This window comes from Opisthorchis viverrini (assembly GCF_000715545.1).
Source record: "Opisthorchis viverrini unplaced genomic scaffold opera_v5_1, whole genome shotgun sequence".
NCBI classification, from domain to species: domain Eukaryota; kingdom Metazoa; phylum Platyhelminthes; class Trematoda; order Opisthorchiida; family Opisthorchiidae; genus Opisthorchis; species Opisthorchis viverrini.
The window spans coordinates 19,344-143,982 of NW_008751657.1; the positions used below are offsets into that span (position 1 = coordinate 19,344).

The 124,639-nt window shown below is 44.0% G+C and overlaps 3 protein-coding genes across 3 annotated transcripts; 1 reads left to right on the forward strand and 2 right to left on the reverse strand.

The window, feature by feature from the left end:
• Positions 1-27,357: 27,357 nt before the first annotated feature.
• Positions 27,358-49,123, forward strand: T265_00001 (hypothetical protein; the record flags this gene model as incomplete). Its single annotated transcript, XM_009163658.1, has 4 exons — positions 27,358-27,432; positions 43,252-43,293; positions 46,782-46,999; positions 48,976-49,123. The coding sequence occupies 4 exons, from the start codon at positions 27,358-27,360 to the stop codon at positions 49,121-49,123; spliced, it is 483 nt and encodes a 160-aa protein (XP_009161922.1).
• T265_12414 (hypothetical protein) lies at positions 36,299-41,312 on the reverse strand (the record flags this gene model as incomplete). The annotated part of the gene is made up of 2 exons (XM_009163830.1): positions 36,299-36,654; positions 39,895-41,312. Coding segments are annotated over 2 exons (1,716 nt in total), but the record flags the coding sequence as incomplete, so codon positions are not given.
• Positions 49,124-49,222: 99 nt separating the features above from the next.
• T265_12415 (hypothetical protein) lies at positions 49,223-112,292 on the reverse strand (the record flags this gene model as incomplete). The annotated part of the gene is made up of 15 exons (XM_009163831.1): positions 49,223-49,920; positions 53,100-53,386; positions 54,189-54,648; positions 55,714-56,070; positions 57,938-57,984; positions 62,642-62,782; positions 65,278-65,664; positions 67,522-67,717; positions 74,110-74,219; positions 84,188-84,436; positions 92,156-92,273; positions 93,679-93,801; positions 99,798-100,060; positions 107,489-107,679; positions 112,240-112,292. Coding segments are annotated over 15 exons (3,144 nt in total), but the record flags the coding sequence as incomplete, so codon positions are not given.
• Between the last annotated feature and the right edge of the window lie 12,347 nt (positions 112,293-124,639).

Sequence of the window (124,639 nt, forward strand, 5' to 3'; positions counted from 1 at the left end):
TATTTCACTTGCTCATCATACAGTTTGAAATAGTGGTTATTGATGAGTTTGGGGATTATATGAGACTGTTGTACGGGTCTATGAGAAATAGACAGTTTCCATTTTTCTGTTGGCGCTTATCTCAATATCATATTTAAAAACGGAAATAATAAGCCGTGAAATGATATATTTCGCGATCTGCGTGACAAGTTTAACTGAGTTCCGCGATTTTGACTTTAGCATACGCTGCAAAACCAGTTGCAGTTTTTATTTTCCCTGAACCCTTCATAAATTCCTCGTGTAAGCAACGTGGATGCTGGGATCAAAGTGCGAAGTGGCTTCATATCATCGGTTAAAGCAGCCGGACCAGAGACAAACGCATGCGTTCTCCGAGAAACAAATTAGCAAGGTACTGTTTATTTCCTTTTGAGATAACAGATGTCGCCCGAAATGACCGAATAATGTGTGCGTATTTTTCACCACTTCTTATATTCCTCTCCCTTGAAGTGCTTCAACAAAGTGCTCAACTTGACCAATAGATCTTAGGTATCAGTGTGGGCTACGTAAATTTTGGGTGCCTTGAGTAGCGAAAAACCTAGCAAGCCCATTTTGTGTAAACCAAGCTGTGTTCTTCGTTCCTGAAAATAATCGATGAAAAATAGGTGTAAGTTCTGCGAGTACGGTTCACCATAAACACTTCCCAGCACCATAAGCAAGCATCAGAAACAGTCGAAAAGATTCAACCCCGCATTGGACCAGCAAAATCCAAACTTAGTCGTAGCCACCGTTTGTCAGGTTGAGCTGAGGAAATCAACCAAGACTTCACCGGCAACTTCACCACGATTGCACACTGACCGGAGTAACAGACAAACTCTTCTCTGTTTGTATCCTTGACTGACTAGTAGAGATAAATTACCGACAGATTTATTTCTGACGATTCAGGGATGCATTTAATGGGGACGTTCCCGCATTATTGCCGATAAAGTACTGCTGTTACCATCTCTTATTGGTAGAACAGTTGTAGGCATCTAATGCTCGTCTCCGCTGTTCAATCCTCCTGGAGATACCTTGTGACTTCATAAAACACAAGATCGTTCGTAGCTTCTTTGGTGTACACTTCGGAAGAGATGATCAATTGTCTAACAGACTGCGGGAAAAATTCACGGATTCCACTAGTGGTCAAAGATGAGGTGAGTATTCCCGGGGTATTGTATGTACATCGTATGTCATTGATGAGGCTTGTGTCACTAGCTGAAAAGTTCCCTTTAAATCGCGATACAGAAGTATTACAGAAACTTGATAAATCGATTTCTTCTGGGATCTTAGCCAAAAGCTCACCAGTTACCAAGCGTTGATATCAGTGGTTTTCCAAAGCATATTTTGAAACTTGAAGAACAGTCAGTCTCATCTAAGAAGCATTACCACGTCCAGCATGTGCAATCCCATGTTCTGTTTGTGGAAGGGTAAGGGACGTTTTGGACGGAAAACTGGTTTGATATCAAAGTTGGGGTTTTTATAAGCCTCAGTATTAATCCACTCATTCAGCCCCTTATTAGACTTGTCATGTTTGATGAATAGTAGATATGCAGATTACGAACGAACACAGATTTAAAACATTCTGAGTATGCATTTTGTTTGCAACACGGGAAACAAGGGAAAGCACACAAACATGTTTGAAGCGCACACCCCACAAATTCAGGTTTCCAGTCCACTCATCGCCCTACAAATTTAGGCGCCACAAATTGTCAATATAACTCACCCTGAAAAATGAAACTTACGTTTCATTTCCCCGATAATTCTAAACGACGTCCTGTGGTATTCTGATCGGAGTGGGTAGTGTAACGATTCGCGGTTGTTATTGGTTACTATTCAGATCTGTTGAGCTTTAAGAATTAGTTCAGAGGCGGCATCAGTTAGTAAAATAGCGTCACGGACCTTGCTCTTCTCTGTTTTTTGAACTCCGGGAAATAATGCTGATGGCGCGTGCAAGGACAACGTTAAGACGGTCGTGTTTACACCTGGCTCAGCTTGGAACCCCCAATGGGACACTCTATGGCTCTTTTTGTGCCCCAAATATGACAAACACGAATACTGAACTGACGGTTATATGCAGAGATTTGGTATTGTGAAAGTTGTCCTTGTGTGTTATGAACTGGGTGTACCAGGGCCCTTATAATTAGAATTTAGACTAGCATTGAACTACACTGAAACACCTGTGCAAACTAAACCGTGTCGTTTGTTATTCCTCCCTTGGAGCTTGAAAAGTGATAATTGGTAAGACCATTCGTTCTTAGCTTGACATCTTCGGGAATATATGGAAACCACAAACAAATCCAATGTTGATGAGGTAGAGTAGTAGATGGTCCTTGGTTTGCTCGCGGGGCTAGGCGATTTGACTGCAAACTTTCCATCACCAATCAAGAATGCTTCAGCAGTGCATCGTTATGGAGCTCCTGCTACAATGACGTAGGTGACATGGCAGAATGAGCCAACAGCAAAGGCGACGTAGTCATCTAAGTCGCATGCAACAAGTGTTAATTTAAACATTTTTGTTTAAAGACTGGCCACCGAGTTATACACGAAAGTGTTGATTGGCACGAATTTTGAACATGGGCATACTTCCTGGTCAGCCTAACCCGTAGATGGGTCTATTGTTGTTTGAGTGACATTAACAAAAACAAAGTCTGACTGGTTGGAGTTTGTCAAAACCACAATGTGAAGCGGCAGTTATTTTAGAGGGTCTCTCAAACGATATCAGCTTCAAACTAGCTCAACCCATTTGGCAGGCGAGTGACAATTTCACGGTCAAAACTGTTTAGAATCTACAATTTGAGAGGAGATCCAACTCTACCGAGTGCAGATGGCTTTAGCAGAGGTAAAAATCGTTTGAGAGAAAGCAATCATTCCATCTCGAAAAACGAATTTCATTTCGAGTACTTTCCCATTTGGACGTCCATGGCTTACATTCTTTTCACTGTTAGTACTTATTATTGGAACAGCAAACTCATTCAGAAACACACCAAGCCGTCCGCACAGACAAAGTGCTCATTAAATTCGAAACGAAATTTATACGTACCAGTTATAAGGGCACCGTTTTTTTCTCAGATTCACATCAAGCCTGGGATGTAGGAGTGCATCATCGACTAAAGGAAAGGGGAATCCGCTGGTTGCTGGCCGGAACGAAGATCGGCCGGTACACGTCCCATCGAAGTCAACCCGATACGTGGTTGTTCGGCTCCTGCAGTGTTGGAGAGAGGGAAAGGGATGTCACGCTGTGGATACAGACAAACTGTAGGCATAGCTACAGGCAGTTGTTTGTTCATACACGTCAATAACAGCAAAAGTTAAGGCTAGCTGGTGAAGGGTAGGAACAAACAAAATGATAGTAGTTGACTTGTCAAAAGATTTGGTTAAGTTCCAGCCCACATCGACACCATCCTGTTCCCCCAGACGATTACCAGATTCAACCCATCAAAGAAACCAGCGAGTTATTTGGAATTTCAACTCAGGGAGGAACCAGACGGTCGGATGATTCTGTACCATGTCAAAGACCAGGACAGGCTGACAGGAACATAACTTGATGAAGACGCCTGTTATGAAGTCCTGGGTGGTAAGCATAAAAAATCGAAGGAACTTTTCACAAATATTACCACACTCACATTCGTGAATACCTGCGTTGAATCATCCAACATGGACACCGAATTGTCCCAGTGATAAAAATGGTATGTGTAGCAGGAAGCTGACGGGCGGAATTGAAAAATACCGTTAGTTCAAACAATATTTTATGTTATCCTAGATCCTGCAGTGCCTCTGTGGGATGTGAGAAAAAACCGCTCAGCTGTAACACCCTAACTGCCATGCTACCCGAAGGAAGCAAGAGGGCTTGGATACTGCAGGTTGCCCGAGCCTAGACAGAGAAAGTCGAGAGCTAGAGGTCGGGTTCGGACCTTCTGGTCAGTAATTAGCGCTCTAACCAATTGAACGATCTCGTCCCCTGTGGGATGTTTGCCATCATAAAGACACAGTGAAGAAACAGGCCTAGGGAGATGCAAGACTAGGAGTCATCCACAGTTACATTATCAACTGTTTGAGTGATTTTCGTAGAAACGCACACGAACGCACGTTCCTTTCCGCAGCACATGACTGCTTGTCTCCTACACAGTAGAATGCTCGGATGACAATGAGAGAAAACCTACTTGCCACGCTGCAAAGGTTACTTTCGATGCACCTTATGGAGGGCCCTGACGCAAAACAGAACTTGAACTTCGCGAAGTAAATTTGTTTGGAACGGAAGAGTCAGCTGAATCCAGCCGAAGCTCTCTTCTTCATGTTCTTCAGTTGAATATACTGCACAGAGGCCAACTCATGTTTTATTCGGTACGGCATTCTGAATACCCGAGGGCGGCATCGTTCACCAGACATTCAGCTGAATCCAGTTGCATCTCCAGTTCACACCAGCTGAGTGTGCAAATGAGTGTATTTCGCGAAATGCGTCCACTTTGGATTCAAGTAGAACATAAGGTTGATGGAAATTCTGAGACTAGGCCTGCCCAAGAATGAAATCAGTCGTGAGCTGTCGAAGGGTTATCAGCAACCTTATGAGTAGTGTCTTCCGCTCACAGATTGTTTCTGTTTGCCTCTAGCGTCTCGATGAGCATCGCAAGATCAAGTTAGAAGGCCAGTCCGTTCACCTATACATATTATTAAAGCCAGCTGGATAACCACACATATGCAGAAATCATACCACTTATAAGGGCACCGTTTTTTTCTCAGATTCACATCAAGCCTGGGATGTAGGAGTGCATCATCGACTAAAGGGGTTGGGAATCCGCTGGTTGCTGGCCGGAACGAAGATCGGCCGGTACACGTCCCATCGAAGTCAACCCGATACGTGGTTGTTCGGCTCCTGCAGTGTTGGAGAGAGGGAGAGGGATATCACGCTGTGGATACAGACAAACTGTAGGCATAGCTACAGGCAGTTGTTTGTTCATACACGTCAATAACAGCAAAAGTTAAGGCTAGCTGGTGAAGGGTAGGAACAAACAAAATGATAGTAGTTGACTTGTCAAAAGATTTGGTTAAGTTCCAGCCCACATCGACACCATCCTGTTCCCCCAGACGATTACCAGATTCAACCCATCAAAGAAACCAGCGAGTTATTTGGAATTTCAACTCAGGGAGGAACCAGACGGTCGGATGATTCTGTACCATGTCAAAGACCAGGACAGGCTGACAGGAACATAACTTGATGAGGACGCGTGTTATGAGGTCCTGGGTGGTAAGCATAAAAAATCGAAGGAACTTTTCACAAATATTACCATACTCACATTCGTGAATACCTGCGTTGAATCATCCAACATGGACACCGAATTGTCCCAGTGATAAAAATGGTATGTGTAGCAAGAAGCTGACGGGCGGAATTGAAAAATACCGTTAGTTCAAACAATATTTTATGTTATCCTAGATCCTGCAGTGCCTCTGTGGGATGTGAGAAAAAACCGCTCAGCTGTAACACCCTAACTGCCATGCTACCCGAAGGAAGCAAGAGGGCTTGGATACTGCAGGTTGCCCGAGCCTAGACAGAGAAAGTCGAGAGCTAGAGGTCGGGTTCGGACCTTCTGGTCAGTAATTAGCGCTCTAACCAATTGAACGATCTCGTCCCCTGTGGGATGTTTGCCATCATAAAGACACAGTGAAGAAACAGGCCTAGGGAGATGCAAGACTAGGAGTCATCCACAGTTACATTATCAACTGTTTGAGTGATTTTCGTAGAAACGCACACGAACGCACGTCCCTTTCCACAGCACATGACTGCTTGTCTCCTACACAGTAGAATGCTCGGATGACAATGAGAGAAAACCTACTTGCCACGCTGCAAAGGTTACTTTCGATGCACCTTATGGAGGGCCCTGACGCAAAACAGAACTTGAACTTCGCGAAGTAAATTTGTTTGGAACGGAAGAGTCAGCTGAATCCAGCCGAAGCTCTCTTCTTCATGTTCTTCAGTTGAATATACTGCACAGAGGCCAACTCATGTTTTATTCGGTACGGCATTCTGAATACCCGAGGGCGGCATCGTTCACCAGACATTCAGCTGAATCCAGTTGCATCTCCAGTTCACACCAGCTGAGTGTGCAAATTAGTGTATTTCGCGAAATGCGTCCACTTTGGATTCAAGTAGAACATAAGGTTGATGGAAATTCTGAGACTAGGCCTGCCCAAGAATGAAATCAGTCGTGAGCTGTCGAAGGGTTATCAGCAACCTTATGAGTAGTGTCTTCCGCTCACAGATTGTTTCTGTTTGCCTCTAGCGTCTCGATGAGCATCGCAAGATCAAGTTAGAAGGCCAGTCCGTTCACCTATACATATTATTAAAGCCAGCTGGATAACCACACATATGCAGAAATCAATCAGCAGAATAGTACAGAGGATTTTGTAAATTCAAAAATTGGAAAATTGCATTGAAAATTTCCATCTCTATTCAGACCACAAAGTTACCGAAAAGAAAAGCTACCCCAGCATCTACATTCTGCACAGTTTACTGTATCTAAAAGTTTATCTTTTTGCTCGGAATGGAACAATTCAACTTTTTGGCTCACGATGAACTGTATGAGGACTTTTCACCCATTTTGTATTGGCTCTTCGTCCAGTATTCTGGCATTCTGTTTTGCTGTCACATTGCTAATCAGCAACTTTTGACCACAAAGCTATGTGTCCAAGCACCAAACAAAAGTTTACGGGTTCGGAACTCTAAATTTCGTGAAATGTGAATTGATGATTATTCCCAACCTCGATGAAACAATAGTGCAATGCTTCTCGGCTTTTCAGCATAGATTGGCTCCACTGAATGGGTGAAATTCCTATCGAAGATTATATTTTGCACCAGAACGATCGTCATTTTGCGGAGTTCCACATCCCCTACATCTGGTTTAGTCCTGTCAATGAGGTATAGATGACGTGAACTCTTGAAAGTTTCGCATGCTGTCGAATGACACAAAACTTTAGCAGTTTTTATTATTCAAATCATCGCACGGTGGTTGTCCGCTAATAAACATAGTGCCAGATTTTGTGTTGCTTTGGTATTGCAGACCACAAACTATCAGGCACTGATTTATCCAGTTTACCGAGATATGTTCCATCAGTTGACAAAGCAGGATCAAAACCGGCTGGTGGTTGGCCGATAAAGACAATTGAAGTATCTGTTTTGCTGTATACATGGTCACTATGGGATAACTACGCACCACAACCTGATGAGAATAACGCCAGTGGCACTCAAAACATCAGCAACCAAATTCAACCGACAGAGGGATACTTTGAGACCGATGAATCGAAAATATACGCGACGGCTCAAAAACGAAATGTTCACGAGTTTCCAGAAATTGTGCTATCAACAAACCAGTTTCACATTCCCTTATTTGCTTAAGCACGTGTGCACCTTACACTATGATTGATGAATTCAACGGATGCATCAACATCCTCACCGAGGTGCAGTAGCCTAGTTGGGGCAAAGTCTGAGTGGAAGAATGAAGTATAAATGAAAGCCTCACTGTTTGCAAATCTTGCTCATTTGCTCAAAATGTTTTGGCTACAAACTATAGCGGTCCTCTGTTTGCTCAGCTCACCTTCAGAGCAAAGCTCGCTCAAAGTCCAAGTATGTTTTCACTGTGGAACCACATTTTATTCAGTTGACAAATTTTTGGTTGAAAACGTTTGATCCCCATCTAACTAGTGCACGTTTATCTAGCGAACTAGAAAAGTGAAACTTCTCATGCGCTCCGTTTCTGTTCTCTATTTTGCTAGACTGAGACCTCAAATGGTACGTGAGAAGTTGCTTTTGCCTTCCATGATGCCAATTTCAAACCTTGCCAGTGTGGTGAATGACTATAGTTCCCCTTTCTAGCCCACACCATTTGCCAGCAAACGATGGAATATTTCAAAGAAGTAACCACTAACTGGGTCACTCGGGCAGAAATTCTCAGCAGTCTAGAAAGTCTATGTGAATATACGAATGCGAAAGATCAGGTAAGTCACTTAAAAGATGTTTTTTCTGAACAAAACAACTGTCGCGTTCATAAGCAAAGGCTCAGTGTAAACAGTAGGCTAGATCCTTTGAGTTGGACAAGTGCTAAGTGCCTCTGGAATACGACATTATCCTTGTATTTTGGTTGGTTGTCCTTCCTGGAATATTGACGAGGTTAGATTTTATTTTCTGTTGTCTTGAAATGTCTCCCTGCATAACTACTACTTTTGTTGTTCTGTTCAACTGAGAAGGAACTTTCCATCCTTAAAATTATTTAGCTTAACAATCGTGTAGAATAAACCTACACGTGTTTAACAAGCGGTAGAAAAAAACCTACCGTGTATCGTGATCGTCCTATATTCCACCTATAGAACTTCCACTCCTGATATTTTGGTCGGTGCACATTAAAACTTGAGAGTGAGGATTTGAAATGAATTTCATGATCGAAATACAGGCATACAATTCCGACGTAAAGCGCTAGTAAATCAAGTGTAATATTCCGTTCTTTATTGTATAACTGCTAGATGTCAGGTTTTTAGCATACCCGATTTTTTAGATAACATAACTCACCTCCACGGCGTTTTTGGTCATCGAGGAGAATATTGGTAGCTCAGGTAGCGCAGATCGCCGTTGGTTGGTTCACTGAGCTGAAGTGAACTGAACTGAACTGTCCAGTTAGACTGCAAACGTTTCCCCATCACTCTTGGTGACATCATCAAGCATAGCACGCCACTTCGGGCGTACAACGCTCAAAGCTCACCGCTGAGAAAACTTTGGCTTCTGACAAGCCTCTACACGCGAACAACTATACTTCCTCCATGAGTGCCTGCATAGGAACGCGGTGTCCTCCGGTAGCAATCACAAGCCGACAATTTTCATGATCAATTTAACAACCAAGACGTCAAAGAAATACATTATAACTACTTGACCAGTATGTAGAGTCACTAATGAATGATTTTGACTCGTATTTTAAACAAAAGCAATCACTGCAATCGGCGGATTAAAGTATACCCAAGTGGAAGCATCCACGACTCGAAGAAACAGAAACAAGAACAGCAGGAAAAATGCGATCTTTAGAAAGGATTCTGCATGATTTTTTCAGCAGGTCCTAAATAGTTGCAGATAGTAAAATTTAAAGTATATCACGAAACTTTAGAATGTGTCACAGGAACAAATCGGCTTCTATCTGACTAAGCCAACAGATTAATTTTATTCCGGGTCTGACTACTGGTGAGTAGCTTTTAAATCCATATTGTCCTCAGACAAATGAACAGCTACCTGGCAGGTGACAAGGTTAATCAACCGATTTGCTATCCATTATTAAGTTCGGCGCATGTTTCTGTCACTTCAGTGTGTAAAAAACTGCGAAGTTTTCCTTCAAACTATCGGAGATGCTGCTAGCGAATTGGAAGAAAGTGATACATGCGATGTGAGTCAATCACCTCGTTTTTGCCCACTTTAAAACCAAAATTACCTCATCTTTGATAAGCATATGAATTCAACTTGAGTGGGTAATTATGGATTTCTCCTGCAATTCCCTTCATTTGTTCAGATTCTACTATCATTTGGACAAGGAAGTAGACCTTACAACGGTGAGAAGATTTTTGTCTGTGTCACTTAGTGTCACAAAGATTTGTGGAAATTGACACGCAGATTAAGTGGTTTTAGAAAGCTTTGGTAAACAATCGCTGGAAAGTGTTTCGCTTTAGATATGTTCAGTCAGGTCAACTGAATAAGTTGCCGGGTTGACTGGGCTTTAATGCACAGGTAGAATCAATCAGTGAGGTTCCTTTCGACTAGGCTATTCAATTGTTGCTGGGTGTTAGTCAAAAGTTCTTGCTGGTTTCTTTGGATGACAAATGAGTTAGGGATAAATTATTCTCACTTTGAGTCGGGTTTCGGGGCCTTGTTTTTTTGGCTGAAAAGCGATTCAGCTAAATATTTCTCTTGGATATCGTTCGCAAATTTTCTCTTCATGGGTGGATAAGAAAGCGCTGGGATAACTGGGTTTGTGTTGAGAAGACTTAAGCCAGACAGAGTTGACACATGATGTATGGTTGCCAGGGTATCGTCTAATTGAAGGAGATCTCACTGAAGGTTCTCCGTCTGCCTCATCGAACTGCCTAATTAAACCTTTCTCGTATCAACATCCCCAACATTTACGGTATAAACTGTATCCATCTTTGTTGCTGTGTCTGGAAGTACTGGCACGAGCCCATCTCGGATAACTAGATATTTTGCGTAGCCATCGACGTGTGTTTGCAGATATTTGACCTATGTAAGGCTACTGCAATCGGTCACCGTTGATCGACTTCAGCAGCATTTCAAACATTTGCATACGGCATCGAGTGATACGGTGGCCTACTAGCCGCATAATGCTCTTGGTTGCGAAACCCTTGCGAGTGAACTAAAACTTTTGCGCCAAAATTTTGCACTTTGTTGCGTGTAATCACACCAAAAATCATCCTAATCTACCTTTATGTTTTCGCAGTTCACCGAATTTCGTTGTCCACTGAAGCACTCATATCCTTGACGAAAAAAGTCTGTTGGAATACTTTCCTAGCGTTGTTCAGAACCCGGGATGCCTAGATGGGGCTCAAAAGTTTGGACTCGTACTCTGAACTCAGTTAACTGTCTCTTTTAGTCCATCAGGGACACGTCGTAGCTTTCGAAAATTCAAGTCCATTGTGCGAATGCTGAGCGCCAGTGATACGTTTTTGTAGCAGCTGATTGTTGGCAATCGTTTGAACAGTCATACTCCTGTCCTGGCGCAATCGTTCTGGTAAGTCCACACCAAAGGGAGAAGCACTGGTTTGGAGTTTCGGTTGAAGCGTCGGTCGAACAAATCACATCCTTCAAAAGTGAATAACGTTCACCGTTCAGACCTGATTATATGCGTCCACCCAGCGTGCGCTGGTGCAGTGGTTGTAACATGCTCGCCTCGTATGTCATATGTTAGCACGTCCAAGAATATGCACCGCTGATGATATCTAATAGAGAGCGAAAGTCGAGTCCAGTGCTTCCACTTTTGGCTGTGGACGCATCCGGTTAATTGCCCCAGGACGGGAGGTGAACTATTCGAGTGCGAGTGATGTGAACGTGAATATGTTATAGGCTTCGTGACCAACTGACACGCGGGTTGTGTTCTCTTTGTCGCAAGATGCTTGTATGAGTTCATTGCATCCTGTCACCAGAATAATCACACTAGAAGGGGAGAAACACTGTTCAGAAGAGAGTGATCTGAACACCAGTGATACTGTTTTCACTACATTTTGCCATGCACCGTACTGGTTTGGTATCTATATGCCATACGTGCTTAAATGGTAAAGTGCACTTGGTAGGTATAACGATGAGAAAAGACAGGGGAATCTGCTTCGGAACGACTAATAGAGGCCTACTGCGGTGGGTTTCAAGGCCTCCGATTTGAAAGTACAGGCTCTCTGGTGTGACAAGTTCAACAAAGGCCTTCGGTGAATTCAGCAAATCGAGGGGGGACGTGCCGTCTACTTTCCATTTTCATTCCACGGGTAAATTCCCACATGCACTTTTAGTTCAATGAGACCGTTGGTACGTTGACCGCCACGCGCTGCTGAATATCAGCTGTCTAGATCTCACAAGCAATAGATATTTTTAAGAGCAACGAAACTACTATGTGGGTTATTCTTATTTGACCCACTGAGATTTAACCCACGAAAGCCAATAAAACCATTATATACGAACAGCATTCCTATGCATTCTCTTTTTGCACAGCCAATGCTTGTTCCATCTGTCAACTGGTTGTGGGTGAACTCAAAATACTGATAGAGACAGGAATCCCAATACAAATGCTAACACACTTGTTGTATCCACTGTGTGAAAAGACGGGAGGATTTGCGTCCATTGTAAGTTGCTCGGTGGTGGGATTTTGCATTTTCTCAGTACGATTGAGTACCATTATTTCTCTTTTGATAGATTTGATATGATTACTTCTTAGAAAGGACAAGCTTCTTGAACTACTACTTGTCAACAAATACAGAAAGCTCTTCTAGCTATACAACACTGAATGGGTGATTTACCGCATAAGGAGGCATTTTCAAATTCCACGTGAGTCCATCTTTAAAATCCTCATAAGGAATAGAGATGTCTACTGGAATGGGTGAGGGATATCATACACAGTCATCACTGGGCACTGCTGATGCCCCATGAATAATGACAGACGTTTGGAAGCAAACTGCCGAACTCCGCAAACAGATTAACAACTACCTAATGTACAACCAATTATAGCAATCGAGTTACAAGTATTACTACTTATTCTAAGATCCTAAGACATTCAACCTCACCGCCACTTCTGGCCGGTCCCCAACCAACAGTTCTTTCCTAAATTTCTAGATTGGTCAAGGATCAAAAATATGAAATATCTTGAGTGTAGACTTTCGTGGACTTTCAACCCCAGCTGCACGGATTAACACATTTACACCTCTATATATAGGAATCTTCCCGAGGTTAGCTACCTTCAAAATGCATCCAATTCCTGGCAATCGTTAGTTTAGTTCGGTATCTTGTTAAGGCCCAAATACTCTACCACATTTGTGTAACCTGCGTGACTAAGATCCACTCACAGAACGGACTAACGAACTTTCTTGACTTTTCCGCTAACAAGTTAGATAGCTGGGGAGCTTTGGTCGGTTCCACATTATTGTCAAACTTAAAGGAGCTGAAGATGTCACCAGTGATCTGAGCCAAGCAATTGGTCAAACAAACTGAAAAAGATATCTTATCAGGCTTCAACAGCTCACCAGTTTACTTCCTCCCCCAGCATAGCATAGAAACCATGCTGAACAGTATGATTTGGCTTGCAAATATCCACCTGATATACATACACAGGACTGCAGCGTATGTGACGCATCTGGAACTCGGGCTCCTTTAATCAATGGAAACTAAAGTTCCGGTAATTTAATGACATTCCATTTTGGCGTTCTGACATCTCGTAGACAATATGATATGTGGAAATTACTGTCAAGTCCATCGAGGGAGCTCACTGACGGGGGACCATGCTTAGAGCTTATGGATGTTTCACATACCCCTACAAAACTATGCTTCCTATCATTCACCTGAATAGAGTGTGTTAAAAGGCCTAACAATTCAGCAAACTTCAAACAGGCCTTTATTTGCAATTAACTGGGAAAATTCTGGGACCGACTGAGAAGTCATCATTTCATGAGGACTCGGGAAAAAAATCGGTAGGTTTTCTCTTTGCCAAGCCCTTCTGAAACGATGTCTTGGTTCTCTGTGTCTTAGCTTTGTAAATCGCGAGATGTGGGTAAGTTTCGGCAAAATGAGGCTTAGAGGAACGTTTATCTAAATCTTTCTGTCATTTAGAAGAATCTGCTTGGAGATATTCCTTCCCATACTTTCAAATTTCTTAGTTGCGTCATCACATGATGAAAGAGTTAAAAAAAAGGTGATTTGCGAGGCATTGAATTTTGTGTTTTCTTCTTGCAGTGCAAAACTATCATTAAGGTGTCATTGGAATATATCAAGATCCTCTTTGGAGAACTGGGACCCAGGGGAGTTTGTCAAGTGAGTGCTGGATTCGAGCAGCTTCGTATATCATGATTGTAATTACACCATGAAAGCTTTAAGCGTATTGAAAAGGCGATAATCCTCTATGCATATTCTCCATTGATTTTAGGCGATCAGGCTTTGTACACGTGAGTTGACATTTTTGAGATGACACTTCAGCTTATGGACGAAATGCTAACAGACGTATGCTGTTTGGTATAAATTCTCCGCAACCTCTTGTCCCCAAGATAACGAATTCGCCAGGATAAACCTTTAGTATTCTATGAGGATCCGATTCGTGTCTAGACTTCGCACAGCAGTTGCGGTTGCACTGGTCTATTCAGTGCTCCAATCCGTGGTATGCTTTCCGCAATGAGGTCAAAACTGCTACACGATAAAACTTTCTGTTTTTCCGAGGCGTAATACAAGGTGGCGCTTGTAAGATAAACATGTGCTAGAACAGTATTTTAACATTGCTAGGGAACAGCTGATGTTAGAGAAATTGCTAATGGAGTTCGGCTTGTATCCGCTACCGACTTCCCAGTCAACAGTGATCGAACCACTGGACGACTACAGATAGGCCTGATAGCACGGAAGGTTTGCACGAACCGGGTTTGTTGCTGCGGTTGGGCCACTGAATCTGACGTTAACACACTCGCAAAGATTCATCGGTTGGTCTAAGCATGATGACATTAGAATGAGCATTAGAACCACAGTAGACATTATTTGGATATGAGCTCGGAAAACAATTCACCACCCCTAGAGATTCTTTACCCCAATACGTTGTAGACTTTTTTCCTACAAAAGTTCTAAAATTCAATGGAATTCATGTGATATAAGAACAGCGCTCTCTAAACTGCTACAGGGATCGAAATCAAAGCACACCACTCAATCATTATCAGATCTCCTGATCTCGCACATGTATTGCTCAGTCTCATGATACTCGTGTAGCTTGTGAGAATGCATGGATGGTAGCAATACACCGAGGTTTCGTACACGAAAGCATGCGTGGGCCAAAACAGGTTTGTTGGCTGTAAAACTGTGTATCTTCTTTTTCTCTTAACATCCACTTATTCTTTAAAGTAGCAGGAAGAGCTGAATGTATAAAGTGCCCTAGTTTCCTGTAAGTTCCAACGTCTTGATCAAGAATTTATCTATCATCGTTTGATGTCTGTTCAAGTCTTTGAGGCCGAACGAAGCGGATGTAAGAGGATGTAGAAATGAGCAATAATGAAGTGGCAGGATGTATCATCGATTGTGGTAACCCAAGTACAACAGAGTGCCTCAAAGGAAAACCGGAGAGCTGAATATTGATAGAACGAAGTAAACCGAAGGCAGGTGAAATTCAATTCCCATGCTGCTGTGAGAACTGACCAAGATTCATAAGGCGGGAGAAATCATCAGTGTACCGTTGTTTGTGCTGCCTTTCTTCTGTAGCCGGGTTCTAAACCGTTTTTCCGGTTTCACCAAATGACTGCACAGTAATTGGCCTGAGTCTTATAGGTGCTGACTCACGCTGGTTGTCAACTCAACGCACGCACATGATGCGACGGCGTAGGTGCTACAAAGAACAATCGGCCTCAGTAACTGAGTTGGTAGCGTCTGGGTTCGGCAGAATGCTGTGGATCAGGTCTATCCACAGTAATCCTTTTTTCTTAAGTAGGTATGCCTGCACTTAGTACCTTGAGATCTACCAAATCCTCCATATCAGAACCCGGCGTATTCCGGAGAAACATGTGGACCCGTGATGGCTGCATGCACATTGAAACCAACTGCATGGATGACCAAAGGAGTGCTGTTAATAAATGGAACTAATTATACTATTCACAACTGAAGCAGGCTCCCAAGCACCATAGAGATTAATTTTAGTGATATCAGCTTAAATTCCCTCTCATTTGTAAAGGTTCACAGGCTTTTTCCAGCGCCCTGGAACCTCGGCCTTTTACGACCACGCCTTATTCGTACTATGAGCATTGTCACAATGAAAGTTCATGGATCTAAACCAATTTGCGGTCAATGTGCGGGGAACTGACTGCATCAACCCCTCATAGAATTGTTGGATGAGTTTTTCCATTGACAATCTATCAGGGAGCCACCAGATTAGGCTTGTCCCGGAAGTCTTATTGTTCACATGAATCCACAAGGATAGCCCAAACCGAACTTTTTCCGTCATTTAAGACCACGTCGCTCTAGTCTAAGTTCCAGGGGATGAATCACACGATATCTCGGACACTGGACCGGCGGTGACCTGAAAACTAATGGTCGCGCCACACTTCTGACCGCGAAAGGCCACGGCGTGTTACGGGCACCGAAGCGAGTTTCACACGCTGAACCGCAGATATCGTTCAGAAATTCATTTTGACCTTCATATGTTTGGTGTTCATTTCCTTTGCCTAAAACGGAAAATCCACTGCTTGCATGTATACGGGGCACCAGGACGATTCCAGACATACCCAACTTCATTTGTATCGAAAGGTGTTTATGTTTTTACCTGTGCAAGTTTGCGTAGATGAAAGTACGTCTAAACCTGATTTTTATCTTCAGAACTGTCTAGCTCGAGTTACGCACTTAGCTAGAATTGCTTCTATCCTAATGTAGACGGTTCACGGGAGAGAGTTACGGGAAGAGTTACATTTGCAACACGCCAAACCTCTATTTTGCATCCGCGAGCCTGTGGAACGGCACACAGCGTCGTAATTCCATAATTCTGAATTCAAAAAGGCACTGGACAAACATCGTAGTACAATTTAGACACCTGGAGATATGAGCTAACACCTGGCGATCTGTACTGTCGACTTCTGAGAACAATTCATCTTACTGGATAAACCGAGTACAGTGGGTTCACAGGATAGAACTGACGCATGCCAAGTCACCTTCTGCTCTCAGAAACCTGAACCTGAATTTGAAGCTTATCAAAGCTAAGGAAACGCATATCAACATGTCATATTTTTTTGCCTAATTAACGTCTGATTAGCCGACCCTTGTTGCATATACTTGCTGGACATCGTTCATGAACATTGCGCAGGTGTGCAGTGGGTTGCATATCTAAGCGAAGCATACTTGTCAGCAATATTCGGTCGTATTTAGTGTGCAAAACACCTCCGCATGTACTTCTCAATTTTTACGCTTCCATACAACTTAGTGCAGTCAAACGTCTGGGCCGTATCATTCAGAACAGTTTTTCGCTGAATATGTAGTCAAAATCGAATTGTTATAAATTATGCTGCTCGGCGAGTGTAAGACGATAAAAGCCATTTCAAATACTCACTTGATCACGGCTTGTCTGCTGCATTCAGCACGTGCAGTTTTCAAATAGCATGCTTCAGGGTCACGAATGTAGTGTTCTCGACAGTGATCAGCACTCACGAGATGAAGAATTCAATAGTTCACCGCAGTCGGAGGAAGGGTGGTGCCTGAATCCCCGTTGGCTTTGGTGGGGAGGAAACATATCTGCGACCAGTGGGATGCCGAAACAAACACCGAATGCATTGTAACGAAACTGTTGATCATCACAAAGTTATTTCCAAGACAACCCTTCCGACTAAAGCTCCAAAGAAATCAGGATTTTCCACACTCTGTATGACAGGCTGTCCATAATGTACTGAGTGTCATGTTCGAATATAACACTGCGCTTGGAGGTTGGGCATAACCGGCAAGCAATTTGATGGTTTCTGAGTTTGATATACACGAACCTGAACAGGCAGTCTAACTGAGCAAAATACGCATGAGACATGGAACCAAGTGAACGAAAACTTGTATCCTATGAAATCACGACCGGAAGGACCTGGTGTTTGGTGATTTTAAAGGGGCCCAGGTTTCGAATGAACTGAAACTGAATAAAAACGCGGAGATATTACAGTAACCGAGGTCTCGATAATTCAACTTTCATAGGTTGAGGCACCTTTTGTAGTGAATAAACGACAGAAGCGCTTACGGAAACATCATGTTGGAAGATCGTGTCAGCGTATACTTATTAGTTTTTCCATTCGTCTGTGAAGAGCGAATTAAAAAAGTTATTTAAGTACAGCAATGCCTTGATTCCTTCTGCTTCATTAACAAAAACGTTATTTCTATCCCAGCCGTCTGAATGTCGAACCGTGATGAACACGAACGGGCGAGATAGCTCAGTGGTTAGGGCGCAAATTTATTGACCTATGGATTCGAGGTTCGTACCCGATCTCTGTCTCTCGACTTCCCCTGCGTTGGCTTGGCGAACCTGGCAGTATCTCAGCCCTCGTGCTTCCTTCGGGTGACATGGCAGTTAGACACCGAAAGGGTGCTACAGCTGAACGAACGTGACGTAACGATGAACACGGATGAGAAAAGTAGGCCATTCAAAATCCTGGAGTACATAACAGTAACACCCAGTAAATCGAGAACTGCAACGGTTCTTCCGAGAACTTGGATGAATCAAACAGCAGGACCTTGGAAGTGCTGTAGAATCTGAAGACAATGCTTATTTACAATCTTAAGAGCAGGTGGTTCATGGTGAAGAGTAAAATATGCCACTTAATCTGGAACGTGTCAACTTTATGCTCACCTTAAAACAGTCTTAGTAGCAGCTCACACTTTTTGGCAGGCAACATGACAGTTAATGATTTCCGTACATACCGACTGTAAATTCAGGGAACACCTGTCCAGGGCTGGTATTTAACATCTGAACAAATTAAGACCAAGAAACTCGGGTGTTTTCTGATTTGTGTTGGCCGGCCGCGCGGTTATTTGAATCATCGTCCAAGGAAGTTCAATAGCATTTCGTATATACCACTTAAATAGTACACTACGCTTAAATTGTCCTCGTTTCCGATTTTTGTATAAACAAAAACTAGCAAGCGCTTCTACTTTTCCTTCGAACTTTCATCTGGTTGGACTAAAAATGGGCAAATCGATAGGCGTCTGTGGGTATGTAGATATTTCATCGTTAGTTTGTTCGCTAAGATAGACAATTTAATTACGCACCTTCAGTTGAGTTATTAGTCTCTGCTATCCACCGGGAAGCCATGGCTATGAGTCACTCTCATTGCATACACCTTTTTGATTCATCATGTTGAGGACGCCACCGTTGCACTCTTTCTTTTAGCTCTGCGAGGCGAAACGTCATTAAATGGGGTGAGTTCATCAGGTGCTCTGGGGTAGCTACCTGCCATGGTGTCCTACTGGAATCTGACTAACCTAGCTGAAGGAAATAAAGAACTTTCTGTTTAAGAAAACTGAAGTTTTGCTTCAAATCACTGGAGAATATTAATCGAACTGCTCAATTATGATTTTGCTAATTCTCTACCCATGTTCCATAAAAAAGTACTCAGATGAATGTGCAGTTTTTCACACAGTTAGGGGGACTGCCCATGCAATCAGCTTGGAACAAACCGGGAGGAAATCCGAAACACTAAGATAAACGTCTATTGCAATCAATAAAAAATAGAGCGAGTCTGATAGCAGTCCCACTTACTACACATTGTCAGTACTCCATGAATTAGCTGGGTTGTGGCTGTTTTCTTCAGCTGCAGCCTGCTGTTTTGAAGAACTTCAAAACTCAGCAATTTTTTCAGGCATATCTGAGTGTGCAATTACTACCCCCTCAAGTGTCAGCCATTTTTCAATCAGTTCGTCATCAAGATATCATTTCACTTCGTTTGTGCTTCCAATCTTCGAGGGTTGCTTTCGCATCAAGGTCAGCTTAGGAAATACCATCCATGACTGTTTGGTTTCACAACAAAACCTCCAAGTGATGGAAATTTTTCTGCAGTATTTGCTTCTGTGAAATCTGAAGACCCAATGACATTGACCTTTTTTAATGCCAACTGTTGATTTCCAGGCGACGGTCCTTTCCCCTCAAAACAGGATTTCATTAGCCGACCAAATTTGACTAAAACTGAACATACAGCTGTCTTGTCCGTATTGGGATTCATTAAGATTGAGCCTCACATATTTTTGTTTTTCAGCTGGATGGAATGGAAACTACGAAGTTATTACACACACACCCACAAGATGAACTCGTTGGGCCATACTGCTTCATAGCATAGACTTGGCAAACGCTCCACAGTGTGTGTGTATAGATCACCCTATCAGGTGTCCTTGAGCTGGTGATTCTATCAGTTCTTGGCAAAAGTATGCTAGTAGACCGCAGAAGAACAGCCAAAAGGACCTCCCAATCGCCTACTAGGACATTTTGTTTGTTCGTCATTCACTTTTCAAAAAGTATTTGCTCAAGAAAATGAGAAACTTCAAAGTTGTACTTTTATTGAGTATCCCCATCCAGATGGCGAAATTCATTCGATCTAATATTCAAGTAGCTCCATCCGAACTGGTGTGTGACTCGTAACACGAGATCCTTCGTCCACATCCGAGAGCGGTTAGAGTGAAACGTGTAAAAATCCATGTTACACGATAACTTAAGTGCTATTTTTTTTATGATGGTAGAGAAACTGTGCGATACCTACAACCAGATCGACAGCCAACAGACACAGTAAAGTACATATGCCCATGAATTGGCTGACCCCGATTCAATTGATTTAAAATGTCAAAAAACATCCTCGAAAATGCAAAATACCAGTTTAAGTAGGCACACTCACTTCTTGACGCATGACTGCGGTAAAGTTGCAAAACAGACTTTAGGCGTTTGTGTCTATAAGACCTTATTTCGTTTTTTAAACAAAATTTTTGCCTTGCTTGGAGAGGCAGAAATTCACATTACAGTAAATTTATAATTAATGTCTTTTCATCGTGGCCAGTTGTGTTTGTGTCTTTGCATCATTATTTATTTTCTCCAGATCTGACGACAAGCCTGATATTCTATTATCAGCAACGATCGCTGAATGTTCAGTCAACAGCTAGTCCAAAAGTTTGCGTTGAATGCGCACTTCCATATTTTCGTCCTTCCTCGTGTATCTATATCAGGCTTATTTCTGATTCTTTATTCAGTGCAAATAGGATAACAGTGTAATACATGGCTGCATATAAGAGGCCTATCGGAAGGCTATCTGAGCCCCACAGGTGGACTTTAATCTATGGAGGGCTCACTGTCACTCAGTGTAGTAAACCGTCAGGATGTGGGAGTCTCTCTTTTTCAAGGATGACTGTAGAACGCTTTGTCCAGCAGCTCTTCTCCCCTCGTTGTTAATATGGTTCCTATTTCATGCCCGTTGGGGTTGGTCATCCCAATTAACATCATGTGGTCCTCTGAGATTTAGCCCACCCACGCCAAGGTCACAACTCAGCATTTTAAAATCCCAGGCCAAGTATGCTTCATCGTTGTATGCCCTTCCAGTGTCCTTTCTTACCATATCCCTTGATTATTTTTTGGACTACTTCAGTATGACTGGGACGTTATGGTACGGTCCATGAAGCCTGTGGCCAAATGCATCAGGCTGGGAAAGGAAGCATTCGTCAGCTTTTCGGCCAGGGGTCCAAGCGACTTTTGTTGGAACTTTTCTTCGAGAACCTCGTCGGATACTTAATTCACTCTCTAGCCTTCTCTACCTAAGACTGCTGCAATCGGTCCAAACCAAGAGTCATCTTCGTCTTCCTCAACCCTGTCCTCCCCTGCATGACATGATACCTCTTTACTAGTATCTTTTTAACAGACAGTTTGAATTCACAGCTTCTAGCTAGGTGAAACAGCTGTGACGCTAAATTTTCGCAAAACTCTTTCCTTTTCCGAGTTTCCTTTTGCTCTTACAACTTGGTTGTTATTTTTATGCTTAAAATTCCTCACCCAATGCACGAATCTCTGATCAACTTGACTAAGACAGAGCCGGTTATTCGACCACCAAACGCTGCCAGTATATACACGAATTAGACCAAAGTTGCATTGCTACTAAACCACCTAAATATTTGTCTCATTGAATAAATATAAATGGAGTGAACCTAATGAATGCGGTAGATAGATGAAAATTGCAAGCTTCACTGCAGCAGTGAAATTACATAATAATCCACAGACGTATGGAGTGAAATTAAAATAGTTTAAGGGACAAGACGATCGAAAAATTGTGATAATTTGAAGCGAACGGACCAGTGTTGTGTTCGACTGGAACATTCTTCCCAGTGTGCGCGTGCTGTGTGCGACATTGTCCAATGAACGACCAGCTTTGGGTTCCGTGCCTGTGAACCTTCACTTGCATCACCTACCGTTCATCTCATTTGATTGTCCATATCCACTGAACGCTTACAAATGGTACGACTGTTTTATCCAGCGTCTTATCACACTATATATCATCCGCCGCCGTTCGCAGCAAGAAGCCGTTTTCTGCAGCTCCACGACTTCTGGCGTTTCGCACAGCCAAAGACCAGTCCGCATGTCTGTTGGCAGCCCTGAAAACAACATATGTGTAAGACTGGACTCGCATTTTGGTCCTAACAAAAAGACAACACATAAGACGTTTTAGATGAACTACAACAACTACGACTATCGCTTGAAAGCATTCCAAGCATACCGGTTTGCCCCTAGCCGCGACCGAAACATTCATATAGCGTGTTATTTGCCACCATTTTCCATGGGAATGGCAACAACCAGATCACTGTATATAATTTCATTCGATTTTCTTAAAACATATCGAATGGGTTTGAGAATGGTGAGCTTCTCTGTAAACCTAGGTTATTCAAGACCATGCTCTAAGTCTTCAAGGACTATAAGTGAAATTCAGTCATTGGTGTTTGTTTTCAAGGTAACGGAAAGTAAGTCAAAAGCTTTATCCCCGATTCAATCCCCGCTTTCTTGATAACCAGCAGTGAGAGGTGTTAGCAATAACTAGAATAATATCAGATATTCACTTGGTGCATCATTGTTTCGTTGCTTCATCCTTCATTATGTTTTCAGCAAGAGATGCTTGAATATGATTGAAAATTATCAAATCCTTCGGCAGCATTCTGCGGTTACACATAGCACAACTTACATTGCTGCAGCTGAAAACAGGAAGATACGGCATGTGACGCTTCTTGTTTCGAAGCTTCTACTCTTTATAGCCCTGAGGTTTTTATCCTGTGAAAAAATTCATGTTAGTCTAAGATATTCATGCAGCCCGCGGCTAAGAGACATATGAACCAGCGGTCGCCCTGTGTGGAACTAAAAAAGTGAATCAGTTGATCAATCCTGGAATTTGGCTGTATTAGTGGAGGTACATGTATAGTACATGTAAAGTAGGCAGTATAACAAGGGGCGATCGACCGAGGGATCCTCAGAACAGCGAAGGAAATTATCATGTGACACTTGACAACTGAAGAAGTTAACTGTTTCGGTGTGAGTAGGCCTTGCTCAAGTGAGAGAGCACCTAAAGGGTCATGTGCATCCCAGTGAAATATTTCCAAAGGTCCTATGGTGCAGTTTTCTGCAACCACGGTCTGTTATGCTTTCCTCGACTGTGAGCCTCAGACTCGTCTATGGTATACAACTGATCACAAAGACATCGTGTGTGAAATGCACTGTTGTTTACACCCAGAATGTTCTCATCTGACTGCTTTCCTTGGTAGTAAAACTTCATGAGTTTCGCCCACGCTTGTCGTTTAACCTCTGCATGCGCACTTTCACGCACAAACTTTCTCCATTATAGTTCTACCCCTCACGATTCCTATAAATTATGATCAGAATATTTCACGATTTCTCCCACACTTGTCCTGTTCTTCATTTGGATTAATTCATAAACCATGGTGAGAAATCTTTAGGATAGTGTGGAAGTGACAGTGAACTTTACACAGCCTAGCAACTGAGTTTACGGTATCCGTCCTAAGTTATTACTGGTAACACTTCTGGTTATTCCAGTGAAGCTTTTCAGGGGCACATATGTCTGTTCTTTAGTCGGCCTGTTTGCCGTTTGCACACGTTTCCAACTATTTGAGAAGACATCATTTGTGTGCTGTTGGACTATACAGAAGCCTCCTCTTCTTGCTGACTTGCGTGCTTTCGTTGGTGTGGAGTGTTGGATCATATTAGAGGCACTGTCACGCCTATTGATTTCTGTAAGCCGAGTTAGTTCAGTCGCAGTTAATAAGTTACTCCTGTCTAGGCGTGAAGGGTCAGAGGTCACATCTTGTGTTTAAAGCCGAAAATGCGCAACAGTGAGTCACGTGGTCATCTGGCACATGGTTAGGAGGGGCACTAAAAAGTCATCAGGAGAAACTTAACTGTGGCTGAAATGTTTCTGTATCAATGACTGAAATTTCCTACTTTTCTTCACGGACATGATTTCTTGTCCCGCATCGGTACTGGATCTTTCCATGGCGTAAGTGAAGCATAGCTACTTTTTAGGTTCGCCTCAGGACTTCCTACCAGCATGTAGAGTGAACCTGAACTTGTGAACACCTATCTGACATGTACTAACCGAGATGTCAATGCAAGTGACAATTGCTTGAACGATTTATTGGCATTCACTATTCCGGGCTTCAAAGTATTAATTATTATTAATTATTAATTCCCCTCTGTTGTTCTGCCATAGGTGGTGCGTCAGATCCACATGACGAAGTCCTAATTCCAGAGACGCTTCTGCACGAGAACTACAAGTACCTCGAACGAATTTATAAAGAATACTTGCGTTATGTGTGCCAGGATTATAACGAGGAAGACGTGAGTCAGTGCAAAATATAGTTTGATCCGAGTACCTCTTAAGTTTCTTTTGAAGAATCTAAAGCTTCAATGATCTCGAATATGAACGAGAAAGGGGCATCGGCTATTGATGCTTACAGTCTCAGAAAGCCACCAGTTGCATAATATGACCTTGAAATCTTGAGGAAATACCAACGCTTTTCGAGAAATGCACTAATTTGCAAATCATTTTGGTTTTCACGAGAGACCCAACTAAATCTCTCGTTTATGATATTCTACAACTAAATGTGCTGTACACAGGCCGCCCCATGATTCAGTGTGGGAATTAGGTTCGGTACTTTGTTCCGTACGTACGTTCAGTTGGCACGATATTCAAGATATCGCAGTATATTTTCATAAAGGAAACTACTCACAATGTTGCTGAAAACTCTTCAGAAAATAACAACGCTGTTTTGGTGTATAAACCACTGCATAATTAATTGTTGGGCAAATGTTTGAGGTAGTCATGAACATTTTTTGCAAACGTGAAACACTTGAGACGGTCACTTCTAGAAGTTTTAACCTTGACATGAAACTTAGATGAAAATGGCACAAAATGGTGGCAAGTAAATTTGAATAAAAATTAGCTGAACCAAATTGCACCGGTAAAACTTGTCACTATTATCTCAAATCTACATCAAACGCGGTAAAACATACTAAGGTATGGGGAACGCCTGATTTTTTTTGCAAACATCCCAGCAAATGCGGTCAAACCCATGGGTCAATAAAGTTGGTTTTCACTTGAAAAATGAGGTCAGGCGAATCAACTCCCTGGCAGTTCCCTTGGCCACTTAATTCCGGGACACTTGTAGTCTTTCCCGGGACACATTAGGAAGATATATTCTGCCAGCGTAAGGGTTGCTCGAAACCGTTTCTTTTTAGTTCGAAGTAAGTACTACAAATGGATTGGATTGTCATGCATTTGATCAAAAACGCACTTAGAATATTATGATTTTACTCATGGACTTCTTCTAATGGGCTGACGTCAGTTCATGCCGAAAAGCTTAGAAGCACTCGATTACTAAAAAACTACTGATAATATGCCAAGGAGCGAACCAGTCAGTTGAGAGTTCTGGAGGAAACAATCAACACTCCTTCGCATGAAGTCAGTCTATGCAGCTCACGTGAGAGTGACACTGTACCCTATTAAATTACTAGTAGAACACTGCTGATCAGCCTCCCAAGGCTGAATCTAGAAGTATTTAACTGTTATCTCAGTGGTTGTTGCTTCAAATTTGCCGTGACTTTGGTGAAATTCACTCTGTGGATGATCTCCTCCTAATAGGAAACACCACACGACCGAACGCTGCATAAGTTTCATTTTTTGTAGATGAATTATTTTTTGGTTTTTCGAGGCTTTAATTCAATTGTTGACTACTCAAATAGTCAGCTTGTGTGCTGCGTTCTATTCTAGCCAATGAAAGGAAAGCTGAAATGTTTCAGTAGGCTTGATACACACGAACTTCATTTGCTCTTGCTGATGTTTACTCACTTATCCTAACTTCTCAAGTAGAAACCTCCGAATTGTTCAAAAGTGGCTCCCTTAATTAGTATACCGGAATCTGAAGCTGCAACCACATATATCGTATTTTGTTGTTTGATTTCCGTCAAGTCACAAAGTGTGGCTCAAAACCAGAAAGACAACTGTAGGCCTACCGACATCCATGAGAAGCAAACTAGTAAGGGCAAACGGATTTGCTTCCGGTTTTCCAACAACTGATAGGACAGCAAACTTTTCTTCCAAGACAAAAAAATCCGGCACAAAACTCGAATTCTTTTGTTGTGACTCGCTTGTTGTAGGATAAAAAGACAGCTGGTTCTCGACGAACCTTTAATGCTGTAGAGTTAGATGTGATTGGCTGGTGAGCAAAAATCACCCAGCTAAAAAACCGATGAAATGATCGATACGAAGCGTGAATCAATAAAGTAATGCATTTCCAAATTCACTAGAGGCATTCGCATATCTAATCGTATAGATAAACTCAGAATGAATATTCATACGATACCCACCTCTTTTGAATGGAAGTTTTTGAGGATTCGGGCTTATTCATCTGAGCCAAGGATGGCGAATTTTGCAAGTTACTGTCTAAGGAGAGCTCTGTGTTAATTACGAAACTGCACAAAGGTTGTACTTAAGAACCAAAAGTTTGAATGCTGAAAGACCAACTGAAATATATGTGCACCCGATTTCCATGGTGAACTTTCTACGGTTGGTACATTGACTGTGCAATTGTTGGGTACTTTCGTCCTGCCGCGAGCTGTTTCCTGAGATATGAAAAGTCGCGCATTTTGTCAATATCTGTTTTTTTTATCCTCTAACCCTTTCTTGGCATGTTAAGATTTCGCAACACTTGGCTCCGTCTTGACGAAATGAGCAAAGGGGTTTCAATGTCTTGTATTTTCCCATCTTATGTTTTTAGCAGACTAAAATGTCTGACTTCATTTAGAGCTGTCAAGAAAACAAATCTTTTTACCGCCTTCACCTTTGAGTAACGGTTGACTTTGGATAAAATTAGTGCAGTAAAACCGCGTAATAAGGAATTATCGCTGGGATTTTCCCTTGAAGCAAGGCAACCCACTTAACCCACTTAACGGAGACCATATTCTGCGGACAACCAGATATGATAGCCAGCCAAATCAATGGTAGTCTTTCCGTTGAGTTCCAGATACACAACTTTGAGTCACGCGTAGATTTGACGACCCCGGCGCAGAGTAGCACTAAGTTCCGCGCACTGGATAGCGGCCAACGGCGTGTTGGCTTGGTGGACTGGGCTGCAGTCATCCCTTTCGAGACCAGTGTCGCCATTCTGATTGGCGGTGCGCCCACAAGGGTGTGACTACGGGACAAGTAAGGACAGGACCAGAAGACAGACAACGCGCATGGAGAAGTAGGTGCAGTGACACGCGACGCGAACTGACATATCGGTGTCCAAGGCGTGCGACTTTTGCGGCGTGGTGAATGGTGGGTGGACACGGTGGTGGCGACAGGAAAACAGATGCATAAGCGGATCAAGAAAAGGAGTGGGCAGACATCGGGCTATCCAATGAGACTCAGCATGTCGAGTGCAAAACTCGCGGATCTCAGCGGAGTTGAACTGCGAACCATTGTCTGAGACGATGGACTCCGGTAAGCCATACTGGCTGAAAATGCTGGATAGCACACGCAGCGTACTAGATGTCGTTAGAGGGGATACCGGAATGATTTCTGGCCACTTGGAAAAAACGTCAATCAAAACCAAATAGGATGTGTCGCGTATCGGTGCTGCGTAATCAATGTGGACCCGAGGCTAAGGCTTATCAGGTCGGGGACAGCGAACCGGTGAGTGATGTGGTGGGTTCTTGGCAGGTTGTTGGCATCGGAGCAGCGTTTTACAAAATGAGTGATGTGCTGGCCCATGTGCGAACAGTATGCGTAACTGCGAGCTACTGACTAAATACGGTTTATTCTTGGATGCCCACAATGGAATTGACGGAGGACTCAATGGAGTAAAGATTGAGGAATCACGACGCGATTTCCAAACACAGCAATTGTTGTCTCAGGTACTCCGATTAACGGTTGCTGACACTTCTCAAGACAGGACACAAACCTTGTGAATAGGCCAAAGGTGACTGCCGGAAATTACAGCTTTTCTGACACCGGTGCAGCGGACTAACTTGATGGTTTCTGTGTTTCGACCTCTTCATTCATGTTCGATTGTTCTAACCAGCTTGTTTTCTGGCGAGCACCACCTTTCAACCTATCCAGATAACAAGCCCATTGAATGAATGACTCACAGCTGGTTTACACTACCGACAACTGTTTTTATTCCAAACAGAAGGCAGGTATTTTTCATAACTTGCCATCCTCCGCCTACGTCAAATTTAGAATGCTGGTGACCTTTCTTATCAATGTGATCGCAGTTTCTTGCCTCAAGCAATTTTCGTGCATCAATCAACCCAGTGAAAAAGCCTTCAAAACCCAGTCGGACAGTGCTTAGCTTGTGTCTCTCGTATTAAATGGGAGTGACTTTGTTCACAAAGGCCAGGTTAATGCATATCTCATGTACAAAATCACACCCTAGTTCCTACGAGGAAACACATGTATGCACACATACAACGGTATGAAATAAGACTGATGGCTTTGAGGTACGATTAGCATTCGCTCGTCTCCAGAACAATGAGCCACCGCGTTTGGAACACGAAATCGTGCACCATTAAGTACATGACTGGAAGATATTGTGTAAACGTACTTAGCGGAGCACTAGCCCTTTGAAAGTGGTTGATTAGCCATGTGAGGCTGTTTAATGTCCCTTGTACGGTTAGGCGGAATATCCTCATTCTTATCAGGAATTTCAACGACAAGCTCATAAATTATTCGAAAGTGACCTTGGATGAAGATTTTTTTCCTTTTTAACCCCAGTATGTTCTAACGACAGGCTGTGAAGATGGAGCAGTATGTGGACACTAAAGTCGCCCTGACGGATCTACTTTGTTCAAGATCGGTGTCGTCATATGTACCGGATACATTTGCCTTTGGTTATGTGCACGTTCATTTTGGGGGGAAGAACCAGCGCGTTGATTTTTGCCTTTGATGTCCACTTTAGCCTGATAGCTGAAAGCAGAGACGCCTGCGTACCACATTGTATGAAATAAAAGTTGCAATGCTCACGGAAACAGAGTTCCAACAACAACAGGTAGGCACTCTGTTGAAGGGCGCGGGGAATACTCTGAAAGCTTTCCTTCAATGCCCATTGAGGCTATCATGACTTCATAAGGAATATATAACATTGACTTGTCACCGTGTATGGTGCAAATGTAACTTAACCTGGATATCATTTGCTCACAATGCGTTAATAAAAGCTAGCATCTCTGCTTTTTACTTGGAGATGGGTTAACTAGTTTCGTTTAAATGGGAAGACACTATCTGAAAGATATATAGGAGATGCGAACCAAGTCTTCTAGCATGTGACTTGATTACCTGAGCATCGAATTTTGAGTTGTTGGTCTACAAGTAAATACAATACATTAAATGGAAACCTTGTCGTAACTGAGGCACTATTTTACATAAGGATGTTTAAATATATCCATTTCTACCTTTTGAGGTGCGTTTTTCAGGCACGCGCATAATCATCATCGACAGCATGACATCAGTGTTCAACACTAATGCTTCACGGCTTCACGATGCTCCCGGCACGCGCGATAGACAGAAATCCGAGGATTGTTGATTTTGAACTCAGCAGTGCCTAGATCAATGTCCACTGAAGTCACAGTGACTGTATCAGTGGAAGCACATTCACAATTTTACTGAAAAACAATTTCGTGTGTCCGATGATGGCTGTGTTATTTTCTGAATGAGTATTTCTGGCTTCCGAAAAATTCACCAATGTCCTCAGAGGATTTGTCCCTACTTTGTGAGTTGTGTGGAACGCTCCTTTTCGAGAACATCCAACCCGTGTTCACATCTTGCCACTCGAAGAAAGCTTCAGGCGCAGATGCAGTAACTACCAAATACCTGAAACGCATTTTAACCGTGGGTTTAATGCTCTCTTCAATTTGTAGTGCGCAGAACAATTACAGAACGCAATAACACAGGTGGTGGAACATCTTCAAGATGGATTACTGGGATAAATCGTAAAGTGAGTTTTTATCATCTCGCCCGTAGTTTCAGGGGTATTTCACTCCAGTCAGATTCATAATACCCTGTAGGAATTATAGTGATTGTGGCTGCCGTAAGAGACAACCCCAGCGATAAACATGAAAGCATTTTTAACAACTGGCATGTTTTTTCCATGACAAAACTCCTGATTACAACTCTGACGAGAGAAGCCTTAAAGGCTGCAGATCGGTTTAAAACGTAGGAAGTGACCAGTTGGATCAAACTGACATGAAAAGTCTCTGCCGATTATAAATGTGAAATGGGCATATTTGTGTCAGCTGGTGGCACCACTTCAGGACCTTCATAGCCCACATTAAGAGACTTGTGGTGTACTCAAGCAGGCTGTTTATACGATATGCACTGTCAGGCATTTTGCGCTATGTCTAAAGAGTTAGGGATGTGTGGTTAGTTTGGTTTTAGGTTTGTCTAGACAACTGATTCGAGTACCTTACTCTCTCCTACCTCGTGACCAGCTGAGGCACCGCTTACGCATACTACTAGTCGATTACCCTGTTTCGTACATATGCTCATGTTCCCTTGTCAAATATTTGAGTTGCAAGCCTTTTGGCCATTTAAGCGTGTTCATCTCGTCAGCCCGAGAACCACTTTTGTGGTACTCATAATCCTTCTAATATGAGGAGCATATCGAACCGTCGAACCTTTACCAATAAAATTAGGCCTGCCTACTTTCAGTCCATTAGAAGACTCTTGTTCAGGAAACTGAATCCTCCCAGTAAAATCACGTATCATGTTAGCTCGTATAAAGACTTCGGTCATTTTGGTATAATGCCTTCTAAAAGTTCAACAAATTCAACACAAAAAATGGCAAACCGTTTCAGTTTTGTGCACTCCAGACACTGCCAATGAAGAAAGTTGAACGTTATTCTCCAGCTCTTCGTCCCACTCGTTGGAATTTATAGAAATAGGAGAATTTCCAACACGTTACTGTTTTGAGCTGTTTTCTGATTATTCTGTCGATGTTGATGACTACGGGTTGAATTTGCCGGCTTCGAATACTGAATTATTACCGAGCTTTCTGTTTTCTAGAATCGGCAACCAAGCAAATATTCACTCAACCTGCAAATCTAACTAAACCGTATACAGTAAGTCGATATACAATGGTCCTGTTGAGGCCGTATAACGTACAATTCTGATCAAATAGGTGTCTTTACAGTACGAAACCAGCCTGTCATCTTTTAAGTGTTATGAAGCATACCATGCACTCGTGTCATGAAACGATTTGTGTAAGGTGATGGTCTGTTCGGACAATATAAAGTTTCGGATCGGCTGCACCCCTCTTAGATCCCGTTAGTCGAAGCGGACTGCTTTTTGTACTTCACGGACTTTGGGGTGCGTAGTGTGTTAGACAAAATAAGCAACCTTGCACTGGATATTCACTGAACGATTTCTTATGTGAACAAAATTGGAGTGTACAGGTATCATAGAAGTGAGAATTAAGGATAACTTGAAGCTATGATCGGTGTTTCGATAGGGAACGGGAAGATCGTCTTGGGGTTGACTGTAAGTTAACCTGACAAACCTTATAACGATCTGCTGTACGTAATGATAAATGTGCTAATCACCATGAGCGAACTACACTTATTTGCATACCAATTTGGTTTTGACGGGAGACTCATCTGGAACACAGCTGAACCTCCCGCTTATGGTGTATTTAAGCGGGGACTGTGCCTACTTCATGAGCCCGAAGAAGGGCGAAACCGGTAGTGGGCTGTCGAAGAGCTTTCAGAAACCTGATGGGTAGTGTATCACGTCTATAATAACCACCATGTTTGGGACGGATCTAATTGGTGAAGGCCCGCATCCTAACCAACTGAAAAGAAGTCAGTATCGTGACCGAACAACTGGAAGGTGGCTCAGATGTGTCAGCCGGATACGTTCAATGTCCGCGCACACCATATTCGATGAGTGTACAGGCTCCAGGGATGCGTTACTTGGTGCGTGTGGCCTGACTGATCAGATTCGTTTGATTGGTTAGTAGTGTCGGTTTGTTGCTTTGTCAGCTGTTTCAATCCAACACATTGTCATCCGATCGTTTCAAGTGGAAACTCACTCAGCGCACAACTGGAACACGTTGTTGCGTGTTTTCTCCGAATAAGTGGGTCGGTCCAAACTGGTACCAGTACCACACGACTACTTCCTGAAGACTACCAGTCACAATGCACAATAAACACTGATCTCGTTTTAGAAATTCTTGCAAAACTATCGGCAGACTCAATGCTCAGCTACATTTCCCTTTTTGACATAAAATATTCATCAGGCCAGGTTGCTTGTCTTCTGAGGCGGAAGAATAACTAGTCAGCAAAATGCCTAGCAGGATAAGTTAGTGTAAGCTGTTGGACAAAATATGTTTTTTTTTGGTTGTGTGGGTGCGCGAATTTTAGGGTCTATGGGCTGGGGGGAAACTCATACGAATTGGAGGCAGGTCTAGGTTTCTTTTGGCTCACTTCGTTTAAGGGTTTCCGCTGAGTTTCGTTCACAGTATTTCTGAGTCTGTGTGAATGAGCTAGTACTATGATTATTAGGTTAGGGAGGAACTACATGAATTTCTGGATCGGGTTTAGCTTATTACATGAGAACCAGACTACTGCTAATGAATTCTATTGATTCACATTTGTAACTAACCCCACATGTCAGCTTGGGCTCTCTAAAACTGTCCTCCATACGCTTTCCTACTATATGAATTTTTCGATCGGGTTTGGCTTACTACATGAGAACTAAACTACTGCTAATGAATTCTATTGACTTACCTTTGTACTTCACCCCACATGTCAGCTTGGACTCTCTAAAACTGTCCTCCATACGCTTTCCAGCTCTCACATCCTACTCTGTTCACACTGAGATGCCTATTCACCTCCTTGGCCACCAGCCTCTGAGATGTTATCTATTCTATTCTCTGTGTCCGTTTCATGTCCGGTAACCGTTGAGTCTTTGATCAGCGCCTGGTATTCGTCCGCATGCCTTGGTGATGGGCAGTCATAAACAGCACACCAGTAAATCGACAAAGTTTCTGCAAACTTTTCTGAAAAGACAACTTATTGACTGGTTCCAAGCGTTAGCTTGCCAACTAACCAATGCTATGTGCCTATATTCATTCCAGTGGGTAACTCAAAATTGTCCGATAAACTAGTTGCAAAACTGCATGTAAATGAAGCCTTTATCAGCTGCACTGCATACGAAGAATTTTATGAAAAATTGCTTGCCCGGAATCGGTCGTCATTTAATGGATGGTTTCTTTTACGAAAGCTGTCATGATACTACTATATGATTGAAACTTCTAACTCCGTCTGCTTTCTCCTTTCATATGGACAACCACAAACCATTCAGTAACTCTGGAAGATAAACGTGCATTCATTTATTTTGTTCTGTTTATTAGTATCACCACTTATCCATCCTCCACAAAAATTTTTTATTCCTAATTAAACACAGCCACCATTTCCATCAATGAGCCTTTTGATTTGAGTATTGTTCTTAGTCAGTTTGACTTCACCATTGCAAAATGAACTGGTTCCTAAAGGCTATAGTTGGAAAATCTGCATCGTTTGAAAAGAACTGGTTTACACCAGTTATACTGAAAAAAATAGATTATAACAAAACATACCAAGGTAGGTCATTTGGACCTCTTTTCACTTGGCAGAGTGAATTAGCAGGGAAGCCTAATTAAAACTTTCAAGATTACTAGCCTTGCCAATGTGTCTGTCTTTTCCAGGTGACTGACCTTGAAGAACAGTAGTGAACATTAATTTAAGCAAGGGCGATAGGTGAATACTGAGCGATCTTCTTTTCTCTTCAGTCCTCTGTTCACGTCAGAGTAGGTAGGTGATAACCTGGAGCTTGAGTTGTCTACGATACAGCTCGTGTACTCTTTGAATTTGGGTCTCAAGTGTCGCAACCCGAACTTATGCAGAAAGCGGATGGGTCCAGCTTAACTGTCCTCTGGCCACTTGTCAATCCCACTTTTACGCGAAACCCAATACAGGAAGAGTAAACTGACAGCCTCCTGTCAGTTAGTCACTTGGTCATTTGGCCATATACAATAGCTACCAGTGCTACAGTTTTCTTAACTGAAGTTAGGGAGATTCAGACATGTGTCCCGCCGACGGACGCAAATAGACCAGATATGCGAGTGGTTATTTTGCTAGACTAACTCAGTCCACAAGTCCGTATTGGCGAAGATCCTCACCTCTATCAACTAAAACAGAGATTTCGAAAGATGATATGATTCCCCTGTTCATGTCCGCGTTTTACGTTCATGAACTACCTGCTGTTCCTGATTCCTTCTTCTCATGTAATAGTGCTCCGGATGCTGTGAGTGTTCAGAATCAGATTAGCACCTCGCTTTCTTACGTTTCCTCCCTTAGGATCATCGTCAACGAGATTTTACTGACAGCTTACATTTGTTTATTGCTGATAACACTTGTCGTCCAGGCCGTAGTGATGTGCAGCACCATGGCCTATCCCTAGCTGACAGCTTCATTTTATTGCCTCATTATCAGAATGTTTTTACCAGGGTGTATGAAATCCGGCTTACGATTCCGCGGGAGCTTCGGAGCATTCACGGTGTCTTGAGCATAATTACACGAGAATCAGAAACAGGTAGTTCCTGCACCAGACTTACAATACAGCGTAGATATGTGCGAAGGCCAATAATAATGCCGACTTCAGTTCTATCTACAACTCATTGCACTTGTCAGTTCACCTGCAGTTGTGGTGACAATTAAATCGGTATAACTGATGGGAAGCTTGAAACACGAGCAAACGTGCATGTGCCCAAAAACCTCCATATCTCGTCAGCTGAACCTAATCCAACGCTAATAGAATCCCGAGGCAAATCGTCGATCGCTAGGCGTCTAACTGATACAGAACAGAGAGTTGGGCTTCAATAATCGTTCCGGACCTTAGAATGAACACAGGTTGCAATGGAAGTTGAGGTTTCTTTGAGCCACATTGATTAATCGTCTTAAGCCTGTCCTGTGCACTCAGGATGACCTAAAGGACACTCTGAGACTTCCTTGGTTTTACTAGTCGGTCACGTTGTTTTAGAACCATGAATGTTGCAAACTGCACCGTATTATGTATGTTATGCCGTTTCACACGTCTTGCGGCGGAAGGGAGTGTGCGAAATAAATTCACCCTGTACCTTTGTTCTCATTGTTGTTTGTATCAAATTGACGGGGGGTGACAGTGCTTTTGAATCCCATTTTATGTTTCCTTGTCGACCCACCTAACTTCACTTTTCCACTTGAGCTCATATGACCGTCAAAAATGGACGAACAGACTATGCTTATGTAGCACTCAACAAACAGATGACAGTGGAAACGGAAGGCAACTTTCGAGACCACAAATATTCAACTGGAGCATTCAAGGCATATCGACTCGGCTCAGTGGCGGGGCCAGTTAGGGTTTCTGTTTACCTGAGATCGTATGTGAGTTCTTATTTTTGCAAGAAGAGAAAGGTATGACCTCCGTGCTAGATGAAGCGGCTGAAACATTCCGTCCTAACATGTGGCGGTTTGATTTTGGGCTATAATATGGTGATAAACTACAAGAAAGGAAAGGACACAGTAACCTGAGTTAAAACGATCGACCGAAACCTACATTACCCATCAGAGATTCACATAGACCTCCCAACTCTTATTGTGCATATTAGGGTGTGTTGCATGTTCGAGCCATATTTGGAACAGCTTTTGGCTGTGATCTGGCTTGGTCTCTTAACTATGGACCTAATTCAACAATATGAACATTTAAGTCACTGTCGCATCAATTAATCTTCCTTACCCAGATTGTTGTGTTCTGTGACATGTACGCACAAGTGTTGGTACTGTTGCTTTCAAAGTTGCATGGATCGTTAGCCAAGTTAATTTTTCTGCCATTCAAGTGCCCATACACGTTGGTAGTGGTTGACAATATAAGCTTCTTTACCTGAAGACCAACTGCAAAGAAACATGCTTCTACGAAACATGATCATACCATTAGATCACACTGCACGGTTAACTGCGCTTATCCATCGTGAGAAACACAGCTGGGTGGAATGATGGGCAACCTCGCTTTACAGGGGTTGTGGAAAGATCGATTACAGTGCATGAAAGCGTCATTTGCTGTGTCCCAGTGACCGCAATTCAGATTAAATTTTGTATGGCGTGACAACTTTACAACTACCGTTCGCTGCAGAGGTTAGGTACATTATTTGACCAGACACTGTTCCGAACTCCCATCAAACCTCAAGTGTATATCAGCGTCAAATTACTGATCCTTATTATTTTTTGCAAATATTGTACACCGGTCTTGTTTTAGAGCGTACAGACGACTGTAATTACACGACGAGGTAGGCCCTTTTTAATGAGACCATGTATGGCAAACAGCCCGAGGGGTAATTGAATCGCGGCACAAAAATTCAGTCCAATTCCATGTGCATACCATGAACGCACTGGCCTGGTGCATTATTTCTAGCGAATGGTGCTTTAGCCCATAGGAGTGACATAGATCAGACCCAAACAAACCATTCAGAAAATGGAGCCAACAGTCAAATGTTATATGGGTAACGGCTGCGTGACAGCAACGAACATCAGGAGTGACAAACAAGAACATTTTTAGTCAACCAGAGTTGAGAGGCGCAAAGGACCATCTGGTGCAGTTGAGGGGCACATAGCAAAGCCCGTCTTCCATATGTTCCTGACCGGGATCAGATCACCACTACTCAGGTCATATTTGCTGTATATTCCTCCTTCGGTAAGAAACAGATCCAATGGACGAAACGGTCCGCTAGTCCACCCATCATGATTGCGTGCGGCGTCATCCTCCGATAGGCCTTTGGAGCGGGCCAAATTGTGTGCGATGGTATTTTGGAAGTACTTCATGGTGAGGGAAATATCCTGGAAGATTTTGCCGCTGTGAAGGCAAAAGAAAACCACAATTTACCAGGTTCCAAATAGGTCAGATGAATAAATCGCTGAAATCCGGAAAGTTCTGCATTATAAAACCCTTTGACGTCATTGAATTATATTTTCCTTTAATTTCACACGATTGCTCTATCATCACAAAAGAAGTCTGCTCCACCACCTCAGGCAAGGTGCACTGGAGATCATCACATCGGCACATCGGTTGGAATTTAGTGGCCAGTTTACTTAGGAATAATGACACGCAGTTCCTTGATTGCTTTATCATTACAAAAGAAGTCTGCTCCACCACGTCAGGCAACGTTCACTGGAGGTCATCACATCAGCACATCGGTTGGAATTTAGTGGCCACTTTACTTAGGAATAATGACACGCAGTTCCTCGAATGCTTCAGATAATAGCGTCGGGTTTGCCACATCCGGTCTGCCGAAGCTTCTTGATTCTTATAGTTCCTAGAACTCAGACGTTCAAGTTAGACAGCACCAAAAAGTTTCTTCACAGTCAAGTAAGGAACGATACCCTACTGGCTTTCACTGCTGTACCTGTGCAATTGTAGTTACGCATTTTTCCTGTTTATCGAACCCTGGTCAGCTTTTTTAACGCTAAAGTTACACCGAATGTACAGTACTTCTTGCTCCGGGGAATACCTTCAAGCGAAAGCAGAATAATGCACCGATGACGTCTGTTCCACTTGGGAGGGGTGCTACTAGCTCGAATGCTTGGCGTATCAGCTCAGTTGGATCTTAGCTGTAACTGAAGAGAATACCGACAGCTCATGTTGGGTGATGGCCACTGATTTTAGTTGCATCCACGTGTCTTAGTGGGTTTATGTGAACGAGCAGTCCAACGTTTTACTGTGTATAGGGTAAAAGAACTTGTTACTCAATAGTGTTACATTTCTTCGTCTGAAATATTTCAAAGGCCATCAGTCTTACATTTGGGGTAATAGAGAACGGGTAGTTTTAGTCATACCAGGTGAACCTCAAATGCAACCACACATGAGATAAGCTGTCGTGTCTTAAAATTTTAGTAGAAAAAGAACAAAAGGAATTAGTGGGAGCTTGATAATCGACTAGTTTTTGGCTCCATCACCTTCAGTCGCTATTTCAGCTGTGACGTATTCCAGTAAACGCTGTTGTGAAAGTATCCTGAACCAAAATACCGTTACTTAGTAAATACAGACTATTGGGTCAAAATGCTAGATTGAGTAGGCTAGCATTATGTACAGAATTTCAGTTAGTCCATCAGAAATAGGTCATCAATGAATGCTGCTGTGGTTACGCAGAAACAGTTTGCTCAGTTAGCCCGACCGAACTAGTTACAGGTTGATTAGTCATGAACGAATGGCTCATTAACCGCATGAGTGACTTCCATTCCTTTGTCTGTCTGAATTCCGGCTCGGCGTTTCTGCAATCAAACTTAATCAAGTTTGTGTTTACTCGGTGGTATGAAATAGTGAAAGATCGATAGGATATGGAGAAAACCTATAAGTTTGCTTAGCTATGCGAACACTGCACATTTTAGGCTGATAGCACATATTCGGAAATCCACCCTCGATCAGTATCTTTTGGCCCTAGGGGATGATCTTATCCCACCGCTTCACCTCTCAAGTTCCTCAGTAAGATATATGGTTGTCTACATGAACCGAAGCCCGTCAGGTACTGGAAACACTAGTTACACCTGTTCGGTCGTATGCCTTCGATTGCTATAGTTGCTGAGCCGTATAGCCCCACACAAAACTGCCTATTCCCATCATCCGACAAGCCTGAATCCGTCTGGTAGTTTTGCCTCCTGTCTCCTGTTACTACACCGAATGTAGAAACCAAATGAGCAAGCCCTTTGTATCACGCCCTGGCCTCACCTACCACACACTCGGTGCTCAGAACCACAGCCACAGCCACAGAGTCGTGAAGCCGATCACCACCCTATTGCAGCGCAGACTGGTGACACGCAACCCAGAGCTAGCAAGGTAAACAATCGAGCGCGTACACTGGCACCGAGGGCGACTGACGCATCCCTCTCAGGCTTCCGACCGCAGACACGGCACCCATGCGGATAGCTGTGTAAACGTAGGTGGGACCGATAGTCAGTTAACGGTCCATTTTTCCTGTCTCCGCGGCCTCGTTCCGACTACAATTCACATGCTCCAAGCCAAACGCACCGCACTTTGTACGAACCACAATACTTTTATCACCATACCCCTACAATATGGTGATAAGACGTCCTTGTTTGGCATTGATGCAAATCAGCTGTTATGTAAGTTTATCAAGCGGCGGCCTGGTGCAGTACATTCAGTTGCTCAAAAACACCATAGACGAGAGATTCAGCTGGGCTTCAGGTGAATCTCGCGTCAAAACCATATGATCATGCAAATGGGTGCATTTCGCTAATATCGGGTAATTTGGTTTCCAGTAGAACATTTGGTTAACGGAAACTCTGGGATTATGCCTACGTGATGAGCCCCTAGAGGGGCGAAACCGGTAGTGGACTGTCGAAGTGTTTTCAACAACCTTATGAGTAGTGTATTACGTCTATCAAATCCTAATTCTAATTTGCTCAGCCTTAGCCATATTTATTGCTTTATTCTCACAAAAATACAAAACTCCGTAGTGCAATAAGCTGAAGAGAAATTGGGCTTAGCTTAAATTTAGAATCCCATTTGCTAAAATATGTCCTTTCTGAGTACAGCCAAGAATGATGAGCCCCTAGAGGGGCGAAACCGGTGGTGGACTGTCGAAGTGTTTTCAAGTGTTTTGCTAAAAATATGTCCTTTCTGAGTACAGCCAAGAACTTCCACTGAGCTTCTGACTCATTTGACGGCACTTATTTTTTTTTAAGAAGCACCGTTCTGGAGTACCAAAATTGTTTAGAGGTATTGTCTGATTAAGGCGTCTGCCGAAGACAAAATCGTAGTGTAACAGAACTAGGAAAATCTTGTTCCGTGTCTATCATAAAGCTATAAATGGACTTTACTGAAATGGGACCATCAAGTCGATAAGTCATCATAATTCCAGAAGAATTATGGAGGTATGCCCATGTTAAGAAAGCCGCCGTTTGAGATCTGCTGAAGACTCGAGATGTGACGTTTCCTTGAACGAACTGACAAAAACACTACTTATAAGATCAATATTTCTTTTTTGAGTCTCATCGAGTTAGAGGGGAGCTGGGCGAAAGGAAGCTGGATCATTATATTTATATAAAAAAAGTGGTTTTACCGCAATAGGTGACCCACCTTTTATCCGTTCTTGAGGCGTTGTAAAACACTGCACCTAAATGTCGTGTACTAGAAGGCGGGACGTAGGTAAATTGAATTTTCAAACTTTTTAGTCTGATGACCTCCTGAGCATTTCCATTCGGGGTGAATATATCACTGCAGGCTTTTTCTTTGAACTTGTCTATGTCAACTACATTCCAGCAAGTCATTGAGGTTTCCGTCGTTGAGTTTGGATACTTGATTAGCTGCGAAAACACAGCGTACATTTGACTTTTGGACTTGAGGTAATTCAGTGCAATATGTTCCACAATACCTCTGTTCTGAAGGCCTATCAGCTTTTCTAAGCTAACTAGGTGAAGCCATTTGTTTGTGGGAAACTCAGTTTCCCTGAGGAATATTTCCACGTCATGGAAATATCTTTCTGCCATGGTGTCCTCCAATGTACCATTCGAATTCGGAGTTACACGGCGCCATTCAAGATGGCCCCTGTACGTTTGTACAAAGGTGAACTTGAAGATCAAGATGTTTGTAACCAACATGATGAAGAATCCTAGGATGATGAAAACACGAATCAGCAACCAAAATCGGCGTAGCTTTAATGTATTCAGGACATCAAAACATTGTGGCTTTGGTGTGTTCTCCAGTTGTCTTGCCAATATGTCTTGTTTGGTCCCGTTCTCGGATTCGTTTTCGGATTCAGAGTTTATAAATCTTTCAACATCTACGTAGCCATCGTCTGTGGATTCTAATAGGTAAACGGTGGTGAATGTGAGGAAACGGACAAGAATATAGCACACCAACGTCGAAGCCTTCACCAAAATACTGACCGAAACAGTCGATTCGTGACATGCACTCAGGTAAGCATTCATAATTCCAATGGGAATTTCCGACAGGAATATATTGAGCACATTTGCAATATCCACAAAAAACCACGCATCCGGTTCGTTCCAGAGGGTATTGACCCACACTGCAACGTCTATTCCGAAGAATATCATTTCCGCGGTATTTAGTATGAATAGAATAACTAAGATGAAAAGGGGCGTTCGGTCATAAACTAGGCCAGGTTGCTGAAGGACAGCGTCGCGAAAAATCATCCAGCTGAGGAACATACTCACAAACGAGCAGGAAAGAATACAAATCATGTAGACCAGCCGAAACCATGCTTGCCGATAGAGTCTGCGAACAAACGTTATGGCCCATCCTCGAATATCACAGGGTGGTTGATTTGCTGGAATAGTTTCGTTTAAGTTGATGGCATCAGATTGGTAGAATTGGTCTTGCTTCCCATATGAATGCATTTGTGCTTCGGACCAAGCTCTTCGCTTCATGTTTTGCTCGGCTATAAGTCCTAATATCCTAAAACAGTCACAACAAATGCTGGTAACGATCGATCCACAGAGGGACAAAGTTGCGGGCTGAACGGAGCTCACCAGTATGTCTAGTTCTTGTGACGAACAATGATCACTATCGATCGTCGTAGTTTCGGGTAGCTATTGATCAGTTAGTGGATCTAGTTTTCATCCTAACACTAGTGTGTGAGAACTAATCCGTCAGTCACTTTCGCTTTCTGGGTTTTCGGCTGTCCGGGAAAGGAAGTTTGTAAGACAGTGCTATTCACACAACAAATAGCGGATAGTTGAGGATAACCGCCAGTGGGAAATGTGTTCGAAACTACCTGAGGCAAATACCTTCCAACTCTATTGTTTTTGGTCCAGCTCAGAGTCCTCATGGTGGTGTGACTAAACAACTTGTGAAGATACCTCACCAGTTCTGAAAAACTGAGCCGCAATAAATGGCTGAGGAGTAGTCCGCTTGCTAAAACGCTTTGATGGGGTTAATAGCACATACTCCTCTTTGTATTAAGGGGAAAACGACAGCTTTTGCACTGATTTCGGGGATTTATACTTTGGAATCCACAGACAATTTCACGGACTGAAAGAAGTGAGAAGAGTTGTAGTCCGTTTCTGGAAAACTAGGCCGTATTGTTTTACAGGAATCAATAAAATACCCGTGACTGACAGTTTACTCTCTCAGATGTAGGCCACCTGGTAAGCTAGAGACTACTGACTAATTACTAAGTTCTCACGTGACTCCTGCTGATGGGATCATGTCTATCCGCATGATAACTGGGCTGAAGAATGCGGTAGTAAAGCAAATCCCGCAAAAGCCCACAATCTACTGGTACTCGAAAACCTCTTCGGCTGATAAACGTGACTAAGTTTAACTCGACCCGACTGCGGTGATACTTGCTGAGGGTGAAGATGAGCTAGAATAAACTAATTCGCTTCGCAATTGTTCTCTGCAACGTTTCACTTGACCATCAACGACAATTAGGGTGCGGAAAACTGGTGCTTTTGAAAACTAGCGGACGAAAAGAACAATTGGGGTGTCTGCTGTTTACTGCCCGAACCGCTGACAGACCGGACGGGAGCTGCTTGCATGAGCAAGTAACAAAACCTCACAAAGTATGTGTCGCGCAAGCGAGGCGGTGCGGCCACTAACAGGTCACCTGCTTGTGCCGGCCTGTCGACAAGCCCCACATCTGGAATCCCCTGAGGGAAGGAAGATCTGTAGACTTTCGGCTGACGAAAGTAGTCTTGGCCACAAAATTTAATGCTAACCTTTGTAACAGCTGCCTTTACTTGTGCTGGCCTGTCGACAAGCCCCCTGAGGGAAGGGAGATCTGCAGACTTCCGGCTGATGAAAGTAGTCTTGGCCACAAAATCTAATGCTAACCTTTGTAACAGCTGCCTTTATTTGCGTCTTCCCACTGCATTGGAGATTTAAAAAAAGTGCCAATCTCCGGTTTGTTGCAGACGCAAACGTTTGTACCACTCTCCGCCCAGTGTATCTAATGCACTGGAGGGTGGAGAATGCATCTGCCTCAAAAACACTCCAGCTTTCAGGGTGATGTCACGAAATGGCTACTACACCAGACGGTATTTGTCGTATACAGTGTGCGGGACAGCGGGGTTCAGAGGTAACTCAGACCCGAAGTGTAGAAGAAACCAATCACTGGAAGACCGTTTCACCGATTCATCTGATGTTGATTCACTTGATGCTCTTTACCAATTTGGTGGCGTGTTTTGTTGTTCGCAATCTATAGTCGTATTTGTCACTCGTCGCTGATCCGATGTACTACACCAGGCAGTGCTTGTTGGCACCACACTGACGATGTTACCTCAATCGTTGATGGAACTTTCACAGCCCAGCTGCCAAGCTTGGCGGAAAGACCAACAACCAAGTATGCAAATGGAACTTTGATCTTATTTGCAGTTCCACCGCACTTTGCTGAGGGTTACGCGCCTTGCACACGTTTCTCGTATAAACGAGTACAGTCCACTCTTATGATGACTTTATTTCCAGTTTTTCCAGTTGACAATAACGTTTATCGAAGGAGGGATATTCGGTGAATCGGTAAGTGGAACTGAACTACTGAAAAAGATGCTTCCGTTTTTTGTCAGTGATTTACACCAATGCGGCTTTCAAAGCTGAACTAAAGAAACATTTATTCCTTGTTTTTAAAGAAGCCACTCTTAGCAATTCCCTTATGAGCCGAAGATGCTTTTACCTGCTTTGATCGTGAGCGCTCACTCGGCCGGGGTCGAACGTGAGGGAGAAATCGCACTCGGATTTGTTGCGTAAGGTACGGATTTTCTACAGGGATACTGATCATTGACCTTGACATATGTTAATTTGAACAGGAATGTTGCAATGTCGTCCTCATCACGTCGAACGTACTGGGACGGCTCCCATAACGTACGGCGCGATTGGCAATCTGTTGGAACATTGGTAACTTGGGTGCATTTATTGGTAGTTGATCAGGTGGCTGTTGACCTTTGGCAACTAACTTACAAACGTTTCGTTACCAGTCGAGAAGACAATATTAGAGCGCATCGATGCTACCTCATCGAAAGGTAATGAAACGTTTGCAAGGCAGTTGCCAACCACAGCGAAGGGGCTAACGGTCGTCTTATCGACTACCAGTGTTGTTTTTTACTACTTCGTCCAAAAAAGGTTAAACTGTTTACCAGAGTGCGAGCTTACAATGAACATTTAGAGTAGAAACAGGTGCAAGTGGACCACATGAAACTTTCACCAATTTCAAAAGCCATGTGAATCTAAGAAACATTGTTCAGGCTCGAATCGAAGCAAGACAATATAGCATATATTTTCTAGTGTAATTCTTCATTGGTCCAAGTTAAGAAGACATTATCAGCCAAACATGTGCTTGCACTGACACTAGTAGACCATTAGCCTCCACAGCATAAATAGATAAATAAAGAATTCCGTAGTTTACTGTGATATCTTCCAAAACAAATTAGCTATCGTGCGTACTGAACGAAATCCTATATGAGATGGATAAATAATCAAGAAAGGTTGGGAAATCTGCCTATTTCTTCCAAAACTTTCCCTGTCAGACCCTGCCATTCCGAATGAATGCGAGTTTTGATATTGTATTGGATGAAGCCATAAGCCCATGAACATGAGTTAAGCTCTGTTCACTATAGATTACTTAAACGGGATTGACATCCTGCAAGCAGAAGACTCATGGCTATGCCAGTCGGTTGTTACGACTGGTAAAAAAACGGAAATTCGGCTTAAATATAAGGGGAATCCCTGGCCACGTAGCAATCACTATAGATGTGTTCACAGTGCGCGACTTCCTGTTGTCGGGTCCCACATTCCGAATGTGTCGAATTTGTTTTCTGGCCCTGCTCATCGGACCATCATTAGATTGAGATATATACGACTGTTCTCGACACCCGCTATTCGTTGGACGGCAGTACAAGACCGTGTCATGAATAATATTGAAGGCAAGATATGCGGAAGACTCATTGTTCTATTTCCTCGTTCTCGTGTGTATAGTGCTGACTGCGTTACCCTCATCAAGATATGTAAAGTTATTGGCATGTGTTTGCCTACTTGGCGGAGGCGCGTGACTACATCCCTGCCACAACTTCCAGTCGTTCTGCAGGTCTCTTGGGTTTCAAAATTATCAGTTCTACCTAAACTAAGCGCCTTCTATCGCTCAGCTGAACCACCTTGTTTCATTTGCTACAAGGGACGATAGCGAAATGAGTCAGTTTACGTTAGCTCATCATCACCGACCAAGCTAGCTCCAGTTAAGCTTAGTTACACGTATCGACCGGGGTAAGGCTCGACTGCCAACCGGGGTGAAGCCTGGTCAGCTTTGCGCGCCTCCATTCTGGAACACAGACCACGCGAGCAAGTCCAGGTAGCGACTAACCACCAACTCTCCCGCCTCAACCACTTTGCGTCGACGGGATAGCTTGCGGATGCTGTAGGCCAAGCGTTAGGAACAAACCCAAGTGAAGCAGCTCACCGATTAACTCGGTTCCAATGAAAACCCCATTTGAACTTAAACTACTCACCGAGTGATTCAAATTTTTCTGTGTCAAAGAGGGCATGAGTGCACAGGTACCTCAGTAAATACATGGGGCTGTTTCAGCCGACACGATAGGGTATCGGTATATGATTCCAAAACTGCCCTTGAAAACGGTATCCAGTTCTCGTTGATTTTTTCAGGTACTTTATGGCGCACTGCTATGAATTTCGGGTCTTGTTCACTACACTACTATTGACTAGATTTCGTTCCAAACATCTGCTCTAGAAATGACTGATTTGGTTATTGAATCCAGCTCGACCTCTTGATTGCTTACTCTGCCTATGTACCTTTGGTCTCCACTTGCTTTGCTTATCCGTACCCGCTACTCACCTTGCTGCAAAGGCCGTCCAGTTCGACACTTGTGTATTAGCATGTGTATCTGTGTGTGAATTGCGCAGTTGACCTACTTACCCATATGCGTTCGTGGCCGGACCAAGAGACTGTCGTCGGAATGGATGACCGCACACCACTGAGCCGACATTCCGCTCACCGTGGTCTGGTTTGCGGACGTTGACACTACGCTGTGCCGAGCAGTGGCAGACTTGTACACTTGTTGACGCCACCAACGTAAATAATTGAATTTTGCTGCATAAAATTGCTTGCCCTTGTGTAAATAGTACCGTAGACTTTCGAACCCAATTCTTCCTTTTGATATTCGGGACTGTCGAACCTACGTGTCGCTCAAAGTTCCGTATCGGGAACCTTAACGGTAGTGTACAGTTTCAGTAGTTCTGATTTGTCTGTGCACAATACTGTGTATCCGTCATCAGATCGATTAATAATTCAGGCAACACAGAAGAATTGTAGAAAGAATTCAAATGAATGACCTGCCACGATCGGCATGACTAGTGGCATCGCATGTGACGCTGAACACTGGAAATCTAGTTAGTTTGTTGGAATGGAATGGATGACCTCAAATCTGAGTGCAAAACTGCCCCATCGAGATGTTCATTAGATGAGTGATGTGCTAGACAATTTTCCTAACTGACGTACTTCCACTTTATTGAGTCACTTGCACACTAATTTACTGTAGCACCCAAGAATTGACAGAGTGGGTTAGATCTGTCACGCCTGTGAGCATACTTGGTTCCGATCGAGTAAAGTTTTTTTTTTGACCTCCCAGGCGCATTCATTATCTCTCTTACTGAGGCAAGAAACGTGGCAACTGCAACGCACATCGGCGCTGATAATCGCGACTGAGAGGCTCTGGATCAGTGCTTCTCATTTGCAGGACCCATTTCATATTAACCATTAGCTGAAGTATCTGGCGCAAGTTCCGCGCAAGTGACGCGAGCAGCTAGTTACCCAGATTTCCTATATTTGGCCTTATTATTTGTAGAAGACCTTCGGATTCAGGTATAGCGAACGTGTGATTTCCAGCCTAAGCAACTCGATGCTTTCTGAGTGTGGCAACTTAGTGTTTGCTCATTCGATCTAAACATAATGATGCTCTGAAATATTGGTAGCTTGGGTGAGTTTATTGGTTGTTGATCAGGTGGCTGTTGATCTGTTCGCCGAGCTTGGCAATTGGCTTGCAAACGCTTTGTCACCATACGAGGAGACATCATCACTGCGCACTGATGACGATGATATTAATGCTCATAGTGCAATGATTGCCACAGCACCAGTATTTCCACCAAATACGATCATTTTGCATACGAATCTGGTTTTTATAGGAGACTGTTGTAAACGGGAGATTCACCGGAGTCTCCCGTAAGTCAAATTCATGTACAAATGTATGGATCTGCGGGGTTTCGCGCAGTTTGGGTTCAGGTAAAACATAAGGCTGGTGAAAACTCGGGGAGTGCGCCTATTCGAAGAGATTCAAGAAGGATGAAACCGAAGTTTTCAGCAATCCTGCGGTAGTTTCTTGCATGAAAACTATGTCTCCCTTTCATACAATAAAATATCCGAGCAGACTCAGAATCATATCGCTTCTTATGTCTACCAGTTCTACCTTAAATTTTCTAGTGCCTGGCCTCTGCTGCCTAGTTCGTCTACATTTCACAGGCACAGCCCCACTAGATCAGGCATAACGTAATGATACAGGAATAATGCGGTAGTTCTTGCATGAAAACTATGTCTCCCTTTCATACAATAAAATATCCGAGCAGACTCAGAATCATATCGCTTCTTATGTCTACCAGTTCTACCTTAAATTTTCTAGTGCCTGGCCTCTGCTGCCTAGTTCGTCTACATTTCACAGGCACAGCCCCACTAGATCAGGCATAACGTAATGATACAGGAATAAATAATCTATGGGAATCAACTCATCCCACGAATTCTTTTGTGAATCCAAACGAATGAACCAAAACCATTAAGAACAATAATCCAGGTAAGTGAATAAATAAAAGCCTTTTCTCTATAACGAAGCTCCTCTGGACAAGGAATGAGTGCACGCACCAGCTCAACGATAACCCTTCTTTATCGCAAGATGTTGGGGCCTACGTGATCAGCCGGTACGAAATTATCAGTTTTATCAACTTGGATTAGTCTGATAGCAAGAGAAATACACCGAATGTTGTTACAGCGTGGCGTCGTTTGCGTATTTTAATTAACTCTCAGGTCTCTAGAAAGTCTCCATGTTCGATTGGTCGAGCACTACGGATCAGACCTACCCGTTGTCCCACTATAAAAACTAAGGTCACTGATTTAATGAAATTGTGCTGCGTGAGTGGCTTCCGCCTCATAATAGAGCAGTCCTATGGAGACGATGTTTCAGACAGGACAGAGATTTGACTCATTGTCTAAATTCTTTTGCGAGTGAAGTACTCAAAAAAGAGAACGATTTGCCTGTGAAATTCGAAGTTTTTTTGGAAGCCTATAGAACTCCCTTGCCTGATTATGGTCCGTCACTGGCACAATTCAAGTCAGAGCATTTCCGGCGTCCACTGATACGTTTGTAAGGCATGTTTTTTGTGTGTATGTCTAAACATTCTACATGTTTTAAGGTAATGGGAGTGAAGAAAATGTAGCGACATCATCGGCTGCCAGGCAGATACCTTGGAAGTGCACCGTGAACGTTGATGGTCTTATCTATGCAGGCGTATCGTGGATTGCACATTTCCGTCTCATGTGTTCTCACACTAGTTCTCTAGAGTACTATTATTGTAAACTGTGTAAGTTTCCCAAATGGACCTGTCATCGATTTGTTCCATCTAGCAAGAGTAGGGCTATGGGGAAAAGCATGTGTAGTGCTATGATCTCATCACAAGGTTATTTGACGGAGTTACAACTACGTATACGTCAAAGAATGTGCAACTGCATTGCCTCACTGCTCTCGTGAAAACGCTGTGGATTGACATCAAACAAGGATAGGTCGTAAGCCTTCTCGCATCTGAAATATTTAAGTCTGTGAGTGTTACGGGTACCCTCTTGTGATATACATCGAAAGTGTAGTTTGTTCCTCTACGGCATAAAGTCGCTCTTTGTTGAATGTTTCGAAACTCAAAACGAGGCGAAGTCGTCTACCGCAACGTATGATCAGTTTTTCATTTTCTGGTGTCAAATAGGAGACTATTAGGCGGGATGGCGCCAGTGAGAGAGTCATCAGGCCACCATTGAATCATTTAGACCAGGCGCTGAGCGAATGCCTGCGCTAGCAATACAGTTGTCAAAGCAGTCTACCACTTGTTGTGAAGAAAATGTAGGGTGAGATTGAACTGCATTGCCTTCATCTTGACTTCAAGACCGATTCACTCAAAGGCATCGCTAAAGTGGCTGAACGGTAGCAGGGACCATCGAGTGGCTGCACGTGAAACCAATGCCCAGTGTAGCGGCGAATCGAAGAACAGGGAAGAACACATCTGTAACTGTTGTCGCACACCGCCACAGTGAACAAAACAGACGTATGAAAGAGCGCATCGATCAGTGGTAACTTGAGAAGCCATGCATATTTTCGAATGAATAGGAACATCAAACTCGTTACAAGGTATGTGCGTGTAGAGAAGACAAAGAAGATAGAGGTGGGGAAGGGGCAAACACAAATGGGAAAATCTTGAATTCTTTTTTCACTGATGGGGTCTCACAAGCAGGGGGTTTACCGATGGCTCAAACGGAGCAAAATTAGACAGAAGCAGGTGGCGCCGCTGAATAGTGTGCATGTGAATGGAAAAATTATAGAACAGCGAGATTGATCTGAATCATCAATCCGACTGAGTACAACAGGGCCGGATATAGGAAATGGACTTCTGGAAATACCATAGACAATCAATCGCATGGAAAAGAAGAGACGCAGGTGTACCCATGTATAAGGGTGGACCAGAGGCTATCCGGATCACTGATACGTTGTCACTACAGTGGGAAAATAGCACCGCCTAGTGGGATAATCTGCGGAAAGAAAAATGACGTGACAAAATAAAAATAAAACGGACTTGGTGACTGGGACCAGTTTACATCACATACGAAAGACACATGGAAAGCACTTTGAGCAGAGACCTGGTGGCCAGACCAGAGGGTAGGAAGCACTTGGGTTAGGACAGGCGAAATCGACTACTCTTTTTCGGTTTAAGAGCAGATTGTGTCTTGCTGGTGTCAGCCAGAGTCCATAAAGCAGCGTTGCTACCTGATGGATTATCCTTTGGGACTGAGTTCAACGAGGAAGTTGATCCTGAGGTTGGAGTGCCGCCAGCAGGCTACAGAGCAATGATTTGGGTAAAGAAAGCACCATTACTTGATCCAGTCATAACAAACTAACAGAGTGGTGAAACTGCAAAAACAGCTGGTGCAAGTTAAAAGAAGCCACTTTGTGGATTAGACCCGAAATAGTTGGAATCACTGGATCACATGACCGAAACGTGGTGTTTATTGACCTCCATATGGCCAAAGAAAATGAATCCACGAGGAACTGTTAGAGCATGGTGGTTGTGAAACAAACTTTGGATGGTTAATCCTAAAGGTGGTCGTCATTGTGTGCCCCAGAAATCTTCGTCGGTTTAATGAGAGGAAGTGGAGGGATGAAGAACGAAAACGAAATGGATACGAAGGCGGAAATCTGTGCGACAACAAGCAAGCATTCAAGGTCAATTTTCACAACAGATCCTGGAGTGTGAAACTAAGCGGTTACAAGCTATCAATTACGAAGATACCAACCTCATTTGCGCAGAGTTTTTAAAAAGTGAACACTCAGGAGTCCTCTTGAAACTTTCTGAGGGTTCTTGGAACATAAAACAATCAACAAACACTGCAGCGCGGTTCAATAAGTTCTATCAGACGCAGGGATGGCGCTTTGGCACTTGATCAGGGGCCACTCGCATGCTTCGTAAGCAGAATGCACCCTGACACTAGGACACTGAAAGTAACTCTCAGCAAACATAAGAGTAACAGTACTTCGCTACCCACCTACCACAAGCCATAACCCGAGTTTAGTGAACATAAGCTGAGGGAGCGGCGGCAGCCACTCTTGTCTTGTATTTTACATGTGTCACGGTTTTATACTTGTACTAATGCTGGCCTCTAAGAGAGCTACCTAAATAAATGACTCAGAGGCGCTAAGACTGTCAAAATCAGCTTGTCGTTGATCAAAACCAACAAAGTATTGCAGCTAGTCGTCATCAATATAAACGTTGCGGTCCCGTTTTAATTGCTATATCCAGTTACAGTGAAATATGTGCACAACACTGACCGGAAAACGCAAATGGACCCTACGGCCTACCAGCCCATTACCCACTACCATTACACAGAACTGTGCACAAGAAGTTGCACTGTACGTTCGTGTCGGAATTGGAGCCGCAATCTGGAAGCTTGCTGTACGCGATCGCTACACTGAAGGTTTGCCTCTATTCTGTCGCTTCAGAGGGTGCGCTATGAAGTTACGAACGGGAATTGGAGCAGCTATCTGGAAACTTGCTGTACGTGATCGCTACACTGAAGGTTTGCCTCTATCCTGTCACTTCAGAGGGTGCGCTATGAAGTTACGAACCTCAGCGCGTAGAACGGATCGTATGTTTGTTCCAATTATCATTCAGACCCAAGTTATTTAGTGCCTCGTCTTACCGTCCAACTGAACATTTCTGTTCACTGTCATATCAGGACAGCGCACCAACAAAACAGAACCAATAACATGATCGAGCGCAACAGCTGAGCTCCTGTTACGTCTCAGCAACGATGCGAAATGAGCCACGACTAGACTTGCCGCTGGACTGCCCAGTCTAACAGAGAAATGGTCAGTTAGTGACACTGGCTGGTGCGGCAGACTGATGATCGAAACCGATATGACTGGCTGACTGCATTGTGACCTGGGTTGGGATGACCAATTAAATGTGTCTGACCTGCTTCGGTGTGCATGTGTGGTGTGATGAAACGGCTTTCAGTAGAGTGCTCGCTATACACAGGCAGTGGCTAGAATCCACATGCGGACTTTCAACGAGATTAAATGCACAGGGATGGTTGTTGGCCTATGTGAGCTGGGGTCTTGAAACGGTGTGTGGGAGGCCAGAGCAATTCCAGCTACTGTAACAAGTCACAGAACCTCCGAGACTGTTGATACCTGTGCCAGAATGGGTGCGAATGATTTCAAGTCTTATGGTGCCCAAGTCCTACCGGTATGGATAAACAATGAGATCAACCAATAAGAAAACACCGCACAGCCAATCGTAAATTAAGTTAACACAACACCGCCGAGTCCCGGTGGCCTAATGGATAAGGCGTCGGTTTCCGGAGCCGAAGATTGAGGGTTCGAGTCCCTTCCGGGACGGCTGCCTTTTCCCCGTAAACGATGAACCACGCTTTGAAGGGCATTCGCGTGAACTGCGGTAAAAACTACAATCGCCCGTGCATTGATGAGGCGGGTAGATTGGCGGTCGAGACACCAGTTGCACACACGAGGATGACAAACACAGGGTTAACACCGGCCAATAAATGCAAGCAAAGGGGAAATGTCCGCCACCGCAGGTGTGGAAGTTAGACGGTTGAGGGTGGCAAATAGAATACCATAAAATATTACCTGGTTCCTGGCCTGGACGCAACATTTTGGGAATAAAAATGGACAAAAGGGGAAGTGTTACGTAAAAGCAAGAAATCTACGTAAATGGAGGAAGTAGAATTGTGGGAATTAGTCATCAATTAAAGACCAACTTGTGTTCGGCCTTGGTGAATTAGGCTCGGACAGCCAAGACAGTCAGGTTATGGCTATCGTGGAGGCGGAACAATTTTAATTATCAACGATACTACTTGCGAGTAGGCGGATTGAATTGCAGATGCGCATACGCGCCTGAAGTGGCGCGGAACATCGATCGGTGTTCACACGTTAGGTAAACTCGGTAATGCGCGCTGACAAAAATCGTATCACGTGAGACTAAGAATGGTCAAGTCCACCAGGCTGGCTATGTTCCGGGAGTTACCAAAAGCTAACAGCTGACAGTCATCGTTTTGGCGTCTCGAAAGTATCAACTTCTGGAAAGGCTAGAATGCTGTCTATGACGCATCCGTGTGCCACGTCTACAGCATAGGAAGCTAAAATCATGGAGGAGGAAGTCCGACGAAGGCAACTAAACTGAGGAGGACAGAACCCGGGAGAATGTGTAGGGTCGCCCTATACACGGACAGGATAAAACCACTGTAAGGTCATGTCATCTCACCAAAAGTTGTTCTAAATTGCGACTGGCTAGTTAGCTATAGTTACCAAACAGTACCCTCATTCGTTTCGGCTGGTGACGACATAACTGTGTTATAAAGCTTGCCTACCCCAAAACAAGCAGCATGCTTTCTACTTGTTGCTTGTCGAAAATATTGACTGTAACGGCAAGACAGATATGGGTCATCAGGCTTAACAGCGTTTGAGCTGATGGCAATCATGAACAAATGGGACACTTACCTGGTTTAGGAGGCTACCGCGAAGGTGTATTGGAAGTTCTTCACTTCGAACAGAGCTACTAGGAGCGAGTGATGGTCTTGGGGTAGTATCGCCGCGGGAGGGGAAAAACTCTTGCGACCCACGAGGAGATCGCCTGCTCGCCAGGTCATCACTCGCAGAATGAAAGTGAATAGGATTGAGCGATGGGCGGGGATTAGAGGGGAAATCAGGTACACTTAGCTCTCGCAAAGATGGAGAACTTCCACGTGAGGTAGTGGTGCTTGTTGTTACGTCAGGAAGGCGTATTTCTGGACGAAAATCAAACACGGACAACACATGATCAGCATTTAAATTAGTTTCGCTTATTTGAGCTCCCTCCAACAAGAAAACATTATGCGATACTGGATAGTAATTCATAATGCTCATGAAGTATAATGGGGGCAAGTAGAGAGACAAGGGCGGATATCTCGAGTATCGTGAAGTTTAGACGAATTTACTATGTCAAGTTTTGCGACTCCCGCGAACCACAAGGGCTAAGTTGCTATCAAGACAAGAGCAAGTAGGAATAGTCTAGACCTATGGAATGTTCAGTCGGAAACCTATGTGTTGACTTCTGAACAGCATGGAGCTGGATTCTGCGAGTACAGTAAGTGAATGGCATCCTTAGTAAATGTGACTAAGCAAGCTGCTTCACAAAAATGATTAAGCTCTACTTTGAGACAAAAATGCCGGGATTAGTTCAACCAGTGAGGCGAATGGGATACTGAAAGACTGCATAACACAGATAATCATGAACCAAAAGCAAAATCTATTCGGAATATATTTTTGAGGCGACCATGAGTGAGGTGCTGTTTTGCGAACGTTGCAGATCAAAATCGACAATCCTCCTCGCCAGCTACGGGAGTAGCGTGTATGCGAGACTGAACCTATTGTCACTGTCTAGCTTGAACGTGGGTAGTTCAGTTTTTAAGGAACTCACACTCACAGAAGAAGTCAAGTTGCAACAGAAGCCAGGAGAAAGACAAAAGGTCACATGAAGGTCGAAATATACTGAAAAATCATAAGTCTGGGCTTTACGGTGAGTATAAAGCTAGTTACAGCTAGGCTGACCTGGCATTGTGATTCCACTGAACTTGACACCTCGACTGGCATGCAGATCAACCTGTTGTTGTAACGTTTTGCAATTCTCCTCGTACTGACGTTGTTTGTGCTCCAATTCTTCTCGGGCCTTCTCGTAGCGTTTCCACTGCTCGGCCAGCTTGGTATGTTCTCGTTCCAGAGCATCCCTCTGGCGACTGTATTCTTTCTCCCATTCTTCCGACTTGATTCGAAAGTTTTCCACGTCCTGACGCAATTTCTCCGTTCCTTGTTTCACCGTCAGGGCAGAAGATACGTCCGCTCCGGAGGAGTCTAAGCCATCTGAGCCACCACAACTTGAACATGTGGATTTGATGAGGCCATGTTGTTTCGCCCGCTTATAAAGGGTTTCCAGTTTATCTTTCTCGGTTTCCAAACATCGAACTCGTGCATCCAGCTCGTCATTCTTGGTGCGCAAGCGAAAAACACTGGGCTGAGAAGGCAAATATACGGCGGGGAATGAAGCCCCTCGTTACGCGAGCATCGGAAGTCAAAAAATGTAGGGAAGGGAAACAAATGAATGTGGTTAGAGAGGAGAAACATCTTTTCCAAACATGCCTGCCTTTGGCGGATGAGCATCGAGTACAAGGAAGTGGGTAAATCACACAAGCAGGTGACACGTAGCCAAGAAGTATTTGTTGTTCTGATAAGCTCTATGGCTAACACAGCTGCTGACTGAAAAAGGAACAAAAAGTACAGCAATTCGACCTTCTTCCGGAGCAAAAAACTCTTTTCACTTGATGTGTAGGACCCGTACGATCGGTTGTAAATAATGGAAAGATTTGTGACTTTTGTTTAATAAAAAAAAGGTTGCTGGATAAAAGTGGGCATCTTCATCAACACTGTCCACCTGTACAAGGCTAAGGAAGTCGAAGAAAAACGCGACGGTGATAAACCGAAAATTCCCAAACCTACTCAACTCAGGTTCAGATACAGAAGGCACGGAATTTTCACCGGAACCTTATTGATCAGAAGGACGTCTGACTTGGAAATTCTCCATTTACAAATGAACAAATGCCATTTGAAAACTCCAGGGGGGGGGGGGAAATAATCATTTTTACCGGGTAGAACAGGTACATGACTAGCAACCATATAGCTTGGTTCTTATTTGTAGGGTACAATGCCCAATTTGTGCGCTTGACCCAGGTTGGAAGTTACGGAAGGATAATAAACGAACAACCTAAACTTGCTGAAGTAGCATGAATTCTTAGTGAACCTACACAATGGACTGCCCACACACGACTGCATTGTTTCGACCGCCAACTGAAACGGTATGCAGAATGCATTCGAGGTAACCCTGTCGGTGCTAAACGGGACGTCACCAGAACTCAAAATTTCCGATGAGCCTTACGGTTGAACAATGAAATGCGAACTGAATGACAGAACTTGTAGATGACCAACACACACTACTTAACCGCCAACTTGGAGCTGAAGAATAAGCGATATATCACTATACTACCAGTACCACTGATTGAACGACTATTCGACCGTGACTTACGAAAAACTCTTCAGAAAGTTGGTCCAAGTTCCGCAGGAGAGTCCACGCCTCAATGGAGTGTTGACTTGAAAGTGAGTTAGACGAACCATCAACAGACCCATCGACGCTTAACTGGAGTGCTTCACCAACAGTTCCGGTCAAAAAGGAGAATGACGGCCGCGGTAGCATATTCGGAGCCAATGGAGTAGAGGAGCTGGTATGTGACGCATCTGACCCACCAATTGATGGGACCCTCTGGTTGGAGGGGCCTTTGGGTGGTTGGCCGGAAGAGGACACAAAGAAATCAGCTGAGGGTTTGTCACGACTACCGGTCCGGAAAAGACTGACCATAGTTGAACTGAGCCGGTTCGCTTCGCGCTGAGTAAGAGGAAAATAAAAAATGGTATATCATCGTGACATCGGAAAGACGGATTGAGAGGTGTGAGCACTAAGCTATTTTCACCGGTGGCAAAGTTAACACCTTGGGTGTATAAAGGTAGAGTAACAAGGAGTGAACATCGAAGAGCACGTTGGGTCTCAAGGTAAACACAAAGCACTGAAAAAATCAAACGGGCTGGCATTCATCGGGTCTCCATGAACACTTCCTGAGGCACCAGAGCTTCAGTAAATGGCAAGGGAGCTGTTGAGGCATCTGATAAGATGCTATTCCCAGACTCTACTGAACAACCGTTCAAAATTACAAAACTGGAATCGGAAGCTGGAGAATTGTCCACAATACCTTTCGGGTACCTTTCAATAAAAATGTCAGCAGCCATTCGACTGAGCAAGAAATGAGTGATATTCTTGCCCCGGTTCCGCTGTCCTTCGACTTTATAGTTGGTACATGATCATCTGCAGTTCTGTTGCTATAGGTAATTCGATCAAATAGGTATTCGGGGGCGGATGCTTTAGGCTGTTAGAATTTGGTCCTGCTTTTTAGACTATTCGTCATTGTGACAATGACGATCCGTGGACAATTAGGGCTTTGTGATGCGTTTGGTCTGCCATTCGTTCTTCGCTGTCTGCATATGTTTTACAGGCTTGGTCCCGGCACCATTAAGGTGCTCCTAAATGTATTTAAGCTGCCATCTGTCGGATCATAGAGTGTTTTGACGAGCGTCAATACTTCTCTTGAATCAGTAACTATTGCTACGTCATTCTTATCAACCTCATCTCACCTCCGTTCTTGTCTTTGTCCACAAGTGGACAACCTGAAATAGACGTCATAAGGCCGCCTAGAATCTCAGTTGGAGTTAGTCACTAGAGAACAGTATTTCGAGATGAACTGGTTTACTTTGGACAGTTTATTTCGTTATTTCCGATAAGGTTTGATGACTTGGTCCAGATGGATATTTTTTTCAGGTGATTTCCATGATAACTAAACCTTCCCACTGAGTGTGTCCAAAGTGCGTTTTCCGCTAACACCGCAATGCAAAGTATAGATCGCGGAGAGTTTGCATAGAGTCTAACAAGAAAGTGCAAAGCTGCGTGCTTCCAAGTCCAAATGGATTTTAAATACACTAACCAGAACATTGAACCATGTAGATCCCAGATAATTTGGACTTCCCGAAAGGACATTTTCGACCTTTGGTCCATATTCTAATGCGAGGTTCAGACCGTTGCTTCCGAAAGAACCCAAAAGACATTTGTCGGGGCTTGGAAATGTGTCTGTTTCAGCGACATCTTGCCGTGCGCAGTTCAGCTCGTCTTTTTCATCTTTCTTTTTCCGGTCTCCGTAAGCACTAGACCAGGTGTTGGCCTTGAGCTCCGTGTCACCGTAGTTGTAACAAACAAGAAAACACTAATGCAACAAGGTGAGTCGGATGACTGTTACCCTGTTTCGGCAAATGAACCGAAACATGTTTGAGACAGACCGTCATTGGGATGAACGTCCCCCGGAGTCTGCAGTGCTACCGAACTACACCCATTTGCATAGTGATTTGATTTTCACCGGAGGCTCAACTGAATCCCAGCAGGAACTCTGGTTTACATTCTTCAACTGCATGTGTTGTACAAGGCCACGTCATGTTTGGTTGGTACGATGATCGAGATATCACAGTAAATATTTACTTGAAGGAAAATGGTCATTAAGTTGCTAGAAACTCTTTGTGGGCTGTCGAATAGCTAACAACAACCTTATGAATAGTTTTCTCCGTAGGGTTCCGTTATTGTATCGGAGCTGTGATGACAGGTGAGCATTACACATTACCACCGGGGGTGGGGAGAAAAGTAGCGAAGTAGTTACCTTTTTGGAACTCGATTTTCGGGCAAGATCCTTCGAATCACCGGGATCTGTGGATTGGAGGAACACATTTATCAATAAGAACAGGTTGTCATAGCATGGTTTTGGTTGAACAGGACTACGCGTCGGAGTGCTGTTATTCCAAGAGACCATAGGTGACTGAACGTAGTTGGCACTCAACACGAATGCAATGCGAGAAAACAAACCCACCCCACGATACTACGTAAAAACCAATTTTGGGCGCGGAACTTGGTTTAACCTTTGCTCGTTTCAAGGGTACCGAATTCGCGTCCGAGCAATGGTAACCGTATAGGTTTCATTTCCACCAGAAAGCACAATCTCTGGAATGTCCTTTCACGAAACCGAAACGGAAATGGCTTGTGAGATAGGCGATTTTGGATTCACCAATTAAAAAAAATGACCGGAGGAAAATTGAAAAGCAAAAAAAAGATAACGGTCCGAACGCAAAACATCCAACTGGGAGATAAGGTTTGTGGCGCCAGTATATTAACAGTTCCACGGAATAAGCGTGCAGAAATCTTATCAGTACCTTATTTAGATAGATAATTTCAGCATGCCTTAGTTACACACTGTATATTGCCAACCACCGAATCCTCGACATGCGGTCAACATCACGTACAAGAACGGTAAGAACACAACAACTTTGGTGGAATAAGATGACGATATGCGACAACTCCACGATCAATACCACCACAAACAACGATGAAAAGCAATGTTCTGACGCAAGTAAATGGGCGTGACTGTCAAAGCTGGGTTCAAGTAGAAAGTAACCTTGAGGCATAAGAGGACTGTACCTACTTGATGAGTCCTAAGAAGTCCGAAACCGATCGTAGGTTTCACGAAAAACGGAAATGGCTTGTGAGATAGGCGATTTTGGATTCACCAATTAAAAAAAATGACCGGAGGAAAATTGAAAAGCAAAAAAAAGATAACGGTCCGAACGCAAAACATCCAACTGGGAGATAAGGTTTGTGGCGCCAGTATATTAACAGTTCCACGGAATAAGCGTGCAGAAATCTTATCAGTACCTTATTTAGATAGATAATTTCAGCATGCCTTAGTTACACACTGTATATTGCCAACCACCGAATCCTCGACATGCGGTCAACATCACGTACAAGAACGGTAAGAACACAACAACTTTGGTGGAATAAGATGACGATATGCGACAACTCCACGATCAATACCACCACAAACAACGATGAAAAGCAATGTTCTGACGCAAGTAAATGGGCGTGACTGTCAAAGCTGGGTTCAAGTAGAAAGTAACCTTGAGGCATAAGAGGACTGTACCTACTTGATGAGTCCTAAGAAGTCCGAAACCGATCGTAGGCTGTCGGAAAGTTTTCAAGCAACTTCACGAGTGGTGTTACCTACAGATAGTGTAATCCCATTCAACAGATTCCAACAGATGAACTTTTCCATTTCGCAACTAAGAAAATCAGTATACGGGGGACAGAGTTGTTCTAGCACTAGTTCCTGGGACATACCCACTTAACTGTGACGCCTGATTCATGGAAACTGCAAAGGTTCGCTGTAAAATCGGGCGCGATCAAATCCGAACATCAGATTCGGCTGCCTACTGATCGATATGGTCAAATTCCATGTGACCTGGCAACAGAAAACACCTCGCAAAGAATAAGGCCCAGTGGTTTTCAACAACCTCCGGTGCCTGTGGCACCAGCACGAGATTCGCCTTTCTGTTATGAACGGAGTTTACAACACTTGGACCAGCACCGAGGTTGCTACGATTACAAGAGAAAAAACGATTAAGTTTTTTATAAATCAACGGTTCGATCACTGCGGGTGATCTTCATCAGGATCAGAGTAATCTGAATCACATGGGTTTCATCATGGATGTCCCCATGTGTGGCGGGAAAATCCTGTCAGTACTTTTGAAGTACATCTTCATCAGGAGAGGTTCGCTTCGGATTTCACTGGCTGGTCTACGTGTGAGACAACCTACCTTGCTGGTCCTCTTCTCCCAACCATGTGCTGAGCCAAAACGCTCTGGGCAGATTAAACCATACAGTGTAACAGAGCACTGGACGCTAGTTTCAGTTAAGCTGTGTTTGTCCTCCATATTTAGGTATTTAAGGCAAAAAAGCCAGGGCATGTTAACGTGTGTCCCAAATTGGTACAGCAAAATATCGAAAACAACAACAACAGTCCCGCAGTAACTAACGTCCGTTTCGTGCAAACACGACACTTTAAAAGTGGATACACCGGATCAAAATCAAAGTAGAATCGGTTGCAAGCCATCGGATATAACGTATATAGAAGAGGAACTGGTATAAGGAGGTATCTTGGGGGGTGAATGCAGAAATAGAGCTACACAACGATTGGAACACCGATCGAGAATTGGCAACACAGTACTACATACAGAGCTCACTCCACACCATACGCATCCGTCTCCACTCCTGCGTATCAGGAGGACGGTAGCTAACAGAATGCCCTAAGGGGAATTCAGGGACACACGAGAGAGATACAAATAACAGTCCGATATCGATGGGAGCGTGGTAACAAAACGTACAGGAACTTTCAACCGAGTTCGAAGGCATGTCGCGCAACACATCAATTTGGCATGGTGTATAGACGAGGGGCCATGGTAACAAAAAAGCTAGTGGGGACGAATCAAACGAAAAAATAGCCAACTCGGCAACATGTGTCAACCAGTTCAATATTGTTTGCGTAGAATGACAAACCTTAAAAAAAGAAATTGGCAGCACGATATTTTATATTGATGAAGATGTTGTTTACAAGACCTGGGAAGGCTATCGGGTTACAAGTGGTGCTCTGCTAGTGCTTTGCGATTTTATTGGACTTTTCTTGCTTGTGACCCCCAACAGTCCTCCAGAACACCATCAACAAGCTCAAACCATATAAAAACCGTACCACAAATGAGTCCTGTGGGTCTGTTGCTTGAATTCACCTTGAAAGGGAGAGTTTTCCTTCCGGGACCTACTGTGGTAGTGGACAGTGACTAATAGGTATCGGGAATGAGAGATCCACTACTCATTGTCCTAACCGAAAAGCTGTTACTCAGACCCTTCAGGAGAGAGCCCATTCCCGCAGCATCATTCCACTACCTAGGGTGATTTTTACGGCTTTACGGTAACAGAACTCCAAGAGTTATTATGGTGTGAGCGAGTTCATTTTGATAGATGAAACTGGAGAGACACAATGCTCCCCAATACTGTTTCCTTCCTCTCAGAATGGACATCCAAAGGATGAAAAACCATTTTCTCGTTACTGAAATTCTTTCTGAAGTGGGTATCTGAAAAAATGGTATCAATAAAAGGCCTGCACAAACCACCGTACCTAATCCATGCTTTATTATCCAGTCACACGTAATCAGTCTTGATTCCATGGTTCACGCAGACTTAGTTCTCAAAAACGAATCGAATTCGGACGTTCACATGAATATAACGACCGATGGTACGATGGTTGGGGGAGAGATGGCTTAGTGGTTTAGCGTGAATTTACTGACCGGAAGGTCCATGGTTCGAACCCGACCTCTCATCTCGACTTCTGTCCCGGCTTGGGCAACCTGGCGGTACCCCAGCCCTCGTGATTCCTTCGGGTGACATGGTGGCTAGGCACCGAAGGGGTGTTACAGCTGAGCGACATTTTCCGGTGCGATGACAAAATCCTGATGAGGTTGATCCGTTTCATTTTTGTTGTCGATTTCTCGTATATGTGGCCACCGTCAATAAGATATTTGTTGGTTTGACCTACAGAAACTTCGGAAATTTCCTCGCAGTGCTGGTCAGATGATACAGAAGGCACCAAAAAGTATCCTGTGACTTTCTAATCTACCTCTCGTTCGGTGATTTCTGTTCGGTATCCGTTGCCCGGTTAGCGCGCTTGTGTAAATTGATACGAAACCGAGTAAATATGACGCTGTTTACCTGGTGCTGGCGTCAGAATATTATTATTATTATTACAAATGCATCGTGTTGCTGACTCGGCCGAGTTTTCGGTAAAACTCAGTACTGGAGTGACTGCCACTTAAAAATTTACCCCAAGGGTACAATAGCTTTGATCAGGGTCTGAAGTGGATCCATATAGCCGGTATTGCCGGACCAGTAGAATTGACCGGCTTTTGAGATTCACTGATAAGTTTAATATAACGAGAAAAGCTGCGTTGAGGCTAATTCAGAAAAGGCCAGAGTGTGGGTTCTAGCAAGGTGTGCTTTTGGAGGAATCAATTGAGCTGCCTCTGATAGTCATATGGAGTAGTGGAACAAATGGTGGTGGCAAAACAGACGGCAGCCAGAAATTGCGTTTTAAAGTGCACTACTCATGTGCTTTCAGTAGCTTAAACAGAAAAAAAGGATATTCGGAAAGGGGGACATCTGAGTGATCAGAACTCGTGTTGTGTACCAATGGTATACACGGCAGTGAATATTTGCAACGACACGGGAAGACATGCTAAAGTAGAAGAAGAGAAATCTGCACTAAGGTAGGACGAACTAAGTGCCACATATGGAAAATTGCTGAATTAAATAGAATCCACTTGAGCATCGAACATCTACACAAATGAGATGACGTAAAAAGGTTGACTGATCTTTCGTTGACGGAGTTACAGTGAATCAAGAACTGTGACACAGTACGTGAGAACATGAACTCCTGAGTATCAGTTGAGAAATCGGAGAGCGATCGGCCCAACCTAGACAAACTTACGATTGACATTATCCCGAGCACTGAATGTTTCGTTTTTTCTAACGGGCTTTGAGAAGGTGTGTTTACGCTCCTCCACGTCCGATGCACTCCGTGACAGGCTACTTGGTGACCTACCCACCAGAGAGAAGTGTAGTCGAGCCACTAAAACCAAAACAGGAAACAGATTTCATTGAACAAATGCCGAATGGAATTAGGCTTGAGAAGTTCATCGTAGATAGGCAGGGGTTTGTGATGACTGACCAAATGGAAGAGTAGATTAAATGGGGTCGATTTACCCATGATCGGATCTGCTTGGGGCACAGCAGTTGACAGAGAGTTAGTACCCATCTCAAGTCTAGTGAAAAACACACGGGTCCAGCTTATTTCAGGCAGTCATGCAAGTCCATAGCTAGGGGATAGGTGGAAAACTATCATTGAGCGCAGTGTGATTAAGTCCATTACCCACCAATATAAGTAGTAAGGATTACAGCACTGATTAAATCCTAGAAACCGATATGAAGTTATTTGAAGCTGATCCAGTAGGCCTAGTAGCTGATTATGGGGAAAAATACCTCGACATCTTAAATGTCTGTCGAACAGAACATCAAAGCAATTTCGGTTGAAGAACATTACAGACTCAGTCGAGCCTCCTTTTGCTTTGCTAAAAGGGCTAAAAGTTGCTAGGTGTATTCTGGATCAATGACCTGCATATAAAAGGAAGTACACTAACACACAAGGCATCGGATGTTCAACGAAGACCATGACCTGCGCTGGTTTGACTGATCTAAAAGCTTGAGGGGCCAAGGCGCTGTTTATTGGTCATTGTAAAATCTCAGTGACAGGATATGCAGAAGACGCGCTTCTTGTGGCCATTTCCATCACTCGAACTCCCATTTTATGGACAGAGATTAATTCCTATGGCAGCCTTTGGATTTCACCGTATGCTTGCTGGTGGCATGCAGTTGTTACGGTGGCATACACGGTCCAAGTAAACAAGTATTTCATCGCATTTGGAAGCTAGAACGTGTATAAAACTGATTCGTTTTCAAAAGGGAAACTTGTCAAAAGATAACTGTCTGTGTGGAGAGCAGAGATCATGTTAAGGAAGCTCATAAGTGCAATGCATCCAATCTACGGTAATTGTCGCATAACACAAAAAGTATTTTAGGTGAGAGAGCGTGCTAAATTTGATATTCCTTTTTTCTTTGGAGAACGTTTTGTATTTTTATTGAAGGAGGACTATCTGATAAAGTGCAAACTTCCTAGTTTACATAACAAGAAACAGTGGAGTGCTTGCTCAAGTAAGTAGCAGCCTGTATTGTCAAGACTATTTGATCTATTGAACTGCAGTTACTCCACAATTACTGGGAAAATTTCCCAGTTGACTTTGTTCTGTCTGTAATTTTGCATTTTTCTAATAATAATATTTTGCAACAGGGATTTCATCTAAGCGAATTCAATCTTGTCCATAAAGCGGAAAGGTCCTGGGAATCATCATCAGTGCGCTTCCTCCGAACCTGCAACGACTATACTGCTTGGCCACGAGTGGCTGATAAGCAGTGCGAGTAACCCGCATCTGAGTGGTCGCCACTCGAGGAACCAGTCAAAGTGTGGCCACTTTGTGTGAATTCAGTGGCTCAAGTGGCGTTCTATCATGACCCGGTGCGAATTAATCACACTGCAGATCAGCCGTTTATGTTCGAACGAATTAGCCCGGGAGGTTAACGGGTTCGAATCAACCTGGAGATTCGTGAGATACGCACTGATGATGCCCTCCACAAAGGATGAAACAGCCATACAATGCTTTTCCGTTTTTCGACTTAGATTGACATCACTTACTGGGAGACATCAAATGGAATTTCCCAGTCTTCTAACACAATCAGTGATACTTTCTCTCTCCAAAACTATGGGACGTCTGTGTTCGACAAGTAAGTTGTGTATCATGTGATTCGATCAACAAAATACCAAGTTTTGAGAGTTTGCTCCCACAGAAACTTATCCCAGTGTCCCCAAACTAAAAGACTAATCAGAACCTTGGCAAAAACATCCCAGCGAGCAGAACTCGGTCGCCGTAAATAACCAACAGCGTACCACAAAGTGAACATCCAGGATGTTACTGAGACAGTTCAAGCTTCAACAGGTATCGGTGATGCGGCAAGTGGTAAGTCAGTTGCTCTAAAGTCTCAGCATGTGTTTCGCGTCTCCTACGGTTCACCAATCGATCGGTCACGTGAATTTCAGGTTGACAGATTGATTGGTTGGTTGAATGCTGCTCACATCTGTGAAGCTAGTGAGTTTTGCTCGGTGAGGGCGGTAATTACTGACTAAGCTGAACAGACTGACTACCCCGAATTAAAACCGCGTATTGCGAACAACACTTTTCAATAAGGTGTCGACTAGAAAATACAGCTATTTAAAATATTTGCACAGAAGCAGTTTAGGGAATAAGTAAGTCCTTCAATTAGGAATCGCGGCTGGCAGGATAAATGATATCAAGTGCAATCGAACGCCGACCGTCATTAGGCGTCACGAGGAACGTCATACTTAACTATGAACAGGAAAGGAATTAGCTTTCATTGACTGGTTTAGGGTCCAATCGACGTGTCAGACATAACATGCCTAGGTAACGAAGGTTGGTACGATGAAGGTAAACGTACGAGTATCTTGGAACATGGCAAACAGTTGATCCAAATCCGAGTTGTTATCCAGACTTTTCATGAAAGTGTTTTTCTCGAGTACTTCAGACACAGTTGGAGGGCTGGCGGCCTTTGTGTGCCGACCTGATCGACCAGGTGCTTTGGGGGGCTTTTGCGAATCACTGGGTGAACTAGTTAAACGAGAATCCGATTCGTTGCCACCATCGTCCGCCTCATTTTTGGACATCAGAATTTTCAACTGTTCCTCGATTAATGCTAGGCAGACACAATTTCGTGCGGACCATGCACGCAGCACATTTTCGTCTAACTCGTTCAGAAGCTGCAGAATTGCTTCAGTTCGTTGCCATCGAGCTGCAATCATCGATTTCGCCTCAGTGAGATCATGATCTAAAAAAGGGAACACAATTTGTATGGACGTAATACATATGTGAAACATCAAAATCGAGAGATTCAGCTCGGTTCCAGGTTAGTTCACCGTCAAAACCAAATAGGTATGAAAATGGGTGTGTTTCGCTGAAACAAACTTGGTAAAACAGTGTGGACCATCTCTAACCTGTCATCAAGATGACAGAGAATGTAGTAGAAACGCGTTTCAAAGTACTTGTAGGGCATGAAAAGTTTATCACAACAGAACAACTTTTAAACGGATTCCTAAATATATCCTTATTTGGTCATTGGTTAGAACGGCTTTACAAAGGTAGTTGTACCATGTAGTCTCTACTGAGAAAATCCTATTCACTGCTTTCTTATGGAACATTTTTTTCATTAAATTGAAACAGAGAAAAAGGGCAGTCGGGGACGGTGCAACCTGGGTGATGGCTTATTGGTTGTCCGCTTGGTGAAACTGATTAAACCCTGATTCCGAACCAACGACGGCGAGGACATGCAACACATTGGTGGGCTCATGTGATGCGACTGCTCTCGGAATCCCATGGCATTGATGTTGTTGTTCTCCAGTGGTTCTTGGCAAATAACTTAAGGGTCTCAAAAATCGCACAGGCTGAAGGTGCAAGAGTAGGATGAAATGGTCATATTACTCACGAAATCCATGCATTACTGCATGACATCCCAATTACGAAATTCCGCTCGCGTTATCGTGTCCTCGGTGAGTGACGCACTTTGTGTTAAACCAACGACAGCAGTGACCAGAACAAAAACTGGGAATCTGAAAAGCCAGAAGCCCACTTTGCTACGATGGTCGTAGAAAAATTCAGATGTTGGATATCGAATCGCACAGCATTAAAACGCAAAGCTTTCGGTTAGGAACAGCGGGTCGGACCACGCAGGACCACTTTGAGGGGTAGAATTCTTCCCCTGACCTCAAAACAGTGGCCCAAACACAACTCAGGGGTTCACGATATTACATTCGCTCTTACAAACCGTGTCCGTAGTGCCCCCGTCTCTTAGGAGTCAGTATGATCCAGCATGGAAATAACTCGTTGCAAAGTTGTACCTCAAGAGCTTCTTGTCGCTCTCCCAAATCTTCCACTACTATCTCGACCGGACTATCTCAAACGGACTATACAGAGCCAAAACCTGTTATCTAGTCTGCATTGAAATAAGATAACATCTCTTATTCGGTACAAACTTCTGTATGTGCGTGATTTGTTTTTGAAAAGCAGTAAGATGTCTTCTTTCTTTCTTTCTTTCCCATGAACACTGATTCAAAATGTGAGAACATAAACAAAACGGTGCTGAACCAAGAGTAGTAATAATACGCGACCGAATAAAATCCTGAAGAAGTGCACCTCATAAGCTGGGTTGTTATAGGAAGGATTGAAAGTTGCATGCCTTTGAACAGCAAACATCAGGAACACCAGATGAATACATGATCAGAAAATCTCTCCGCCATTCGATTCTCAACGGGAATGGTTGTAGTAAGTTAGCACCAAGTCCCTCCCCTTGGACGAGATGGCTCAGTGGTTAGAGCGCGAATTTACTGACCGAAAGGTCCGTGGTTCGAACCTTACCTCTACCTCTCGACTTTCCCTGTCTAGGCTTGGGCAACCTAACAAGATACCGCCATCATGCTATCGATGATGATGATGATGAGGATCAGTTTTCTTACAGAAGAAGGTGCCGGCTGGTGTGCACAAAAGACGAGCGCTGAACGCTGCATAAATCCGGGAACAGATGAGCTGAGTTTAAAGTCGACTAACTTCTCACGACGGATGTCTATACAAGGAGAGAAACGGAAACAGCTGCATAGTTTCGATACTATGATCTTTGTGCCGAAACACTTACCCAGCGTTTGCAACGTTTGCCATTGCGAGAATCCATCGTTGATGACTTTTTCCCAGCGAACCAAATCGTCGACAGTACTGCATCGGTACAAAGTGAGAACGGCCTCCGATTGCAAGAGGATGAAAAACCCGAAACTTCCTTTCTCTACCGACCTACGAAAATACCCGTATACTTGACCCCACCATAAAATCGGAGGCTGCAAGGAAACGGAGAGAGAGGCAAAACAAATCAGGGGTGACATCAATAAAAGGGATAACGGAATTGGCCATTTCGAGGACATAGGAGGTCGAGTAGCTAGAAACCTCCGCAGGCCGAACACATGAATTTCTCTAATTAATAAACAGCTCGTAATAACGGATGTAGCACTACGCATTTTTAGCCTCGATAGACGGTGATGAAATGTGTAAGTCCAACTAGCTCATGCAGATGAGACCCCTCCCTGTTGAGGCAATGGAAAATCTGAGAAATATAACAACTGTTGCTCCAAACTAGCAGCTGGATTGAACAAACAACGTAAACTGGAGAGATGTGCAAGGACAACCACCTATTTAACTGGTACTACTGAAAAAGACAAATCGATCACCGAAAGGCGTCGCACATTGTACGTAACAGGATATGTGGAGTTGAGAAAAATTGTGAATTGGCCGGAAAACGGAGCTTGCCTATCGCATGCGCGTCGGGTTTGGGACAAACTTCTGCTCCGAGGGGGTGGGATGGGGTGGCTAAGTGACTAGAAATAGTAGACAGCAGCAAAAAGCAAACATCCAAACGACGGAAGGGGTTGCGGTCAAAACACACATAGACGCACAAGTTCTCTGCTGCTTGTAGTAACTGGGTCAGAAACAGACGCCGAAAAATATGGCTTCGCCAAAAAAAAACAGACAGGAAACACATGGAACATTGGAAGGTGGAGTAGCAACGAGTGGGATCAAGTGGCTTTCCTGTGAACAACGCTCCACGCCAAAGGAAATGCACTGTTAATCACAGTAGATGGCATTTTCCTGCAATTGAAGCATTTGACGGGAAAATTGCACCTGAAATTTTACCTGTAATCAGTTGGAGGTGAGGATGGGTCTGATTGAAAAAGCGAGTAGGAATATGGACTGAAGATGAGGAGTAGAATACGTCAATGAGTCGGGTGCTATCTCTGGGGGGATGTAACCGCTCACAGAATTCGCTGAGGTATGTGAAGCTGATCTGGAGAGTACCCTATATGGGACATTTATTTCGAGAACAAGTGTAAAATGCATGTCCTTTGCGCCCTCAACGATGAGAAAACGTATGCACAGCATTTCGAGACCGACAGCCAAGTTGGGCTCTTTCGCGACGGAACTCGGTGTTATTCACCGGGCCAACATCTCGTGAATTGAACACTATCAATTAGAGGCCGTCCGAGTGACCGAGGATATGTTATGTTGGAACGCCATTTCGACGATCCATAGGCGTTTTCATCTGACTTATCTCCACTGTCTTGAAAACATGTACATCCATTGTTTCACACAGCGAGAAGTAAAACAAAAACACTTTCCAAAAGATGGAGAAGACTTCCAACCCTTGAAGGGTGAAAAACAGGCGAATTGAAGGACAAGTTGATTGCAACATGAATTAAGATTACCTAACAGGCCTGACTTGAAACAACCACTCAAGATGGATCAATTCAATCCAATCAAGGTGCGGCTGTGAATAGTTACGGAACGCTCTACAAGTTACAAAAAGATCGACATACCCCTACAATTCGCTTCACAAAGATGGTATCACATCGACTGGTGATGAAGCATTTGCAACCGGTACCCAGCTACACTGACACAAGAGTTAATCCGTTTTCCTTTATCGTTTGCAGTGACCTTGTGCTGAATGGACAACTACTTACAATCCGCTTGGGTTTGTGAGTACTAATCAATAATAATGGACACTGGAGGAGCCACCGGTGTGGATGGACATGTGACAATGGTATGTCGAATTAGATTTGGGTTTCGGTGAGACCAGTTTGGTCAATATTAGCCTAGTGGATTTCACTTACTCTTGGGTTGTAAGAACTTCCACTCAAGCTGAGGGGACACAAGAGGAGACACAAGCTAGCAATACCGTCAACTGTAATGATGACAGAACTCGAAGATAGGGCATCTGGTTGTCATGGTAATACGGATGGACAAAGGACTGATGATATCAAGAAATGAGACGAAGGTGAAAAGCAGTAGGCCGCACTTAAAATTTGCCTCAAATCAAACTCCAAACCACCCACAAGGTGGAAATATTTTTCCGTTACTATGGTTTTGCAGGTGAAGCGCAGTAAAGACCACCAATGTTCGATGAACCGTGAAGAGCGCAAGCTTCCGAATAGAGTTTACGACTAACCGAAGTGGCAACGATCGAAGATACTTATCCAACAGAAACAAAAGCGATCGTTCGATCCTCGACATTTTAGTGAACAGATTTGCTGGTTGTGTGGGAATGGTAATTGTGCTCCTAATTGTGAAGTAACGTAAGGAAAAATTGAATTGGAAAGTACTGAGGCTTAGACTTATCCATAAAGTTTGCCGAGGATCCGACAGACATTCGAACTCTCAAATCAAGGTGTGCAATGCGAAGAAACTGATGAATAAAGTCCTCAAATCATCCATTGTTTGACAATGGAGTTAATGCTTATCTGTTCAGCGTAGGCGATTACCGAATCTTTGTGTTTTCTCATTGTTTACATATTTTATTCTGCATGCGTTTACCTACACTTCCACCATTCTTAGAGGAGTCACCCAATGGAATCCTTTCTTCTTTCACTTGCGCTCATAGCCAAACTCATGCAAACGTTACAGCGCGTGAACAATCAAAAATACGATTGTGTGAAGTTTGCAAATTTGCCAGTTGTCCCGGTGATCAAATAAGCAGCTTAAAACAGTATATATAGTATTATACCAAAAACGAATCAGTTCAGAGTTCTTACGAGATCCATAAATACCGGCTTCTTTTCATTTATAGACTGTGTGCTGTATCATGCTTGCACACGGTAACTCGGACGCTGTTAGATATACGCCCCATCAATTCAGTTCATACTAAGAGCGCCTGTTAGTCCCGAACTAATCAACTGACATTTCTGTTCGTGTTTTATTCTGGGCTCACTCAGGAATCATCACGAACAGGAGCACAAACGAGATTCACGCGCCAGAACGCACATTTGATGGAAGATGCGCGTAACCCGCGTTGTCAGCAGATCTCCCCTCCCACTTTCACGTGACTCTGATGTGCATGCATGGCCTTTTGCGCGTCATCCTGCTGAGGCACCTTAAAATAACCTCATCAGTCGACGACAAAGAAAGCAGTCACGTGGTTGTGAAATCTACTACTACCTTGACCTGATCACCAGTTTGTCTAAACTAATTTCCGGTGATCGATAGTTCATATGCGGGCTTGTACAATATCCACATATCAAGCGGACGGTGCGAATAAGTTTTCGTTTAATCTCTCACCTATTCAGGCACATCACTCGTCTCATCAGTTTGGCGCATTCCCGTTTAGTTACAGAATTTTCGGTAGTGTTTCGTTTGTTCTATACTTGAGCTCGCACAAGGATCGAGTTTAAAATGCTGCGGTGCGCTCATATCACTATACGGATCAGAAACATCAAAAGACTTTCATTATTTGACCATCGATGTCTTCGGAGCATCTGGTGGGAATACCGGATCAGCAATGCTGAAATTCGTCGAGTGGTGTTCGGAAGAAATAAATCGCCCAAGATAGATGAACTGATCACACTGCACAGCTTGAGATGGGTTGGCCAAGTGATCCGTATGCCAGTCGACCGACTTCCTCGAAGGGTTCCAATTGGAGAACCACAGGAAGGGTGGGAACGAGTCAGTGGAGGTCAAACAATGACTTGGCAACGAGGTGTGAAAGCCAGCAAACCCGGCTGCGCTGGTCGTTTCCGTCTTCCTGAATGGGGACACCCCGAGACGGGCCACATCAATGGTTAGAAACGGTGTCAGACATGGCCCAGTTGCGCTCTCGATGGCGCTAATGGACCCAAGCTATTGTGCCTAATGCACAACTCCCTTCCAGATTCCACCACTTATAAGTCCACTGAGAGAACTGTATTTACGCTCCAATTTGTTGGCTCCTGCCTCCAATGTGCAGCTACCTCCCCAAATCGTCGGTGGACAAAATTGTGGCGGCTACAGCCACTGTACAGCAAGTATGCGTTTCTTACAGCTGATACTAATAATGATGGTGATGACGATAATGATCGCACATGATGCGGAAGCGTACAGGTAGGAAAGTTTTCGCAGTCGGATAGGGGTTCACTCATCATGAGCTGTAGCGCCACTGCCCTGGTAGGCGGCCAGAAAGTAAACACGGCCCATAATCTTCCAAACGGCTCAAATGCATCCTGGAGAGGAATGAAACATGCTGGGCTTCCCCTCGACCTTGCGTTCAACTGATCGAGAACGTTATGCCAAGTCGGAAAGTCGAATTCAATGTTTCCGACCTCTCCGTTGTGTTAGATGGAAGGCTATACAATGTGGTTTCTATTTGGGTAACTCACATATTATGTGAAAAGTACTACTGAAACTTATATGACTAACACGGGAGGGGGTCCTGATAGGATTTTCTAACTCTCAGCCTCAGATACAGGTTCCCGAAGGGAATGTCATGAAAACGTAAAATGAATGCTAATGAGGAAGTGCATTCAATCGGAGAAATCTCATCAAGTTCCCGAAAATTATGCTGCTTATAAATCACACCGAAAATTCTTAATCTGGCTGGAGAAATTTGAAACTTGAGTTTTCTGAGTGATTTGTGAACCATCTATTCATTAACCTCAAAAACAGGAGCTAAGCGGATACTGGGCACACTGCTGTTAGAATCACCCAGTTTTTGTTGTGCACCCTAACACCTAAAGGTGTGTTCAGGACTGTATTGGCAACCACACCACTGGATGCATATTAGGCTTAGTTCTCGGTCGCAGCTGAAATGGACAGCATACCTGAAGGACAAGAAATGCTATTGAAACCACTCAAGAGGGCGACTGAAAACATCTGGTTAGAGAACGCCTCAAGTTCGGACAAACCATGGAAGAAACGACCAACCGGCAAAAAAACTCATATTGTCAGTAGATCCCAGACAATCGCATAAAAATTGGGACTTGTCCATGGTCTTGGCGTTAGGAAAAATAACAAATTTCCGGCTAGTTGGACCGTGGGTATTACCAAACAGAAATGATGAACAAGGTCAGTCAACGATGTGTTGGCCATCAGCTGCCATTCCGAAATTTCCTTACTAGCAAAATCCGTGATCAACAAAGCCACCACCACTGAGCACAACCAAATGATGGCGCTGTCCATCACCCAACATCACATCGTCCCAACGAAGGTTCCAAGTGATGTAATTCACAAACCAATTCATCCCATTTTGATTACCACCACAGTCAATCCAGGGTTCCCGTCTCAAAAGTCCGCAATTCCAGTGGTGCACCATTCGTAGCAGTTGTTGTGCGCAAGGAACACTAGAATTCAGCTCAAAATGCGTCTGTGGCTTTGGGTTGAAACGGTGGATAAATGCCTTATTTTCGAATTTTCATTGGTCTCCCTCTAAGTTCCATTTTCCTCCCTAGATGTACATCGTATTCTGTGGTCAGAGACTTATGGATGACTTTCGTCGTTCATTTCATGGCCAGACAGTGTCGATGCGCGTGTTATATTTAACTCAAATGAGTGACGAAAAATCGCAAATCAGATGAATAGACCGAGTGAGCATTGTTCACAAGTCACGTTCTCTTCTAAATTGTATAGACTGCACGCCGGCGAGTCTGAATTACAACGTAGATTGTTCCTGCGAGATATATTTATTCTAAAAATGAAAAGGTTCATTTTACTGGTTACATGGCAGCTTCTACACAGGGCGATCCTCTCAGAACGCATGAAGTGCAATAAATGGATTCTGTCAAACTCAGGTTTCAAACCGGGCGCACCTCAGATGCCGTAATTACAGTTCCCAAAAAGTTGAGGAAACCAGATGATCCGACAGGCCTATTGTGTTATGTGCGAAAGACAGGTTAGGTTACTTGTCAGGTTACTTGTCATATAGTACAGTCCCATTGCTGCCCCCAAAACTTCCACACAAAAGCTTTCGCTGGTCGATCAACAGTGTGACCCAGAATCCTTTAATAAACCAATCAACAGTCGCGATCCTCAAACGTCTCTGGTAGGCAACAGGAAAGATCCGAAATATGGCAAACTTTGTGCGCGAACATGCAATCGCACAAATTCGATGTATCTTTGAACAAACAGGAATCAGTTTCACGGTAAAGCCGTTGCACAAATTTCCAGGTAGTTAAAGCGAAGTGAGCTGGCACCGCTGGCAGTGGTGTTCAACCGGATGCACTGTACTTTGACACTCACAAGGCGCCGAATCCGTTTTCGGTGATCGACTTTGTCAAACACGGTTGACAAGACAACTGATGGTAGTAAATAAATCAGTTGAAATAGATAGTTGGTTGCACACATAGAGTTCAAAAAATCCGGTTGACCACATGGATAACAACTGGAATAAACAACTTTCCAGCTTGGCTGAGTCGTACGATAAAAAATGTTCACTTACCATTTTCGTGCCTCTGAACAGCTGATAACGTCCTGATTCGGGCATCTTCTGTAACACGCAGAAACAGCTGTTTAGACCCAAGCCAATGACGTCTACCGCTGGAGAGGAGACTAACACGGGGAGGGTGAACAGAGATAACGAGACTGGCTAAACCGGTTGCAAGACAGGTGAACGGCTTTGCAGAGAAACATGTGCTAATGAATGTCAAATCGTGTAGGTGGACATGGGCAGCTGTCCAACATAGATGGTGATCTAACGAATGCTGTCGTGTCCCCTACCTACTGCATAGTTTAGTTGCAATTTAACCAAAAAAGCATCGGAAGCTGGTTACCTGAATGGAAAAATAAACCAGGTAGTACCGGACAACTGCTATGTGCGTCATCTCAAATGGAGAAGCACAGATGGTCACACATAAAGTGTAAAAAACGAGCAAAATAAATCAACCAAAATTATCAATCACCCAAACGTATTTTTAAGAAACTTCATCACAAGTAAATTACGACCTGGTGGATCCACCTGACCTCAGTGTCAGTACCATCTTAGTGATGGAGTAAACCAGTCAGTAACTAACTTGGCCACCGGATTGCAGATGAGCACTAGAACTGGTGATGTGCTTTCACAACACGAACGCGTACGAAGGAAAGCCAGCACTTTACCTATAGGACTTGGTCAGTAACATAATTTCGAGTCCAGGGCACAGACAAGAAAAACAATCTAGGTGGAATGAGGACCATCATCATCACTGTCAGCTGTAAGAACCGTGTACTTGTCGTACAGTGGTTGCATGTGCCAGTTTCGTTCACTGATGATTCGGGGAGGTGGGATGGATAACTGCGTATTGGACGAGGGAGATGTTAAATTGGTGCGTAAATACGGCATTGTCAGTGGACTACAAAGTAGGGGGATTGGGAAGGGAGCTATGCATTGAAGGCGATGGCTTGTATGCACGAGCGCCATCGAGGGCGCGACTGGGCTATATCTGACAATGTGTTTAACCATTGACGTGGCCCGTCTCGGGGTTCCAATCCAGGAAGGCGGCAATGACCAGCGCAGCTGAGTTTGCTAATACTGGCTTTTATACTTCACTATCAAGTTATGGTTTGACCGCCTCTGGCTCGTTTCCACCCTTCACGTGGTTGTGCGGAAAGAACCCTTCGAGGAAGATCTCAACACAGAGGTTACTCGAAAAAAGATTACGACGACTCATCCTTGTCACGGAAAGCAAGCCGAAACGTGTTGCCAGCTGGAGTTCCCTCAATGCAAAAGTTAACCTAAACAATCCAGAGATAAGAAAGGCTACCTTACTAAATGAGAAAAAGGGTTATAAAAAGGATCCCATATGAGAGCAGCAAGAGCTTCCTAATATTTTCGGTCCTGGGACCAGTCACATTGTGTGATACAGCGGACAGGAAGTCTGATAAATAAAATCTGTAAAGTCTGTCCATCGTCAATAACAATAGGGTAATTGGAATGAACGCGATTCAGTTATGACAGCAGTTCAACAAGAGGGCGTATATAGTCAAGATGACGCAGAGATTGAGAACGCATCGGCACAGTTCGAGTTCATTCGATGACTGTTTGATTGTTCTGTCTACGTATGCCAGGTATGAGGGTGTCTTAGGTTTTGTGTCCCCTGCGAACTGAATGAGAATTACACACTGACGAAATTCGAATGTCAAGAATAGTTCTGTACAGCATCCCTTAAAAATCACGGCATTGAAGTGCGAATAGAAAGGAGCTGAAGAGGACAAGCAAGTAACATGTTAAACATCACGAACGATGAGGAAATTGCAGTGGTAATTCGTAAGGATGTAAGAAATCGGGACAGCGAGAGAAGTGCACGCTGGAAAACGGCATGAACCCCCATCAATTCGACAAGCCACGCTGCTAGTCCTCGGTGGTTCTTACTTACAAGAGGATTTCAAGGGTTCGGGAAAAAAGCGAAACAATCTCAACACAGAGGTTACTCGAAAAAAGATTACGACGACTCATCCTTGTCACGGAAAGCAAGCCGAAACGTGTTGCCAGCTGGAGTTCCCTCAATGCAAAAGTTAACCTAAACAATCCAGAGATAAGAAAGGCTACCTTACTAAATGAGAAAAAGGGTTATAAAAAGGATCCCATATGAGAGCAGCAAGAGCTTCCTAATATTTTCGGTCCTGGGACCAGTCACATTGTGTGATACAGCGGACAGGAAGTCTGATAAATAAAATCTGTAAAGTCTGTCCATCGTCAATAACAATAGGGTAATTGGAATGAACGCGATTCAGTTATGACAGCAGTTCAACAAGAGGGCGTATATAGTCAAGATGACGCAGAGATTGAGAACGCATCGGCACAGTTCGAGTTCATTCGATGACTGTTTGATTGTTCTGTCTACGTATGCCAGGTATGAGGGTGTCTTAGGTTTTGTGTCCCCTGCGAACTGAATGAGAATTACACACTGACGAAATTCGAATGTCAAGAATAGTTCTGTACAGCATCCCTTAAAAATCACGGCATTGAAGTGCGAATAGAAAGGAGCTGAAGAGGACAAGCAAGTAACATGTTAAACATCACGAACGATGAGGAAATTGCAGTGGTAATTCGTAAGGATGTAAGAAATCGGGACAGCGAGAGAAGTGCACGCTGGAAAACGGCATGAACCCCCATCAATTCGACAAGCCACGCTGCTAGTCCTCGGTGGTTCTTACTTACAAGAGGATTTCAAGGGTTCGGGAAAAAAGCGAAACAAGAGTTTGGGTACAGCTGTTGGGTCAGTTGATCCAGCATATCCGGTGTTCGGTTTTGACATCGTTTCAATATTTTCATTTTCATTGTTTTTTACACTGCCCGCTAACTACCTACTCTCATATAGCGCCGATGACGGATGTGCGGCGAGGGCGCAGGTTGGCGGGACAAGACGCAGTTCAACCGGTCGAACTTTGTCTGAGTGTGCCAAAGTTGTGTATGTTTCCACTGTACTCCTCCTAGGCTTACTATGCATATACATGGGTCCAAACCAGGCTTACAGAGTTAAGAAAACCAGTCTAAACGTTTCGAAAAATGGCAACAATCCGCCCTCCATACGGTGCCTCCACTCTCAGGGCTGAAGAACGAACGGGGGATATAAAAACACGTAACGGACAATTTAGAACTATCGCATAATGTTGCACATTCAGACCTGGCCTAAGATTAAGTTAAGGTGTGCAGTCTGAAAGGATGATAGTTCAGCCTGTCGTGCAGCTGACTTTGATCTTGTCACATTGCGCCAATTCGCTCACTTCTTAGTCTCTAATTAGTTCAACTGTTAGTCTTACTAACGGATCAAGGTCAACCTTAACTTGGAAGGTATTTTAATCTCCGGAACAATTTGAACAGAACGGTAAGAACAGCAGTGTTGGGACCTGAATTGATTTCATGTGCCGCAATACGCGTAAAGCGAAACCAAGTAAAGGGTTGATGCTACTGTTTACTAGGAAGTACAATGCAACGTGACCAATCAAGCTAGTCTCCAGTTTTCTGGGCACAGAGTGCGGTTCTGAAACGACTAACACATAGGTCTTCTAGAAACACCAACCTTCAGGGCGGTTGTTTCGTGCTATTACACGGAATGAAGAGCCAAGTTCAATCGTGTGTCTTGCTCTACATTCCAGGTCACGAAGACTGAAGTAGATTGAAGCCATATGGACCAATCGAGTTGGTTTGAGTTCCACCTTGAGAATGCCTTGGTTTTATCGATCGGTAGCGTTACATTTTCGTTCCAAACAAACATTTTCACTAACCATGTAAGTTGTTTCATTTTGTCCCATTGTACGTATTTGGGCAGACGAGATTGTGGGAAATAAATCAAGCAAGTAACACAGTCGTTCTTACTTCATTGTTAAGCATTAGTTTGGTACAAGAAATCCCGGTTTATCTTTTCCGTTCACGACGGTAAAAGGTATTCTTTCTTAGTAGTTTGGAGAGGGTTCCAGACCAAGTACGTGTCGTCAACAGCCAACGGGGTTGTAGACTGGTGTGTTCATAATCATCATAGTCAGATAAAAACTGTATACACGACTGTTCCTATCTTGCACATCACTTCCATCAAATTTCATTGGATATACGCACATTCATCAATCTGACTTCTTTGGAAATATGGGTTTTGAATGACAAAATCGAGTGCACCAAATAGGCGCTCGCTATCGTGAAGCAACAGAAGTGGTCATACCACCCTTATCAGTAACGATGATCCTTTTCCAGTTAGTATTTTTAGCTTGGTTGTCGATGAAGTTAAAAAAACAAAGTCATCTGAAGGCTGAAAATGACATGGGTTTGGCCGATTTAAGCACCCCCACCCCCCGTGATTCATGGGACTGACTGAAAGTTCAACAGTTTCGTCATGGAGTGAGATCTCTTTCAAAGTTAAAAGATTTGATGTTTCTGTTAGGGTCTACTTTAAACTAATAGGGCAAAAAAAATCGAACCACTTTTCTAGTTACTATGCACGCACATGCACTGTATTTAGAATATTCTGTTCCGGTCGGTAAAACTTCAACATATAGTAACCTCAGCCGATAAACTGAAAGGGATTTACGGTGGAAAATAAGCTGAAAAGCACTGGATTTGAGCAAAGTGGGATTGATGGCGTTGAGGTAAGTGAACTGGAGCGAACCTCCTTGGAGTAGCGAATGACTGCCCAACCTGCAGAAGCCTTGTGCGATTCACCACTCCAAGCTCCCGGAACAAGCTGCTGGTCTTTCTTTAGATAGCAATAAGAGCGGATAGCAGAAGTGAACCGTCAACACTGAGATAGTGAGCAATTTACACCTTCCTCTTCTTCTTCTGGCTCTTCTGGTATTGGCGTCTTTCTCCACATCATTAACTTGGCAATCGGTTTGCAAACGTTTCGTCACTGATAATGACGTGGATCATACGCTAATGAGGGAGCCGAATAACAAACATGTTCATCTCTATTTGTAACAAAATAGAAATCCGATGATGGATACCAATTGTGTCGAATGCTGGTTTTGCAACATTCATCCTATCATTCTCGTTTCGTGCCGTATCGATGAGCAACAAGGGAGTTCAGCTACGTTGTCGTTACAGTGTGCTGTTATCCTGACCCTGGAAGGTCTGCTGAAACCCGTGGTGTTCTAGCTCAGATAAACACAGGTATTGCTTTGATATTCCCAAATGGGCAATGTCTGACGACCGCCTGAAAATTTGGAGACTGATAAAGTGTGATCGCCTCGGAAATTTAACTGGGTTATTTTTTGTGTGCAACACATGAGTCTTCGTTGCATCCTCTAGGATTCGTTTTCAAGGGCACCGCTTTAAACCTTATTCATTATTGCATCTGCCAACAAAAACCCAATTGAGAGCCCAGAAACACAAATACTTAAAAAATATAGGTATGTAAAACGCGCATCTCCCAGGGGTCATATGAAAGCTGTGCAAAAAATCGTCACAGTTTGACCGAGGGCATCGATTTCGACTTGGATTTCGTTCAGTTTGAACCGGATGGCATACGGCGATGCTATGCAATCAAGGTCATCGATAGCCAAAGTAGAAGGTACAAACACTGAAAGCCTCAATAGGGGATGAATTGCCTGCGTCCCGAAAAAGTGATGTTATAATCCCGTTGAGTGTTCAACCAACCACAAACTGCGAAACGTCCCACCATTTGGCCAGAGCAATTCCACCCTAAGCTTCAAACTCAGTTTTTACCAGCAAAACGAATGCATTAAGGTGGACTGCGCCCGCGGTCACCGACAGGTGGATTCATGTCTAAAGGACTATCAATCAATAGGAACATGAAAGTTGGACATCAAATACTGTTTTACGGAGCTATATCTGACGGACAATCAAGATAGGATATTCCAAATTATCTTTCAGGAATGTGGAAACGTTGATTGGTTTACTGCCTTCGCATCCTTGTTCGCACAACTAGTAATGTCACTTTGCAGGACAGGATCGTAGTTTGCAGGAATGACGCTTCGCAGTTGCGTGTTTCAGTTCAGCCTCCACGAAATCGTCGAACATGTGAGACGCCCAATTCAGTCCATGTGGCTGCAGAACCGGCATAACGGTGAATATCACAGATGAAATGTGAGAGTAGTATTTGCCCAAAGCAGTTCAAACCGATGACTACGTATGGGATGGAAGGTCGATTTATTATTATTGGACCACTTTGCAGGGTTAATTAGTGTTGAATGTTCGAACAACGTCAAGAAGGGCTCAGGAGAACCCTTGATGATGCTGATTTTCTCAAAACCTCTGTGCGAACAAGGCTCTTACTTCTGTGTCCGATAGTTTGTAACCGCTTTGTTCATGTCTCTTAGTAAACGAATCTGCACTTGAAGGCACATATCCTTTTACTTGGTGCCGTCTAAAGGAACCAGATGAAGATCCTGTATCCACAAACTTCCGAGGATGGGACGTTCTTGGAGGACTTTGAGGATGGGGCCAAGATGGCCGGCCTGAAGACGGACTTAAGTAAGTTGGCGGTGCTGAAGACCAGAGGCCGAACGAAGGCAATCGTAGATACGGTTGAAGGGGGCCCCGAGAAGATGAGTTGGGCGAAGGAAACGCTTCCAGCGGGGTTTGATTCACCAGCGGATCTCCAGGAGGGTATGGAACGGTTCAAGGCAATCAGGGTGAAAGCGGGTGTCCACCAGAGGTGGTTGGACCAAGCCTTGCCCGGACTGGGAGGAGTGTCGCATCAGGAGTTTTTGACGGAGCAGTTCGTCGAGCGCATGTTGGCAATATTTAGCGCTCAGTTACCGTTGGTGGAAGCGACAAGCGTAAAGTAAATGGTGAATCCCGCATGTGAGGTGGCGGAGGTGACAATGCCCGCACTGGAGTTGCAAAAGAAGCAGGATGTACAGCCATCGGCGGACCTGCGGACGGTATTGGACCAGCTAACCGGAGAAATCGCCGCCATGGAAGCAGAAGCGCGAAGGAGTATTCGAAGGAGCAGATGCGACAAGTGTGACATTACTGGCCACTGAAAGAACGAATACTCCCGCAACCGGCTATCCATCAGTAATAATGTCTCTGATACTTGTCTTTTCCTGGATGGATTGCAAGTAGTGCAATAACAGAGGCTAGGATACAGCCGGTAATTGAGACAGATGGGAAGGACGAGTCCTGCCTAATCGATACAGAGGCAAGGGCGTAACTTAGTTACAAAGGGGGAAGCTCTTCGAAAACCGTGCGCACCAGCAGTGGAGGGCAGCAGGTCGATACCGATTGAAAATCGACGAGTTGTTATTGAATTCAATGCAAATAGGCGAGCACGCGTTTCTTACTAGCACAGGCATAAAGCAGACGATTTTGGAAGCCAATTTCCTCACAAATGCGGGAACTGTTTTGGCCCTAAGGCTGATGGAGGTCAAGAAAGCGAACAGGAAATAACGATTTTGTGTGGATTTCTGATTTCCGAACGAAATGACCCTCGTTTCGACGGTGGTCATCGTGGAGATTATTCAACTCTAACAGCCCTTGTGTTCTTGATACCGACAACTGACATTAATTCAGAGAGGATGGGAGGAAAACTCCCTCTGCAGTTGGGGGAACCCAATATCACTTTGGAAGAATGTCTCGTGGAAGGTATTATTGACATTCCGTCACCTGATGCTTCGCTTAGTGAAAGAGCTGGAGAAGGTTACCCTGTACAGGGACGATGATATCATGTACAGCGATTCGGAACCAGAACACGCAGCGCATTTAAAAAGTGCTGAAACATTGTTGTGAACATGGTCTTTGGAGCAATGAAGCCAAGACAACTCGCTCGAAGTTCGGAGACTCTGACTGATCACAAAGTGGGTCACGGAGAGGTCAAGCCATTGCCAGAAAAGATCCAGCACTATATAGTCCTAAATTAGGAACAGCTCTCACGGGAGTATATCGAACGAGCAGGATACTACAACCGGTTTGTCAAGGATTTCAATTTGATTGCTGCCCCACCGTCAAACCGGAAAGTGTGAGTGGACAAGTGAAGCAAATGAGGACGCTGAACGCGTCAAAACGCAAATAGTAGATCAGCAACTCGCGTCAAGCTGCTAGAGGTCGCGAACCGCTTTCTAGTGACGCTAGTGATATGGGTATCGTTGTCGTTATGAAGCAGAATGATAAGGCCATCGAGTATACCAGTCATGATCTAACTAGTGCTGGTGTTTAACCACCGAGAAAATCAATATTCTTAAGCGTCCCCTTGAGCTTTTCCGGACATTTAACATTAGTGTACGAACCTTGTAAAACGATTCAACGACTTTCAGATACGGCTACAGAGCTTCAAACTGCTACTCATACGTCACATCAGTGGTATACACCGTTATACAAGGACAGTGCTGAGTCATGACCCCCACACTCAGGAGACAGCTGTTAAAAGCGATCAACCTTTCAACTGAAGATATAAATGAGCGCATCTAGGGACTCCGTTCACAAAAGTTAGTTTCGGAGAGCAAAAGATTGAACCAAACTATACTGGCCATGTGAAATGAGAGATGTAAAACTTTCTGATTTATCTACGTGCAACTGGGGAGTTTCGGCAGTTTATGAGAGAATCTATAGCAAGGGAACTATTGTACAACCAGGACCAAAGTAAAGCCTGAAATATGAGGTTTTCCTTCGCCAAAGAACTTGTGAATGAGTCTAAATACCAAGAAGAAACCAAATAGACTTCCTAATACAGGCAATGATGTTAAAAAGAATTCATTGATTTTCCAACGGTCCAAGCAGAGGATATTGGTTTCTAAAGAATTACCTGGCTGATATCCAGACTGTATCATATTTGCACTGCGTCCAATGACAAGACTATGACATATAGCCGCATTGTTTCGAAAAGTTCGGTAGCTTTAATAAGCATTGGAGGTGCTCTAGAACCAATCCTGTCCTTCAGTACAGCTTCGTGCTTAGTGTCAGTGAAAAATCGAACTGTTTTTTCCGTGTTGCACAGACGTGAGATCCACGTACATGAATGACAGTTTTCGCATCACCTTACTATGTCGTACAACCATCGTACAATGCGGTTGAACGGATATGAAGGGATTTAAACCTGTGAGGTCAACGTAGCACTTCGCATAGAAATGTGCCAGAAAAGGTAGTGTTTCTACAATAGGCACAGAGGAATCATCTGCAAGTTTCTGCGCTTCGGATTCCTCAATTGCTGTCAATAAAGCCATCGTCTCCAAGCAATCTGCGCCTTTCAAAAGGGACGGAATTGCACCCTTCTTAATTAGTACACTATGAATTTGGTACTAAATGACCAACCGCTGGCGAGATACACTCATTTGCGAACAAATTTGGTTTTGCGAGAGGCTCACCTGGAACTAAGCTAAATCTATCGTTTATGGTGTTTCAGCTGTTTCACATTGTGGCGTCAATATAGGAATGGCTCTCATTCGAATAGCTTGGATTCACAGTGGGCGGATCTCCATTCGGTTATCATTAGTGTCAATCGTTCACGTATTAACTGACAGAGTCAAGAACGTTGATGCCTCCCCGTATCGACACAACCNATCACAGCAAAGCGAATAAGCAAAGAAGCAAACCTCCAAAACTAAGGTAGACAGTGTGTAGCTTGGGCCTCGAGTGGCAAGCAACTTCGTCTCTTCATGAGGAGCTTTACTTTATATGGTTGAAGTTTACTGTTCAGACAAGAGGACCGTTTGAAGTTGTATTCTGATAAGATCTCCAAATCCAACGGAAGCAAAAGTGTTTGATGAAAAAACGAAGAAGTAATTCGCCAGGTTTCGTTCTCTTACACCCGACGAACAGCCTGCAGAAACTGGCAAATGGCTAATCGTAGGCTGACGTAGAATGACAAAATGAGCAAGCTAAACGCTATATCTGAAGTAGCGAAAGGAAACATAAATCCAAAAACAACTCATGGCTGCATAACAAACTCGGGAAGACGCGTTCCATGGTCACTGGTTGTCACCGTGAATCTTACGCGGGCGGAATGAGACGAAGATCACCATTATGACCAATACTAGTGGTGGATACTTGTGGTCCCAGTATGGTGCAATCGTCAATCGAACAAACATCTGTTGTGAAAACAACTGAACACAGAAGGCCCATCATGAGTAGAAAAAACGAAAAAAGTACGTACGTTGTGCTCCAACTGGATTGAGTACAATACGTAAAGGTCCATAGTTAATCAAAGTGGTCGATGGGGAACGCATCACAGCACGTAATTTGTGCTCTTCCGTGTCTTCACCACCAGGAACGAGGAGCCCGTTGGCAAACTCATTCAGCTTTTCCGCATGCTCCCGAGCGGTCATCACAGATTCCGCTCCTTTGAGAATGCACCGCACAGCCTTACGAACTGATTCCAAGTGTTCAACTTCAGTAGGATTATCTGCAGCAAGGAGAGTTGACAATGCACCACTACTTTCAGATAAGTCGAACGTGTGCCGAATGATGTGCGGTTGGGAATGATGAATTTATTATGCAAAGCGATTAAACTAAACTAGATGGCTTTTGCTAGGAAACGGATGAATGCTAGCTTCCTATCATAATTGACAGTTAGACAACAAAGATACTAAGCAGGATCAAATAAAAAGCAAAGGCCTAAAATGTGGCGGGATAAGTATTTGTCTGTGAAGGGGAGAGATGGAAGCACAGGTGTCTTTTTGCTTGTGGGAGGCTGAATTGCCAACAATCCTTGGGGAGTGGGAGTTGGTGTAATAGTTGGTAAAAACAAGTAAAGTCCATTAAAGGAAAATTAATCGTTGTATCCCATAAATTTGTAAATAGACGCTGTTTGCTTAAATTATTAAGCTGAGTAGCTATCCTGGATTAGGCAATGACTAGCGTTCAGGATAATGAATCCTTTCTTAACGCTCTGACATCCTAATTGGTATTACGGCTAATCGTACGGCTACGTACAGCCGAGCAATCACATGTCTCATAAAAAATAACACTAAAAATACTGTCAGAATGGAAAAGGATGAGCAGTATGTTGGTCGTACACGCCACCAGACGATTGAGCAGGTCATCCACGTTGGAGAAGACTCGTACAGTCACGATGTAGAACCACGGTCAAATGCGGCGTGACAAGCGTGCAAATCGATTACGTGCAAGATGATGAGAACCAAAGAACATGTGATACCATGATCTTATTCTCCGCAGCCGGTAGTTCATACAAGAAAAGCCTGGGCCACACACACACCACGTGATCAAGTGCATTGACTTTTCCAACATTATTGATCCGTGAGACCATTGTGTGAGACAGATAGTGCACTGACTCGGAGAATCAGCAGCATGGTTACAAGGTCCACGTAAGTCGCTGGGGAGGCTTGCAGACTACTGAATTCGATTGATGTCAGGGGACCAATATCTCATGTGTGTCGGTTCCCATCTGTAGGCTGAGGCATTATCGAACAAAAATAAATTCCAGACTGGCTTCATGCATAGTCTGAAATCCAACGAAATGTTGGCTCTGAAAATTGCCTTTTTTAACGTACGCCTTTATCCGAGAAACAATCCTTGTAGTACAGATTTGCTCCATTGTGATGGTCCTTGAAGAAACGACCTCTCCTCCCAGAAGCAAAGGGTGAAACATTGGTAGTCTACGAAATGATCGATCTCAAGAAGAAATACCACAGCGAAAAATCACTAGGTCATCAAAGCGGATTGGCCAGTAGATGGTATCGCGAAGAGAGCAACACCACTAGCATGGCTCCTACATTATTCCGCCAGATGAAAGAGCTCGTGAGGACAGTAGTTTAGCTACTATAACTTGCTGAGACGAAAGTGGAGTAAAGGATGAACTGCTTTTGTTGTGTTCCTCACAAAAATGCGTGTTAGGCAGCCAAACTGTCAATCGTCTGTAAGTACAAAGAAGCCAACCGTCATTCGATAGAGTAATATACATAAGATAAAGTGCCTACAAAAGACTCAACGTCTGGACAAAAAGTGTTAGCCGCGTGCAAGAAATGTACAAGATGGTTCGCACTAGGAGAATAACTCCGAAAAGGAGGGACATTATGGCACTTCCAGAGAGCGCTTCTTTGTGGAGAGGGAAACTACACTTCATTTGATATGAAGTAAAATCATGTGGACCACGAATGCCGAAAAATATTAAGGAGAGTTATTTAGTTGCAGGTAGGATCTGTCTCCTTACTTCGTGCTTCCTGGATCAGAGCTTTCGTACACATGAAGGGATTCTCGGTATATTAGACAACGCTGGAGTAAGACCAACACAGACAGAGGGTCCAAACAATGGCCTCGACTTCTCTGACGGAGACTGAACACATTGTGTTTTAATAGGGACCAACGGTACTGAAAAGTAATCCGTTTCATCGAGCAACTTCATCACTGAGATTGACTTGTTTGACTCGGTTTGCTCAGTATATATGATCCGTATAATTTTGCGAAAGCCGAATCGGCACTGAAAGAGGGTATCTAGTCATAATCAACCAATATTCAGGCGGCAAGTCCTCTTTGGAGATTGTTTCATTTGCAGATCCACTGATGATCTATAACCGAAGTGCAGTGAACTGTCAGTCCATTTACATATGCTGACGAACGAAGTCCGTTAAGAGTGCGTCCAGTTTGACAGTGGTTAGTTCAGTGTCCTATGAATGCTCGCTCATCAAAACCATCATTACTGACATCAACTGTAGAAAAGCGATGGTACTTCGCTGCAATACCTCTTTGTAAATTTGTTTGAATAAAGCCTCATAGTGAAAACGACAAAAAAGAACAGGGAGGGGAGCTAGAGCCAGCCTAGCACAAACCACTGAAGGGATTACGCCTACAGAACCTAACCAGACAATATGGATGGAATCCAACAGAATGAACGCCACGGATATCGTTGCCACCATATCGTGTCTTTAGCCAAGAATAAGGAAGGTCACGTGGGCTTAATCGTGGAAGATGAACAGCACCGACAGCAACCAGACGATAATATGCTGTTCACCTCTGGGTTTGTGCCAATCCAATTTAGGCAGGGAAAATAATACTGCTCTCGGTAGACGGTAACTTGGCATGCGTAACACAAGGCCCAGCCACTTTAATTTGTCGCGCTGGATGCAGTCGTTGAGCTATGTACCTTCCGCTTCACGAAAGAACCGTTTCCTGATGGCCTCATTGTGAATTCGCCGATTCCAGCTTTAGCTGTGAGGCAACGGTGGTCGAAAACCTGAAAATGTCCCAGTTCCTCCGGTCGAATTGGCCATCCCTCGCAGCCCTAGAACAAAACAGCTCACAAGATAGTCTGATACACATATTATTTGAGAGATAGTGGCGTCTTTTTGGAACCTTGGTCGGTACAAATCACTGTTCACAGTTTCGTAGTTGGCGCAAGGTCTATAGCGTTCCAACTTAGCTCATATTAGCATTCAGGCTCATTCCAGCAACCCAGTGTTTTAATTGGTTTTCGATACAGGTCTGTCGACCTCTCTTGGTGCCCTGACATCCGGACTTGGAAACGGTGGGTGGGTAGAAAAAAAGTAAGAATATAGACGAATGAAATTCACTTGAAGACAAGCCCAAGTCCACAGAACCCGAGGTTGATACTGAAGAACGAAGGCCTATTTTCCGAAGGGAAATAAACGCCTGTCCACTACGAGGGCCATTTCAGCCTTTGTTAAAATGCGTTGGATCGAATGGAGCGCACGATGTATTAACACCTCCAAAACGAATATGTCGAACCTATGCAAGAGACTGTTGAGATGATGCAAACAAGCTGCAGCATGAAAACCTGTTATGCGATATCATGTCCACAGAACACGCGAAACGTAACCCAGAATTAACAGAACAGTAGTTTTAAAAATCCTAGAATGTTAAGATGACACACATGGAGTAGAATACTGGCTTACGTTGTCCTTCCTGATAGTGGTTACATTACTGAAGAAAAAAATGCTTTGAACTTCATTGTGAGAACCCAGAAGGTAGGCGCAGAAGGCTGAGGTTTTCTAGGCGGTATTAAACGAATGGTCAATGATAAACCATCTATTCCTTATTGTGACGGCACACTACGGAACAGCTGTAGTCGGAAGTTCATTCAGAATAATGGCCGTGTAGCGATCTCCTCTGAACGGGATGGGCATTAAGTTGTGTGGCTGCGTGTTCGTGGGTAGAACTTTCAAGGCCGCGCGCGAGTATATTCCCGACCCCGAAAATCGATAAGTGCCGTGCTGCTATGACCTCATATTGTCAAAGTTTGATGCTGTCTGTAGCCAATTCACACTTTACATCCTCATAAGATATCCGATTTTTCCTTTTCCTGTTCAGACTGCCTATCGCACTACCTACGTCACGCAATGGGATTTTTGAAGACACCAGGCACACTTTGCGCCAAAATTTGGCAGCTATGACCTAAACCAATAATTTCGCACAGAAAGCGCTAAAATCGAGATGATCCACGCAGGTGGGCGTAGAGAGTCGCTGATGTGGTTGTGGAAACTGATTTACGCAACCTAAAATCTCCGACACCGCAATCGAAGTGCGCGATCCGGTTCTTGTTTAGCACCAACATGCCAGTAAAGCAGTAGATAAACGATATCAGTACACATAAGGGAAGCATATCGACCGGCATTAAGCGCAATTACGAAACGATCTAGGTTGCAAATCCAGCGCAAGCACTGCTGAGATGATCCCATCATACAGACCGACGCGTAAGTGAGCACAAAGTTCAACTGAAGCTAACACATACGGACTTTTCACGGTAGACCGAAAAGGTGCGGGAACAGCGAAAACTCCACGTGAACAATCACCTCCACGGGTCTAGTGCCGTTCATCTCCCGCCAAAGATCAGATTTCTGACCTGCGCCAGCGTGTGGCATGACACTTCACTTGTGCAGCACACCAGCCTGTTTCGTTTAATTGGTTCCGTTATATCATACCGACCAAGAGATAACTGAAAACACGTGTTTGCCGAGCGTATATATTTCCAAATTTCAGTGTAAAAGTATTTCAGCACCTCACCTACTCATTGAAGGTTTTGCTCAACCACGAAATCATTCAGTGAGGGATCTGACCTGATTCACGGTACGACTGCATCAAGGCTTTGACCTCTTTTGGACAGCAATCCAATTCCTCAAATAATTTAAAACCGACTACAGTGACCTAGATCAAGCAAGCGACAGCGTGTTTGTTCGTGCATAAGGTCAATTGATGGCTTGACTCGTGTCCCACTTGTCATACCACATTGTCCGTAAATGAAACCATGGCGACTGAACCCGATTTACCAGTAGCAAACAAGTTGACGCAAAAACCCAAAGCCGCGAGTTTCCCATCACAGATAAGTCATGAGAACGGACCATCGCATTGGGCTAAATCCACTTTTCCAGAACTTACTCCCCTGATAAGAGCGATCGACCTAAGAGGATAGACTTAAAAAGACTATTCCAACTGCCCTCGAGCAAGCGAATACTCTATGCGGAACACAACTGTCCAAAGCATAGGTGACAGAATAACATCGGTGATCGAGAGAACTCGATAATCCGCACCTGCCACACGCCTATATTTGTATCCTTGAGCTGCCGCGATTGATAGCTTTAACAATAAACTTAATTCCAATCAATCTGACTGTTCCCGAAAAATCGCTGACCTGGATATCAGTAACATCATCTCCAACCGACATCTCCCTAGCCAGGATTTGAAAAAAGTCCGCTAGTAATCCACATGCTACGCTATGCCACTTAAACGAAACAGTGCTGGGAATGAAAAAAGGAACTGTAAGGTGCTGGTAAACCCAAATGCGCCCCTCGTGATGAGAATTTGTTAACGTACGATGAAGTACTACTCATGGAGAACACATGATACAAAGACGATTTTGGTAGCTTGCATCATTCAGCTGGTACCTACTTCACTCGTTTAACTTAAGCAGCAATGGATCATGTGATTTCATCAACAATCGAAAGCTTAATCGAAAGCTTATACAGTCCCAGAGATCCACATTTGGAATCCGAAGAGGTTTGTGATACTCTTATGGGAAACAGAAGCATTCTTTACCAAGTAGACCAACCAATGGCACTTCACTGGTCTTTGTTTTTTCTTAATCCGAATAGATGACCACATTTGTGCTGCCAGTAGCAACAGCAGCAATCAACCTTCCAACCGAGCACCTCAAAGCACAGCAAAAGGAATCGAAATAAACTGCTAGCGAACAATTATGAATCTCAAGGGACGTGTGTATCAAACTACGATACAGGCTGTTTTGTTTTGTGGCTATGAGACTTGGTCTATTCGAGCAGCGGAAGTGAGACGTCTTCAGATTTTCGACAATTGTTGTCGGCGTATCTGTAACAAGCCAATTAGAAAGCGAGTTTTCGGTTGTGCAGCGGGTGATCCCCCTGAAGAATGTGCCCAGCACCAAAAGATGCGTTGGTTGAGATATGTGTTTTAACCATCACTTGCCGAAGAGAGTGCTGTTTTCCATGTCCAACACAGAGTGACGTAAGCAGAGAGGTGGCCAACCCTTGACTTGGCAGAGGGATATAAAGGAGATCACGAAACGTTTGGGTACTGTCGGTGCTACTCGCCTTCCAGGATGCGGACCGCGTGATCCTTACTGTGCCTGGTTGGAGACACAAGATATGGCTACCAACCGATGTCAGGGACGTTCTCGCTGTCAGTTTCTATCCAGATTGCCCGAATGAGTGTTTGGAGGTGCAGGCACCTCGGAATAAATGTAGTAAGCTAGCAACAAGTCCGTTCCCCGTCCGCCCTTCTTTTCTTTACAATAAGGCTTTCAAATAAGTCATGGTTGTACGGCAGTGAAGCATCAGTGTAGAACACTAATGCCATGTGGTCGATCGGTATGATGATGATGACATTTCTGAGGTGGTGAAACAGTTCCTAGTCTATGCTCACGCAGCTAAAAAGACGAAGCTGATTACGCTGAACCCCATAACCTATATGTCAACTTGTGGATTAAGTGAACGATAAGTAATTCCCAAGAAAACCACCTCTGATGTGCAAGAACAACAAAATGAAGGCAAGCGGCAGAGTCCCAACAAGCAAAGCGACCTGCTCACTATGGAAGGATTAGGTGGGTTTCGCACTCGAACATACGCTGTCAGTTCTATCCAGATTGCCCGAATGAGTGTTTGGAGGTGCAGGCACCTCGGAATAAATGTAGTAAGCTAGCAACAAGTCCGTTCCCCGTCCGCCCTTCTTTTCTTTACAATAAGGCTTTCAAATAAGTCATGGTTGTACGGCAGTGAAGCATCAGTGTAGAACACTAATGCCATGTGGTCGATCGGTATGATGATGATGACATTTCTGAGGTGGTGAAACAGTTCCTAGTCTATGCTCACGCAGCTAAAAAGACGAAGCTGATTACGCTGAACCCCATAACCTATATGTCAACTTGTGGATTAAGTGAACGATAAGTAATTCCCAAGAAAACCACCTCTGATGTGCAAGAACAACAAAATGAAGGCAAGCGGCAGAGTCCCAACAAGCAAAGCGACCTGCTCACTATGGAAGGATTAGGTGGGTTTCGCACTCGAACATAAAGCACGTCAACGGGAGTTATACCTCTTGCTAAATCATATGCTCCTGTCTAAAACGTTACATGATGATTACCTCAACGTTTGCACTACCCTGAATTTTGCACAGAAGCAAAACTTTCCGGTGAACGATAGCTCGGCAGTTGGAGCATATAATCGAACTTGCAAAAAAGTATCGCTTCAATGCATCGAAATCCACAGACACAGAAAAGATCCTGAAGAATGTTGGCGTGTTTGAATGAAGGGAGTGATGGAATTATGCTGGTTTCTAGATTCATTGGATAAATTCAACCGAAAATAATTCGAAATGAGGACCCTTGGAAGATAGCTGGTTGAGTAGCCATCCGAGTTGCAGACTACAATGCGGTAATATGAAACTGAAGGAGAGGAAAAGACAAGAGGATACTGCTCTTGATGTGTTCTGCGCAATCCGGTTGTAAACCTCTTGATCTTAATCGAAGTGACACAATCGGTGTGTAGTAGAGTGGCGGTAACTTCGAAATGATACACCAGGTATCATTCATATAAATCGATACACAAGTATTTGAGAGTGAAAATAACTTAACATATTCCAACCTGTGGACTGAAGGTTATTGAAAAGGGGTTTGACGTACTGAGCGTGTTTCTGATGATGGCATCTATTAACGGCTCAAACTTGGTCCAACGTTGCACAATCAAAGTATGACAATCTCCCAAGGACCGACGACCTGACCGCGCGTCTTGTTTGCATTTCTGAAGGGGGTTGGCAAGGAAAGAAGGCACAAAGTGGTCATTGATCTGAAAACGCGAATGCTAACCATCAGTTAACCATGTGGAAATAGGATATCAAAGGGGGGTCCATTCCTTTCGTTGCAAAAAAACAGCATAAAATCAGCTGGAAACCATTTGCACGTGGGGCTATTTAACGAGCGTTTGGAAAGATCTGTGCCCAGATAAATTCCTCGTAGCTGGTTGTGTTAAAAAAGGCAATCGGAACAGAGCGAAGGCAAATGTTGTGTACCGAATGTGCAAGAAGCTAGGTAGCCTGTGGCGCTAGCCAGATAACGTTTGATTTACTGTCCAAATTCCATCAGAGACAGGGAGGCTTGGAGTCGATTAACACGCGTACAAACGAACAAAGGCACATAACAGGGATTGTACCAACATGAGCGATTACAGCGCATCCCAGGCGGAACGTCTTACAGGTTTCGGGATATGCACTCTGTCCCATATAGAAAAAGGGCGACTAAAACAACACGGTCCGACTCACGAACACAAAAACAGAGAGTGAGCTGGAACCCACACTACAAAGATAACAGCACAAGAGGAATCAGCTTACTATGATTCAGTTTGGAAAGACGTACAAAATACGAAAATCTTCCAATTATTAGGCGCACAAGATATGCACAGTAATCGACTTACACTGCAATCTCCATCTAGCACAGTGATATGACTGTGCACCTCAGTACGAAAAGACGGTCCGATGACCTCTCCCTAATGCGACCAAATTTGTTCTTGTATATCGTGGTAGACAGGATGGATTGCATAACGGATAGCCTTGTAAATGGGGGAGATGAGGATGCTTGCAGTCCGGAAAGTCAAATTCTACGCCCCAGAGATCCCCATCAGTGTAACGCACTGTATTAAGCGAATCAAGGGATTGATTGGGAACAGGTGTTTCTTCATACGAAAGTGTCTCGGATGGGTAGGGTGAACCGTCAGTTTCAAGTCAGAGCTTTCCACCAGGGATGAAGATAACGCCACGACTGACTACACCACCATCTGTTTCGCCTAATAACCCTAACAAACAATAGCACTGGAAATCGACGGTTCATGGTCCCATAGCTGGCTAATAGCAGAAGCATAGGGTGGACAGCTGATAAGCCGCTGAAACACACGGTGAGTCAGCGTTGTAACGCCCAGCGAAATGACTATCGGTATCTAAGCCGAATCACATTAATAACAGACCATAGAAACGGGTAGTGGAAGGAGGGTGGAATGTAACTCGTGCATGTCGTTGTTATCATTAGCCTACTAAATTGCTGTTGTCGTTCCAAACTAACTAAAGTGCGGCAATACTGGTTGATCTAACACCTTAAATAGAAATGTTACCCTGACGTGGAACATGAGCTGAGCATTGATGATACGGGAAACTTACTTCAAAAAATGCGGCAACAGGAGGCCAACGGTTGCAAACGACCAGCTGTTCCCTTATCCGTCGCTGAGCGAACATAAATCCACCATAGAGTCGAGCCAATGAATCCTGAGTGGTTTTGTCAAACTGCGGAGAAGGAGTGAACAGAAGACAGTAAAACGATGGGTAGAATACTGCTACAAGAATAAGAAGTCGAAATGATATCCTACCAAAAGATAAATGAGCCACAGAAGTTTGGATGCGTAAGAATCGTACACCTGTAGCACCCTTTCGGTGTCAAACTGCCATGCCATCCGAAGGAAGCACGAGGGCTGGGATACTGCCAGGTTTCCCAAGCCTAGGCAGGGGAAGTCGAGAGGCAGAGGTCGGGTTCGAACCACGAACCTTTCGACCAGTAAATTCGCGCTATAACCACCTGAACCATCTCGCCCCCGTTTGGATGCCATAACAATGGAATACACAGAACAAACTATGGTCAGCGCATGAAAAAATAACCACACAAGGAGTGCTAAGGAAGAAGACAACAACCCACAATTGTGGACAGTGATTCCCTAATAAAGTGCCCCTCCCCAAGGGATGACTCTTCTAAGGATTTGCCAACAGCTTTCCTCGTCAAAGGCGACCATGTGTGCAACTCGCTAAGAGATACCAGAAAGATTTTCCACGCGCGGGTTCCTCTGACTTCATCAAACGCAAAAGGATATAACAATACTTTCATTAGGTCCATTGATGCCATCAAGTCCCACTAACCGAGCATAAATAGTTTATATATCATAAAGCGTACGGATGCTATGTAATTCTACTTGGTCAATAACTTGTCGCTCGTCTACCTAGTGTCAGCATTTCGGACAGTACGATGAGTGGAATGTGTTAAGTAACCTCCATCTGTGCGAACTAAGTCGTGATAGGTTGCTCAACTGTTCTTTAGGTCCTCTGACCGCGCTTTACTGTGACTCAAGACAAGGTTTGGGGTGGGAAACATAACGGGAGGAGAGCGCCACCCACAAGGCAGAATCAAAAAAAAAACTAACAAACGCAACTTAATATTTAGTACATAAAAACGGGCAATCTGAGTGTACATGGAATTGGGACACTGTACAAGTGTTACATTCTTATTGGGAATCACTAGCACTGCGCATCCCACGAGCCTCAAGGGCAACTCGAACCTGAGACCTTACCGCTACTGGTGTAGGACCAAAACGTACGGCCATAAGCGGTTGGGAAGCAGAGTAACTCGCACATAGACAGGAATTTTGGATCTCATACGATCAACCAACTACAAGTGACTCGGAACGAAGAATAGGCGACCTGACGTGTAAGCTTTTTATCTTAGTTGTAAATCATGGGATTACTTAATACGTGACGACTACAGGATGTGGACTACCTGAGCTAAGGAGTACTTGAGTCAATCACAATGGTGGTCAGCCACTCATGGGGAAACGGTTTAGACCTCGACTGCTAGCCAGGAGGTCGCGGGAAGGAATCACCAAGGTGGTCAGTGAGGTGCGCAGTGCTCATCAGCATAGATTGATTTCACTAACAGGATAAAATCTCGACCGAAATTTCCTAGTCTTATCACAATGTGAACAAAAGTGAAACAGTTGTGGGCGGAAAGCTGTTGAAAAATTCACAAAATTTCATACATATAATTAGCCAATCTTGGCAAGTTGTTCAGAAAATTATACGTCTGTGTTCGTTCAAAATCTCTTCGAATAGGTATCACAGACCCATGCTTCCAAAGGTGGCTTTCTTCGGTTGCATTGTAACACGAAATAAACACAAACACTTGAAACCCGCAGTGTTGATCCTAACAGCAGATAGGGAGAAAATTAACAACAGGCAACTACCGCCTAATCTGCCTTCCATCGTGATTCCGACAAAAAAGAGGAAGAAAAAGGGGGAGGGCTAGTTCTAATAAAGCAGAACTCAGCAGTTTGGTGCACCCGTTAAACCTACTGATGGATCTGTTCAGAAATGCACGAGGAAAGGTTGAACTCGCGTATGGCATCAACAAAAATCAGACATCAGCGAAAGCCATGCTACTTAGGGATGTTTAAATCTCCAAAACCGATAACCACTTAATTAACTTACATTCAGCGATGGGTAGAAAGTACAAGGAAAGATGCGACTATGGGTGAAATTAGTAACTTATTGTAGGTTGGCAAATGAGAACGTAGGAGAGTAAGGAAAGCATGCAAACGTGACCAATGCCTCTGCTATTGAATTTTTGTAAAGCTTAGCTCAGTGACTTCGTGGAACACAACACAAGCTGCATTCGAATCCATGGATGAGCACTTCTCACATCGGAGGATAGCGGTTGGTGAAAAAAACATTCGTGTTTGGTGGACTCAGTGTGACGAGTGCGTGTCTGTGGTTCGCAAATTAGACTGATGGGTCGCAGAAAATGAAAGTCTAAGTCACTATAAAGAGAGCAAGTTTGAATCTCGGAGAATTCGAGTGAAAAAGTTTTGAGCTCCAGTTACAGTGCTGTAGGTTGCGTGACAGTCAGAATGATAGGCAGACAACTGCAGTGGCAAACGCTTGAATGAGGCCCACACATCAGGATTATCAAAACGTCCCTAAAAACACCATATTCTTTATTCAAGTGTTTTGTAAAGGCCCTTCACGACTGCCAGTAGTAATCAATAGATTACATTCTAAGCCCGCTTGGTACGACAGGTACACAATCAATTTATCAATTTCTTAAGCGGCTAGAAGAAACGTTTATTAAATGCTTGGCTAGATTTCTTTAACAGCTATAGTAGCTTCAGTACGTACGGTTCTAAGTAACTGAGTTAGGAATGATGAAAAATCATCCCATCAATGCGGTCGTCCCTTCCAACCTGCTACGCATCGGATGGCTTCGTCCAGCCATGGATACCCCAATAAGCATGCCCTCAAAACTCAGAAGGGCATCTCGTAGCTTGAGCATCCCGTCTCTTACCAAGATACAGGGGCTGCGGTTGGCATCAGCTGGGCCGCCTAAATCTTAAGCACTTGAATGCTGAATTCGCCATGACTATTCGCTCTGGTGTTACTGAACCGACGAAAACAAATCTTAGTATGCACCGTCTTCATAATCCGACTTTCGGTCAACCGTTCTTTCTCGTGTTTGTTTTCTTTGTGAGTTACCACAATTGCTCGATGATTCTCACAGTGGAGCATAGTGAATTCACAAGGAGACAACCATTGTTCTTCAATAACAAAAATGTCCCTCTCGACCCACTTGAGCCACGAAGTGAGTGTACCCCTGTATTAATCAAACGAATCCATGTTAATATAACGTATGCATGCACCCGCCATGCATTCTGAGTTGCATTTAGAACACTTACTCGTTCAGTGAAAACACAGTACACCCTAAATTAATGATTAATATTCATTTTTTTTGTTAAAAATGCTCACTCTGGGGGACAGACTCAGGAGTGAACATTATCACTAATGAAAAAAATATGTATTCCGAAGAATGGACTAGGCACCGCATGCAGTCCAAAGTAGACATTCCTGAATGTAGTGCCTATGTCGAACTAGGGTAAAAAACATACAATCCCTGTTAAAGTCCGCAGCTTAAGCGCATATTCAACGAGGGAGGTAGAGTGTGTATGCGATGGGCTGGATTAATCTGTATCGTGTAAAAACAAGAAGTACGACGTCACTGTGCTGGTATTAGTCGATCCGAACGGCTGACTAAACACCAACAACTCGGATGGCTTACGCCCGTTGTTGCCGCTCACAACTCGACAAACTCAGAGCAACACTTGCCCTGCATTGACGTTATTGCCAAATCACTGTTGGCTCTAATGTTAAATATCCGGGTCTGAAGACTGTCTACGGCTTATACCCCTGGAACTAGAATTAGAGCGATATCTGCGAAATCTTCTCTATCAACCTTCAAACATGAGTAGCTAGGGTCCGAAACATACCTAAGTAGATAGCTCACGAAGAGGGAAGTGACTAATTATAAATGACTGCTACAGAATAAGCTTAGGGTAAAGTTATGGGAGGGGTCGAAATATTGTCTGTCATGACCACTGACTTGACTGGGTTTGGTCATTTCCTTAAACCCGCTAACTATGGAGGTATGTTGAACCCGGTTCAATCGTGAATGATGTTGTGTTCCAGTGTGGTCAATACACTTACAGACTGCACGGCCGCTCCAATGATCATGCAGAAGTCCATTTCAATTACATACGAAACGAGCTGATGCGGTACAAACACCGTAGTGAGCAACCATCGGTACAATAATCTATGTTACCTGGTTTGTTCGTTTCAGGGTAAGTTTTTACCAAACAGTCACAGCATGAAAGCCACCAAGTAAATGTTCTTCAAGAGGTTGGGTCGAACGAACACCGCTGTGCATAAAAACTTTTCTATTTCATCTCTGTTCAGTTTACCATCTGAACAGTCTGATGATATGACGTCATTGTTCGATTATACCAAAATGTAAACTGATCAAACTGGCGCCGATGTGGTGCAAACAATAGTACACGGAGCAATAATTAGAAATGTGAGAAACTCTAGTGATGACAGGCAGAATAAATTCGTTTCCAACTGTCCGAGTGTACAACATTATTTCGTTTCCTTATAGATTGGCCAATTTGTTCTAAGTGTATATCATAAGGAAAGTGATTCAACAAGAAGAGGCCACATACTATCACTGATGCATTCCAGACAGACTGGATGTGTGACCTTTTCAAACAGTTTTATCTCTCAATTGGAAAATGTTTGGGACCGATTAGGAAGTCATCGTTTCAGAGGGGTTTGGTAAACAATCGGTGGATTTATTGCTGGGCAACGTTTCGCTTTTGAAAGAAAAGCTTCGTCAGGCCAAGTGAGTAAGTAAGTAGGTTGATTGGGTTTTAAGGCAGTCAGGGAACCAATCCGTGAGATTCCTTATGACTAGTGACGTGATCAGTGCTGGGTGTTCAATCTGATGTCCCTGTTTGTTGATTAGTTTTATCTCTGCTCAGGAAAACCCGTTCGTATAAACTCTCCACAGCACTATATGGTCAAAAATAGATTGGTTTGACATATTTCAATAGAGATTTCATCATGTAAGTGAAGTCAATCTAGACTGAAAAACCGAGAACCACTATACAGTTGTTTCATCTTTATTGAGAATTATCAGCAGGGTACATCTCGCCAAACTCAGAAAGCCTCGAACCCATGACCTCCTGGTTAGTAGTTGGATGACAGCCGTGAGGCCACGAGCGACTGATCAGCAGTACGACTAACTCACACTTGGGATACAGCGCCGCTCATCCATCAATCACGGGATCTACATCACTTATTGACTGGTTCCTTGAGTGGTGGAGGGTTCAATCGCTGAGAATTATTATCCCTTCCGACTTTACTTAGAGTTTTTGAGCAGCGCGTGGAGATATGGGCATTTTCAATGGATATTCCGTCCTGGTTATGGAGTTAATCTATGTCGAGTGTCACCGGTTCGAGACTGCCTGGAGTACGTGAGATGCGCACTGCCGATGATTCTCAAAAAAGGATGAAACAGCTGTAAAGTGCTTCTCGGCATTTCAGCATAGATTGCTTGCACTAAGAGGACGAAATCCCATTACGACCCCCAACCTCACACTATCAACAACGGCTTAACGAAGCCCGAAACACCGTGAACAAGTAAGGAACCGAAAACCGGCTGCCACATTCAAACACGTATTCCAGATGTAAGGGTCAACAAAGAGCCAGCGAAACACAATATTGAACAGCTTAACGTTCTTCACGAAAAAAAAGATACCACAGCAGCTAAAAAACTAGTCTACTGCAGCAACCCGAACTTTCCTGGAAGCCACTTAAACTCGGGTTGGACGAAAGCAACCAAAGACAGATAAGGATAGATATAGAACAAAAAGGACTAAACAAATTAACTCTGCCTTATTCTACGTGCCATTCATACTAAGCACATGGAAAACCACACATCAGACAAACACACACACACACAAACACATCACACAGCAACCTAGACGGAATAGACCTCTACTGCTTTCCACCAGTTTGAAATCTACGAGTAAAAGCATATAGAGGTATCAGTTGTCGTAGGTGAGCTATAGAAAGAAGACCGAAAGGAAACCTTCACCTCAAAGCACCTTGACTGTGTTTTAGATCAAACTCACCAGCTGCGCAAGACAGGGCCCCAAGTGCTTGATCACCTTGTCCTCAGCCTGATCGTGCAAGGCGAGCAACGGTCGGAGGATCCGCTCATGAGCTTTGATCAATTTATCCAAACCAGGGAAGAGAGCCTCACGTAATTTTGCCCTTGTCATCCCCTCAGAAGCGGCATCGTATTGGCTCGGCTCGAAATCAGGAAACGGGAGCATGTATACGTCACGAACCATTAGCAACATATCCACGTAGCCACGTTCGGAGAATATCAGTTCTGTGGATGAGGGGGGAAATCAAGAAATACAATATGGACGGAGGGTGTCATTTGGCTCATATATGCGGACTCCCGCCCAAGTGTTGTTGATTTTGGAAATGGGCTTCCCAGTTAGATTCATCACAAAACTCTATCAGTGTGGCAAAGTGACCTCAGTGGGGAAAAACAACCGTTCAATCTTTTACCCAACTTGGTTTTCTAATTCTCTGTTATCGAGAATTACGCACTATGTGTCTCCTTTCGGTGCCCGGTAGCCAAGGTGCTTGGTGCCCAGGGGCAGCAAGAGGACTGAAACACTGCCAGGAACAGTAGAGCTGCAGATTTTGGAACGGAACCACCGGCTCTAAAGTTAGAAAGTTCGCCCCTTTTCTACGGATCTATTTCGAGTACTACGGCTCAGTCACAATAAGGTGGCTGTTCCGAAAAATTGAGTGAAAGGTCCAGTAAATCACTCAGCCTACGCCGCATATCACCAACGGTTGACGAAGGACGGGACAATCAGCGTTATACACCATATACTGCATTGTCGATTAGGGTGGTAAGCGGGCGGCAGAGTAAAAACGAGTTGATTTGCCACAAGCGAATCTAGGGACCAGATTACTGTCCTGCCACACTTATAGCCCGGATCTCAAAACTTTGGTATTTCCCTTGTATGCATGATGGTAATTCAGTTTGTGCAGATGGTTGTCAGTTTTGGTCCATTGGTGACTAAAATTAGGAATGTTTTCTATGGTCATTGAAGAATAATGGTGCAGTTATATGATGCAGTGCATATGGTTCCTCATATGAGGCAAGTGAGTTGTAATGACAAGTTGTTTCATACAATTTGAACCTGGACACGATGAGTCTGGAGAAACACGCAGAAAAGTGACCGGTTTACACAACTGCTCCCTAACTTTTGAGATAGTTCACAAAATGAGTGGATAAAGAACGGCAATGGCCAGGACTGGACGTAGACATTATTCGTAGACATGGAGCCAGACTGTATATATTGTGCGAAACATTGTTGCGGACTGCATTGAACTTAGGTTATTCGAACTGCTGACATGCGCAGGTCAGGGCAGGTGTTCGCCGAATTTGTGACATACTTTGGTTTGGTTCGTGCAGACATTTTAAAATAAAATACTAACAGCATAAGGAGCACCGAACGCTAGTCGGATCACTTCACTAGTTCATTCGATAACTACCCCCGAGTTGGTGAGGTTCCAACGTCACAATTACAGTGCTTTCCGATTAGCCCTCTTTGATGAGTCAAGCACTTGAAATGAACAACAATGCAGTCACCTAAAGGATAGCACAGGAATATCTGTATCAGCCATAGATAGAAAATCACGTGTTTAGGATATGGATCAACAAAAACGGTTGCTGGATCGAACAGTCTGCTGAAAGATATTTTGGTTAATTTGTCTGGATGGGATACCAAGAAAACTAGTGGTTCACCTGAAACTAAGTATGGCTATACGAACCAGAAGTTGTTCAGGTCCGGACAACGGGTAACTTGAGTATGGGGCGGCTCGCAGTTGAGGGGTGGGAGTGCACCATAAGTGTTCCGAGATCTTCAGCGTTCAAAACACACAACGACGAAGACAGCCGTTTGCTGACTTAAATTAAGATACGGCGAGCCTCGGAGCAACATTTTGGAGCTATAAATAGCAAAAAGCGATCCTCAGTGATGGAAAAATTATGACGTGTGGGGTCTACGGTGATGGTCGGCATGGGAGGGGAGGAGAAAATTAAGGTGAAGGAGCCTTTAGGGTTTGTGATTCCACTTCTTGTGGTAGATAAGCGTAACGTGTTTATACGCAATGAGAAAATTATGACTGCTTCTTACATCGGAACGCTTAAGTTTTTCCGTGGACAGCAGTTTCGAAAAACACTAGTTGAACGCTTAAGATACTTGATTGCTAGACTGTACAGCACATCCGCCAACATATGTGAGGCAAGATGACAATGCCAGAAAGACCGAAGTATGCTCTCTTCTGTAGATTTGTTGTACAGAGGAGTGGTGGATGTGTTGTTAGAGCTGCAGGCGAAAGGTTTGCATGTTGTACTGTGCTAAATCGCTACACTGTGGTGACTGTGGTTAACAGTGGGTATCGCATCTCACAGAAATATGCTGACTTTTGCGTTAAGACCGGACCTTGTAGTTCAGTATCACACCCTATCGATACACGACAATATGCTTTGGGATTTCCTTGCACATGAAAACAGACTCAGTGGAAAGCTGCGTGTTGAAACGCAACTATGCAAAAACACGGAGTGAACGACGAAAGGAAAGGTAGAGCATACATTTGTTTGGGGTTCAGCAGCTTTAAAAAATACACGTCCCTTTCTTGAGGGGTGTGAAGAAAAAAGAATCTATAATTTGGGAGTAGGGCCAACGAGGTTGTAAAACTTGATGTTTTCTTATCTTGTGCAAACAAAGATACCATTCGATCAAAATGGTGTTTATACTGATGTATATACGTGTGCGCATGTAACAAGCCAATAGGCGATAGAATACCCCGTGAAACAAGGAGAGCGAGATGCATGGTTTGACAACAACAAACTGACGGACAGATTAGGCGGTGCATAACCAGTTCTAGTGATCTGATAGTGGGGAACTGAAAATAAATCGACCACCCAACGGTATACGTTGAGCTGACAGTTAGACAACTTCACACACCCTCTAACGGAATGTATGAGCGCGATTCCAGATGGCATACCTGGAGATAAGCGACATCCACAGAAACGGGTGGATTACGGTTGCATCCGACGGAGATTGCGGAGTGGCCGGCTGTGTGACTTTGCAATGAGTACAGTTCTAGTATCACGATCATGAGAAGACCTTTCCGAGAAATAAGTGGCAATTTGTCAGACGTATTCACGCAGTCTCATGTGACTTCTTTATTTCCACATTCGTGTGAGAGAGGAGGACAAAACTATATCGATCGTGGTAGGTGAAATTAACTACGGCAATCGGTGCACGGTAAAACATCCTGGAGCCACAAATGTCAAAATGAAGACAAGAATCATCATCGACATCTATAAACCAGTATTAAGTACTGGTGCTTAACTACCATACAACAATGAGGGAAAAACTTAGTAACGTGAAAAGGGAAAGGAAGGATAGGGACTTAGCGCGAAGGAGTATTATGTGTTTAAGGACGAGCTGCCTAAACCCTTGGACAGCATTAAAATAAAAGTAGATGGGTATCATACCTGAGTAAGGCATCGTCAGCAGGATCAATCCAGCGTCTTTTGTGAACCTCACCCAACCCAAGCCCAGCGCAGAACGACAGGCGGAATTTAGATGGGTAGTTCTTCCGGGAAATGAACGCATGCGCGTCACTGGTCACATTCTACGTCTTGTTGGGTTTCTAACCACGTGCAAGAAGACCCACACGGACCCTAACCAGAAAAGCTAGAACATTGTACAGTGCTGAGTTCGACTGAACCGGTCTTCTTTTCGCGTCCCCGGGGACCTTTCTGCAAAAATTGTTTGGAGTTGATAACAATGCTTCGATTGCTAGATGGTGGCTGCGCATGTGCTAAACACGTCCCAACCATATTAACCTGATGAGTAGCACTTGCAGCTTTAGTGGTGCTGACGTATCACCAAGCACTCATTTACGTAACACCACATAGCAAACACAGCGCAGTCGGATAACTCCCGTGACACTGTGTAGGCACCGATAATCAGACGTTTGAGTTCTTTTATGGTTCCCGGAGTAGAGCGGTCATGTTTCACAATCGTTAGTCACCTTGTCCATTAGGCACCCCAGCTTCAGGGAAATCCGTTTCTGATACCTCCTTTATAATGCATGCATTGACCACTCTGCCAAGGTACGGTCGTGGCTTATGAAAATGCGGACTGCTGGTCGTCAAATAACAAGAAAATGTCGTGCACATTGTCCAAATCTATCAGTTTTTCTCTAGATGTACTTCCAATACCAAGAGTGCATTAAACTGTACATTCCATGATACTATCCATGGCGAAATTGAACACGAAGGAAGAGAGAGAGAGAGAGCAGTCTTGCTGAAACCCTCCAGGCAAACTTCTGGACAGTTCGTCGTAAACTCTTACACGACTGGAAGTATGAGCCGAGAGAAGCTGTGATCCTTGCACCTCCTACCCGTATAAAAACCATACCTGCTTCCCGATTGGTCTCCCATCTGTGAGGGCTAAGCGCAACAATATCATTGAAGCTGGCAAATGCGCTATGACAAGCGTCAGGTTGATACTTCCTTGGTTGGAAGTCACTTCGTATGCCTTTTTTAAATAAACGTACGACGATTATTTGGCTCCATTTGTATGGAGGGCGTTGTTGTTCCCAAATAAGTTCAAACAATCTAGTTAGGAGAGGACACACTGTCCTTAAGCAGTGCTGGTGGAAGCCCAGCTGATTTGATAGCCTGCTGATGTTTCAAGGTGGAGGCACACCAGTATTCTGGCAACTGAGGGAGGATCTAGACTCAATGAAGAACAACTCAAGCGGGTAAAATGAATAAATATTCTGCCTAGCAATCTGAACAGTGGTTTTATTATACACTGCATTTCCAATATGATACTGGCTTAGGTCACTACCAGAAGGCCTCCAATGTGCCCAAGCACAGCCCAAACCCGGCACAGAGCTACGATAGATGTTCATGATCACACTGCACAGGTTGCGTTGGTTTGGCCACGTGCTGCATATGCCAGTCGACCGACTTCCTCGAAGGGCTCTTTTTGCCCAACCATGTGAAGGGTGGAAGAGAGCCAGAGGCGGTCAAACAATGACTTGGCAGCGAAGTATGAAGGCCATTACCAGCAAACTCAGCTGCGCTGGTCACTGCCGTCTTCCTGGATGGGGACCCCGAGACGGGCTACATCAATGGCTGGAGACATTATCAGACATGGCCCAGTCGCGCCCTTAGTGGCGCTCGTGCATCCAAGCTATTGCCTTCAATGCATAGCTCCTTTTGCAACCCCCCCGCTTGACAACCCACTGACAGTGCTGGATTTATGCACCAATTTACCAGCTCGCGGGTGCAATGCGCAGCTACCTACCCCCCCCAATTATCGGTGAACGAAACTGTGGCAGCTACAACCAGTGTACGGCGAGCACGCGGTTCTTACAGCTGACAATGATGATGATGATGATTATTATCGTTGCGCCTTGGGTCTAAACTAAACCTTACACCACATCGTGCTTCGCATGAATTGAGGCGTTCTACTTGCGCAGTGAAACATCATGCGCTTAGGACCGTTTCTGAGCTATTTATGGTGGATAACAGAGCGGTTATTCTTCATTAAAATGTATAAACGCCATATTTGAATGGTGCTAAAGTATCATCTATAAATGAAGGGCTGTTGGTATTTGACCGGTGCGAGTCCTTATGAAGGTGGACGGGTGAACAGTACAGAGGCACTGTCCACAAGCGTCCAATCAAGGAAGGAAGAATCAGTTTGGGAACTCTGCATTATTTTAATACTAGTGCAAATAAACTGCGGCAGCTGAAGAATCACTTGAAGTCATCAATTGATATGCCAAGACAGAGAACTTGCCACAAGCTCGATTACTGTACCTGGATCTTGCGTCCGGATTTCAGAAACGCAGCGAATGCCCATCGATAAAACATCGAGGGCGCGCCAGAAGACAGTTGGCGAGCTTGCTCGGTGGTTTGAATAAAGACTGCAGTAAAACACGAGGGAGTCGCGTCTGATTGGTAAAAATAGAGTGGCAAATGTGAGCAGTAGTGTGCGGTCGGTCACAGGATGTCACATGGGCATCCTCCAGCATCGTGCAATGAGTTGCTGTGGTGCGCAGAATGTCGTACCACGATAGGGTCCAGCCACTTCGTGACATACAAGGAAGAGGTTCAATTAACTAGAAAGAGAAGTTGCTACTCGAGGGGCCAGCCAATACATGAGCACCTTATTAGGATTCCGTGGTAGAAGGATAGGTGGCGCGCTATAAAGTGTCTAAGTGAGAGTTAATCACAGTTCTGATCAACAGCTCATGTCCAAACGGTTAGTGTTCAAGTTACTCGGCGGGAGGCCGAAGTTTCCAAACTCCTTTTGGTTTCGTAAGATTCGCATTGGTGATGATTCCAAATAAAGGTGAAACAACTGTGCAATGCTTGTTGGCTTTTCACTACCGATCGGATTCAAATACAGATGAAGAGTCCGAGACCGACCGGAAAACATTTCTGATCCGTTTGGTGTCCAAAGAGGGAGCCGTCGACCAGTACATATGAAAGAATGCAAACCAAATTCATTCCCTAGGTAAGGGGGACATCGGCACAATTAAGGAAAAATCAAATTCCAGTATACGTGGTCTCGCTACACTTGCGTTGAAATGCGAGAGCGAATAACCGATTACGATAAAATCAGGACAAAAGACTACCAATAACGATGCCGACTGTTAATCCACCACGTTGCACGTTTTACGAACAAGAAATCGAACAAGCAAGTGAGCAACTATGTAAGTGGAGATGGAATCAACTAAGTTAACACATTAGTGTATAAGTAGATGAGTCAGTATGGAGCTAAAATACGACTTTATGGTTTGCACAAAGTCGAATATCCAATCTCCAGCTAATCCTGCCAGGAAAGCCGAGCGGAGAAGCACTGCACAACTGCCTTGTTCTTGTTGACGATCATCAGCAGTATGCGTGACAAAAATCTGGAAGATTCGAACCCGCAACAATGAGTCGAAGACCACTATTCGGCTACTGGTGGCTAATCGGCTGCGAAAGTGGCTCACATCCAGACAGGATATTGTGGATATCTCATGAGCTGGAGGTAAAGGCATCTAAGCTGTGCAGGGCAAATGAACCGGTTTCAATGAGATTTCAATTTCTGTGTGAATGTCCAGGACATATGTTGCAATGCATAGGTTAGCGGAACGATTAACGCTTTTGCGGTATCATGAGAGAGCGGAGGAAATGCACTGGCAGTGAGACAATACATTAATTTGCCTTCGTTCTATGCGGAAGAGGTTGTCCCTTAGTCATCGGAAGTCAGTACCGTAAGTGCACGAGTAACGACAGGAAATACAATAATAACGTCATTTTTCTCAGCTTTGTTCTCAGTCTGAACCTCCAAAGCTAATGTTCCAGTAAAAAACCACCAAATGTGCACAACGCATTTTAACGCCCAAAACTACATATGTACAGCGCGTCGTACATGAAGTGTATGCTGCGACAACATTCTGGAAATTCTGACGCCTGATACGCTATTGGCTACCGGCATTCTGCGAACACTGGGTCATGATTAGCTGTTGGGTCCAGACTTCTTGCCAATCTTGTGCGGGAAAGGCTTCTCGGCCATAGCAGCACCAACTGTGAGCGGTAAAGCGGTACCTGTGTGAAATCCTGCCTAACAAGGATGCACCAAGCACGCTCACCTATAAACACGATACATAAAATCCCACAAAAAGAAAGCTTGTTGAGAGTACCACTCACCCCATATGGTATCATTTCGGGCCAAAAACGTTGGTGCGAATTGCTTCTTATTCTCTGTCCCAACAAATCCCAGCCAACTTGGATATTGTTGAAGATATTCACTTTTTTTCAGCAGGTGAGGCAAATCATTTTTGGGATTCAGAAAATAGTTGTCTTCGATGCTTCCGAACACATCTCCACACGAAGCTTGGCTGAAGAGGAAGAGAAAGTGAATATGTTGCTATAAGACGAAACTAGAATGGAAATAGGATGGGATGGAGCTAACACTTTGTGATACATGAATTAAGGAATCACCAGGAGGGGTTAAATTCTGGCACTAGGTTTTAGCGCAACAATCCCGTCAAAAAATTCAACAAACATACTAGCGGATATCTTGTGCCCAAAGGGATCGTTCGGTCAAACGAACGGGAGTAACCTATACTCAGCTATGCACATGTTTCGAGCTATCCAAGGCGCATTGTAATACAGTTGCCAGATCCTCAACAAGTGCGAATTACACATGAAACTGGTGAAAACGGTGTCATGCAAACCGAGAAGAAGAAATCATGCAGATCAAGCCATGTAGGTGGCCGTGCTCGCTGAACTGGTCGATTCACTGTTTAACGATGACTGATCATTGGTGTTACCCCAGTTGACGCAGAGGGGGCTTCAACCAGATTGTTCAGTTGATTGAGACTGACTGTGAGTCGGGTGTGAAACCACCGGGCCATTAAGCACAAAGTCATTCTGAATAGGGAGATTTCTATCGCGTGGGTAACAATGCGGTTTCCGAGGTGACCCATTAGGCCGGGTTGAGAAGACGATCGATTGGAAAACGATTGTTCCTTCACTACTCTTGCACGTTCAACTTTCGAGTAAAATCCCGGCAGATGGTCACAGCGCACTGATAAACCAAAAAGCGAATAACCCACTGTCCAACTGAGAAAAATAGACAGACGTACAGTCTACCGCCGATGTGTCAATACACAACAAGAGCGTCCTCAACATCCAATTATGGGGCATGTGGCTGAAATGTCAGTCACTTTTTCGACTTGATTAGAAAGGCGAAAACGTGTCGATGAACTGTGTTTTGGAGAAGTGGACTTTTCATGTTCTACTTAGTTGCGTCAAAGGATACAACTGAAACGAGCGATCTCGTCTCACTAGCGAGTCGAACTTTGGACATCTGAACCGACTTTAAATGCCTGAAAAACAGACACCATAAAACCAGAAGAGGTTTCTTGACATGGCTACTTATCCAGCTGCTGAAAACCCTTCGTTCACCTTGGATTCCACCAGGTACACGTAGTCACCGAGGTTCCATCAGTCTAATGTTCCCTTTGAACACCCAACTGTACGCGGTCGGTGAAATGGACATATTTGCAAAATACCTTGTTGTTACCGAAACTCGAGTGGAGAATATCATAAACGCAAGGTCCAGTTGAGTCTCTCGTTCTTGTCGTCAAGCGTCGACACGTTCGCCTTTCCAGACCTGAGAATTCAGGTGGGTCCAGAGTGCGCTGTGAGTCAATTGTGAAGGCGGAGAGGTGGCAGTGTATGAAGGAGATTACGAAACGTTTGGCTGCTATCAGAGCCACTCACCTTCCAGGATGAGGGCTGCGTGATCTCCACTGAGCTTGGTTGAAGACACTACAAGATATGGCTACCAACCGGTGTCAGTGGCGTTCTTGTTGTCAGTTTCTATTCAGATTGCCTAAATGAGAGCCTGGAGGTGTATGCACCTCGGAATGATTGTAGCAATCTAGCAATAAGTCTCTTTCCCGTCCACCTTAATTCTTTTCTTCACAATACAGCTTTCAAATAAATCATGGGTGTACGACAGTGGAGCATCGGTGTACAACAATGATGTCATGCTGTCGATGATGATGATGGTGATGTCGTCCAAGAAGCTGTCCTATCGTTGGCGGGATTCGGCTACCAAGACAGTCACATGACGTTTACTGCTTTATTGAGGCCGTTTGGATTACTGATTGACTGCGTGAAAAATGGAAAAATATAAGCCAACATGCACAAAGATCGAATCCAAGCGTGACGATTGATTAGCGTAGTTAACTAGTTTGGGCGCATCCACTGTGCGCCAGTTTAATAGTGCTGTGGTACATCTTCGTAAGATTGGAAGCAAATCATACGAAACAGCGGCTTCTCGGATAACGCAGGGCTGTTAAGACCACTACGAGAACTTTAGATAAACGAGAAGTGCGGAACAAGTTACGCGAGCCTGACACGATTCAAAACGACCAATCGTCTTTAGCAAGCTCAAGAGGCATTCTCTTGTCCAGTATAAAATGTGGGTGGAATAGTGAGGTTCCGAAAATTGGTCCACATTAGGAACAGTCATGCACATTTCTTTCAGCGTCGACAATTTGGGTCATAAGACGCACGTGTGGTGTGACTGCTCCTTGTTCACGATCATCCGGGCTCGTCTATTCGTGAGTCAGTATTCCAGATGGTCTTTATAATTGACGGTCTCATCAACGTGACCTTGTCTGCTCACTTAACAAATTATTTTAAGCGTCAAGCGTCTACTGGAAATATGTAAGAGCGATATCACTCGCCCTTAAATTAAAAGCGGCTTCTTTACAGATGAATAAGGCGTGTTTAGGAGCGGTTGTTCGAGCGATTGACGACATTCACATTAACAAAGCCACCTAAGACTCAGTAAAAAAGGTTTTCAGAAGCAAGTAAGAACACACCAAATACAAGAAAGCTTTACTGGCTATTCAAACGGGCTGCTCTGACAATAAATCTTCACCTAATCAAGAGTTAATAAATATATGGCCGAAACTTATAACGTAGTCTTGAGTTCGACAAACGCACTCGTTTACAAATCAAATTTGGCTTTCACGTGGTACTCAACTGGATCTTCCGTTTATGATATTCTTCAACTGAATGGTCCTAAGTTCTTATAAGATGATACGCTAGGGAGGAAACATTCACACACGAGGTTTCGGTTGGCATGAAGGTTAGATACGAGAAAAATAACGGGGAATCCGAGATGAATCCCACCAAACAGCACAATTATGGTTGTGTTGATCTGCTACCGAATGCTAATGTGTGCCCATTGCAGGAGCACTTCTCTACAGAAGGGGGATTCCTAAACATACAACTAGTTAGCTGCTCAACGCACACAAAGTGATGGTTTCATTTAAGGTGAACTGATGACACAATGGAAAACAATAGTATTTGCTGCGTGCCCGAACATCAGACGCCTATTCACGTGACCACGAACCACAACTATTCTACTGAATTGAAGTACCTCACAGTTAGAAGAAAGACGGGCGACCAGAACACGCGCGGAAACAAATTAATTACTGCTGACCTCAGAGCAATGATGCTCACAAATCGCTGAGTGACGGGGGTCAATTTAGAGAAATTGTTGTAATAGGTGAAGGCTGTAACGAGCAGCAATTTCTGTGAATTCCCGCAATGAAACGAACACATCGAGAGGAAAACGACCTTCGAACTAGACACAATGCGCACAGATTTTGTGACCAGTGAATGCATTAACCGATGTCAAGTAAATGATTGGGTTCAGAAGCCGCAGTTAGATTTGGTGGTGGCACAGGTTCTCTCCAAACCGAAACACCTGAAGTGTGGATGGAGTCGACTAGTAGAACGCACCACTGCGATAGCTGAATCGCGCATACCAGGTAGAGTCAGGGGTTGGTTGACATCACAATTTGATGCGATTTCGGAATATTTATTAATTGCTGAAATGAATCCACACGTATTTCATTCGTAATTCCAACCCCTATCCATGTGCTAACCGCGCGGCATCGCATACTGACGACCCACGAAGAGACATGACGGATGAATGTGAGAGTTGAGACTAGTCTAATTGGGTCAGTCTTCTCTTACTGTTTTTACTAACTGAATTCGCACCCTCCGGGTGGCAAATTATTAGCTACACTTCTGCATTTCGACAAGTGAAGAATGAACGTGAGTTTTCTGTAAGGATAAATTCCGAAGCCAGGAACAAGCAGTTTCTACCGTGCCCATTTTCGTCGCTTTCGTTATTTGCCACTGTGGTTGTTTTGGGGAAATCGGGTCATCAATCTTCTCCTGACTTTTGCACGAGTTCAACGACGTTATTGAATTCAACTATCTGCGTAAACCAACAGAACCGTCTCGACAGAACCTACACCAAATTATGGTTGGTCATCGAATGTACACACAAAGTATTCGACGTCTGAATGCAAGTATAGAGGAATTTTGCACTGTCTACTACGGGCTAAATTGATGTTCATACGGCGTCCGGTCACCATCAAGTCACATTTTCTACGATGGACGGAAAATAGGAGTTGAGTATTCACCAACTTTAACCAGTTAATGAATCGTTTTTCATATTCTCTGTCCAGCAGCTAGGGCGTGTGGAGAAGAATATTTCGTAAGTAGGGTATTTTAGAGAATAGGATGCTGTGGACAGGGGGTGAATACTACGAAAGGCTAGCCAGCAGTTCAGTTAACTCGTCCCAACCCCAAAAATCTATGGAGCTATGCTCAATTGATGAAACAAATGCAAGGCGTTCCCACAATTGTATGGAGTGAAGTTCCAGCTACTGCAGTACTGGGTAACACTAGAAAAAAAAGCTTACGAATTGGGGGTCCGTTAACCAGAACTAGTGTGTTTGAGACACGGACCAAGCAGTTAAAACGATGAATACGGTAACAGATGGAGTAGCACACAGGAAAAACATATCCTTACCGAAGGCTTTCTGACACTCAAAGCATTTTAAACAAAACAGACTCACGTTTCGAGGACGACGTCGGGAGTGGCATCCCCACTATTTGTAACCGGTGTTTCCTGAGTAAAAGAGAAGCGTGGAACAAGACGGTTGAAATCTAGGACACCAAAGTGGTTTTCAGTGGAACATTAGGGAACGTAAAGAAGTGGGAAATATGCACTACACTTCACACGATAAAAATCAATAACAGATATGGGGGACCTCAGTCTAGCAATACGTATGCGTAGTCAGGATGCATTGGTTTCATCCAACTGGTTTTGACGGCTCAAGACTATAGTAATAGGGGATCTTTGCTATGAGTGTCCACGCATCTATGCCTAAAAAAACTAAATCCTGGCGAAACACACTACTCGTAAGGTTGCAAGTGAGCGTGTTTCGACACCTAAACCTGTTGGAAACAGCCACATGCGTTTTAAACGGGGTCCCTGGCACAACGGTTTAGCGGTATACAACCCCCTTATCCTGTTGGCAACTTAGCAACAAATTTACAGTATTCAGATAACCAGTACATGGTTTTCGCTTCCACGTACGGGTTCGAGAGAGCATGGAATTGTGGAAATTCTGTGTCTAACTTTGCGATGAACTAATTGAAATCTGCGGTCCGGCGATTCCGATTGATCCGACATGTTTGGTGGCATCGTTTCGTTCAAGGCACACTTCCAGGACTACAAAGTGATCTCGCACCGGGGAAATCAGAACAAAAAGCTGTCCATCAGAATTTAGAGGGACGAATGATTTAATTACGTTTCAACGTTCCAACCTCAAATGTCTTTCGTTTATTTCTAGATCCTTATCAAGGGCTCAATTAGAAATCGGATTGAAAGTCAAAACTGATCGATGAGGTAAACAAGATGAGAGAGGTCTTTGATCAGAAAGTCCTAATTAATCGGAAGCTTAGAAGAACACGTACCAGAGAAACCAATCGCAGTTTCCTATTCGAGTTGTATACTCAAAGGCCGAAAGGCTATACGCACACATAAGATGGACTTCCGCAGTTGAAAACAGCAATCGATTTGTTGCATGTCACTCATCAACTCAATGTCAAATATATATATATAAGACAAAGAAAAATCTTTACTATCGGGATGTCGAAAGCAAGTCAATCAATAATGAAGTGCTAATCGACCACTTGAATATGTACACCTATGGTTTTCGTCTTCAGCAAACGATAGAACCCTACCGTTCATGATCCTGCACAAGATGTGAAATGCAGCTGACGGAACGACGTAAGGCCCAGTTTTAAGTAAATGAAATGAATGTAAACGAAAGTAGATAAAGCCAGTATCGATCATGCAATGGCCTTCAGATTTGAATCTGGGTGTGGTGGCGGGGATTGATTCATACACTATTGTATCCAAATAGGGATATCTCTGTCCTGCCAAGATCCGTGGCCAAGCACTCACACGTAAGGCGATAAACGAGATCGGAGATGGTGTGCTGAATTTGTGGAAATTTGACCACAAGAGTCAGGGTTCGGTGCCAACTGTAGATAACTACAGGTTGGCAACGTGGTAGGTGCACTTAATGGCTGAGAATAGCAACTGCTTCACGAGCTCAGTAGTACCGTCTCCTATAAATTTCAAACTCACAAAACCTGTTTTTGAGACTCACAATATCGGTAACTTCTTCAACCGAAGCATAATGTATTACTGGTTCCCTCCAGACATTCGAGTTTAACGCCGATAGTGTCCTTTTGTTCCGTTTGTTATCACATAACGTTTCAATTAAATACTTTTCGTAGCACATCAGCAGCAAAATGGATAAATGGAATTATCCTACCAGTGAGCTGACCGACGAAAAGTACTGTCGTTCCGTCGAGTCAGTTGGATGTCTAGAAAGCCAATAGTGCACATTCTTAACTGCTACTGTTTTAAATGTGATTACCTGAGACCACTGAAACTGTGTGCTGACTGTTCATCTCCCAGTACAGAAACCTTTCCTTGTGTGGACTTCAACTGGCTGAAATATCTGAGCACCGTAATGCACAATTTGACGTATACTATCAGATTAGACAATTATAGTGATTCAATGGTGATGACCACTTGTTCACCCGAATGAGTTAAGTGAAATTCGGCTGAAAGGCTAGACCTTAACTCTACGCAGGCACTCATGAGAGCGGCGAATCGCAGAAATAACATATAGCATGAGACAATCTCTGTCCGATCGACTTCACACCAGTAATACGCGACAATCGAGCGTGAAATTCCCAGATTTTGCCAGTTAGTTTATGATTGACTGCATAAAGACAGGATGAACGGACTTGGAAACCTAGAGGAACGTATTGTGGGTTTGTTGACAGCCAACTCTAATCGGAGGAGAAACGATCAATATGCCAAATAAAACAGACAGCATTCCTATGAATCGGAAAGCCAGCATAATCGAGTGGAGATTAGAATAGCGACCAAATTAGGGCTAGTGCTCGCTCAGAAATCCAGATACTCATAAGACTCACATGACGCGCGAATTACCGTCACTGTCGATGTCAACGTGAGGCCAAGTTCACCAAAGGTTGTTCAGTGATCGTATACGAAAGTACTGGGATAAACAACTGACATTTCTGTTTTATTGCTATTTGGTACGACTGTAACAACCAACCAACTGTATAGTAGAACATTGGGGCTGGTGATCCACTGACGAGTGAGACAGCTCCAAACCAATTAGCCGAGAAGTACTGGTTCGAAAGAATTATTAGCATTAAATCGGTTGCTTGATCTGGGTGGAATACTTTCGAGCAACAGGTGGCTGCCCGTGACCGCGCGATAATTTGTACTGCTCCTTCTAAACAGCTCGCATTCACGATCAGAAGGTCCCTCAAGCGGTTTCCAAGGCAGCCGCTTATTTGATCAGACTACTATGGGTACATAAATGACGTGAATATTTTCAAATGACATCTCAGTCTGCACGCTTGATCGGGTTTCGGGCTGTTTATGATGTTTGTCAACTGCTCACGTTGCGGCAGGTTTCATTTAGTCGTGACGAATTTCCCGAACCACAAAGGGTCACTGTACGGGTGCTACAACCTAATCCATATTCAGAGACGTAAAGAACTGTAGTGAAGTTCCTTCACGTCTAGCTGGAGGTTGTCACAGGTTGAAGCACATGTATCAGACTGAATAATCTCCATCCGTGCTTTTCCGTTCTGCTTCGTTCCCAGACACTACGACATGTGTTCGCATGTCTTGGAGATTACGAATCGAAGTGTCCATATGGGACAACTTCTGACCACCAGAATCGGGCTTACCCGGACGTGTCCTTATAGAAACTGTTTCGGAACCACGCCCCACTACGTTCGATGAAAATATTCAGAAAAGTTTAGGCGGACCTCATTCCATGAATACATGTTTCAAAGCTAGATACTTCCATACTGATAACAATAATCGTTCAGCCGTGAGGCCCCCCTCAGTGTCTAGCTGCCATGTCACCTGAAGGAAACACGAGGGTTGAGATACTGTCAAGTTGCCCAAACCCAGACAGGAACAGTCGAGGTCGGGTTCGAACCTTGACCACTGAACTATCTCAAGACGGGTGCAACTACAACATTGCACCTATGTCAGGTACTGCGCATGTCAGACGTTAAGCTGGTACATGGTCAACGTTGCAATATCGCACAAGGGGGCAGGCAAAATGATTGCTTTGCTGACATGCAACCTCGCCACCGAAACAAAGCTACACATTTCTTGGACATTACCGGAGGCTTGCATAACAGCCCGTTTTTGGTGGCCAGATAACGAAAATCAGCACAATAATCCTCGTATCTGTGCATTGGTCGAATGGTCCTCAAGCTGATGCATCAACCAAACTGAACTGCTGCATGCAAAAATTTCTCAACAGTTCGTCATGTGCATAAACAAACAGTAAGGCTGTCCGAAAACCGTAGAATGCAGACTTAGACTGGACTGGATCAGACCCGTCTCATCTGGTGAATTAGAATGCTTCGATCAAACGAACGTCCATCAAATCGGTACTTCTGATGCACACGAAACGCTGATGAGGCGACCGTTGCGATATTCTCTACATAGGTGGGCGAATCGGTGCGTATACTAAGGATGCCGGTCAGTGTTGAATGATGAGAAAAAGCTAAGTACCGTCCAATTTGTGTAGTCTAACAGGCCAGTAACTTATCAGTAGGTTCCGCCGGCTTTTGTGGGCTGAGCACTGCAAGTTGTGTCAACAGCCCTCCAATGAAAATAGCTAAACAGCACAGTAATGTCCATCGAGAGCAAGTGTCGCGCCGCTTGAGTGCACTGCACGAGGAACTGAGAGTAGTCACGTTTGGATATTATCCAGCCCATCCATCTCCACGCAGATTCAAACATTCACGCCTATCCATGACATCGACTGTCACCTTAGCCCGTTTTGAAACACACAATAGATAATGGACTCAGAACCAACTGAAAATTTCACCAACTTATTTGAGTTAAAAAAAACTGCATCAAAAGAATGTGGCCATTGTTAGCGGTGCATATCCAACAATGGATGACATAACTGCTGGTCGATCAAGCATTGTCGCTCTGTATTGATTGGCAGGCAACGGTCGCATCTCGCAATCAATCGATAATGCCCGATGGATCAGTGCATATGATCTGAGCAACATGGTGTGTGAAATGTTTCCGAGGACAAGAATACCGTAGTTAAATGTTACTTATCACTCCTACATCATTCACACCTGTGATCATCAAACTGGCAAGACCGAATTAGTGGCACTTACATTACGGCCATACTGCGCCTGAGTAGTACTTGCATGACACGCTCTGTGGCTGAAAGCGTATGTACTCAATTTGTCGATGTCAGTCGACACGGTTATGCACAATACCTACGCCTTTGGATATGCGAAAATCTGAGCGAAACCCATTATTCACCTATTTCATCGCTGTCCGGTTTCGCACTGTCACAACACAAATTGAATTTGACACCTGTTGTTTTTCATGAATTGCAGGCATCTTTAAACTACTTTGTTGTCGTCATTTGGACTAATCCCAAAAGTTCCTATACGGTTGAATAACAGAACACGTCGAAAGCCCGTGGAGCGATATACTGATACGTTTTCTATCGGTGAATTTACAGTCTTTGAAAATTGAGTTCACTCCCCCAAATTAGATGGTTCCATTTAAATGAGTAACTCAGGACCCGATCAGCTCCATCAACGCAACGCCGTATATCCATTCATGAGACGCACAAAAATCATGGCCGAAATATTTCCACAGAAATCCACTTGCATGATATCGACGTATACCCTACACCAAATTATTGGTGACGTTCAGTCAACGCGAACACTTAACCGTTGCTGTGGATTTCGACCATACATCACCATCATCATCAGGTGTAAAAACTGCTTACATGTTGCAATGGTTAGAGCTGCCCCAGATTTAGCCACCGATGATCTGTGAAGGTGGGAATGGATAGCTGAGCATCAGCTCATCAGTCAAGGGTCGAGTCTACAATGCTGTGGTGCGCTGAGGACGTTGAAAAATCTCAGTGTCTTCCCATCGGCGTCTTCGGACTGTTGCCCGAGTCTGGTGAGAACACCGAAAAAGTGATCCCAAAGTGGGTAGAATGGGCTTCGGAAGAAATAACCTACCCACTGACCACACTCCATAGGTTGTGCTGGCTTGGTCACGTGCCCCATATGTCGGTAGACTGACACCCTCGAAGAGCCCATTTCATTCAACCACGTGAAAAGTGGAAACGAGCCAAGGAAGGTTAGGCAGTGGCCTCGCAGCGAATTTTGAAAAAAATCATTGCCAGCAAACTCAGCTGCTTCGGTCATTGCCATCTCACTGGATGAGGACTCCACAAAGGAACACATCGATGGTTGAAGACAGTGGCTTGGTCACGCGCATGCAGCGAAGCTGTTACCTCCAATGCAGGGATGCCCTTCCCCCTCGCCCCATATGAATGGTGCATCGGAACTCTTGTATTCAACCACATATACCGACTACCTTTTGCATTCTTCGCTATTACTTCGTCTGAATCTTGTCCAAGAGTTGCACACCGTAGCATCTTGTATACCAAGTGAGAGATAGGCTGTTTTAATTTAATGCCGATCCTGCAGAAATGCGACCACTCTTCAAAACGACCGGGATTACCAAGTTTTGTGGTGGCCGCTGGGGATTATGAATGCGCAATCAACGTGTTCGTCTTTCAAGCATACACACGCATGAGTGATCCCAAATATTTTTAGCAAATGTGAGCAAAAAAGATCAAGCATCCACGATTCGTGTCGCAAAACAGCGATCTGACTAGGTGGAGTCGGGTTTGCGTTTTTGTTCAACAGTGCATCCGAAGTGAGGTAGGCGACCTTCATAAACAAAAGGCCTCAGGAGCATTGAGAAAATGAGCGGATTCAGGCTGATTAGACAGAGCTTTACAGTAGGACAGCTAGGGAGGTTTGTGAGATATACACCGCTAAATTTGTTTGTGAAAGGGTCAATGGATCAAAAAGATTGAGGTCATAAGCAAGGAAATTCAACTTCTGAAAGGAAACCAGACAATGTTGCAAAACTTCCGACCATTGTCTAGAGGACTTAATGTTTACACAAGTCCGTGTTCCGCATGAAAACCGCCAGCCCAGTCCTCATAACGATAGATGGGCGTGACTCAGTAAGGCAGAAATGCCGGTTTTACAATTTGGGCAAAAACCGATTATAGCACACAGCAACGAGATCACATGGTTGGGAGGTTATTTGCAGACAGCCTTGTGCGGCTAACTAACAAAAATTTCATGATGAGACCTCAAAACTTAAGTTAAGTCAACGGCGGCTTTGTTTACAGGCCCTGACACCATCTGCTTACCGGAGGAGACTTTCCAAAATAGGTACGGATATTTTGCCCGAAAAAAATGAGAACAGACTGAACCAGAATGCGAAATCTGGGAGCCGCGAGATCAGTAACAAGTGTGATTTTCAACCTCATACCGCTTGAAGCAGCAGAATATCCACAGTCATATTCAAATCCGATTGAGTCCAACCAGATAGAGATGGTCTGAATCAGTCACAAATCCGATATCTTAGTGACAGTCATACTGCGGTAAACAAGAGGGCAAATTGTGTCGGAAAAAGATAAAGTGATGGCAGCTCAACGACTGAACAGTTAACAGATGTTTATGAGTGGAGTGACTTCCCATGCTAATGATCGCATCACGCTCCAGAAGGCTAAAAGCAAACGGATGAAGGGGAACGCCGTGAAAGAGTGAGAGGGCTTTGTTTCGGTGCAGACACATTTCACTTCAAATAATCACCCTACCCATGCCCGAAATGAAGCGGTGATGAACCAAACGATGTTGGGTTGCATCACAGCGTAATTGGTGTTGACTGAGCACGAAACAGACGAAACACACGGTTCGCATCCCAGACAGGAAATCACAGCGAGAGTACTGAGGAAAATCGGGCAAGAATGTCTCCCCCTGTACTCTTCCCATGTTCTACCAGTCAGCAGTAAAAAAAACTACCGTAGACACCAGTCCACAGTGCATTTCCATAAATGAATACATAATAACTCTGCAACTTTCAGCCTCTAGTGTTGCTGGGAATGATCAGCTCTAATTCGTCTACAGCCCATCATCATCATTCCAGCTCGTACGGTGAAGCAGTGTAACTATTCCACTGGTAACAGATGTCGCCCACAAAACGGATGAATGTCTGAAGAAGGAAAGAGCCATGAACAAACCACTCAAACGTCATTTGGTCGGCTTTCCACCTAAGAAGATGACGTAGGCTGCTAAGTCGAATGCTCTCCTTGAAGATCAAAACAACGATCTCTGATGGTTGAAAATGTGCTCGCTTATTTCAACCACCCAAACAGATCCCAATAGCTAGTTGAAAGGCAGTCACCAAAACTCCACGAATTAGCCAGATAACACACGATGAGTCGTAGGATGTGGGCGGTTGAAACAAGATCCCCTCTACGGGAAAAGCTACCCACAAGTATGTGCGTGTATCCGACCGACTGGTTCTCATACGACGAGCAGACATGTGAACCGAGCGATAACTGGATTTCTGGGAAGGGTTGCTGCGATCGGAAGTGACGTCCACAATAGTCCTGGAGATATGGCATTCTCCGTTGATGCAGCTCACGGTTAGATAGCCAACAAAACCACTGTGCCTGCAACATATCTGACCGATAGCGACTTGAGTTTGTCATAAATACAGTAACCGCAATGAAGAAAGGGGAGCACTAGGCCTCTCTCCGGGAGGAGGGAGTCACATCAATGGCTGTTCTAACTCTCACAACCTTTAATCTAAGGGGTCAAGCTTGCAAAGTCACTGCGTATCGTTAAAGATAGACTCAGTACGAAAAAAACCATAAACAACACTGTCAAAGTAAAAAAAATTGCATCCGTTGATTCTGTACTTTCGGAACAGCAGCGATAGGTGGCCACTGGATGTGGGGCCATGGTGCACGAAACCGACCAACCAGACAACTACGACGAAAAGTATTCTACTGTGTTCGGGTTTCATAAAGAAACGAAAAATATGATGGTGATTTGCATCCTACGTCAAAATCACTACAAATTCCTTCCACCCATTGTTCTTGTTGAAACATCGTGTTCTAGGTAGGGAATTCTCAGCACCGTGATATGATGCCAGTCAATCCTCCTTAAGAGTTAAACTATTGAGATTGTGTTCGGTAAGTGATACGTTCTTTCCCCTGCCCCACAGAGTTAGCACATTGACGCCCGCCCGGCGTGAAATCTCATCACTTCAGAACAACGAAATGCTTGGTCCATAGGGTGGTTATCCTTCAACGTTCAAAGAGTTCTTTGTAGCTAGCCTGATGATGAACTGGACGCTGAACTGCCTGGTGATGAGTGAAGATAGGATGCCGACAGGATGAAACGTTTGAGATGATTACTACATTCAATATGGATGTAGGAGCATCATGGGAAAACTATCAAACCAACAGTTTGTGGCCACAGCTTCCAAGGTGCTCTCCCACGCTCACCATCAGGAACTATGGCGGTGTTTGGTGATGAAAGATATTTTTGCTGAATTCTTTTTTCCTGTTATGTCTATGTGCTGCTCTTTCCGTAGACGCTTGCGTGTCTACGGCAAAATCTGTCATGAGTTCATGACATTCAGTTGCATCAGGTAAGAGTATCCTCTGTTGCCTATTCGTGATCGATGCGCTTTTACAGTCTTCTTTACCTACTGATCGACGATCGAAATACTCCCGGGGCTCACAGACATTGAGAACACCGACGATATTTCTCTCCTTGGATAAGACCTTTTAGAAATACAAGCGCCACTAAATAACCTAAATAATTCTGCTGCACGGCTCGGCAGGCGCTTTATACCTGTAGAGGTAAAGTGTTACTGTACAGTTGGGTGGGACCGAACCCAAACCTCATGCTTGCAGATGAACTGGGTAGTTGCATCAATTCCGGCGAACTGTTCAAAGACGAAGTCAGACTCTGAATTGTGAAGTGCTTGTCAACCTCCGACATTTGTGGCACCAACGTGACATCAGCTTGGTGGTCAGGAGTTGAGTGTACAGTACTGCGGATATGGCTGTTTTATGGTGAAGAAACGTGGCTGCTATGTGCGAATCCCCAAAGGCCATCGGGGCCTCTGAAACACTGCGCAGGTTTGGTAGGGACATCAGATTAATAATTTCAAGATAAGCCAGACAATTTTTCGAGAATGATTACATTGATTAGGCCATGTATATTCGCCTCACATAGCCACCTCATCGAGCCATGTATCAAAAGGAAGCGATCTAAGAGCGATGGCGAAAACCCTTACCAGCCAACTCAGTCGCCTCAGTAACTGCCGTCTCCCCGGAGGCGGACGCCGGGGCGAGATACATATGTCTCTCTCACACAACTAGTGGCGACCTTGCAGAAGAGCCATAGCCTTCAGTAGTTAGCTCTCATCCTTCCTGCCATGTCGGATACACAGAACGAATTAAGTTTAATGGACTGATTAGGCCATTGTCTCCAGCACGTCATTCCGAAACTTTCTTTTATTCCTAGGAAACTATTTTTTTCATGCTTATGCACGCGGATATGTTGCAAACATGTCGTCAACAAGCGATGACTTGTCCTATTGGACCTGTTGCCAATAAGCACGATTTGCAGCACGCCAAATGCGAAACGTAGCTTGATTTCCCGGTATCCCAATAACCGTAACATAAGGAATGCTTAAATCATCATTCGTCTAGGAGAGATAGAAGTCTGTGGAGGTGATAAAGCGAGATTGGATAGGAGGATACGGATGTTATAACTACAGCTGATCAATTAAAATGACAGTCTCACCTAGTAAAATGCCTGTTCGATTTATCGTCGCCACAAAATTCGAACAGCTATCATTGTGCATGACACCAATCAAATGCGCTTCGGAAGCTGTCGCTTTTGGGCGGATGATTTGAGCGCGTCGAGTGCCCATATTGCTATCAAAATACACCCGTATGTGAAAAGTCATCCTCCCCACCTAAATCAGCGTTGGTTGTCCGTGTAGAATTGATTAGGAAGCTCGTCTGCCTAGAGTTAGACTTGATAATACCTCTGTGATTGCACCATGTACCGTCACAATGAAAACGGGAGAACAACAGCTGACTAGGTTGGCTGAAAACGTCGTCATTAAAAAAGACCGAACAAATATTCATCATGAAAAGCACGCACCAAGGCGTTTGTGGATTCTCTCCTTAATTGTACATTCAAAGGTTGTTTAACTACCTCATTTCCAAACGGTTATTTAGCTGAAGAAACTTCAGTGAAGTCAATATGCTTCGTGTAAAATTGCAAAACAGACTCCACTTTTTCAACGCTGGAATATCAACCTTTTCCTTGGTGACTGTCAGTTTTGTATAAATAAGATGGTATCCAACCGCTGACGTCATTCGTCCTATTAGGTTTCATTTTTTTAGTGTTCACTCAGTTCACCCAGTACAGGCCACCATGGCGAAAAGTATTAGCGATAACTTCCTTTTCGTCTGGCAGGGAATGCTGTTATGGATCCCTCGGGTGGAAACCTTTCTGTTGGAGGAATCTCCGTGGAGGAGTGTGAAATTGACCGGGGAGAATGGCTCTTGCCACAGGCAGCTAAAGGGGGTAATGACTTAATAGGAGCATCACTACCTTGATAGGTAATCTTTAAGGATACTCGATACATTTCAACCGACACATCCAGCCTTCTAATGAGCCGTCAAGAGTAACCGATGGGTGGTGAGATATACTTGTGTAAGTAAAGGAAAGAAAGACATTACTGGACAGAACAAAAGAAAAGGTAGCATAAACAATTTCTGAAGACAAATTAACAACACAAGACGTTCCAGTGTGGACTTACCGACATCGATGAAGCTGAAACATACCAGAAAACAAGTTATTAGCTTTCTCTTGAACGGCTATACGATGTTAAATTATTCCGGGTTTTTGCAAACCAATTGGAGCATTCGGTGGCAATGGTTAGAATACAACACGACATCTGACAAAGCACTACAAGGGAGTCGCATCACACAGATAAATCCGTTCGACTCAAAGGTGACCTACTGGGATTGCGGATTGATAGTACGTAGGGAAGCATCTTGTTAAAACTAAAGGAACTAATATTCAAAACCATCGGGACAATCTCCCGTTTGATGAGATCAATGCGAAGATTGTTAAAGTCTCATTTGGCAATATATTTTGTTGTTCCTTTGCTTACCATTTTTTAAACCATATACTATGTGATGTAATAACTAAAGCCTAAGGGTGTGTCAGACACAGTGTCTGCACACTGCTCAACAATGCAATGGGTGATGCAGTTTTAGGTTACAGAAAACAAGCGCTTCACTAGCGACCAACAAAACTGACATGTGAACAATAAGCCCAACCCCTCTGGATCTTCACATCACACGGATATCGATGTACACCAACCGATGCAGTGGGGTGAGCAGCGACCAGCAAGGATAAATGAACCCTCAGGGACGTGAAGTTTCTGACAGTGAGAAGCGGAGAAGCGGTGCGTTGGTCGATGGGTTGCCCGTTGGGTAACTCGCTGGGTCTGTTGTGTGCACGACGGAATGCTAATGAGGTCTCCTGTGTTTCGACCAATCCACATTCTTTTAACGTGGAATAATCAAATTCGGAAAAGTCAACGCCTAAAGCAGCCTTCCACGGAATACGCGCACAATTACGAACTTGAACTCAGAAAAATCACGCCATATAGTGGTATGCTGCGGGCTGTTCTCCATTACATCCCCGACTTGGCGTGAAAATGAACACATCCGTTATTCTTGGTCAATGATCATCAATGTTTTGCATGCACCGGTTCAGNCACCGTTTCAGCACCTGAGCAAACCAATACAACCACAAAATCACTGTCTACGGACCACAGTAATAAAGATACTGTTTCAGCCACTAGAATGGCCACCACATAGTCCATCACGAAGAGACTGGACCTTACTGTGGTGTGACGGTTTGCGCACCTCA